This window comes from Moschus berezovskii, chromosome 20 (assembly GCF_049115385.1).
Source record: "Moschus berezovskii isolate FMDL1 chromosome 20, NW_MosBer_1.0, whole genome shotgun sequence".
NCBI classification, from domain to species: domain Eukaryota; kingdom Metazoa; phylum Chordata; class Mammalia; order Artiodactyla; family Moschidae; genus Moschus; species Moschus berezovskii.
Window position 1 is genome coordinate 24,814,014 of NC_142479.1, and position 138,675 is coordinate 24,952,688.

The 138,675-nt window shown below is 49.1% G+C and overlaps 6 protein-coding genes, 1 long non-coding RNA gene and 1 other non-coding gene across 19 annotated transcripts; 6 read left to right on the top strand and 2 right to left on the bottom strand.

Moving 5' to 3' along the window:
• The first annotated feature begins 16,952 nt into the window (after positions 1-16,952).
• ZNHIT3 (zinc finger HIT-type containing 3) lies at positions 16,953-24,468 on the top strand. Of its 3 annotated transcripts, XM_088828653.1 has the most exons (6): positions 16,953-17,113; positions 17,214-17,245; positions 22,123-22,209; positions 23,380-23,475; positions 23,793-23,872; positions 23,986-24,153. In XM_088828653.1, the coding sequence occupies exons 1-6, from the start codon at positions 17,028-17,030 to the stop codon at positions 24,001-24,003; spliced, it is 399 nt and encodes a 132-aa protein (XP_088684779.1). In that variant the 5' UTR covers positions 16,953-17,027; the 3' UTR covers positions 24,004-24,153. The 3 variants fall into 3 exon arrangements, with proteins under 3 accessions (XP_088684779.1, XP_055256325.1, XP_055256332.1); XM_055400350.2 differs by lacking the exon at positions 23,793-23,872 and having other exon boundaries at positions 16,956-17,113; positions 23,986-24,468; XM_055400357.2 differs by lacking the exon at positions 23,793-23,872 and having other exon boundaries at positions 16,956-17,113; positions 23,380-23,463; positions 23,986-24,468.
• A 142-nt stretch (positions 24,469-24,610) lies between these two features.
• Positions 24,611-57,855, bottom strand: MYO19 (myosin XIX). 2 transcript variants are annotated; one of them, XM_055400300.2, is made up of 26 exons: positions 57,736-57,852; positions 56,954-57,111; positions 55,577-55,730; positions 51,038-51,176; positions 50,565-50,713; positions 49,002-49,115; positions 42,309-42,441; positions 41,345-41,414; positions 40,680-40,782; positions 39,909-40,005; positions 39,710-39,786; positions 38,133-38,223; positions 37,497-37,668; positions 35,503-35,576; positions 34,768-34,889; positions 34,500-34,613; positions 34,113-34,289; positions 33,650-33,802; positions 32,723-32,830; positions 31,804-31,874; positions 30,842-30,945; positions 29,298-29,413; positions 29,071-29,200; positions 27,786-27,871; positions 26,167-26,469; positions 24,611-25,086 (listed from the first exon to the last, which is right to left on the bottom strand). In XM_055400300.2, the coding sequence occupies exons 3-26, from the start codon at positions 55,586-55,588 to the stop codon at positions 24,958-24,960; spliced, it is 2,844 nt and encodes a 947-aa protein (XP_055256275.2). In that variant the 5' UTR covers positions 55,589-55,730; positions 56,954-57,111; positions 57,736-57,852; the 3' UTR covers positions 24,611-24,957. The 2 variants fall into 2 exon arrangements, with proteins under 2 accessions (XP_055256275.2, XP_055256281.2); XM_055400306.2 differs by lacking the exon at positions 24,611-25,086 and adding an exon at positions 29,862-29,973 and having other exon boundaries at positions 26,311-26,469; positions 57,736-57,855.
• LOC129544853 (small nucleolar RNA SNORA11) lies at positions 26,646-26,773 on the top strand. The gene has a single exon (XR_008683596.1). It is a non-coding gene; the product is annotated as a small nucleolar RNA SNORA11 (small nucleolar RNA).
• An 82-nt stretch (positions 57,856-57,937) lies between the features above and the next one.
• Positions 57,938-61,592, top strand: PIGW (phosphatidylinositol glycan anchor biosynthesis class W). Of its 3 annotated transcripts, none has more exons than XM_055400337.2 (2): positions 57,938-58,014; positions 59,562-61,592. In XM_055400337.2, exon 2 carries the CDS (start codon positions 59,574-59,576, stop codon positions 61,083-61,085), a length of 1,512 nt encoding a protein of 503 aa, XP_055256312.1. In that variant the 5' UTR covers positions 57,938-58,014; positions 59,562-59,573; the 3' UTR covers positions 61,086-61,592. The 3 variants fall into 3 exon arrangements, with proteins under 3 accessions (XP_055256312.1, XP_055256303.1, XP_055256295.1); XM_055400328.2 differs by having other exon boundaries at positions 57,940-58,019; XM_055400320.2 differs by lacking the exon at positions 57,938-58,014 and adding an exon at positions 58,318-58,456.
• A 2,549-nt stretch (positions 61,593-64,141) lies between these two features.
• LOC148774649 (uncharacterized) lies at positions 64,142-66,474 on the bottom strand. The gene is made up of 2 exons (XR_016035450.1): positions 66,140-66,474; positions 64,142-64,249 (listed from the first exon to the last, which is right to left on the bottom strand). It is a non-coding gene; the product is annotated as an uncharacterized LOC148774649 (long non-coding RNA).
• Positions 66,475-66,506: 32 nt separating this feature from the next.
• Positions 66,507-101,209, top strand: GGNBP2 (gametogenetin binding protein 2). 6 transcript variants are annotated; one of them, XM_088828652.1, is made up of 14 exons: positions 66,507-66,681; positions 67,211-67,412; positions 74,995-75,075; positions 77,657-77,910; positions 80,264-80,362; positions 84,429-84,542; positions 92,011-92,220; positions 93,247-93,421; positions 94,859-95,053; positions 97,452-97,599; positions 97,936-98,061; positions 98,144-98,292; positions 99,261-99,509; positions 100,561-101,209. In XM_088828652.1, the coding sequence occupies exons 2-14, from the start codon at positions 67,320-67,322 to the stop codon at positions 100,762-100,764; spliced, it is 2,097 nt and encodes a 698-aa protein (XP_088684778.1). In that variant the 5' UTR covers positions 66,507-66,681; positions 67,211-67,319; the 3' UTR covers positions 100,765-101,209. The 6 variants fall into 6 exon arrangements, with proteins under 6 accessions (XP_088684778.1, XP_088684776.1, XP_088684777.1 ...); XM_055400368.2 differs by lacking the exon at positions 66,507-66,681 and adding an exon at positions 84,214-84,339 and having other exon boundaries at positions 67,152-67,412; XM_088828650.1 differs by lacking the exon at positions 66,507-66,681 and having other exon boundaries at positions 66,934-67,412; positions 94,859-95,038.
• A 2,126-nt stretch (positions 101,210-103,335) lies between these two features.
• On the top strand, positions 103,336-111,886 carry DHRS11 (dehydrogenase/reductase 11). The gene is made up of 7 exons (XM_055400437.2): positions 103,336-103,735; positions 106,408-106,617; positions 109,133-109,227; positions 109,991-110,120; positions 110,733-110,825; positions 111,040-111,105; positions 111,229-111,886. The coding sequence occupies exons 1-7, from the start codon at positions 103,379-103,381 to the stop codon at positions 111,268-111,270; spliced, it is 993 nt and encodes a 330-aa protein (XP_055256412.2). The 5' UTR covers positions 103,336-103,378; the 3' UTR covers positions 111,271-111,886.
• Positions 111,887-112,691: 805 nt separating this feature from the next.
• MRM1 (mitochondrial rRNA methyltransferase 1) lies at positions 112,692-117,592 on the top strand. 2 transcript variants are annotated; one of them, XM_055400447.2, is made up of 5 exons: positions 112,692-113,343; positions 113,544-113,637; positions 116,443-116,575; positions 116,675-116,794; positions 117,278-117,592. In XM_055400447.2, the coding sequence occupies exons 1-5, from the start codon at positions 112,775-112,777 to the stop codon at positions 117,448-117,450; spliced, it is 1,089 nt and encodes a 362-aa protein (XP_055256422.2). In that variant the 5' UTR covers positions 112,692-112,774; the 3' UTR covers positions 117,451-117,592. The 2 variants fall into 2 exon arrangements, with proteins under 2 accessions (XP_055256422.2, XP_088684780.1); XM_088828654.1 differs by lacking the exon at positions 113,544-113,637 and having other exon boundaries at positions 112,692-113,365.
• The last annotated feature ends 21,083 nt before the right edge of the window (positions 117,593-138,675 follow it).

Genomic DNA, 138,675 nt, shown 5'->3' on the forward strand with positions numbered 1-138,675 from the left:
GTCCCAGGGTTCCACCTCCTCACTATTTCAACTTCCTGGAATTTCTGATTCTACCCACCCGGAAAACTCTGCCCAGTCAGGAATCCCCTTTGGCCTGAAATGTCCTAGCTCCAACACCTCCATCCCTGCTTTTGTAGCCAATGTTATTCTGCAGAACTCTCCTGTCTACCCTTGTCAGTCTCTCTCAACAAGGCCCTGAGCTTCCTTGAGATAGGAATTAGGTTGGTTTCTTCCATAGCAGCACTACACAGTAGAATACAGTAGGAGCCCCACAAGAATTTATCAATCAAGCGTTGTCTTGTTTTACTCAGCATGGGTAGCATGGACTGAGGAAAGGTGGGCTCCTAAGGGCCAGTGGCTGCGGATCACCCAGGGAGAGCCTCAGTGAAATGACTGCTCCCTGCTGGCCCCAATTTGGGTCTATTCAGTTGTAGGATATATTGGCAGTGTTATAAAAATGCCATGGGGGGGGGGAACCTTATGGTCTCAGGTGTTCTGAACTTCTTTGACAGGACTATAGGCCTAGAGATGGGCTGTGATTTGTCCCAGGTCACCGAGCAAAGTAGCAGAGGGCCAATGTTAAAGTTTTTTAAAAAGACATGAACAGATGGGGAAAATTGCTTTCCATCTCCAGAAAACTGACTGGGGATAACCTGGCTGTAGTGTGTTACTGGAGAAGGCAATGGCACCCCACTCCAGTACTCTTGCCTGGAAAATCCCATGGACAGAGGAGCCTGGTAGGCTGCAGTCCATGGTCACAAAGAGTTGGACACGACTGAGCGACTTCACTTTCACTTTTCACTTTCATGTGTTGGAGAAGGAAATGGAAACCCACTCCAGTGTTCTTGCCTGGAGAATCCCAGGGACGGGGAAGCCTGGTGGGCTGTCATCTATGGGATCGCACAGAGTCGGACACGACTGAAGCGATTTAGCAGCAGCAGCAGCAGCAGCATTGTGTTACTGCTGGAAAAGCTTCAGATGGCCCAGGCCAAGGTGAGACCACTGATATCAGCCACACTGGCGCTGATCCTGGGCTTGCTGGGCCAGGATAAAAGAGAGACTGTAGGGAGCGTTTTTGTTCCACTGGTTCATTTTATAAGACCCAGACAGAAGAGATATCTGCCCTGAAGCCACACGGCGAGGTAAGGGGAGGGCCTAGTATAGTGTTCTCGGAACTGAACTATTCGAGAACAATTTCCTTCCACGTGAAGGAACCTCGACCTCTCTGACACCCATGAGGCAACCAGCCAGCGAGGGCCTCCAGTTTAGCCAAGTTTCTGCCTGGGTCCCGGGACCTACCTCGGATCGAGTGCACGACGCTCTACTTCTAGTCTTGAGTGAAAAGCGAGACCGATCGATTGGTCTCCCTGCCCGGCGTCGCTGAGCGCTGATTGGCTCTGGCTCGGAGAGGAGCGAGGCGGAGGCGGGGCAGTGGGCGGGGCTTGGCGCGGCGCTGGCTGATCCGGGCGGGGACCCGGCGCCGTTTGGCTCGCTGTATACTCAGAGCCCAGGTACGCCGGCCGGTCTTCGGGAGCTCGGCGAGAGCGGCAGGCCGGGCGGGGCCCGGGGCTTCCCTCGCTTCTCGCAGCTGTGAGGCCGAAATCTCGTCAAGCTCGTCCTCAGTCTGGCGCCTCCTTGCCTCACTCAGAGGCCCTCCTGAGGCTCTCAGGCGCTGTTGGTACCATCGCTAAAACTCACTTATAACTCTGCACCTTCAGTGTAGATATCGAAGCAGTGGTTTTCAAAAGAAATCATTTTCTCCGAGCATATTCCTTCTCTTTCTTTGTTGCTCATAATACACAAAACGGCGACCTTGGAACATTGGTGACCATTGGTCACCTGGTCACCATTTCCTCAGCTGAAAGGGGGACAAATTCGAGTAAGATTTGAAATAACAACAACAAAAATCACAACAATAGCAAAAAGTTAATAAATACCATCCCATCTGAGAGAACAAACTGGCAACAAATAACTCAATTCTCTGGAGATCCAACCAGTCCATTCTAAAGGAGATCAATCCTGGGTGTTCATTGGAAGGACTGATGCTAAAGCTGAAACTGCAATACTTTGGCCACCTCATGCGACGAGTTGACTCACTGGAAAATACTCTGATGCTGGGAAAGGTTGGGGGCGGGAGGAGAAGGGGACGACAGAGAATGAGATGGCTGGATGGCATCACCGACTCGATGGACAGGAGTTTGAGTGAACTCTGGGAGTTGGTGATGGACAGGGAGGCCTGGCGTGCTGTGATTCATGGGGTCGCAGAGAGTCGGACACGACTGAGCGACTGAACTGAACTGAACTGAACTGAACGGGAAATTAATTAAGAACTCAGAGGAGATGCCAGAACACTTAGCTAGCAGGTTTAAAGAAGAAAGGGGTGGGATGGGAGGGGGACTTCCCTAGCAGTCCTGTGATTAGGACACCAGCCTCCACTGTAGGAGGCAGGGGTTCCATCCCTGGTGGGGGAACTGAGATCCTGCAAGCAGCATGGTGTGGCAAAAAAAAAAGTAAAGGGGCTCTGGAAAACTCCTAGCTGTATTGATATAAATAATCCAAGCCTACAGCCCAGAAGGGCAGCCCAGCAGGGTTAGAGACTAGCCATTGATTGTCCCAGCTTTCCCTGTGGGTTCATGGGCTTTGCTGCCTGCCTTTGAGGTGGAGCCACAATCACCCACACGTTCCCTGAGGCTGTTCTCTGATGAATGTGATCCCAGTCTAGCTGTGTCCTACCCTTTGGACAGTGTAATCACTGAGGCCAGAAGCACCGGCTTCCTCTGAAGGCCTCTCATATTCATGGAATTATGGGCTAGGGCCAACCCCAGAGGCCAGAGGCAGATATTTGCACCCAGAAGCCTGGTCTGCACTGGGGGCAGGGACAAGGAGCTCAGGGAACAGGGACCCTGGAAGAAAGGATTCTCCTTTATTCCTTTGACCTTAGAAAAAAATTTTTTATATTTCAATGAATTAAAAAAAAATTATTTCCCCATAACTTCAGATTTTCCAGCCCTCTTAATAGAAACTTGGAAGCTAAACTCTGTTTTGACATTTCCCAGCACCGGACTGCAAACAGCTGGAATCCTTTAACTGGACTGGTTCAGTGTGACTGCATTGGCCTAGTATTCCCAGTGTCAGTTTTTAACTCTTACAACCCTGCAGTGTGGGTGGTATCACCCCATTTTATACATGAGGAATGCAAGGCTCAGAGAGGTTCAGGGACGAGCCTGAAGTCACTTAGTTAGCAGTGGCCGATCCAGTGTTCTGATTCAGATCTGTCTCATGTCAAAGTACACTTTAAATGGATGAATTGTATGTGAATTATGTCTCAATACAATTTCTAAAAATATAGCAGTCACTAATTTTAGCCATAAGAGGAGTGTGTTTAAGATTACTATTTTATGGGTGGCAACACAGTGACTCATTGGAAAAGACCTTGATGCTGGGAAAGATTGGGGGCAGGAGAAGGGGACAGCAGAGGATGAGATGGTTAGATGGCATCATCGACTCAGTGGACGTGAGTTTGAGCAAACTCTGGGAGACGGTGAAGGACAGGGAGGTTTGGCATGCTACAGTTCATGGGGTTGCAAAGAGTCTGACACGACTGAGCGACTGAACAACACGGTGACCTTATTTTGGTCGGTTCTTGGACAAAATTATAAACTGGCTTTATTGTGTCTCAATTTATCATGTTCTCAGAGTAACTTTGTGTGAGGTCGGTATCCTGTGATTGTTTATGTCCAACAGAAGGACGTGAAATGTCCAGCCAGAGACCTGGCTCTGAGTGTTTGAGGTCTGTGAACATCAGATCAGTTCTGTTTGTCAAAGGCTGGACATTTTTCTCTTCCTCGGCAGACACTGGGAGCCTCAGCTGGGCCCTCAGGGACCCACAGGAATGCGAGTAAACACTTGGAAAGTCCACAGAAACTCTGGTCCCACCCTCCTGCTGGTGTGAGCCTGGGTTCCCGTGCCTGGGATCTGGGAACTGGGGACACCAGGCCAGAGGAGAATATGCGTCATCTGTGATACAGGGATGTTATGTACTTGTTATGTTTGCTGCTAATTCAGAATATTTAGAGGCAGAAGTTTGCCCCACTGTCTGCCAAGGAGCGTCCCCCCTCCCCAATCTCCAGTGATTACTTCCAGCCCCCTCCCTGCTGGCTCCTGCCCCAGGACTCCCTCCATAACTCTGGGAGGACTTGGAGGGTGGGGCTGAGGGGCTGAAGCTTTTTCAAGCCTGGCAGTAAGGGGACTTTTCCTGTCTCTGCCTGCTCTCCGTTGCAGAGATCTAGGTTGGGAGTTCAGACTACTGATCAAGACTTATTTTGTGTTGCGATTAATTTCAACAGGCATTGAGGAGGTATCTGGAATCCCTGTACACCCTTCCTGGTATCCATCAAAGGATGTAGAGGACATGTTAGGTAGAGGCTGGGGTTCTCTGTTTCAGAGACTGTGTTGGCCTTTCCCTGATCTGTCAGGACTAGGAGTGCAAGGCCTCATTCCCTGTATTTCTTCCCCATGTTCAGTATGGGTCCTGGCAGAACTGAATTTAAATCTTACATTATCTAGGGTTGGGAAAGGATAAATTAGGAACTTGGGATTAACATATACACACTGCTATGTATAAAATAGATAAACAATAAGGTCCTACTGTGTAGCACAGGGAACTATATTCGGTATTTTATTATTATTATTATTTTTTGCCACATTGCTTGCCTTTCAAATCTTCATTCCCTGACCAGGATTGAACCTAGGTCCCAACACAGAAACACAGAGACTGCCGAGTCCTAACCCCAGGACTGCCAGGGAGTTAATCTCATTATTTTTATTGGATACTTATTTATTGGGTCTTAGTTGTAGCATATGGGATCCAGTTCCCTGACCAGGGATCAAACCCAGACCTGCTGCATTTGGGAGCCTGGAGTCTTAGCCACTGAATCACCAAGGAGGTCCCATCCTTTCATTAATTTTTTTTTCATTCCTTTAGTATTCAGTTCAGTTCAGTCGCTCAGTTGTGTCCGACTCTTTGCGACCCCATGAATCACAGCACGCCAGGCCTCCCTGTCCATCACCAACTCCGGAGTTCACTCAAACTCAACGTCCATCGAGTTGGTGATGCCATCCAGCCATCTCATTCTCTGTCGTCCCCTTCTCTCCCGCCCCCAATCCCTCTCAGCATCAGAGTATTTTCCAGTGAGTCAACTTGTCGCATGAGGTGGCCAAAGTATTGGAGTTTCAGCTTTAGCATCAGTCCTTCCAGTGAACACCCAGGACTGATCTCCTTTAGAATGGACTGGTTGGATCTCCTTGCAGTCCAAGGGACTCTCAAGAGTTTTCTTCAGCACCGCAGTTCAAAAGCATCAATTCTTCAGCAGTCAGCTTTCTTCACAGTCTAACTATCACATCTATACATGACCACTGGAAAAACCATAGTCTTGACTAGACGGACCTTTGTTGGCAAAGTAATGTCTCTGCTTTTTAATATGCTATCTAGGTTGGTCATAACTTTCCTTCCAAGGAGTAAGCGTCTTTTAATTTCATGGCTGCAATCACCATCTGCAGTGATTTTGGAGCCCAGAAAAATAAAGTCTGACACTGTTTCCACTGTTTCCCCATCTATTTCCCATGAAGTGATGGGACCAGATGCCATGATTTTTGTTTTCTGAATGTTGAGCTTCAAGCCAACCTTTCACTCTCCTCTTTCACTTTCACCAAGAGGCTTTTTAGTTCCTCTTCACTTTCTGCCATAAGGGTGGTGTCACCTGCATATCTGAGGTTATTGATATTTCTCCTGGCAATCTTGATTCCAGCTTGTACTTCTTTCAGCCCAGCGTTCCTCATGATGTACTCTGCATATAAGTTAAATAATCAGGGTGACAATATACGACCTTGACGTACTCCTTTTCCTATTTGGAACCAGTCAATGAGCATGCGAATACTGTTCACAACAGAACCTTGTTATACAACAGAATTGCATTTCCTATTTTGTAAAATATTTTGTTTTTCCTGTAGTTAATAGTTGACCTATTTTTCACTTGCTTAGTTTCTTTTGTAGCCCATGCATTTTATGCCACATTTCAGAACTCTTTCCCAAACGCTTTATCACTCCTGTTTTCTTTTAGAACGTTGCTGCTGCTGCTGCTAAGTCACTTCAGTCGTGTCCGACTCTGTGTGACCCCATAGACGGAAGCCCACCAGGCTCCCCCATCCCTGGGATTCTCCAGGCAAGAACACTGGAGTGGGTTGCCATTTCCTTCTCCAATGTGTGAAAGTGAAAAGTGAAAGTGAAGTCACTCAGTCATGTCTGACTCGTAGCGACCCCATGGACTACAGCCTACCAGGCTCCTCCGTCCATGGGATTTTCCAGGCAAGAGTACTGGAATGGCTTGCCATTGCTCCATATGTTTAGGTCCACGATCCATTTTGAGTTAACTTTTCTATGTAGTGTAGGATTGTAGTTGAATTTTTTGGGGGAGGGCGCATATAGCAAAGATTGTTTCCTCACCCACCCCCTTCCTGCCCCTTCCCCCACCCCCCGCCCCCCAATGAATTGCTTTGGTGCATTTGTCAAAAATCAGTTGACTGGGAATTCCCTGGTGGTCCAGTGGTTAAGACTCCATGCTTCCACTGCAGCAAACAAGAGTTCTGTCCCTGGTCAGGGAACTAAAATCCTGTAAGTCCTGCAATGTGGCCAAAAAAAAAAAAAATCAGTTAACCATATAGTGTAGGCGTATTTCTGGGCTCTCTATTCCATTTCTGTACGCCTATTATTAATTAAGTCCCGATCTGACCTCAGGAGCCAGAAAACACCGTTGATCATGCTGACGGGCTCATATGTGCCTCCAGCCTCCTTACCCTGCAAAATCCTGGAGGCTCCTAGACCTCCTGCTCCTGTTTGGATTGGGAACTGCCTGGTGCTGCTGCTATGTCGCTCCCCCGAGAGCATCTCTACCCCTTCATCTGGGGGTCCCCAGGCCCCTTCCTAGAATAGGTCCTCTTTTTCTGGATCCCATAGCTTCCTCATTCTTAGATTTTTATTTTTTTTTTAAGCTCTTCTGGGTCTTCACTGGTGCTAGTGGGGCCTTCTCTTATTGAGGAGCATGGGATCTAGAGCTTGCAGGGTCAGTATTTCTGGTGTGTGGGCTTAATTGCCCTGTAATATATGGAATTTTAGTCTCTAACTAGGAATGGAACCCTGCATCCTCTGCATTGCAAGGTGGTATCTTAACCACTGGACCCCCAGGGAAGTTCCTTTAGTTCCCTTCTTTGTGTTTTTTGTGGAGCAGGTTCTCTGGCAGTTTCCTGGTAGAGGCACATGGAAGGTAAGTTTTTGAGACCTTCAACATCTAATGATATTTTCTTTCTATCCTCACATTTGGTTGATGTTTGAATGAGATAATTCCTAAGTTGGAGATAATTTTCCCTCCGACGTTTGGGGTTTTCTTCTCATGTGCTGTAACAATTTATAGTCCCTAGTGTCTGATTACTTCTTTTGCAGAAAGTTTTCAGTTCAGTCAGTTCAGTTCAGTTGCTCAGTCGTGTCCGACTCTCCGCGACCCCATGAATCACAGCACGCCAGGCCTCCCTGTCCATCACCAACTCCCGGAGTACACTCAAACTCATGTCCACAGAGTCGGTGATGCCATCCAGCCATCTCATTCTCCGTCGTCCCCTTCTCCTCCCGCCCCCAACCTTTCCCAGCATCAGAGTCTTTTCCAGTGAGTCAACTCGTCGCATGAGGTGGCCAAAGTATTGCAGTTTCAGCTTTAGCATCAGTCCCTCCAATGAACATCCAGAATTGATCTCCTTTAGAATGGACTGGTTGGATCTCCTTGCAGTCCAAGGGACTCTCAAGAGTCTTCTCCAACACCACAGTTCAAAAGCATCAATTCTTCGGCAATCAGCTTTCTTCACAGTCCAACTCTCACATCCATACATGACCACGGGAAAAACCATAGCCTTGACTAGATGGACCTTGGTTGGCAAAGTAATGTCTCTGCTTTTTAATATACTATCAAGGTTGGTCATAACTTTCCTTCCAAGGAGCAAGCGTCTTTTAATTTCATGGCTGCAATCAGCATCTGCAGTGATTTTGGAGCCCAAAAAAATAAAGTCTGACACTGTTTCCACTGTTTTTCCATCTATTTCCCATGAAGTGATGGGACCAGATGCCATGATCTTTGTTTTCTGAATGTTGAGCTTCAAGCCAACCTTGAACTGGACATGGAACAACAGACTGGTTCCAAATAGGAAAAGGTGTACGTCAAGGTTGTATATTGTCACCTTGCTTATTTAACTTATATGCAGAGTACATCATGAGGAACGCTGGGCTGGAAGAAGCACAAGCTGGAATCAAGATTGCTGGGAGAAATATCAATAACCTCAGATATGCAGATGACACTACCCTTATGGCAGAAAGTTTTAGGACTTCTTTATGTGTTCCTGTGTTCAGCGGCTTAGTCATGTGCGACTCTTTTGCGACACCATGAACTATAGCCTACCAGGCTCCTCGGTCCATGAGATTGCCCAGAATACTGGACTGGGTTGCCATTTCCTCCTCCAGGGGATCTTCCCGACCTAGACCGAACCCATGTTTCCTGCATTGGCAGGTGGATTCTTTACCACTGAGCCACTGGGGAAGCCATTGTCAGTGCTGTGCCTTGTGTGGTATTTTTTATTCATTGTGTGTTTTACGGTATGAGTCCCTTCAACCTGTCAACTCATGCTCTTCCATTATGGGGGTTAAAAAAATAGTCCTACCATTTTCTCTTTCTAGAACTCTTACTAATATGAAGTTTAATCATCTAAGTTTCTTAGCTGTTTTTAAAAATCTATTCTATAAATCCCCTTTCTGGGAAATTTTTCTCAGCCTTAGCCTCCAATTCTGTCTGCTTTGGGGGGGATGAGGGGATACAGAATTGGGGATGGAGGCAGAAGAGGGAATGGGGACCCCCCGGAGATGTGTAAGGGAGTTTTTATTGCTCTGTACCCTGCCCAGTTTGATGTTCCCAACCTTCCCCCAGGTAATTCAGGTTGTGGAATTCTAGCTCACTTGGATGCCTGATCATTCAGTTTGGCAGGATCCCTATCATGCTGGACTTTAGGGAAGTCCCTGCAGTAGCCCCTCGCTTTCCCTCATTCTGCCAGTCCTGCTGGATATATTTGGATTCATAGTCTTCCCCAAGAGCCTGGCATAGCTCTGACTCAACTACTGCAATGAGCAGCTTAGACAGCACTTCTGGCTCACTGCCTGAGGGCCCAGCACATGAAGGAGGTGTCAGAACTCTCTCCAGGCCCCCTCCCCTCCCCAGGGTCTGCCCAGCAGCCCCCTTCCTTCTTGGCTGCTGTCCACGTCCTTGCCATGGCTGTAGGCGTGTTCACCCAAGGTCTGGCCTGTTGACCCTCCGGCCACAGGAGCCTTCCCTGTGTCCTCTTAGGATTCCGTTGTTGAGAGCCTGGAGTGGTTATTTGTTACCATGGTAACCAGAGCTGTTTGGCGCTGATGGAAGGGACCTCCATTAGCATCAGCTCCTTGATGGATGAAGCAGAGATCTGGGGTCAGGAAGGAGGGTGTTGCAATAAGCTGAAGAGCAGAAAGTTGGGAAAATTCTCTGGTGGTCCAGTGGTTATTAGAACTTGGCACTTTTACTGCTGTGGCTCCACGTTCCATCTCTGGCTGGGGAACTAAGATCCCACAAACTGTGCCCACCACACACACACACACAAAGTTGGACTTTCTCTGGGGTTTTGGTGACTGCACCATGCCTTCTCTGCCCCTGTTTTCTCATCTACCTAATGGGTTAGTAATATCCACTTTGCTTCTTGAGGTCACTGTGATGCCCTGGACAACATTAGTGATTAATTCATTGCCGACGAGTTGCCCTTGTGGCACTAGTGGTCAAGAATCCACCTACCAATGCATGAGACATCAGAGACACAGATTTGATCCCTGGGTTGGGAAGATCCCCTGGAGGAGGACATGGCAACCCACTCCAGTATTCTTGCCTGGAGAATTCCATGGACAGAGGAGCCTGGCGGGCTACAGTCCATAGGGTCACAAAGAGTCAGACATGACTGAAGTGACTTAGCACAGCACATGGGGGCTACAGTATGGGGCCCATGTGTTGAGAGGTGGGGTTAGACCATCTCCTTCTGTGGGCGACTGTCCCCTCCTGTCCCACACAACCATCTTCAGGCACTCATCCAGGGTGAATAAAGAGGGGGTCAAGCAACTTGATTCACCGTGCAGCACAATAGCCAGTTTTAAGAATCCTCATTCTGAGATGATTCAACAGTCTTGAGGCTGCTGCCTGCCCTTCCTCTTGGTGTGAACTCAGCCCTGCCATTGTGCATTGTCCCCTGGGGCTCTTCAAGCCACATCCAGCCAGAATGTACTATACGCCCCGGAGAGCCTTAAACTGGAGTTGCCTGGCAGTTGTGGGCACTGGACTTGGATCCTACACGAATCTGAGGAGACCAGAACCTGATATTTACTTTTGCCAAATGAATGCTGGTCACACTCAGCTCCTTTGGAACATCCTCTTAAAACTCTCTTGTTTAGACTTCTACTTCTTCTTTCTCTCAGCCTAAAAAGAGGCTTGGCTGATGATTAGGAGGTAGGACTGAGTTCTTGGCTGCCTTAATGACCCTGTGGGGTCACAGGGTGAGCCAGAGCATGGTAGGTCCAGTGTGGGCTTGGTCCTAGGCACCAGGGGTCTGCTCCTTCACCAACCCTCTGTTTTGGACTAATTTCTGCCCTGTAGCCAGCTTCTTCATGCTGTTCAGTATCACGGCCAACACAGTTACACTCAAGTCAACTAAGCAACTGAGTCATTTACTCCTTCAAGGACAAGATTTGGGACTCCAAGTTGCAGAGCTCTTCACTGGGGACACCTGATTTCGCCTACCTGTCTGGACATTGGGTTGTGGGGAGGGGCTGTGAACACCCACAGAAGTCAAGGTCATCTAGAGTGGAGGGAGAGACATCTTTACTGCAGGGAATAGGTATATCTGACTCACTCTACCCCACTCAGGTAGTAGGGCTTGCTGGGTTTGGATGCAAGTGGGAATAATTGAGTTCCTTCAAAGTGAGTGGACACTCCTTTGGGCCCAGTCTCCCCATAGAACTCAGAGGCCAAGTCGAAAGGGGTCCATGGAGATGCCCATAGTTCTACTGGTTTCAGGATGGAGCACAAAAATTGACTATTGTCCACTCTGGAGTCATTTGACCCCCCAGGCAAACATAGGCTCTCCCTGGGCCCTCTCAAGGGGCTCAGGCCTCTGAGGCGATCCCAGTTTAAACCCGCTAGGCAGACAAGGATCCTTGTGAATTATTAGGCCAGTGTGAACAAGGCCAGAGCCTGCCAGAATGGGAATGGCGGGTGCAGGCAGGACTGCTGTCTGTTCTCAGTCGGTGGGGCCCAGGACGCTTCAGCACTGTGGGCTGGACAACGCCTTTGGAGCAGTGGGGTGGGGCCCGACGGGAACAAGATTCATCTCTTAACCAGAACTCACCCAGGGGAAAGGGCTGGGTTTCCGGGCAGGCTCTGAGCGGGGGAAGTCGGGGGGGGGGGGCAAGGCATCGTGGCCCTAGTGTGGGCCAGCAATTTGACCAAAGAAGGGAAGGCAAAGAAGGTGACAAACTAAGGCTCTGGAAGGGCGAGTGCACTTGGCACAAGAAACCTGAACAGTCTGGGATCCCCTCTGAGGCTGAGATGAGATGCAAGTTTCCTGTTAAAGCATGATTAAGTCCTGAGCCTGGCCGCTCTAGGCTGATCACAGCTCCTCTATGGGGACTAATTTTTGACCAGTCCACGCCCGAAGGCTCCTGAACCCAGAACTTCCAAATGGGCTAGGTCTCCCCAGCTGGGACCCCTCATCCTGGACTATGCACCCTGGGTGCAGAGGCCACAGGGCAGGTCACTGGTTTGCACCCTTCTCCATCTCCCCACCCTACCCCCACCCCCAGGAAAGGCTTCTCCCCATGGCCCCAGTGGCCCTCTGGGCACATAGCAGAAGCAGCTCCATAAATATTTGTCAGGAGACCAGCCTCACCCTTTTTTCTTCAAGGGAGGATGGCCTGGGCTGGAAAACAGAGCCTGGAGCTTTCGTTACCTGACCCAGCCAAACTCCAGACAAGCTCTCAGGGTCCTGGGAGCCTTGCGTTTGTTTTTGGACACTGTCCTGGGGTTTGCTGTGGCTGTGAGGTGGGGGACTGGTTCTCAGCCATTGGTACACATCCTCCTGACCCCAGTGCCAGGACCTGTTATGCCAGTGACGTGAGCCGGGGCAACCGGCTCTGCACACACACCAACACTTCTTGCTACACCTGCCCAGTCCTACAGTGTACAGTCCTGTACACGGTACAGTCGGGCTACTGGCCCAGAGAGGGGCTGCAAACCGTCCCAAGCCACACAGCAAGACAGGGGAGGGGCAGTGCTGGGCAGGACCTGAAGCATCATGGGACCATCATTCCAACTGTAATAACCTATGGGGAAAAACCAGGGAACAGCAACTCAGGAAATTCAGTTCAGTTCAGTTCAGTCACTCAGTCGTGTCCGACTCTTTGAGACCCCATGAATCACAGCATGCCAGGCCTCCCTGTCCATCACCAACTCCTGGAGTTCACTCAAACTCATGTCCATCGAGTCAGTGATGCCATCCAGCCATCTCATTCTCTGTTGTCCCCTTCTCCTCCTGCCCCCAATCCCTCCCAGCATCAGAGTCTTTTCCAGTGATCTTATCACCTACCAAAGGCCCCGCCCACCTCTTAATACTATCATATTGGGGGCTGGGATTTCAGCATATGAATTTTGGAGGGGGGACAAATGTCCAGTTCATAGCAGCCTCCTTGCCAACACTCGGTATTGCCAATCTTTGTAATTTTAGTTACTCTTGTACATTTATGGTATTATATTGTGATTTTAATTTGCATCTGATATCATTTTCCTATCGCCTGAATAACTTTCCTGTGCAGATCTGCTGATGAAAGAATCTCAAGGCTTTTATTTTTATTTGATTCCTTTGATCTCTGTTCTAGGGAATGTATGGTAAGAGATGTATGTATGTTGACTTGCAAGTGGGAGAAGGCATGAGAAAATGAAAGTGGGGGTTTGAGTGGTGGTGACCTGTAAGGTCTGTGCTCTTCTACTGGTTCTGCTGAGATAATGCAATTACTTTCTCTCTTTTTTAAAAACATTTTTAAAAACTATATTTTTGACTGTGTTGGGTCTTACTCTCATAACACAGGCTCTTTGGTTGCAGCACACAGACTCTCTAGTTGAAGTGCAGGAGCTTAACTGATTCATAGCACGTGGGATCTTAGTTCCCTGATGAGGAATCAAAAGCCGCGTCCCCTGCATCGCAAGGCAGATTGTTGACAACTGGCCCAGCAGGGAAGCCCCTATGTCTTCTGTTCTGTTGTCTAATGGAAGCTCAGACTGTCACTGTCTCGACTTGGGGAATCAATGCCATTGCAAGATAAAATAACATGCAGAGAGTTGAAATCAGATAACTTGGAAACCACTCCACCAGAATTTCAGGCTGTCTTTATTTGATTCATACCAACAACCTCAGCCCCTTTAACTTCTGAAGCACTCTCTCAGATCCCAGAGAGTGAGTGGAAGGGAGGAGATGAAACCAGTAAGTATAGGTTCCTAAACACACCACTGTAGACCCTTCTCTTGGTGCAACCAAGAGGGTGGAGGGTTAGAGGTATTAGGACTGTAGAAAGAAGCTGAGATTGAGCACAGCTCCACAGGGAGGCCAGCTTTATCAACCTCTGGCCTGGGATACAGGCATCATGCAGTCTATATGCCCACCCCACCAAGTCATCAGGAAAGACGCAGGGCACTGGGTGCGCTCTAGTTAGCAACCTGAAATCTCCAGAAGTACTATTAAGCTTTCATCAAGATAATATGGGGTGGCCCGCTTCCAGCTGGATCTCTGCTCCAGGGGTTACCAAGAGGTGCTGGCCGGGGGGGCAACCCCGGGAACTCTTGCTGGACAGCCAGGAGCATTTGGAGCTCTCGGCTGGCCTGGCGTGGGCCTTGTTTTCATGGAAGAGTCACTGCTGCCCATCCTGTCGTCGGCTTCAACTCCGCACTCTTGACCCTCTTTCTTGTGCAGGCCAGGCCTGGGTTTGCTTTTCCCTGCGTGGTCAGTGTTGCCTCCCACGCAAGGTGCAAGGTCGGGTGCGAGAGGCGCTGCAGACCTGCTCAGGCGCTGGGCGCGCCTGGACCAATCTCGATCTGGGGCGCCCTCTGGCGGTGCTCCGTGCCGGACCTGGGCCTCCACGTTGAAGACAACGTCTCCAGTCTTCGGTGTCGGCGCCGGGCGGGGCCTGCCTGGAATGTGCTGGACAGCGCCGGCCAGGCAGCGGGGCTCTGGAAACCATTCTGCCTTTACTAATACCTCTCCTCTCTCCAGGTTCTGCTCTGCGCCTCAAGCTGCCGCTGGGAAGACGCGAGGCAGCCTTAGCTGCTAGGAGGGCGTGATGAAGGACCATAGAGAGCCAGGGCAAATCAGTGAGGACATCTAGTTGTTGGGCCCAGCGTCATTCTTGTCTTTCTACTCTGAACTAGCCACTGCCCAGAGGAGCTGTACCAGGCTTCTGTCGCGGCTTCTTGGTGTTGCCCAACCTCCCCGCCATCACAGCTGAGCCACCTCCTTTCCTGGATATTGGAGCGGGAGGGGTCGGTCCTTGGAAGATGGGGGTCACCCAGAGTAGAAGAGGTCTTTCTACTGAATGGAATGTGCATGAGAGGAATTCCAGGAAGTTTTTTTTTTTTTTTTTTTGCTGGAGTCACCATCTCTGAACCCGAAGGTAGGGCAGTCAGCATGGTATGGATGTGGAAGGGGTCAGGTTGAGCCCCTGAAAATTGTGGAAACTCTGCATGGCCTCAGCCCCCAAATACACCTCACAGGAAAAGTCCGGGTGGGCAGTGGTGATGTCCATAGCAGGGGAATTAGTACTGATGCCAGAGAGCATGGGATTCAAGTCACTGACCTCTGTCCTTCCCTGTTAAGGGTGGACTTTCTGGGACACTTCCGATTCAAACCAGCAGTGGTCACAACTGCTGAGGGATACAAAGAATCCTTCGGAGTATTGGATCAGTGGGAAAACATTGGATTTTGGTGTGAGTTCTGTTAGGAGGCTGGAGGCAGGGGCAGCTGCATGTTGGGGCAGGTAGGCAACCAGAGGGGCAGCGCCACTTCAGCACTGAGGACTGGACAGCACCCTCAACAGCCTGGCAAAGCCGGAGTGACGGCTAGTCACTGCAGCCCAACCCGTGCGGCTCACTGAGGCTGGCAGTGGAACCCTTTTAGAGGGGCCTGAGCTCCAAGACCTCAGCCTCCAGGAACTCGGAGCCTGGAACCTGGGCTTATGGGGTTGGGACCAGAGCTCCGAAAGAGTTATAGACTCTAGATATCACATAAATCACCCTTTGTAGCACTGCAGATCACAAATCTTTTTACAGTCACCTCTCTGTCTTGCAATAGCTCAGGAAAGTAGGAACATCTACTCTAACAGACAAGAGAGCTCAGATAGGGTAGCCAGTCTCTCCAACCAAGTCACACAGCCAGCAAGGGGTCTGAGCTAAGACTTGAATGGCTGCTTGGGGATATAGCAGATTCATCGGTACAGACTGTGACAGTGGAGCGGGGCCCTTGTAGTAAGGAGATCCTGAGGGCTGATGGATCAATGCAAAGGGGTTAGGGTTAGGATAGGGGGTGAGGGTGACTTATGACCCCACTCCACCGTACATGTGGAGTGGGAAGACTGGTAAAGCTGGACAGTGCTCAGGGCTTTGAAGAGGAGCAGGGCTCCCAGTAAAATGTAACTTTGTCTATTCCTAAAGCCCAAAGTGGCATTCAAGCCCTTTTCTGGACCAGGATCTCCACCTTCGGGCCAGAGGTCACTCATCTGTTCCCTGGCCAATCAGTCCCACCCAGGGATTCTCCCTCCTGCCTTCACTCTAAGCCTTAAGCTCCCAGAGACAGTGCCTGCTAATCCCTGGGTGTTCCCAGCCCAGCGTCTGGGAAGCACAGGGCTCATAGTTAGAGCTCAATAAACATTTGTCAGCGGCCAAGGCTTGTCTTTCTTTCCTGTGAGAAAAATGGCTGGGAAGGGCACATGTGTGTCATGTGGTCTAGCTGAGTCTGGTTTGGCCAGTGTGTGGACTTCTCATTTGCTGTGCTTAGTCGCTCAGTCATGCCTGACTCTTTGCCATGCCATGGACTCTGGCCCGCCAGGCTCCTCTGTCCATGGGGATTCTCCAGGTCAGAATACTGGGTGGGTACCCTTTCCCTTCTCCAAGGGATCTTCCCAACCCAGGGATGGAACCCAGGTCTCCCGCATTGCAGGCGGATTCTTTCCCAGCTGAGCCACCAGGGAAGCCCAAATGAGATGTGTGGGGAGAACCCAATACCCATGCAATACTGAGAAAGTCCAAGGCAGAAGATAAAGGGCAGTTAGTCCCACCTATTCTCTTTAGGTATATGCAGGGCAACAGAGCCGGAGAGTGACAATGACTTGCTGAAAGTCACATAGCCGCGTAGGGACAGGCACAGGGCTATATAACAAGTTCTTCCACGACGTGACCTAATCAGGGAGTGAAAGTCGCTCAGTTGTGTCCGACTCTTTGCCATCCCATGGACTATACAGTCCATGGAATTCTCCAGGCAGGAATACAGGAGTGGGTAGCCGTTCCCCTCTCCAGGGCATCTTCCCCACCCAGGGATCGAACCCAGGTCTCCCTCATTGTAGGCGTATCGTTTACCAACTGAGCCTCAAGGGAAGCCCTAATCAGGAAGTATCCCTGACAATGGGCTCTGGATGCTTATCGAGTGCATCGACTTTCTACTTCTCAGGCCTGGAACGATGAGCGGGATCAATCGATTGCTTTTGACGGCCAGTAAGTGCTGCGCGCTGATTGGTCCTGGTTGAGGAAACGGAAGGAAGGGCGTGCACGTGGGGCTCGGGGGCCCGGGGCTGGCGCTCAGGCGTGGGGCGCGTGCCGGGAGAGACCATGGCGTCTCTCAGCTGCGGTACCGCCGTGTGCGTAGTCTGTTTGGAGAAACCCAAGTACCGCTGCCCCGCCTGCCGCGTGCCCTAGTGAGTGCCGGGGGTCGCGGGGCAGGGGCCGGGCGGCGGGGCGGCGGGAGGGTCCGTGCCGCCCTCGGGCCTGACGCGGCCTGTGGCTTTGTTTTTGCAGCTGCTCCTTGCCCTGCTTCCGGAAGCACAAAGGTAAGGCCCCGTTCTTCGTGGACCACAGCGCCCTCATCCCGCTGCGGTCTCCGAGACGTGAACCCCGGGCCCGGCTATCAGCCTTGCAACGGCAGACCCCGCGGACCGCCTCCCACCCACCCACAGTGGGCAGGCGGATGCCTCTTCCTGCGAGTGCGCCTCCGCTTTACGGATAATCAAACACCTTTCCTCTGCCCCATTTTTCTTTCTGCGTTCCACCTTTTTTTTAAAAACAGTCTTTGGTTTTTGTCACAAAAGCCTCCCCTAGCTGTGCCTTCCTTTTAGTTTTCAGCTCCGCGTTCTTTGGCAGAAGCTGCTCTGGCTGAGGTTAACGATGTTTTCTTTAAGTGATGTCTTGATAGAAACGGGGAGGTACACCAGTTACCGGTAAGGAGCAGCGTCCCTGGCTCTCACTGTTGTCAAGTCTGCATTTTACGTCTTTTTCTATCCGGCGCCTCTTCTCAGTCTTCAGGGACACTTTCACGCCCTCTCTGCTTCAGTGACTTTTCTGTTAGAGTTCCTCACTGGTGGTTTGCCTCTAGTTTTATCCCCTCCAGTCTGCGATTTTACAGCTGTTTGTTTCGAGCACCACCGTTCCCGCTCCAGCTTTTCTTTTTTTTTAATCCTAATGTCTTTGGAGCACTTTGAAAAGAAACTCCTTTCGGCTCAAGATAGGAAAGAAGTAGAACTGCTTTGCTGGAATAGTTTGGGAGCTGTGTCTGGAATGCTTCTCTCTGATCCTGCAGCTCTGTGAGGCCCCTCCCAAGACCCCCTAGCGCAATCTGGATAATTTTTCTGATAAACAGATTTGAGCAGTTCACTCCTGTGTTGAAAACTCCAGCCTCTCTGTTAGTGTGTTTTTTGAGGGGGCGAGGGGAACGCTGCGTTGGTTCTTGTTTGCTGCTAACGGACTTTCTCTAGTTGTGGTGCTGGGTGTCCTACTCTTTAGTTGCAGTGCTTGGGCTTATCATGCAGTGGCTTCTCTTGTTGCGGAGCACCGGCTCTAGGGTACATGGGCTCAGTAATTGTGGCTCACAGGCTTCATTGCCCTATGGCATGTGGCATATTCTCAGACCAGGCATTGAACTGGTATCCCCTGCATTAGCCGGCGGATTCTTAACCACTGGACCACAGGGAAACCCTGCGTGCTTTGTTCTTATTTAAAAAACAATTTTTTTCTTTTATTGAAGTATAGTTGGTCCCATCACTTCATGGGAAATAGATGGAAAAATAGTGGAAACAGTGTCAGACTTTATTTTTTTGGGCTCCAAAATCACTGCAGATGCTGATTGCAGCCATGAAATTAAAAGACGCTTACTCCAAAAAAAAAAAAAAAGACGCTTACTCCTTGGAAGGAAAGTTATGACCAACCTTGATAGTATATTAAAAAGCAGAGATTATTTTGCCAACAAAGGTCCATCTAGTCAAGGCTATGGTTTTTCCCGTGGTCATGTATGGATGTGAGAGTTGGACTGTGAAGAAAGCTGATCGCTGAAGAATTGATGCTTTTGAACTGTGGTGTTGGATTGCAAGGAGATCAATCCTGGGTGTTCATTGGAAGGACTGATGCTAAAGCTGAAACTGCAATACTTTGGCCACCTCATGCGACGAGTTGACTCACTGGAAAAGACTCTGATGCTGGGAAAGGTTGGGGACAGGAGGAGAAGGGAGCGAGAGAATGAGATGGCTGGATGGCATCACCGACTCTGTGGACATGAGTTTGAGTGAACTCCGGGAGTTGGTGATGGACAGGGAGGCCTGGCATGCTGCGATTCATGGGGTCGCGGAGAGTCGGACATGACTGAGCGACTGAACTGAACTGATAGTTGATTTACAATGTTTCAGGTATACAGCAAAGTGATTCAGTGATCTGTATCCTTTTTTGGTTCTTTTTCATTATAAGTTACTGCAAGGTAATGAATATAGTTCCCTATGATATACTTCCCTTGGTGGTTCAGTGGTAAAGAATCTGCCTGCCAGTGCAGGAGACACGGGTTAATTCCTTGAGTTGGGAAGATCCGCTGAAGAAGGAAATGGCAACCCACTCCAGTATTCTTGCCTGGGACATCCCATGGACAGAGAAGCCTGGAGGGCTGCAGTCCATGGGGTCGTGAGAATCAGCTGCCGCTTAGCAACTGAATGAAAAGTCGCATATTTTCGCCCCTGTTGTTGATCTGTTTTATCCATAGCAACGTGTTTCTGTTAATCCCATGTTCCTAATGTATCCTTCCTCGCCCCTTCTCCTTTGGACCCATAGATTTGATTTCTGTATCTGAAGTCTGTTTCTGTTTTGTAAATAAACTCATTTGTATCATTTTTTTAGATCCTGTGGATCAGTGATATCATGATGATCTTTTTCTGACTTGTCATAATCTCTAGGTCCGTGTGTGTTGCTGCAGATGGCATCGCTTCATTTTTATGGCTGAGCAGTATTCCGCCATATACGTATACACCACGTCTTCCTTATTCATTTCTCTGTTGATGGACATTTAGGTTGCTTCCATGTCTTGGCTATTGTAAATAGTGCTGCTGTGAACGTTGGGGTGCATGTATCTTTTCAAATTTGAGGTTTTGTTTATTTCTGGACATATGCCCAGGAGTGGGATTGAGGGCTGTGGTAGCTACTTTTAGTTTTTTAGAGAATCTTCATGCCATTTTCCAGAGTGACTATACCAATTTACATTCCCACAAACTGTGTAGGAGGATTTCCTTTTTTCCACACACTCTGCAGCATTTATTATTTGTGGATTCCTTTTTTTGGCTTACTGAATTATTGTAAGGCGAACACCACCCAGGTCAGAAAAATAGAACTTGGACTTCCTGGTGGTTCAGTGGATAAGAACCTGCCTGTGAATGCAGGGGACACAGATTCTACCCCCTGGAGCTTCTAAGCCCGTGCACCACAACTCCTGAGCCCACAATCTAGAACCTCTGCTCTGCAACAAGAGAAGCCACTGCAGTGAGAAGCCAGCCCATTGAAAGAGTGGCCCCTGCCTGTTGCAACTAGAGAAAGTCCGTGTGCAGCAGTAAAGACCCGGTGCAGCCAAATAAAATAAAAATAAATTATGTATATATTTTAAAAATATAAAAAAACTGCCTGTCAGTGCAGGGGCAGTGTGTTCCATCCCTGGTCTCTGAAGTTTCCATATGCCTTGGGGCAGCTGAGCCCACATGCCACAGCTACTGAAGCCTGTGCGCCCTAGAGCCTGTGCTTTGCAGCAGGAGAGTAGCCCCCACTTGGTGCAAGGAGAGAGAAGCCCTTGGAGCAAGAAAGACCCAGCACATCCAAAAATAAAAAAAATTTAAAAAGAAAATAGAACTTTGCCATCCACTCTAGAAAGCCCTCCACATGCCCTGTCCTGACCCACCGTTCTCACTTCCTGTAAAGACCACTCTGTTGACCTTTATAGCAGTCACATCTTTGCTTTTTCAGTTTTATTATGCAAATATGTATCCTGAAAGAGTATTGTTTCATCTTGTTCTTAGTTCCCTGACCAAGGATTGAACCTACCCTAACCTAACCAAAAGCACCAAGTCCCAACCACTGGACTGCCAGGAAATCCCCCCAAAATGTGATATTTAAGTCTCTCTTAATTTGTAAATTGCTCCTCCATCCTCTGTTATTATCTTTTTTCTTTTTTTAAACAATTTCTCTGGAAGAATTCAAGCCATTTGACTTGTAGAGTTCCCCACAGTCTGGGTTTTGCTGATTGCAAACTCATGCTGCAGTTAGGCATACTCCTCAGTCCTCTATTTCTTACAAATTGACAGATTAGAGACTGGATCGGAACTCAGGGTCAGTCTCTGGAAAAAACTATCGGTGGTCTTAGGCACAGCTATAGATGGTGCATAATGTCTGGTGATCTTTTTTTGACTGGCGTATAGTTGATTTGCAGTGTTACTAATCTCTGTGCAGCAGAGTGACTCAGTTAGGCACATATAGCGTTCTGTTTTCTTTGTATTCTTTTCTGTTGTGGTTTATCATAGGATACTGACTGTAGTTGCCTGTGCTATATAGAAGGACCTTCTTGTTCATCCATTCTCCGTCTAATATTTTGCATCTGCTAACCCAAACCTCCCGCTTAATCCCTCCCCCAATCCCCTCCTTCTCGGCAACTACCAGTCTGTTCTCTGTGTCCAGGAGTGTGTTGCTGTTTCACAGGTAGGTTCATTTGTGTCATCTTAGATTCCACATGAAGGTGGTGTGGTATGAGACAGACTTGCATCTTGCAGGCGGCTTCCTCCTCTTGTGCCCCATCTTCCTGCCAGGCCTGCGTTGCCCATCAGCTGCCAGTTGCTTGTCACCATCTCCTCGCACCTGACTTGACTTGCTTCAGGGTCTTCGCCAGCCACGGACCTTTCCTTCTGCCTGGAATGCTCTTTCCAGCTGGCAGCACCTCCCCTTCTCGTCTCCCCACCCTCTTGGGTGACTTGGATCAGACTCTCCTTATCTTGTCCATCTCTCTGTCCTTGGTGAGGCGGAACCCCTTCCAGGTGGGCCTGGTGAGTTTCATGTGTGGACTCCCGGTGGCACGTGGTACTTGCACATTGGGTATCTGAGACTGCTGAGAACACAGTTTGCGGCTAGTTGAAGTCAGTGTGTTACTGAGTCGTGGTGAAGTCTCTGGGATTAGCCAGGACAGGAAGGATGAAGACAGGCCCTAGGGGAGCATGCAGCGGGCTTCCTCATCCCTCCTGCCGGGCCCGGGTTTCTCCTGCCCCTTGATGGACTCTCTCACTTCTCTCCTCCATCCCCCGCCCAGTCCCTTACCCCCTACATAGGCTTCCCCCTAGATGCTGGATGCTGGCTTGGGGGAGTGGTACAGCCTTGTCACTCAAATGGAGGTGATGTACACTTGAGATTTGTGTCTTTTCAGAGCAGTGCAAGCCTGCAGCTGGTCCTGTCGAGAAAAAAATAAGATCAGCTCTTACTGCACAAACTAAAATGCCTGTGGACAACGAAGGTGGGTTGGTTGACTGCAAACACACAAACTGAGAAAAGGCTTTCAAATAGAATGTGTGGAAAGAGGAGAAGAGACTCATGGACTGGGGCCAGGAATCAGGTTCATCAGGGAGCAGCAGCTTCCTCAGCCCTGTGCACCGGGGCCAGAAGCACACATTGTCACGGGTGACCATGTGGGGCTGCCTGAAGATTCAGGAGAAAGACGGGAAGTTGGGGGGAGAGGCCACAGCCATGGTTTGGGTTCAGCGGTGGGCCTTGCTGGCAGGCCTCCATTCACGGCCTCGGGTCTCCCTCCCTGGGCCTGGCGGGAGTTCAGCTGACCTGGACCCGCATGGCACGCTGCTGCTCTTGGCGGCCCTCAGAGCCTGCAGCGCAAGTGTGCTGCCGTCCTCTCCATCCATCTAGCCTTTTCTTTAAAAAAAAATATATATATATTTTTTCTGATATTGGGTCTTGGTTGTTGTGTGCAGACTTTCTCTAGTTGCAGAGAGCAGCACAGGCTCTAGGGTGAGCGGACTTCAGTGGTACGGCTGTCGGGTTCCAGAGTGCAGGCTGTATAGTTGTGGCGCAGCATACAGGATCTTCCCGACCCAGGAATTGAACCCGTGTTCCTTGCATTGCAAGGCAGATTCTTAACCCCTGGGCCACCAGGCAAGCCCCACGTACCCTTTCTTTAACGCCTCCTGTGCACCATGCATCATGCTAGGCTCTGAAGACGGCCCCTCCCAGTGCCACAAAAAAGGTATTGAGCAGTCAGAGCCAGGGGATGGCCTGCTTCTGCCCGTTTAAAAACTTCCTTGTTGGATTCAGAAGTTTCCGCCCATGCTGAAAACACAGGGGAGTCCTGTCCGCAGGTTTTTACAGACAGGGCTGGAGCCATAGTGGCAGAGGTAGGGTGGGAAGAATTGGAAAATAAGGCCCTAAGCCCAAACCTAGTTTAAGTGTGTGAACACTAGGATGCATTTGTTGAAGTCACCAGCTCTTCACTTTCCTAAAATAGTGTTAGTGTAGTCACAGATGCCTCAGAAGTGGTTTTGTCTGTACCCACTTGCTTTATCTCTATTCTTGTCATGTGTGTGCACACACTTTTTTTAATTTACTGGAGTTGTTAAAATCTGGCGCTTAGGTTTCCTTTGCGGTCATAAACAGGTCCGACTGTTCTGTTCCTTAGATGATGATGACGACTCTGTGGCTGATTTTCTCAATAGTGATGAGGAAGAGGACAGAGTGTCTTTGCAGAATTTAAGGAATTTAGGTAAGTCTGCAGGTAAGACAATTTTTAAGCTGTGCAGGTAAAATAACTTTTTCTTAGGTGAATGGCATTAAGATATTTACAGAGGTCTTATAAAGAATAAGATTCGGACAGCATTTAACACCATCTGATATGCTGATCTCACCTTATGTGAGCATGTATGCTCAGTCATATTTGATTATTTACAACCCCCTGAACTGTAGCCCACCAGGCTCCTCTGTCCATGGGATTCTCCAGGCAAGAATACTGGAGTGGGTAGCTATTCCCTTCTTCAGGGGATCTTCTAGACCCAGGGATCGAACCCACATCTCTTGTGTCTCCTGCGTTGGCAGGTGGATTCTCTACCACTGTTGCCACCTGGGAAGCCCCACCTCATGTGAAATGCTGGGTGACGGGTCATGTGAAATGCTGGGTGAGGGGGTGCAGCAAGCTTGGTGTTTATTATGTTTGGAACACTTGGCTTTCGGCCATCTCTGCCTGCACCCACTTGAGCTCAGCTTGACTCTCCCTGCTGTTCATTTTAAGGGGAGTCTGCAGCACTGAGGAGCTTACTGCTCAACCCACACCTCAGGCAGCTGATGGTCGACCTCGATCAGGCGGACGACAAGGCCAAGCTTATGCGGGCCTGCATGCAGGAGCCCTTGTTTGTGGAGTTTGCTGACTGCTGCTTGAGTATTGTGGAGCCGTCTCAGAACGAGGATCCTTAAGGTGGATGACTGCTGCCTGCTCCTCCTGGGAGGCCGTCACGTGGGGGGCCCTGCGGACTCAGTGGCTGATGTCAGGTGGGCCCCCCAGACCCCCTCCAGCACTGTGGGCCGGGGCGCAGGCAGGTGGAGGCACTCACGGTGGCAGACCCGTATGGAGAGAGAACTCGATGTTCAGTTGGTTTTTAAGTGTTTTATTTTTGATACAATTAAGACATAAATATTTACTGAGTTTCCACACACATTTGAGTAAAAACTTGCTCAGTGTTTCTAAGTAAAATTTCCATGTGGTGTTTCTTTGGCATATTGCATTGATCATTCTTGATTTATAATCTACTTGCTTGACATTAAATTAACCAAATATTTAAATAGTAAGGTTTTGTTCCTTTTAAAGGCACTCAAGGCAGTTTCCCCCAGCCACAATTTTAGAGCTGATTTCAAGCTGACTTTGCCTCCGCTGTAGTGATGGCCAGCACCGCTGAGTTGGATCTATGAAGGTAGTGAAAGCCCTGACATTTCCTAATCCTGGTTTGGTCACTGCCAACCCTGACACCTATCAGGGTGTGGGGGTAGGGAGTGCGTAGACTGCTGCCCCAGGCCACTGGTGCAGCCGCTGGCCCGCCTGCAGGCTGGAGCCACGGCTCCCTTGGTGTGCTTGGAGTCGCTGTGGGAGTCGCCTGGCAGCCAGGTGTTGATTACATGTCTCTGGCGAGGCTGCTGGCAGGAAAAGGCCTTGTGGAAACAAAGGCATAGGGGATGGCCCAGCTGGGTGAGGCTGGGAGGGGAGAAGAGGTCACACGTGGCCTGGCCTGTGTCTTTCCAGCAGGATCTGATTAAAGCCAGTAACACTGTCGGGTGAGGGTCCAGGGCAGGTGTCAGCGTAGCGCAGCGGAGACTTTCTGCAGTGAAACCTGATTGAGCCCTGGGGGGAGAGACGCAGCTCAGCCCCAGCTCCCGGGAGGTCAAAGGGACCTCTTGGAGCGAAGGCTAGGAATACAGAGAGGTGGGGACACCCGAGGACCTGCTGGAGTCACAGCAGTGGCAAGACTTAGTGTGCTTTTCCTCCTTACTCTAAAACGGTAGCAAAGTCCAAAACGGTATTAAAGACAAAGTGTCACATCCACCCAGCGTGAGACAGATGAGGAAACGCTAGGAGGGAGCTCTCCCCTGCTAAGAATATCATCTGTCCCAGTCTTAGGACTGCTTAAAGCTGGAAGATCAAAGAGCTGCACTTGTGTTTGTCATGGCGATTTTATCCAGATTATGTCCTATAGGAATTCCTCCGGTAGGAAATGCACTGTTTCCTTCCTTCTGCCTTGTGTCACTTGATCCTTGTAAAAGGCAGGTATTAGCCCTTGTCTGTGCTTGCTGCCTCTTTCCCTGGTGGCTGCCCACAATATAAAACCTTGAACCACTGACTCATGTGCTTGTCAGGAATAGGATAAACCAAAGAATACAAGTGAGGGGAAAGTGTGTGTTAGTCTCGCTCAGTCGTGTCCGACTCTTTGCCACCCCATGAACTGTAGCCCTCCAGGCTCCTCTGTCCCTGGGATTTTCTAGGCAAGAATAGTGGAGTGGGGTGCCATTTCCTCTCCAGGGGATCCCAACCCAGGGAACAAGCCTGGGTCTCCTGTATTGCAGGCGGATTCTTTATCGTCAGAGCCACCAGGGAGGCCCAAGTAGGGGGAAGCATGGTGCTAAATCCAGCACCATTGGAGGGGGAAAAGCTGCTGTTACCATGACCAGTTTTTTTGGAAGCAGGACTAATTTAAAGATGATTCAGAAGAGAGGCTAGAACACTTGGAGGCAACTTTTTAAAAGTGAAAGGGCTTTGGAAAACCCTAATTGTAATGATGGGAACAACCTGACTGCTGCCAGCTGGGATGCACAGGGGTTCGGAGGCCTTCATCTCAGCCTCAGTCTTCTCTTGCTGCGACCCCTGGGCTCTGCCCCCCACCCTGCAGTGGGGCGGTCAGGATGCCAGCCCCATCACATGGCCTACCTGAGGCAGCGCTCGGATGGACAGGACTCCGGCTTGTTCTTGGGGCATCTGGACGGCGCAGCTCCTGGGGCAGCCCACGGGGAGCTGGAGGCAGGCGAAGACCACCAGCTTCCTCTGAAAGCCGTGAACACCCACTGCCGCGTTGGCCAGGGCCAGTCCCAGGGGCCAGAGGCGGGTTATTGCGCCCTGGAGCCTGGTCTGAGCTGGGGGCAGCGGGCTGGAGCTCGGGGAGCAGGGAGCTTGAGATGAGTGTGTTTCTTCTACACCATCCAGTTCTTCAGAAGCAAGGAAGGCCATTCTGATCTTAAAAAAGAACACCACATCACAGCTTTCTCTTAATGGAAAACAGACACCGAAAGTCTCTTCGGTGATTTGCCCTTAACAAGGTGAACTGAAGGGCATCTGGCTGATGCGGCACAAGCCCGTACCCAGGGTGGCTCTGCTGAGGCTTCACACACTTTTAAAAAGTAACAGCCTTTGTGGTGTGCTCAGAGCAGGGGGCCTGAAGAAATGGCTCGTCTGTTTATAACACACCCGATAGGAATCTGGGTTCACTGACGAGGGGCACAAAACGTGTGGCCTTCCAATGAACAGAAACCCAACACGTGTCCCCCTGACCTCCACGTGGCTGCTGGGCAGGGCCAGCACTGGAAGGAAAGCTGCAGCACGTGGTGGGGGAGCCTGCCACCTGGAGCCTGTCTGGTCCACGCCTGGGTGGGCCAGAGGTGGTCTCAAAGGGTCTGAACCTCTCATTTCAAGGAGAAAGAAAACGATTCCAACTGTATGCCATTCTGGGAAAGGCAAAACTGTGGAGACAATAAAAAGATGAGTGGTTGTCGGGAGTTTGCAGAGGAATATACAGAGTACAGAAGTTTTCACGAGCAGTGAAAGGACTTTGAGCGACATTATAATGATGGATATATGTAGTCATACTTTTGTCCAAACCCACAGAATATGCAACGCTGCTCTGCTCATTAAAGTGAGCCCTAAGGTGAACTGGGGATGTTTTGATTATGTGTCAGTGCAGCCATCCTTGGTCTAAAAAAAAGAGGTACCATTCTGTTGATAATGGCTGTTCATGTGAGGGGAGGCGGTACATGGGGAATTTCTGTACGATCCTGTCAAGTTTTATTGTAAACCTAAAACTGCTTTAAAAAAAGAAAAAGATCTCCAAAAAAAAAAAATCTAACACTCAGGGTAGACATTTTTGGCAAAACTTTTGTTTCACTTTTAGGTATGTATACATATTATATATGTGTGTGTGTTTGTTGGATTGTGATATAAAATGTATTTTTTTTAGATCAAAGAAGCCTGCAGGCCATCGTGGTTAATTATACTGGCAAATAAAAGCACAAATTAACCTCAAATAAAAATCCGCCTTATTGAGAACTAATTGATATACTGTAAAATTCATGCTTTTAAAGTGTACGGTTGTACGGCTGTATGAGTTTTAGTGTATTCTAGGAGTGGCTTGTGCCCCTCTGTCACAGCTGTCCTGCCGTGTGGCTGGCATGGTGCCCACATCACTCACGAGGCCCTGTGGCCGCCCGCCCCGCAGGCAGGGCCAGCCCCTGGCCCAGGCCCATCGCTGGCCGCCCTGACCTCTGCTCAGCACTCACCCTCCACTCCCGCCACGCACGCTTGATGACCGTGGCAGCCGCGTGCAGTTGCCGGATGTGCTTCCGAGTCAGCCAGGAACGGACGGCTGAGGGGTTTGTCCAGAAACAGGAAACAAGAGTAACATGCTGGTTAGAGCTCTTAGTAAACCAGGCTACACCGGCGCCAGAGCTGCCATCAACGTGGGAACGAACGGCAGTAGCCGCGGGAGGTCAGGGACTGAGTCACCGGGACGCGGACCTGGCTCTGAAAACCAGCGCTCAGACCTGCAGGCAGATGCCGACAGCCAAGGGGAAGCTGCCGAACCCACCTTGCGCAAGGCCCAGGGAACACGAGGGGTCTGAACTGTCTGCACCTTTTAAAACGACCTCTCTTTTTGGAAGCCCTTATTTGAATTTGCTCGCTCGCCTTATGAATCCATGAAGGACACCACCACACACCCACACCTGGTGAAGGTCATAGCTACTGGATGGGAGACTGATCATGGGGCAGTTTTGAAATATGCATTTTCTGATTTTTTGTGCAGTCATTCAGAAAAAGGGCTATTCGGTAAAGACATATGAAAGTCACCAATTATCAACCCAGGTAGTTTTGCAGTATCCTTAATATTTTTCAGGCCCCTACACACAAACACAGGAAGGTGGCATCACCTTGCTGTGTAGCTCATCATCCAGGTTTAAGCATCATATTGGAAGTGGGGTTTCCATGAAACTAAAAATCTTCAAAAACACTTCTTAGCTGGATCACAAGGATGGGTCCGTAAGGTAACCATGACTCCAGCAACTGTCAGATATTGGGTTTCTAGTATTTCTGCTTTTCTAAGTGAGGCTGTGTCATGGTTCATACATTGCTTCCTTGTTTCATCAGAGCTTATTGGTTTTTACCTTCTTAAGCTCGACGAGCCCAGGAACCCAGGTGATGATGAGAGTTGTCATCAAAGGGAATGATACATGACAAATATAGCTAGCTAGGATCGGGGGAGGGGAATTCAAGGCAACTAATGCACCTCTGCCACCTACACAGCGCCCTTACTTGCGGTGGTCTGCACTGAACTGGGGGTGCTCCGGGTGAGCTGGATGGGAAGCCAAGGCCCAGCACATCACGGGGACACCGCAGTTAATGTCTAGAGGCCGGGACACAGTCTGCTTTGGTCTGTGGGGATGCTAGGAGCAGCGTCTCAAGGGAAACGGGTATCCCGTGGGATCGAGCGCAGCTGCAGAGACGGCCGCCCCTGGGTCCACCTGCTGGCCGTGAGTGTGGGCTGTGTGCCCCGGGACCCCTTCCTACCTGCCTGGATGAGCACAGCTGCCCGCTTCTGCCTGGCTTGCGTGCGGCACCGGTGTCTCCTCCAGCCCCGCTGGATGTGGCGGGCACACTGCTCCAGCACCTGGGCACGGCCGTGCTCCAGGAGCTCCAGCTGGGGGAAGGGCGTCCGCTGAGCTCCTCGGCCTCCCGCGCTCCTCGTCCTCCACCCAGGCCCGTGGCTGCCCGCTCCTCCCCCCGGGCCTGCTTACCGTGGAGTCGGTCATGAACACCTTGGTCCTGCCACAGTGCAACGGGGCTGGCAGCGCGCGGAGGATGTCCTGGAGGAGGCCCCGCAGCGTGGCCGGCTCTGTGCACGGAGGCCACTCTAGGATGGAGACGGCCCGTCAGCGCGCCACCATCCCCTGTGTCCCCCTGGCGTGCCACAGGCTTCCTTCCCGCTGCACGTGCTCCTCAATGTCCCTTCCTTTCTTTTGGGGAGGAGGCCGGAGGGGGCCTCTTATCATCATCCCCCAAGCTGTCCCGAGGGATCTTGGGGTCCCCCTGGAGGCTGTGCCCTGCACTGGCCGGCAGCCCCCCACCCCGGAGGACCCCTAGAGCAGGGGGCACTTGGTGCCTAGACTCCCACGCTGCTTCGCCAGTCTGTTTCCAAGGCCCCAAACATGCTGAGGGCCGCATGGGGCAGCCCGGCCTTCCCCTCTGCCCCCGAGCCCTCCCGCCGCGGATGGAGAGCGGAGAACAGACCCCAGACCCCAGCGGGGGCCCTGCCTGCCCCCCACACCTGGCGGGGCAGCTCCTGCAGACGGAGGGTTTACCTGAGGGCTCTGAACACCGTTAGCTGCCCAGGGCCTCTCTGGAGACAGCGGCGGCCAGAGGAGACGCCGCAGGTGAGAAGCAGCAGCAAAGCCGACTGGGGGCCGGGAGGGGCTTTGGGCAAGAGACAGAACAGGAGAGCACGCCGCACGGAGAGCGGGGAGAGAGGAAAGGAGACTGGGAGAACTGCCCGAGAGATGGGGGATACAAGGCAGAACTGTGCCTGCGTGTGCAGGGCCCTGGGGGAAGGCTGTAGGGGGGTGTACTGGGGGGACGCACCCCGTCCTCGGCCTTTGCCCAGGGGTGTGTGTCTGTGTCTCTGTGTGTGGGGGGGAGTATTGAGGGGACGCGCCCCATCCTCGGCCTTTGCCCAGGGTCTTCACAGCTGCTCTCAGCCTCAGTGACACCAAGTGCGACAGACAACCCCGTAGAGCAGACCTCTCTTGACATCCCCCTGGCCGGGCCTGGCCCGGCAGCTGCCCCAGAAAGAAAGCCCTTTCCCGATCTCTCTTCCCTGCTGGCTGGGCCTGGCTAATCCTTTCCTCTCCTCCCTACATCGAATCCAATGTTAGCCAAGTCTGACCAATTTCTTCCCAACGCCTGCCCTCAGCCTCGCCTCCCACTGTCCTCTGTCCCCAGGAGCCAGCAACCTTCAACAGCCTGGAGCTCCTCACACACACGCTACTGTCTCCTGTCCATGGAGTGCCTTCACCCAGCTGGTCCCACCTCACCTCAGATGCCACCTCCTCCAGGAAGCCTTCCTGGTTCATACCCCTACACCACCCACAGCATCCTGTTTCTGTCTCACCACTTTCCTCACTGCTTAACTGCTTTCTTTTAGTCTCTTTCTCTCACTGGACCAAGAGCCACAAGGGCAGGGCTGTCTTACTATCTCTGAGGCCCCAGGCCCTTGCCCTGAGATGGTCCAAGTATGTGCTCGGGGAACTGGGTGAACAGGTGACCGGCCAGTGGGTGCCCTTACTTGAGCGCCCTCCATCCGGACACAGGCCATGGGAGCCGGGGGTTGTGGCAGGACGGAGCCTCCTCAGTAACTCGTACCGCTCCATGAAGTTCCGGTGAGAGACCCTGGAAGCCGAGGCAAGTGGAAGGAGAAACAGTGACCAGCGGTGAGCGGGGGTCACTGTTTACTCTGCTCGACCACCCGCGAGACACTGTCCTGCCATGCCCACTGAGTGGATGAGGTCACTGAGCTCCCTTGGCGGGAAGCCAGCCTTGGTCTTTCCCAGATGGAGCCTTGCTTTTCTAGGCAAAGCCTTCACAGAGCTCACTCGCTCTCAGCCTCCAGGACACCCGCAGCCCTGCTTCCTCTTTCGCCCCCAACTCCCTCCAGGCTGTGGCTGGCTTCTCATCCCTCAGGGAGTGGCCTCACACCTCCCGCCTCCCCCTGGGGTCTCCTCCTTGCTCGTGGTGTTAAAAGTCACCAAGAACAGCCCCTCACAAACCCCAACATTTAAAACCTGACTCCCCACCCCTGGGCATCCCCCCAGGTCATCCTGTGTCAGGAACTGTCCCAATTCACCCATTTGCCTCAGATGGAAGCTGGAAGTTGCTTCTGTGGCCTGGAAGTCGGCCGCTCCCCTCCCCAGTGACCCACCATCCATCAGCCCACGTCCCATTCCCACAGCCACACCACAGTCCCCTTCTACCCCTTTCTCTCTTTCACCAGGCCATCCTCGCACCTGGAGGGTCTGTAACGGTCTCCCACTCACGTCCTCCCTTCTCTCCTGACTCTAGGGCAGACCCGGTGCCTCCACAAAAGAGGGCACAGCAAGTGAGCACAGCCCTCGAGCTCCAGGCCGACTTCTGCGGGCCTGCCTCCTGCCTCTCGCTCCATCTCCACTTCCTGTCCCACTGACCAGCGGCCCGGGCGCCACCCTGGCTCCGCCCCACCCCTGTGCCGGACAGACAGACCAACCCACTCACCGGATGGGGAAGCCGGCGGCACTGATGTGGATGGTCTCCACGAGGCCACAGGCCTCCAGCTGGCTCAGCACCTGTGGCGGGAGATGGCATGGGCAGCAGGGGCCATGCCGTCAGTGGCCCCGCTGGTAGGGACCTGCGGGCTCCCCTGAGGGCGGACACTCTTCAGGACAGCAAGCAATCAAGGGACCTGGAGAGACTCTCCCTGCTAGAAGGGGTCCCAGTGGCCCCAGATCCCTTTATGTGAAGCCTGGCTTCTGGTACAGCCGAGGCCGGTGCTGGCCGTCCTACTGCTTCCAACTGTGCTTCACAATGCAGCCCGATCCAGTTCCTAGTTTTTATTTTATATTCTGCAGACAACACAGTGCATCACAGCTGAGGGGCGGGGGAGGTTATACCGTGAAGATGCTTCTGGGACCCAACCAAGGTCTTTACCATAGAGCAGTGATCCTGGCCATGGACCCTAAGGCCACATCAACCATGTGACTGTGGGACCCACTGCAACACCGTCCAGCCCTCACACCTCACCCACATCCCTCCGCAGGGCAAAGGGCAGCTGCTGGCCCAGAGCGCTTCTGAGAAAGCTTCAGGAACTACACCCTCATCAGAGCCAGCCCTGTGCGGTCTGTAAGGTGATGCAGAGTCAGCAATCACAGGAGACACCCATCCCTCTGGGCCGCCTGTCCTTCAGGGCGCGCGGCTTGGCAAGCAGACAGCGAGAGGCACTGTAGCCCCTACTCGCCTCCTGTGGCTGGGCCACTGTGCAGAGCACGGACCACACAGCGCACACGACTGTCCTGCCAGAGCTCGGGAGAGAAGCCCTTCCTCACGCCACTCCATCTGGGGCGGAAGTCCCATCTCACCCCTCCAGCATCTCGGCCCAAGGGACCCTCCACGAAGCAGCTCCAGCCCAGTGTGATACCTCCTCTGGGTGGAATGTCTGCGCCTGGGCCTGGCTGTTGGGCTTGATGCAGCGAATGTAGTGGGGTGTGGTGCCGTGTAGGACCTGCAGGAGCTGCTCCAGGGAGGCCTGCAGAGGAGAGACTGTGGCTCAGGCTGCGGGGTCCCCTGCTGGGTGACCCCGAGACCAGGACCCTCACACGCCCCGGGGTGACTCCCGGTGGCCGTCACTGGGTATACCCAGAGCATGCCACCAGGGACCCTTAACCTGTGACCCTCCACCTGGTCCATCTGTCTGCATCTGGTCTCAGGCTCCCCCTACACCAACCAGGGCAATCTTCCCAGAAGGGAACCGTCTCAGAACCCCTGCCATTCATTCGGGCGACTCCTGTCATAACTAAGCCCGTCCTGTGTGCTGGGGCTACTACACAGCTGTCCGCCGTCATCCCACAGCGCAGGGCCTCGCAGACATGGGGCAGGCCCTCAGGGAGGTGTCTCTCTGACCCTGGAGGTGATGAAAACGGTCAGAAGCAGGGCAAGGAGTAAACCCAGAGGGGCGGCACGAGGGTGGGGGTGACAGAGCTGAGAGGAGGGCAGGGTGGGGGCGGGCTGAGGGGCAGGGCTGAGAGCAGCACACGCCCTGAGGACAGTCTGTCTGGCAGCGAGGGAGCCGGCAGCGGGCCGCCAGGGAGGATCAGCAGCCACTGCTCTTCTGTGATCACTCTATCGGCGGGGGGCGAGAGGCACTGCCGCCCTTGGGCCCGAGGCTTCCTGTCACATCAACTACAGACCCCCAGTCCATCTGTCAGGTTCCCATCTCTGCCGCAGATCAGGATCACGGCTACGGGCCTCTTCCGTGCTCCAGGCGCACAGCCCCAGTCCCAAGAGGTGCTCGGTAAACGCCGGACACTCGTGAGTGAGCACGTAGAGTCGACACCGCCGGACCCACCTTGAACTTGGACACCACGGTCAACACAGGGGCCCGGTTCTGGCCAGAGGGCTCCTCCTGGGACTTGTCTTCAGGGTCGGCAGGAAACAGCGCCTTGAGCAGGCGGTCCTGGGACTGCTGCAGGAGCCTGGTCAGCTCGGGGGGGATGGGGTCCTGTGGGGAAAGGACAGGGCAGCAGGCGGGCAGGGGCATTAGGGGGAGCTGCCGGCCCTGCTCACTGGGGCCCCGGGAGGAGGGCCGGGCCACATCTGAGCCTAGAGGCCAGGAGACGCGGTGTGAGGTGGGTTGTTTCTGGGCAGGTCGTGCCGGAGTAGCAGAAACCTCAGAAAGGTGGGCCCAACAGGTGACCCTGGACCCCGAGAAGATGTGCGGGAGGGCCGGGAACACAGCAGATGCTGCCACACACGTGCAGCGACGCCGTGTCTGGATTCACAGGCGACCCCGGGCATGGCCTGGCCCTCACCTTGTTCTTCTCCACCAGGCCCGCAGTGCGGTACTGCACGGGCCCCGCATAATGCAGCACAATGAAGCTGGGCTCCCGGCTCAGTCTATCGTGGCCCAGGCGGGGGTGGCCGGTCAGGGCGCTCTCGATGCGTGTCTGGAGCTGGGCTGCGCTGCTTGGCCGATTAAGGCGGCACTCCTGTGTGGGGCGGGCAGTCAGCCGCAGGGCAGAGGGGCACGGGAACCCACCCATGGGAGCATCACGGCGCCCCTGCGACAAAGGGCTCACAGGGCAGGCGAACCCACTAAGCAGACAGAGAGAAAGAGGTACAGGGTGGGCCTCGAGGTCCTGGGAAAAGCCCAAAGCCCCACCCGGGGCGGGGGTTCTGCATGCCGGCGACCCTCCCACCTCGTTTATGAGGGAGCAGATGCTGATGGGGCTCCCTTCGATGAGATCCAAGCAGGGCTGGTTGTCCTGGTAGCTGACAAACGACCACTCCAGGCCCTCGACTGCGTACTCCTCCTGGGGGCGGAGGGCAGTCGGGGTCTGAGCTCTGGGGGGGTCACCCCCTGTTGACCTCAGCACTCACAGAAGGAACTGAAGGCACCCAGCAGCACCCAGGACAGGGCTGGGGCCTAGGGAGAGGGCAAGGACGCAGGGCTGCCCCACCACACACCTGCTGGGCCCGGAGATAGTGAGCCACGAAGTGCTGCTGCAGCTTCTCATTGGCGTAGTTGATGCAGAGCTGCTCCAGGCTGTTGCTGGGGAACGACTCAAACCCGTACACGTCCAGCAGGCCTGGGGGCCGGGGGGCACCCACGGGGGGTTACTGTGGGGCTACAGGGGCCTGGGGTGAAGTCTCACCCTTGGCAGCCTGAGGATGAAGCCGAGTGGGCACTATGCCCCACCCCAAGGAGGGAGGCGGTTCCCATCACCACCTCCTGCCCCTCAGAACTCAGCAGGAAGAGGCCGAAGGAGGTGTTAGGGAACCAGGCCCCAGGGACCCCGTGTCCCACCCAGTCTGGACAGCCTGGGTCACGGCTGCTCAGTGGGTGCTCGCCGTTCTGTAAGCCAACGTTACTGATGCCTCTGAGCTTTGCTTCCTCCCCTACCTGACTGTCCCACCCAGGTTCCAAAGATGTTCTTAAATTCCCCCTGAGGCCTTTCGAGCCCGTTCGCTGCTCCTCACTACTCTCCTGAGACTGGAGCTGGGTCTCCAGGGGGTGAAGGGGCCCTCGTGGCCTGGGCACCAGCTGAGCCTGCCTGGAGAGCTAGGGATGGCCCAGACACGGGGACCAGAGAAAGGGACATTGGCCCACACTGGTGGAGTGGGAGGGGATGGGTGCAGGAGTTGCCTGGAGGCCCCCAGGAGACCCAGGCTCTGCTCTCTGTCTGGGGCCCCCCGACCTACCTATGAAACTGGTCCAGGAGTTGGGGGTGGCACAGATGCTGCTGTTGATCACTGAGACCAGCCAGTCAAATAGCCTGTTGGTGTGTGTGTGGGGGGAGTGGGCTTGGGTGAGAGGGGTCTGGCTGAGCCGGAAGGGTGGCAGAACTGCCCTTCCAGCCTGGGTACCACCCCTCAGATGGAGGGCCTGTCTTCTGAGCCTGAAAGGTCAAGGGCTAAACCCTCTCCGCTGGTTCCCCGCCCATCCTGTCCCAGCCCACTACACCTGCAGGCTGGGGTCATGTGTGCTCCCAGGCACACGAAGGCCTGGCTGGTCCACAGCAAGAGTGAGCAGGGGACCAGCTGCAGGCACATCACAGTAAGCTTCCCTTTACTGCCTGTTTTACAGACTGAAAGTCTGTGCCAACCCAACATCGAACAAGCCTATTGTGCCACTTTTCTAACAGTGCTATTTTAAAATTATTATACATTGTCCTTTTAGACATAAAGCTATTGCACACCTAACAGACTACCATATAGTGTAAATACATCTTATCTGTGTACCAAGAAACCAATAAATTTGTGTGACTCGCTTCACTGCAGTGGTCAGAAAGTGACTCTACAAGGTCTGCTGTGGAATGCTGGGGCTGGACGGTGTGGGTGCGCCTCAGTCACTGGCCTGACACCCGGCTGCCGTCTTGACAAGAAGGGGTGGAGGGGCAGGCCTGGGTGGGATTATAAAGGACTGAGTTCACTGGACTCCCCTGCAAACTGTGGCCAGTGGAGGCCAGAGCTCAAGGCCCCCTGACATCCCCCTACTCTGTCCTGTGTGAGGGCACCCCGTCACCCCAGCTGGACAGTGCCACCCTGCACTCTGCAACCATTGCCCCTGAGGTGATGGAATGGGTGCCGTACAACGTGGTGACACGTACGACATGATGCAAGGGTTTTCTTCCTCACGCTTTAAGTAACTGCTCTGCAAAGTTTTAAACGGTTTCTATTTTTGAAATAAGGGCTTCAAATATCCATGTGAGGTAGTAAAAACAAGAGACCTAGTGATACAAGGACCTGTTTGCTGTAAAACGATCCATGGTTAGAGGGTCACTGTGTCTGTGGCCATCAACTTTATCTACCCATTTTGCAGTTATCTGATACAAAACCTTTAAAAATCTTTGTCCTGAAATTCTGACCTGAAATTTGCTTCAAGGGAGTGAGAATGGAATCCCTTGCTAACTGGGTTTAGTCTGGGCCCAGGGGCCCTAAGCCACCTTCCCTCAGAGGTTCTGACTCCCTCAGCGGTGCTGGTAAGGCTCTTAGCTCTTGAGAAGCTCATGAAAGCAACGGGACCTTCCCTCCAGCTGCTCAAGCACGCGCATGTGTGTACACGCACACACAGAGGTGTTCTGTTTCATAATTTCAGAGAATCCCAGGCCCCAGATACCCTCAGGAGCATCCTGAAGGGTCTGAGAGCCCAGGGTGAGAAACGCCCCCATGCGCATGGCCGGAGGGTGGAGATGCCCACAGAACCAACAGGGAAAGGCCAAGACCCCCACCTTCCCCGTTCTGGGCTCCACTCCCTGCAGTGCTGCTCAAGGCCGTGCACGGGCTAAACTCCCGGCTCTACCAGCAGCTATCAAAACCCCAGGTGGTTACAGAGAGCACGAGGGCAGGGACCCAGGAGCCTATTCACCCACAGGTCTGTGCCTGGACCTGGGAGGACCTCACGTCACCTCTGGGCCGGCCTTGCCAGTGGCCAGCCAGGTGGGCCTTCTTCACCCATCGCCAAGGTGAAGGCAGGCTCCTGTCCTCGAAAAATGTTCTGGATCTAGGCCATGCTGTGGCCACTTCCCCACGCAGAGCCCTCCGGAATCGAACCAAGGGCTTTGCTTAGGGAAGCCCAGCAGCCACTCCCTGCTGTCCCCCTGGGGCTGGGAAACGGGCAGGGAACCCATCTGCTTCCGTCTGGTCCAACTCCAGACTGGGGGCATCTGGGAGGAGGCAGGGCCCAGAGCGCTCACCGTGCATAGACCAGTTTGGCCAGACAGTCTCTGCGGGTGTCACACTCAGCCTGGGAGCAGGGCTTCTGGAACACCTGCTGGCCCCTGCCCGCCCGGATGATTCGAATCCGCAGTGTCTCCAGCAGATGATCTTCTGGGAGCCCCAGCAGCAAGGCCGACGTCCCAACAGAGCCTGGGAGGCACAAATACCCTCTGTCCAAACAGCCCTCTGCACAAGGCCCCATGAAGTCAGCCGGGTGGAGCTGTGACCTCCTCAATGGGGCAGAGCAAACTCAGGAACAGGGAGGGAAGAGACTCAGCAGGGGCAGGGGCAGGACTTGAACCCAGGACTGCTGTGTCCCGGTCCACACGGCCAGGAGTGGGATAAAGCACTGCATAACCCACCCACCCCCACCCGCTCCAGCTCTCTTCTTCTCATCTGTAAGATGCAGAGGAAGCTGTCTGCCTCAGCAGAGATGGGGTGAGGAGGAACCCCTCTAGGGCAGGGCCCTACAGCCGATGGCTTCAGGAGCACAGATCCCAAACTGCACCCTCTGGCCTCCTTGCACCCGATCCCACCACACGCTGGCCCTCCTCCGGGCAGGGCCTGCCTCGCTCCTGGGCGGTGTGACCAAGGCTCCCCATCCTCGCCCTCACACTGAGCATCGTCCACCAGCGGGCAGGGCTGGGCTTCGTTCCCCGAGTCAGCAAACTGGGTGTTGCCAAGGTGCAGCAGTCCAGCCAGGGCCTGAGAGGGCAGGAGAGGACACCCAGTGGGCACCTTCAAGGGCTGGAGCCCAGCCGGGCAGGGTCTCTCTCCTGCCGAGCAGAATCACGAGAGCAGAGTGGCAGCAGCTCTCAGTGGCTGCCCACTTACTCCGGGACTCGGCAAGGCGGGGCCCTGCACAAGTGACACACACCATCTCGTGTAGCCAGTGAGGCACGTGCTGTGGTGATGCCCACGACAGAGATGAGACAAACAGAGGGTAAAGCCCACACTTGGTAAAGGAGAAGGAACCCAGGATGACAACCCAGGCAATCTGACTTCCGATCCCTCCCCGGGCAGCCAGTGGGAGTGCCATGTCATCCAGTCTGTCCCTCTGTCTCCCGTTCCAGGAGCAGACTGTTTCCTGTGGTCCAGACTACTTCTGTGTGGTTGCTGGGGGCTTGGCTCTGATGCCTTTTGGCCCTTTCCTGACACTGTTGGGTTCCGATAGCCCAGCCCAGCCCAGCCCAGGGAAGGAGCTGTGATCTTGGTCTCTGTACAGTGGGTACTCCCTTGCCTTTGCACTCAGCGATCCACTCTGGGGAGCCCCTGGGGGCTGAAGGAAGAGGATCCCCGGGTCCAACAACTTGGAAACCCTTGGACCGGGCACTGGTAGAGCATGGCCTCTCCCCGCATCCCTGTCTGGTCCCAGAAAGGGTGGTTCCATATGCTACCAGCCTCCAGGCCACAAGCACCGCAGGAGGAGGCCACTGTGCTGATGGATGCTGTGGACAGGCCGGGGCTCACGCTGCCCTCAAGCTCACACTCCTGGCCAGACTCCTGAGTGGTCCACTTGCCCTGGGCTTGTCCCCCGTGCTGTCCCTCTGGCCAAGCTGCCCGTACTGGCTGTGAACCCCCTCCCCTGCCTGAGCAGCCCCCACGTGGAGACGGAGGCCACACTTCACCCTGCTGCTCTGCAGGGGTCACCACCTGCAGACGGAGGCCGCCAGTGGGGGTGACTGGGCCAGCACTGAGTCCCAGGAGGAAGGAGAAGGAGGTGGGAAGTTGGAACCAGCACGTCTCCAACAAACTATTTGTACCACCGAGTGCTGTCTGGCTTTGGGCAGGTCTCAACCACGGAATGGGAATAATCTCCATACCCATGGAACTGCTGAAAAGACAAGTGAGCTAAGAGTGACGGTTTAAAAGTTTTAACACGCTAGACAAACGTGGCAGCATTGTTTGCTCTGCTCTAACAGGACAACGGATCCGGGCGCTTTCCCTCTGACCTCCGGGATCACCGTGCCAGTCTCTCCTGCAGCACTCTATGCTCTGCCCCTGTCCACCCTGACACCCTGTCTCCAGGCTCCGCTGCACAGAGAGGTGGTCGCCTCCTTGGCGATCGTGCCATCGGAGCCTAGAGTCCTAGACCCTCAGGGAAAGAGACTCCTGAGTTGAGAGAAGTGCCCTACGAAGGGGGCTGCCCGTCACCGCCACCACACGTGAGTGGTGTGGCTTTTCCTCTGACCTGAAAGATGTTGTTCTGGGTGGGGACATCGATGCCCAAATGAAGCATGGCCTCCCTGGTCACCTCGAAACAATCCTCTGTAAAGGAATCCGAGCCACAGCCCCGCATCAGGACCCGAGGTCAGCGGGGGCGGCGGGCCCTGGGGGGATGCGTGGGTGCTGCTGGGCTGGCCCAGGGCGCCGGGCAAGGTTCCCCCTACCTTCCAAGGTCCTCTCTGGGTGGGGCAGCCAGGAGAAGGCGGCTCCCTCGGGGAGGTGCCACCGGACCCTCTCCTCCGCGTGGGCTCCTTTGTAGATCTGTGGGGGTGGGGGTGGGCGGCTGAGCCAGGGGTACCCGGGACCCCCAGGCCTGCATGGGCTTGGGTGGGCAGGGGGGAGGGTGGAGAGGAGCAGCAGCCACACCACAAGACCCAGAGGCCCCTGTAGGGAGCCATGGGCGGGCAGGGGCGCGAAAGCAGTGGCAGACAGTTCTGGGCATCTCCACTCGGTGCCAAAAAACCCCACTCACTGAGGGGGCCTGCAGCATGAGGAGGAAAGCCTAAGCCCGTCTGGGGAGCCCCCGGTCCCGATCTGAGAGCAGGGAGACACTGTCCATGCCTCGGGGGACCCCCAGTTTGATGGAGGGGGCACGATTTAGGGAAAGCCTTGTTTGGTTGGTGGAGGCAGCTGCCGTTGCAGGACAGCCCTTTGTCTGAAGGTGAGCGTTTCCCATGTGGAGACAGGCCCAGACTCAAGGACCCTCTGACGGGAAGAGAAGGCGAGCGCACCCCCAGGCCGAGACTGCCCCGGGAGCCGAGGGCAGGGCGCGGCGCGAGTGTGACGTGAGGTTTGTGGGAGTAAGTGGGGCAGCAGTGCTGAAAGCCGGGCGGAGGGGAGGCAGGAAGCAAGGCGGGTGGCGGGGCGGGTAGGCTGAGAGGCAGACCCTTCTCCGCCCTGCACCTGGGCAGCTGTGGGCCCCACCTGGGACCCACCTGGTAGAAGATGTGGAAGTTCCTCTCGCTGGGGGCCTGGCAGGCCACTCGAGTTTTCTCCAGGAGGTAGGTCTGAACTGCAGCTCCCGTCATCTGCTGGGCCCTAGGCACAAGCAGGTTTGAGCCTGTTAGTGGCCTGTTCATTCCAGAGCCATTTATTGGGTACTTATTGTGTGCCAGGCTGCAGCCTCGCCCCAGCTCTTCCACTTAAGCAGTGGGGGTCATGAGGACTCGGGAGGACCACTCAGCAGGTCCTGGGGGTGGGGGTGGGTGTGGGGGCGGGGCGGGGAAGGGCAGGGACAGTCCCCTCCAACCAGCGCAGGGACAGGGCCCAGGCCTCGGGGCCTCACTTTGCCCCAGCCCAAGGCAGGAACAGAAGCCCCAGCCTCAGGCTCAGAGATGCGGCCAAGAGGTGACAGTTTTAACTAGAAGTCTCTGAGAAGGGCAGAAGCCAGAACGCATGTGTCAGGACAGGCACACTGTCCCTGAGTCCCTCGGGCTGGAGCAGCTATAGTTCCCCAGGTTCAAAGTGTACGTTCAGGTTCACTCATCCCACATACGAACCTGCCAGGAGCGGCAGGGTTCTGCCCGTGGTGGCGGCCCAGGCTGGGCACTGTCTCCAGCCCGCCCTGCCCCCAAACAGCCAGGGCGGCCGCAGAGATTACCCGTTCAGCTGGAGCTGGATGAACTTCCCGAAGCGGCTGCTGTTGTTGTTCCTCAGTGTGCATGCGTTCCCTATGGACCACAGCTTCTGTTCAGAGGCCCCACGGGCTAAGGTGGCCGCAGGTCTACCTACAGGCCCCTCTACTGGCTTCTGGGTCACAGGGGACAGGGCTAGGGACTGGGCACTTGGGCTTTTAGCAAGTGTGACTCAGTTGGGTTAGAACTTCCTGGCAAAGTGGGAAGAGCCAATCTAGGCAGTCAGGGATTTTTGTTTGAAGGCAAAGGATCAAAAACAAGATGTCAGGACTTCCCTGGTGGTCCAGGGGTTAAAAATACCCCTGCTAATGCAGGAGACACAGGTTTTCGATCCCTGGTCCAGGAAGATTCCATGTGTCTTGGGGCAGCTAAGCCCACGTGCCACAACTACTGAAGCCTGCTTGCCTGGAGCCCGTGCTCCTCAAGAGAAGTCTATAATGAGAGGCCTGTGCGTGGCAACTGGAGAGTAGCCTCCGCTTACCACAACAAGAGAAGGCCCGTCTGCAGCAGCAAAGACCCGTATGCCCCCCACCCCCCTTAAAAAGCAAGTGGTTACTATGGAGGCAGACAGTAAGGTGCAACATCTAGAGTGCCACCGTGGACACGACTGCTGTGCATCCTCAGACATGTCCCTTCTCTGAACCACCAGGAAGCTGTTCAGAAGGACGGGACATGGACTGGGGGAGCCTCTCCCGCACCTCTGCTCCATCTGCCTGGGCGAGACGGAGAGGATGACAGAGTGATGCTATACCACCGCTGGAAGGAGGCTACGGGTACCCAGGAGGTGTGTTTGGGGATCCAAGGCAGTAAATGATAAGTCATTCTCCATCCCGCAAAGAGGGGGTCTCAAAGCATGGCTCCCCTGCCCGGAAGGTGGTAAATTCCAGAGGAGATGGGGCGGAGGAGCTGTGCGGAGGACACTGGGCTTACCAAAAGCTTCCATGACAGGGTTGGAGTTCAAGATGCGCTGTTCGATCCTCTCGGCAACCTTGTGGCTTTCCCAGGACGTGGGTGAGGCGGCCACCACGGCGTAGAACTTCATCAGGCAGCGGGATGTCCACGTCTGAATGAGGCAGAAACGGCCCTGTGGGAGCTGTGCCCACGTTCCCGTCCACGTGCGAGCCTGCCAGGGGGACTGGGGCCCGTGACCGCCCTCTTGTCCGCCATCCATGTTGCTGATCAAAGGGTTGAAAGCTGAATTCAACTATGTCCCTCACCTGTGCGAAGGGGACACTTACTTCTGCTTCCCCTAGCTCCTGAGGATGCATTTAAGAACTGGGGGGCGGTGGCGAGGAATTTCTCTGGTGGTCCGGCAGTTAAGAATCTGCTTTCCAAGGCAGGGGATAAGGTTTCGATTCCTGGTTGAGGAATGAAGACCCCATGTGCCGTGGGGCAACTAAGCCCAAGAGATGCAACTGGAGAATCCAGGAAGTGGCAACTACTGAGCCTGCGTGCTCTAGAGCCTCCGCTCTGCAACTAGAGAAGCCCGCAGGACACGACTAGAGAAAGCCTGCAAGCCACAACGGAGACCCACACCGACCTGAGCAGGCTACTGAGCTGCGTATGTTTTCACCAACCCTATAGATGCAGGCACAATTATATACTATCTGCTTTCAAAACAATGAAACTCGGGCATCAGAAAAACCTAAATTTTATTGAAGATGACATATTCAGTAAGTGATAGGCCTCTGATTTATACTCAAGCAATCTAATTGTAAAATTCCCACTGTTTTTATAATCAGCTGAGATGAGGTCTATTTACATTTTAATTCCCATTTGTTCATTGTGAGGACAGAGAACCACAAGAGATTTCTATGTACTGACTCTGGATCTCGTCACTGCTCTATATCTAAGTTTTTAGTTGTAGCTTTGTTCTGGGGTTTTTTTTTGGCTGCTCTTTTAGCATATATTTTTTTAGGTCTCGCTCTGAGGTGGAAGGTGTTCCCTCTCTATTTTCTAGAACAATCTGTATAGAACTGGTAACATTAATTGCTGAAATACTTGGTTGTTGTTCAGTGGCTAAGTTGCGTCTGACTCTTCATGACTCCAGCGACTGCAGCACGCCAGGCTTCCTGGTCCTTCACTATCTCCCAGACTTTCGTCAAACTCATGTCCATTGAGTTGGTGAGGCCATCCAACTATCTCATTCTCTGTTGCCCCCTTCTCCTCCTGCCCGCAACCTTTCCCAGCATCAGAGTCTTAAACACTTGAAATAAAGTTAATGAAAAAATCTCATCCGTGGGATCTTTAGTTATGCTTATTCTTTCATTTCTGACATTTGTAATTTGTCCCTTTCTCTCTTTAAGTCTGGTTAGAGGGGGGCCTCCCTGGCAGTCCAGTGATGAGGACTCTGTGCTTACACTGAAGGGGGTTCAGGTTCCATCCCTGGTAGGGGAACTAAGATCCTACAAGCTGTGCCTCACGACCAATAGAAAAGTCTGATGAGGGTTATTGATTTTATTTATCTTTAAAAAAAAAACAGCCATTGATTTCACTTATTATACTTTTATGTTTCTAATGTTTCTTTTTTAAAATATTTATCTATTTAAGAACTATGGACACCACTTTGCTGACAAAGGTCTGAATAGTCAAAGCTATGGTTTTTCCCGTAGTTGTGTGCAGATGTGCGAGTTGGACCATAAAGAAGGCTGAAAACCAAAGAACTGATACTTTCAAATTGTGGTGCTGGAGAAGACCCTTGAGAGTCCCTTGGACTGCAAGGAGATCAAACCAATCCATCCTAAAGGAAATCAACCCTGAATATTCATTGGAAGGACTGATGCTGAACCTGAAGCCCCAATACTTTGGCCACTTGATGTAAAGAGCAGACTCACTGGAAAAGACCCTGATGCTGGGAAAGATTGAGGACAGGAGGAGAAGGCGACAACAGGAATGAGATGGTTGTATGGCATCACTGACTCGAAGGACATGAGTTTGGGCAAGCCCCAGAAGATAGCAAACAACAGGGAGCCTGGTGACCTGCAGTTCGTGGGGTCACAGAGAGTTGGACACGACTTAGCGACTGAACAGAAACTATTTATTTTTTGCTGTGCCGGATCTTGGTGGCTGTGTGGGCTTTTCTCTAGGTGTGGCAAGTGGGGGCTACCAGCTGTGGTGCGCAGGCTTCTCATTGTGGTGACTTCTATTGAGGAACATGGGCTCCAGGGTATGAGGGCTTTGGCTGTTATGGCATGTGGGCTCAGCAGCTGCAGCTCCTGGGCTCCAGGGCACAGGCTCAATAGTTGCGGTGCAGGGACTTAGTTGATCTGAGGCATGTGGGATCTTCCTGGATCAGGAACAGAACTTGTTTGTGTCTCCTGCACTGGCAGGAGGATTCTTAACCACTGAACCACCAGGGAAGTCCTGTTTTTATTTTTTTCTCTTTATTTCCTTCTTCTGCTTACTCTGCTGCTGCTAAGTCACTTCAGTCATGTCCGACCCTATGCGACCCCACAGATGGCAGCCCACCAGGCTCCTCTGTCTCTGGGATTCTCCAGGCAAGAACACTGGAGTGGGTTGCCATTTCCCTCTCCAATGCACAAGAGCGAAAGTGAAAGGGAAGTTGCTTCAGTCGTGTCCGACCCTGTGCGACCTCATGGACTGTAGCGTACCTTGGCTCCTCCATCCATGGGATTTTCCAGGCAAGAGTACTGGAGTGGGGTGCCATTGCCTTCTCCTTGTCTGCTTGCTCTGGGTTTACTTTATTCTTTTTCCCTTAGTTTAAGGTAGAAGCTCAGATCAATGATTTTATTCTTTACTAACACAAGCATGTTCTCTAACACAAGCTACAACAAATTTCCCTCCAGGTACTGCTTTTTTTTGAGAGCACAGATTTTGATATGTTGGACTTTCCTTTTCATTCAGTTCAAAGTGTTTTCAAACATCCATTGTGATTACTTCTTTGACAGAAAGGGTATTTAGAACACAGTTTATATCTTAATCTTTTCAAACTGAGATTTGTTTTATGGCTCAGAAGAGAGTCCATATCAATTCCATGTGTACTTGAACGTACAAATCTCAAACTAAATATTTTGATTTTATTTCTCCTTTCAATTGCATTTAAGACCAAGGATCTGGGGTTGTCATCTTCTGGTAATTTTCTTAGGATATTATTAATACTCCTGACCCATGTTCTCTCTTCTCCTGGGACACCAGTTACAAGTATGGTGAGCCGTCTGACAGTGCACCGAAGCTCCGGAATGCACTTTTTTTCTTTGTTTCTCAGTTTCCTCTTTGTTTTTGATTTTCACTGAACCACTCTCAAGTTCACTGATGTATTCTGCATGTCTAATCTGCTGATAGTGGTTCATGTTTTTAGTTTTTATCATTTCCATTTAACTGTAGTTTCCACCTCTCAGGAAAGAGATTGGATGAGATCTTTTCTGGAGATGATAACAAGCTCATGAGAAGAGTTATGGACGTTCAAGGTCCCACGGGTTTAGAAAGCTACCCCTGGTGAGGCAGCTTTCCAAACTCTTTCAAAGTCTCTTATGTTTATGGGATCCTGTCCATAAACAAGAGATTCTAATCAGTTGCTTAAGGCTTTACTTTTAAGTATGAACAGAAATTCAAAGATCATCAACTACTTGGTAAACTTATTTTACGTGAATGGAAAATATCACAACAAAAGAGAAAAAGGAACTAGAAGGAAACAGAAATGAAAAGGGCAGAAGCCAAGTAAAAATCATGGAAGATCCTCAAAGAGAAGAGAAGAAATAAGACCAAGATGCTGGGGGAAAATAATACTCAGAGAATAAGAAGGAACTCTTAGAATTAAAATGCTTAATAAAAATTCAAAATTAAAACGAACTGAAGGGTAAATTAGAGAATATCTCCCAGAAGACAGGACAAAATACTAAGAGATAGAAGAATATGTAAGAAAAATAGGATATCAGACAATTTATCAAACTCCCTACTAATATGAAACAAGGGGTGTAAATTATTAAATTATTAGATATAGCATTTTCCCAAACTAAAGGACGTGAGTCTCAAGGTTAAAAAGACCTACACAAGGTATCCAGCACAGCAAGAGAGAAAAGACACGTCACTGTGAATTTCAACACCTACGGATAGAAAGTGAAAGTGAAGTCGCTCAGTCGTGTCCGACTCTTCGCGACCCCATGGACTGCAGCTTACCAGGCTTCTCTGTCCATGGGATTTTCCAGGCAAGAGTACTGGAGTGGGTTGCCATGGATAGAAAAGATGACCCTAAAAACTTTTAGAAAGAAAACACAAATCGCCACTTATGGACTGGGACTTTTAACAGCAACACTCAAAGACTATATAAAGAAATAACTTCTCAATTCAGAAGGAAAATGATTTCCAACTTGAGATCAGAATACCCGGCCAACATGTCAAATGAAGACACAATAAGCATTTGCAGATGTGCGACAACTCAAAATATGCCCTTCATCCAACCTTTATCGAGACGCTGCTAAAGAAAATGCTTCACTAAAACAAGGCAGTAAAGCAAGAGGAGGAAGCCACTGGGCTCCGACAATAGGGGATTTACCATAAGACAGACGGCACTCCGGATCCCCAGAGCGAGGCAGACGGCTCCCGGGAAATAGCTTCCCAGTAGTGCTTGACTTAGCAGCAGCAGCAGCAGCAGCGCTTGGCAGCCACCAGTCCGGATGGAGGAGACGTGAGAGTGCTAGCTAAGGCATCACCATGGGGAAAAAAAGCACCTGATGTACCTGCCAGGTGGGCAGGTGTTTCCCAGTTCTGGTGACAAGTTTGATAATAAAGAACAGGTATATAAAAACTATGCAAGTGAAAATATGGGGGAGGTATTAAGAAGACAGTAAAAACCATACAAGAAAGGAAATATAATCATAGCATATTACAGTGCTTGGCTGTGAACAATGCATACACAGCTGCAAATCAGCACTATACATATTAACTTCCTTAGAAATCATAAGATAATTACGTATGCATTTGGGGGCAGGATAACAGGGCTACACCGGCAAAGTAGGAAGTGAACAGAGAAGGTTCAAAAGGGAAAAATCAGTAACTAATTATATAAGCATGTCGTTTAGAAACATGGATGACTATACCCAAACAAACTGCTAAGATGGAAAGGCAGTTGCCCCTGAGACAGGGAACAGGGTTGAGACACACGAGGCAGGGCTGCTGTTTATCTTTGGAAGCCCTGTAGTATTGCTCAGTTTTTGAACTATGTAACTATATTGCTAGTTATTAAAAATAAATTTTAAAAAGGTACCAGGCCCAGCCCATGATCACAGCATCTATTCAATAAAGGGTTTTTGAGCTCTGGTTGCATGGGTCTAGGGCCAGGTCCGGCCTCAGCTCCCCAGAGCAATTCTGGAGGACAATGTGCTTCATCCAGGAGCCAAGCATCACCACCCCACCAGCAGCCTCGGCACAGCTCTCGAAGATCCCCTCTGCACCCAAGTCCTAGCCTCATCCCTAGAGCATGCAGTCTTAATCTGCTTCCTCATCTGTCTTTCCCACTGGGCCAAGCATCGTTGTGAAAGTTGCTAAGTCGTGTCTGACTCCTTGTGACCCCATGGACTATACAGTCCATGGCATTCTCCAGGCCAGAATACTGGAGTGGGTAGCCTTTCCCTTCTCCAGGGGATCTTTCCAACCCAGGGTTCGAACCCAGGTCTCCCGCACTGCAGGCAGATTCTTTACCAGCTGAGCCACAAGGGAAGCCCAAGAATACTGGAGTGGGTAGCCTATCCCTTCTCCAGTGGCCCTTCCCAACCCAGGAATTGAAATGGGGTCTCCTGCATTGCAGGCGGATTCTTTACCAACTGGGCTGTCTCTGTTTCTCCCCTTGCCACTCCTCACTGGCTAGCCCAGGGCCTAGAACCTGCCTCGGCGCTTGGCAATGCTTTCATGGGTGACTGTAGAGAGTGGGTTTACGGTCCAAAGAATCCCCTGAGAAGGTAACGTGGAGGAAAGGGTGGGGTGGCTGGTGAGGCGTGAGAAGAAGGGGGTGAGGCCCGGCCAGCAGGCCTCTGACAGCTGCATGACTCCTCACCCATCCATGCACAATGTTCCATGTCACCTGGACCGACTGTGCCGCCTGGGGACCGCATGACCACACAGGAGACTGTCCTTCCCCGCAGCCGGCCCCACGCACCTCCCCTGCCATCAAGGGCGACCCAGAGACGCAGGCGGGCTGCTTCCTTACTGGAACCCCATCGACCTTGGAGGAGTGCTGCCATGTGCCGAGCATGCCACCAAGCGCCTTACGTGCACAGAATTGCCCCGTGAGTTTCGTGCCAGTCCTCCCTCCTTGCCATTTTACACGCGAAAGAACTGAGGTCTGCAAGAGCTAAATACTGTTCTGATGTGCTCTCCAACGCTATGCTAGAACCCCCAACTGCTGACTTCTGTTTCCAATGGCTGTCAGAGCTGGGAGAGTCCTCCGATGAGGACATGAAGACTCAGGGAGGAAAGACTCTCCCCTCGGGTCAGGGCAGAGCTGGTGGAAGAGCATGCCTAGAACCCCTGGCTCCTGACTTCCTGCCCAGGTCCCACCCAGCGCTGCATGCCAGATTCCCCAAGTGACATTCCCCGGAGCCCCACCCCAGCCTCTCTGCCCGTCCAGCCAGTCATGAAGCTGACAGGGTGGGAAGGAGGCCCTCCTACCTTTCCAGCACCACTCTCTCCACTGACAACAACAGACTGGTTGATTGGCTCAATCAGGCTCTTGACATTCCTGTAGGTCTGTTCACCCACAGTGAAGATGTGGGGCTTCAGTGTCTGAAACATCAAGGGGCGAAAGGTCATAGGAGCAAACCCCTGTCTGCGAGGAGTGGTTGATCCAGCGATGGCTGCGATGGGGAGCCTGTCCACAGCAGCGGTGGAGGCTTCCTCTAGAAAAACTTCCTGGGTAACAACGTGAGGCCCGGCTACACGCGTGACCCCTTCATTTCTCTCAGTTTGGAAGCAGTGCTGGCCTTGACCAGTCTATGACATTAACACGTTATCCTCCCATCTTATCTTATGTCAATAGTTTTATTCTGCTACCTTTTTTATTTTATGCTATTGCAATTTGCAAGAACTTTCTTACCAGTTATTGCCTAAGAAGTAACCCTGTTTTATAGGTGAGAAATCTGAGGTTCATATGGGTTAAATAACCTTCTCAAGGCCACTGAGCAAAGAAAGGCAGCTGTGTGATTTGGATTCCCATGTCACTGTTCTCCTTTCCATCAACAAGGATTAATTGTCCTCAGTGTGCTGGGCATCAAGCTGGGCACTGAGGAAACAGAGGGGACCATCACATGGCTCTGCCTCTGAGGAGGCAGTCAGTAAGACAGGCTCTCAGGCCAGAGAACCCTGGATGAGCCGGGTTAGTCCACGCAGACCCAGTGAGGCTCTGCCAGCAATGACCGCTTGCCTACAGCTTTCTGAAGGGAGGGGGCATCGTTCTGGAAGCTGTCAGAACCATCTCTCTCTCTCTCTAGGCCCTCACCCCACCCACTTCTCACCTGGACAGTTACAAAGCCTCCAACCATTCAGCCGCTGGTCTTACCTTCCTTAACCCAACTCTCCCAACTTCATCCCCACGGCGGGCTCCGTTCACAGCCCCACTCCCACCGTGATGACGCAGCTCTGTGGACTCTCTCAGCTGTGGCACAGACCCTCTGACAACAGCCCCGGAGGACCTCACCTTATACCCTCACCTGTGCTTCTCTCCCCAACACCCCACTTCTGCTGTCAAGTTTGCTCTGGCTTCTCCCTGCATGTTAACATCAACTGGTCTGTTCCCTGCCTGTACCAGCTTCACCCCCATTTGCGTAAGAAGTGACCCCTCATCCCAATCAGTGGAGACGAACATGTGCTGAATTTTCGAAGGCAATCCTTACCAAACGTAATTTTATTCTTTTCCCCAAAAAGTAGTTTTAAAATACACAAATGTGCCTTGGGAAATTCTTTCCTACTAATAAATTCACAAACAAGAAAAAATAAAATCTGTCCATGTCCCTATTTTAGGTTCCAAAATCAGTTAAGCAAACATTGATTTATCTCTCATTTTGCACCTCCTGGCATGTGTCCAAACTTCTGTGAGCTTCTGGTGGGCAGGTCACGGCCCTAGCAGACTCTGAATGACAGCATGGCTGATGAAGACATGGATAAGGACAGGGAAGCTGCCAGGTGCCCACAGGGAGGAGGGGGAGCCCCGATTCCCTGGGAAGTGGGGGGTCTCACCTGGGGCTGAGAAGCAGCGTGGTACTCTCGCATCAGCTCGGGCGAGTAGAGCTGAGGGACGGGCTTGAAGGGGTTCAGAGCCACCAGGGTGCAGCCAGCGTTGGTGTAGAACGTGTCGGCCATGTACCGGGCCTGCAGACACCTCAGAACTGAGGCAGGGGTGCCGTTAGCAGACTCTGGCTCAGATGGAGACACAGCCGCACGTACAGACCAACACCCCACATACCAGACTTCCCTCTGCAATTAGCCAAGAGATCCCAACTGCTCCCTGATGAGCAGGTACGAGATAGATCTAATTAAGATGAACCCCACATCTGGAGCAAAGCCTGTACTGGGGAGCTTGGGGGCAGCCGTCAGGCGGAGGTCCGGAGCAGTCCAGCTGGCTGTCTACCTTCCTGTCTGGCCCGAGACAGCGGAGCTGAATACCCTCTGGGAGAAGGCGCACCCCTCTGGGGAGGGTGGGGTGGGCATACCTGTCTCCGGCGTCACAGGATTCACCTTGGTGAGGTCATCGAGCTGCTGCAGCGGGGCCTCCCCGCCCAGGAACTCCTGCAGGTCTTCCCTGAGGGACTCCCTGCCGTGGGCTTCAGAGCCTGAACCGTGGCCATTAACCTGGGAGGGAAAAACAGGACCAGAAGTGCTGGGACTCAGACTGGCTGGCAGCTCCGTCAGGGTGAGGTCTTGTACAGGAGACAGAAAACCGGCCTCTGGAGCACGTCTGATTGTTTAAATTGTACCTCTGCCATTCACTAGAACTGTGAGCCTGCATAAGCTTCTTTATTTGTAAATAAAGGAAAACAGAATCCACTCACAGGGTTGTCTGGAAGAAAAACAAGAAAGAGCTATGGAAAGCATGTAGTTGGGGACCTCCCTGGTGAAGCAGTGGTTAAGAATCTGCCTTGCAGCACTGGGGATGAGAGTTCAGGTCCTGGTCGAGGAACTAAGATCCCACGTTGCTGCGGAGCAACCAGGCCCGTATGCCACAACTACTGAACCTGTGTGCTCTGGATGCAGTGGGCCACACCTGGAGAGCCCAAGCGTTGCAGCTGCGTGCCACAACCGGAGATTCCGTGCCGCAAGGAAAGATACCGGACGACGCAGTGAACACCCTGCGTGCAGCGACTAAGGCCTGATGCAGCCAAATAAATAAATGTTGGGAGAAAAGCAAAGCCCTTGAAGCCTGGCACAGAGAATGAACTCAAAGTGGAAGTGTCAGTTGCTTCAGTCATCTGACTCTTCGTGATCCCATAGGGCTGTAGCCCGCCAGGCTCCTCTGTCCATGCGGTTCTCCAGGCAAGAGTACTGGAGCGGGGTGCCATGCCCTCCTCCAGGGCATCTTCCCGACCCAGGGATCAAACTCTCATTCCCAGTGTCTCCAGCACTGCAGGAGCATTCTTTACCCGCTGAGCCATCAGGGAAGCATGAACTCAGGAAATCAATAAATGCACTCCCTTCTCTGCCACGCGCTCCAGCTTTCAGGTGAGTCAGTGCCCGGCCTTACTGGGTTGGCGGGGGTGAGGCCTGAGGTGGGGGGTACTGCGAAGGGAAAGAACCAGGGTTTGGGCCTTTTTTGAAGGAGACGATATCAGCTTGAGGTGAAAAATCAGCTGTGAGGTAGTACCATGCCTTCATCACCTGCCTCTTGGGACTGAATTTAGCCTGGCTAATTAATGAGCTCCTGCTGCCCTGGTCTACTTGACAGCAGGCCTGGCTCAGGAGTCAGATGAGGTCAAGAACAAGCACCGGGGGAAGAGGTCGTTTTTGCCTTGCCCTTGCCCATCCCTGATACCAAAGCTTTACATAACTTGTCCCCACTTTCCTCCTGTGATCCCACTTCCCCTCCCTTCTCCCAGGGGGCTGCAGGGAAGGTGTGCAGAGCAGGCAGTAACCTGGCTGAAATCTGCTTTAGGAGGACAGGGTCTGTGATGTAACATGTGTGGGTTTCTTTTTTCAAAATTTTTATTTATTTATTTGGGTGTGCTGGATCTTCACTGCTGTGCATGGGCTTTCTCTAGTTGTGGCGAGCAGGGGCTACTCTCTAGCTGGGGTGCACAGGCTTCTCCTTTCAGCGGCTTCTCTTGTTGCCAAGCATGGACTCTAGGGCAAGCGGTCTTCAGCAGTTGCAGCTCAAGTGCTTAGTCGCCCGTGGCAATATGGGATCTTCCTGGACCTTATGGGATCAAACCCATGTCCCCTGCAGGTGGATTCTTAACCACCAGACCACCACAGAAGTTCCTATGGGTGGGTTTCTAATGAGACCAGTGAACCTTAGAGTTCAAAAATCTCCAACAAAAGTGGCAAGTGTCATTTGAGAGGCCCAGTGATAAGTTTCCTTCCAAAGATGCTGCCTGTTCTCTGAACTTAGGCCCACCACAATGCATGCACAAGGCAGACTCTTATCTCCAGGATTAACTGCTGAGGTCAGAGCATGACTGTGTCCATGCAAATCCCTCTACCCTAGTGGAAAAAGGAAATCACTCACACCCAGCCATAATTTATGAACAGATCAGATCCAACCAGACAGGCAGCTGAGTATCATGGTTCTTGAGTTGGACTTGAAAGCTAGATTGCCTGGGTTTGAATCCTGATTCCACCACGTCCTAGTTACAGAATCTTATGTAAGTTTCTCCGTCTGTTTGCACCTCAGTGTTCCTCATCTGTAAAATAGAACTGGTAGTAGTGGCAGATCTCATAGATACTAACAAGCACATAAAGTATTTAGAAAAAACATTTGGTTTCTGCCACCAAAAGTTTGCTATTATTATTCTGTTAAAAAGTAGCTCTTCTAATTTGGCAATAATATACTGGTGGCTCAGACGGTAAAGCATCTGCCTATAGTGTGGGAGATCTGGGTTCAATCTCTGGGTCGGGAAGATCTCCTGGAGAAGGAAATGGCAACCCACTCCAGTATTCTTGCCTGAAATATCTCATGGACGGAGGAACCTGGTAGGCTACAGTCCATGGGGTCGCAAAGAGTCGGACACGACTGAGCGACTTCACTTTCTTTCACTTTTCATACCAAGGGCCTTAAAACTACCCTGCAATTCTTCTTCTAGAACATGATACTATGTAAAGGCCATAAGAATGTTCTGTGTATATAGAAACATTTACAGTTGCAAAACAAACAAACAAGAAAACCCAAGTGTCCAAATAGTAGCTTAAATTATAGTACCTCCTTACAATTGAATAAAGCAGGTTACAAAGAGAATGATATCTTTATATGTTTTAAAAAATTTTAGGGAGAAAAATCTAGGATAATCTTTAAAATGTCAGTTATCTATGGGCAGTACAATTATGGGTAATTGTAATGTTCTTTTTGCTTATCTATATTTCCCACATCATTGTAATGAACGTGACCTTGAATAAGTCACCTAACTGCTCTGAGCCTTATCTTCAAAATGGGGATATAACGGCATTGGATATGTAATACTGTATTCTTCTCAAGTACTAAACAAAATTATATGTGTAAAATGCTTAGTATAGTGCTTATATACAGCAAGAGTGCAACACGGAGCAGCTGCTAGTACAGTTAGGATAAACATGGTTGTTTAGTTGCTAAGTCATGTCTGACTCTTTTGTGACCCCACAGACTGCAGCCTTCCTCTGTTCATAGGATTTTCCAGGCAAGAATACTAGAGTAGGTTGCCATTTCCTTCTCCAGGGGATCTTCCCAACCCAGGGATTGAACTGTCATCTCCTGCATTACAGGTGGATTCTTTACTGCTGAGCCAACAAGGGAAGCCCTGATAAACATTACTGTTTTCTAAATGAGAAAGAAGTCAAAGATGGACAATAAAAAACTTCCCTCTGCCAAAAAAAAGCCTGGAGCAGGTAGCTGTCCTGCCTGCTTCTCTCTGGCCTTCAAGCCCATTTCACGAGCCAAAGGATCAAGAGGTCAAGCAACAGAGTCTACCAGGGTTCCTCTGAGGCTGGCTGACCTCACATTCAGTTATCCTGCCTTACTTGCCTGGGACTCCACTAGTCCAGGAATCATCTTAAATATCTGCCTTGGCCCAATGGCTGCTGCAGCTGCTGCTAAGTTGCTTGAGTCGTGTTTGACTCTGTGCGACCCCATGGACTGTACCCCACTAGGCTCCTCTGTCCATGGGATTCTCCAGGCAAGAATACTGGAGTGGCCCAATGGCAACACTCAGTAAATTAAAAAATTCAGCTAATATCTGGCATTCTCTCTGGACCAAGAGCTGCAAGTGAAGGCTGATATGGGGAGGAGATGGGTTCCACAGGGAAGGGTGATTTGGAATCCTGCAGGCCCGGGGCCATAGGAGCCGTTAGCAGCAGAGGCCCGCAGTAAAGGGCGGCTTTCACATCCCATTAGCAACCCCCATGTTCCCTGTGATCCATTCATCAGAATTCTTGTCTATTTCCACATAGGTCATCTTCTCCCACATTTCTGCACAGGCTGACTCTTTGCCTGGACTGCTTACTTTCCTTCTCCACTTGACTTAATTCCTACTTTTCTTTTTTTGGCTGAGCCACGTGGCGTGCAGGATCTGAGTTCCCCAAACAGGGGTTGAACCAGTGCCCTTTGTGATGGGAGTGCAGTCTTAACCACTGGACTGCCAAGGAAGTCCCAACTCTTACTTCTTTAAGGCTCAGCTTTAAAGAACACCTCCTCTTGGAAGCCCCAGGCTTCCAACTTGTCTTTACAATTGAGGCTGTGAGGAGCATCTCTCAGGACTCCCTCACAGGTTCAGGCTTGTAAGGTCACCAAAACACCCCAAGGATTCCCTCACCCAGCTTGTACCCATCCCAGGGAAAAGAGCTAAAAAGCACAACAGGAGAGATTCTAATTAGGTATCAGGAAGAGCTTCTCAGCAACAGACAAAAAGCACTGAAGTGATTATCTGAAGAGAGAAAAGAAGAAAGGCCTTGAAAGGGGTCTTTCCCTTCCTTTCAGGTCAGGGCAGTGGAAGCATCATTCGGGTAAACGAAAGAGGCGGAGCTGCCTTAGGTACTTGAGGGTCTGGGTTATCTTAGGGTGAGGACTTTACCTGCTGGAGCATCCTGCTTCAGTGTGGTCAGCCAGGATTCTGGGTCGTGGGCACGAGAAATGCTATCCACCTGATCATGGGGGCACAGGCTGGGGCATGGATCCTGCGAAGGGCTCAGCTCCCAAGGAATCTCTGAGACGAGTCAGCCCAGAGCCTGTGGTAGATGAGAGAAGATAAGGGCCGCATACAGGTAATGAGGGTTTCTCCAAGGTGACTCAGTCCTGCTCCTCCCACCAAGCACCAGGAACCAAAATGAGACCCAGGGCGAGCCTGGGCAGAGAGGAAGAATCTGTCCTGCCCCCTGCCAATTAGGGAACGAAGGAAACTTTTACAAGAGCCTCCAGAGCCTCCTGGGGCTCCTTCAGGGCCAGTTTCAATACAGGGTTTGGGGTGGGGCTGCAAATCTTCTGGGTCGGTGTGCCACGGAGGGTGAGGACACTGGAAGGCAGAGAAGCCTCTCGGGCACATAGAAATATTCCATCTTAGTACAGCCAGTATTCAGTGAGGCAGGAAGGCTGGAGTCAATTCTTGATATTCCAGGAAAGCAGTTGTGTGGGACAGAAACCATAGCTCAGTCTTTCACCAGATCAGCCACCTCACCTTCCCTGCCCACCGTCACTCCTCATCTGGAAAATGGAGATAATAAAAGCTACTTTGCAGGGAGCGGCTGTGAAGGTCAATCAGGTGAAAGCACTCCACAGAGTCCAAATCTGAATATTCATTTAGAGGAGAAATATTGTTAGTAAGAAGGATGTATGATCCATTCGGGAGCACTGATCAGGTGGAACAGTTCAGTGTCAGCTTTAAGAAGGCCAAGGTTTTGGAGGAGAATCCATCCGAGAGAGGGGGTGTTGTGAGGCTAGGTTTGGGCCAATCTCTGAAAAACTGTGAGTGGTTCTTAGAATTTCCCAGGCCCCACACCTCCCCAGCAAGGAGGGATGAGGATGAGGGGCGCTGGTAATGGACGGACCTTGGAGGAAAGTTTCTTGAGTCTCTCAATACATTGAGCCTTTGAAAGAACTCAGGAAAGGGGGACCTCCAAGAAAACTGGAAAAAGGACAATGTAGGCAGAAGAGGGCATCAAGACGGTGGTGGACACATTCACTCTGGACACAGACTGTACCCCACCCAGGCGACAGCTGTGCAGAGGGCTCCGGAGACTCAAGGCCAACGAAGTGCCCTCAATGGAAAACTCATCTTAAGAGAGGGGATCAGAGGGGAATACACCAGGTTGTGTAGTTAGAATCCAGAGCCCACAACCCCTTAAAAATGCTGTTCACAGGACCTCTCTAAGCCTTATTCCGTTTCTTTCTTTGCAAAAAGGACTACTAATATCCAGACCTCACAAGGCCGAGTTAAGGATCAACGAGATAGTACCTGAGAGAGGGCTTGGCAAATGTTGGTTATTACGATACGGAGCGCACTTCCTGCCAGAATCAAGTCAGATAGAAGCGGTTTTCTCCAGGTTCCCCCAGCTCTTGTTCCGTGTCGGCTTCGCGATTACCAGCCGAGAATTTCTGAAAAGGGCGTGACCACTGTGGGCAGGAGGGAGACAGGAATGAATAGACGAAAGCCCCTAGGCAGGGCAAGGCAAGTGGCAACCAGGTTATCAGCTCCTCTCCGCCCCCCCGCCCCCTCCCCCAGCCTCCGGGCAGACGAGACTGGCAGGGTAAGGGTCCCGGGCGCCCGGCCGGCCCCGCCCGCAGCTTCCCGGCGGGAACCGGGCACTCCAGGTCCCGGCGAGCTGCCGCCAGGACCAGGGCTGGGATGCCGCTCCGGAAACACTGAGCACGGGGACAGTCCGTCCTTCTCGGGAAGGTGGACGTGACCCCCAGCCAAGGGCGCAGCTGCCTGCACGCCTCCCGGGGCCCCCCAGCAAGTCCCGGGGCGGGGAGAGGCGCGCAGCGGGAGTGGGGACTCCCTGCACTCCGGGCCGCCCCCTGCCGGCAACGGTGAGGAGTGACCCCGGAGGGTCCGCGTCCTGAAGCAAAAGGCAGAGAGCCGGGCTTCCTCCTGGGATACGAGAGGATCAAAAAGGAAAGGGCGAAGTGAAGCCCGCGCTTTGGAAAGGGGAAAAGAGGGGCGCCCCCTTCTCCAGCGCCGCGGGGGCCCACCGGCCTCCCCGGTTCCTTCGGGCCCGGCTGCGGGGTGGCACTCACCGATCCCACGGCCCGAGCCAAGTGTGCGGCCCCCGCCGGCCGGACTGCAAAGACAGACGGGCGGGTCGGTTGAGGCGGCGGAAAGGAACTGCGGAGCGGAGGGCGGGCGCGGGGCGGGGGCCGGCCGGGGAGGTCCCGGGCCTCGGGCCGAGTGGCCGGGAGCCGGCCGGCTCCTCCCCGGGGGCGGGGCGCGCGCCAGCCGGGCGCACGTGGCCCGCCCGGGACGCAGGGATCCGGAGCCAAGGGCTTGCTCCGGGACGGTGTACTTTAGAGCCCGCGGTGAGGTGCGAGGGAGCGGGGAGGGACGGAGGGGCCCCGGGGCCCTCGCGGGACTGCGGGTCTTCCAGCCGGGAGACCGGCTGCCCTGACGCTCGCCACGGGGTCTGATGGCCAGTGATGGGGTGCCGGACGCGCCGTTTCCGCCCGGGCGCCTCTGAGCGAACGGCTTGCCAGCGGCCGCGGCCACGGAGTCAGGACCTGGGTTGGCCGAGCCGGAGCCCCGGAGGGAGGGGCGGGGAGTGGGAAACGGGCGCCCTCCGGGGCGGGGCCGAGCGGTGGGCGGGGCCTAGGAGCGCGGGCCGCCCCGCCCCGGCCGGAAGCGCCGCTCTCGAGGCGGAAGTGGCGGGCTTCCGCGCTTCTAAGGGCTGCGGGGTAGCCCCGCGCTCCAGCCCGCTGACGCAGCGCTGTGCCGCGGGGCGCCGAGGCCCCAAGAGCACGTGAGGTATGAGGACCGGCGCGCGTGTCTGTCAGGAAAAGAGCTCTTTTTTAAAGGCCAGCGGGTTCGGATCGGCTTCTCCTCGGGAGGCGTGGTTGGGTCCCGATAGGCCGTCCCTAACCTGCATTCTGTGGATGGTTCGTTTGATTGACAGATATGTGCTTCCCATGTGCCGCTTTTCAGACATGGACGTGGGGCGGAGAGGCGTTTTCTAGCCGTTAAAACAGTTAACACTAGTATGTACTTTACGGTCCCTACTCTTCCTCCGTGATTAGCGTCCGTTCCACTCTGTTGCTAAGTCACTTCAGTCGTGTCCGACTCTGTGTGACCCCATAGACGGAAGCCCACCAGGCTCCCCCTTCCCTGGGATTCTCCAGGCAAGAACACTGGAGTGGGTTGCCATTTCCTTCTCCAAGCATGAAAGTGAAAAGTGAAAGTGAAGTTGCTCAGTCATGTCCGACTCTTAGCGACCCTATGGACTGCAGCCCACCAGGCTCCTCTGTCCATGGGATTTTCCAGGCGAGAGTACTGGAGTGGGTTGCCATTGCCTTCTCTCCTCCCCGCTCATAGTGGACTCAAAATCATTAGTTAGGTGTATTTACTTTTCATTACATTATTTTCATAACAATGTACTGTGTTTATTTTTTTAGCAATTCTGGGTCTTCCTTGCTATGGGAGGGCTTTCTCTATTTGCAGAGAGTAGGGACTACTCTCTACTTGTGGGTGCGCAGGCTTCTCACTGCAGTGGCTTCTTTTTGTTGTGTCTGGCTTCAGTTATTGTGGCCCAGGCCTAGTTGCCCTGTGGCATGTGGAATCTTCAGGGACCTGGGATGGAACCCATGTCCCCTGCACTCTTAAGGTGGACTCCAACCACTGGACCACCAGGGAAATCCCAGCTAAAGCTTTTTAACCAGCAATTTCATTATATTAGTAGGACATCCTTATCTTCATATATTAGGCTTCTTCCAACAGTCCTTGGAAGGGGAATCTCAAGTCCTGGATTTTGCTCTGAAATTCAGGAATAAGTAAAATCCAGGCAGGTGCATCTACATGCCAATCCCACAGAAAGGTTGCTCTTCACAAATGCATCCCTTTGCTCTTGTTTTCATAGGAAGAAGAAAAAATGTCTCAAAAGCAGATGAAGGAAGCTTTTATCAGTAACCAGAATGGAACAAGCGTGCTGGAAATCACTGAGGGCTTGTGCCTGCCTGCACTCTGTATCCTGTGTAGAGGGCTCCTGATCATTCTCTCACAGCACTTACATTCTTCTTCACATAACTCAAGGACTCGATTCTTGGTTGACTTTGCTTTCCTGATAGTTCCCATGGTCACCACTTTGACCATTTTCTCTTCATTTGTCCTCCTCGAGTATCTTGTTGCAATTATCCTTGTTGCAGGGCTGCTCTATGAAATATACTGCAGAAGAACTTGCTATGCCAGAATGCCTTTCCAGAAAATCTGTGAAAAATTCTTGCAAGTCAGTCTAGAATCAGAACACATTCCAGCCATCTCCTGTTTCCGTGTCGTTAACAGCGCCTTTACTGCTGTTGCCATTTTGGCTGTGGACTTCCCACTGTTTCCCAGAAGATATGCCAAAACCGAGCTCTACGGGACAGGAGCAATGGATTATGGAGTGGGGGGGTTTATTTTTGGGTCTGCAATGGTTTCTCCAGAGGTTAGAAGAAAATATACAAAAGGCTCCAGACTTTGTTATCTTACAAAGTCACTGTACTCTGTTTGGCCATTAGTTTTACTAGGAATGGGGCGATTAGTTGCTGTAAAATCCATAGACTATCAGGAACATTTAACTGAGTATGGTGTTCACTGGAACTTTTTCTTTACCTTAATAGTTGTGAAATTGATAACATCATTGCTTTTGATTATTTTTTCCCTAAATAAATCCTGGATTGTAGCCATCAGCATTACTGCATTGTACCAGCTGGCCCTTGATTTTACCCCCCTGAAAAGTTTAATTTTGTATGGTACTGATGGTAGTGGCACAAGGGTTGGTTTATTAAATGCCAACCGAGAAGGAATCATCTCTGTCTTGGGGTACGTGGCAATACACATGGCTGGTGTTCAGACAGGGTTATATGTACTTCAAAAAAGGTCACATATCAAAGACTGGATAAAAGTAGCATACTGTATTCTATTGACAGCCATTGGCCTCTTCATTTCTCTTTATGTAGTTCAGGTAAATGTAGAAGAGACATCTCGAAGAATGGCCAATTTAGCTTTCTGTATTTGGATAGTTGCTTCTTGCCTGATCCTTCTTAGTAGTTTATTACTGGGTGATATAATTTTGAGTTTTGCCAAATTTGTAATTAAAGAGGCAGCAGTACCATGTTCTTGGAAACTTATCCAGTCACCCACTGTAAATAAAAAGCATTTGGAATCCACAGTCTCTGAAGCCAAAAGAAAGGAACCCACTCTCTGTTTAATCACAGCAATGAACAGAAACCAGTTACTTTTTTTCTTGCTGTCCAATGTAACAACTGGTCTAGTCAACCTTTCCGTAGATACACTGCACAGCAGTACCCCGTGGGCCTTGTGCCTGCTTAATCTCTACATGTTCACCAACTGCTTAATTATATATGTGCTACACTTGCAAGATAAGACAATAAAATTTTGGTGATCAATAAGGGTAGTATATGTTTTGAGCAATACTGTGTTAATGAAGAAGAATAAATATATAATGTGAAGAAAATGGGCTTCTGTCAATCCAGGATTAACTTTTATTATAAAATTAAGTTTATAACAGTAGTGATGATTAATAATTTAAATACATGTCAGCACTCTAAAAACAAATCAATACAGAAGAAACAAAGCCTTGTGACTTGTTACAACACTTATAAATTTTAGTTATTTTAAAGAAGCTGTTGTGTTTACAGTTGTGACACTGGAAGACTTACATTATATCATTTTTTTGGGGGGGGGGGCTGTTGAGAAGCATGAAGGATCTTCGTTTCTCCACCAGGGATCACCTTTGTCCCCTGCAGTGGAAGTGGGGAGTCTTAACCACTGGACTGCCAGGAAAGCCCCTTTTACTTTTTGTCTTGTATCACCTATTACCATTCTGTATTTTCTATTGTATGTATTTTACAATATTTACAGTAAAATATCTCAGTTGTGGAGTTGTCAACAGTGCTGCTCAATTTTAATCTTTAAAAAAGACTCGGATTTAAGAAAGCAAATGTTTAAAATCAGATACTTAAAAGATCACAAAACAGCTAAATGCTCCAAAGAAGAATGTATTAGTTGCTCAGGTGTCTGACTCTTTTTGACCCCAGGAACTTGCCAGGCTCTTCTGTCCATGGAATTCTCCAGGCAAGAATATTGGAGTGGGTAGCCATTCCCTTCTGGAGACCTTCCCAAATCAGGGACTGAACTCGGGTCTCCTGCATTGCAGGTGGATTCTTTACTTTCTGAGCCACCAGGGAAGACCCAAATGCCCTAAAGAATAGATTGAATTATTTGGTGATTTACAAGCTTAATAATTATGAGACAATAGTTTTGCAGTGAGATTCATTTGTTTTAGCCTGCTCTCTGCTAGGGATTGGAGAAGGCAATGGGAACCCACTCTAGTACTCTTGACTGGAAAATCCCATGGACGGAGGAGCCTTGTAGGATGCAGTCCATAGGGTCGCTAGGAGTTGGACACGACTGAGTGACTTCACTTTCACGTTTCACTTTCCTGCAATGGAGAAGGAAATGGCAACCCACTCCAGTGTCCTTGCCTGAAGAATCCCAGGGACGGGGGAGCCTGGTGGGCTACCGTCTATGGGGTTGCACAGAGTCGGACACGACTGAAACAACTTAGCAGCAGCAGCTGCTAGGGATGATAAGCAAAATGTTCCTGATATCTTGGAGCTTGCAATCTAATGGGGGAAACACATTAAACAACTGTTATAAACTGAGATAATGAGATAAGTCATGAAATATAAGTTGCCAAAAGTGTCAAATCAAGAATTGTCCTTACAACAGAGTTAAGAAACTTCCCCACGAATGGTTATTATTTTTTTTTTTTGAGCTGGAAGATGGGTGGAATGAAGCGTTAAGTGTCAGATGCTAGTAAGGGAGGTCAACAGCAAACATGACTTGTATTAATGAGTTTAAATTTCTTAAGTTGATGAGGACTAATTAGTACTTAGGTAGCATTTTGTCCTTGGTAACTACAGTTAGTTATATTTGGAGGTAATCTATTGAAAGAAATTTCTCCCTTAAAAACGTCAACATATTGAATAGTTATATTACTATAAAAACAAGTCAGATTTTATTTTTGATTAATAAGGAAGACTTGAAATTTAACCAAGATTATAGTATGTAAATTAAGCATGACTAGGAAAGGTAACTGGTTTTCCTGCTGTGTCACAGTACTAATATCTTACAATTTACCTGTTCAAAGCATTTTAGGAGGGCTGAGAGGCTCTAACCATATTGTTCTCATTAAAACAGTAATTTAAAGTATTTGGTGACTTAATGACCACGTGTCTAATTGGTCTGCTGCTTCTTGTCCCAGGTCTTAAATATCTTTCAGTAAGTGTCTCCCAATTATAGATACTGAATCATAACTAAGAACAAAATGTACTATATGTTTTTTCCACCCCAAATTAGGAAAGTCATGGAAGAGAAAGTTAATGAAATTACATTCATAAAAAATTAATAAGAAAATAAACCAATCTGATTTTAGTTTACAGAAGAGAAAGAGATCATTAAATAAATATTGAGTTCCAATGTGCTAGATACAGGTGCTGGGGAAACAACAGAAAATAACACCCTACCCCAAGAGGCTTCTGTTTTAACTTGTGGACATTATTTTTCCTTTAAAAATTTTTTTTAGTGGGGAAAATCTGTCCCTATTTTTGACAGATACAATAGAACTTCCCACTGTCAGGTCATGAAAAAGAAAACCCAATTCATAGATACTCAGATCTGGACAACTGTGGTAAATTAAGTAATAAGATTTTGCTGTTGATTTTACTACCACATAAAACAATGAGGTTATTATAGTGAAAACAACAGTAGGTATTTTAATTTTCAACTATCAATTTTTGAGGACAGAGAAGGGAGGGGCAAAGAGAAGAGAGAATATAATCTAGTCTAGGACTTATCTGTTGGAGAAGGCAATGGCAAGCCACTCCAGTACTATTGCCTGGAAAATCCCATGGATGGAGGAGCCTGGTTGGCTGTAGTCCGTGGGGTCGCTAAGGGTCGGACATGACTGAGCGACTTCACTTTCACTTTTCACTTTCACACATTGGAGAAGGAAATGGCAACCCACTCCAGGGTTCTTGCCTGGAGAATCCCAGGGATGGGGGATCCTGGTGGGCTTCCGTCTATGGGGTCGCACAGAGTCGGACACGACTGAAGTGACTTAGCAGCAGCAGCAGGACTTATCTGTGACCTTCAGAAAGTGACTCATTCCCATGATTTTAATTTTACACTATTATAAACTGGGGATGTTTACTACATATGTATTAATAGTTTTGTGTTCAGTAGATGACAATGTTTTAGTTTTATTGAGCACCTTGTCCAATATGTTGTGTAAATTATATAAAAACATAGTTCAGTTCAGTCGCTCAGTCGTGTCCAACTCTTTGCGACCCCATGAATCACAGCACGCCAGGCCTCCCTGTCCATCACCAACTCCCGGAGTTCACTTCCCTACGAATTCCTCTGAACACAGGAATATAGGGAACAAATCAGTATCCTTTATTGGTTTTAAACCCAGGTAGCTTGGAGACTAGTCATATCTCATCATGTCTGAGTTTTGCCCTTGGCTTCTCACACATCGTGGACCTGCCAAAGAAGAAAAAGAATGGTATTTTTATGGAGAATGTGATATGAAATCGCATCTCCATCGGACCAACTGTTCCTTATGAGGTACCAGCAAAAGGTCTTCTGTTGTTAACTGCCTGCTTTTTCTTAGCCTTTAAAATTTTTCAGCTTTGCCCTTCACAATGCCTGTATTGAAATTTAAAAAGGCAACAACTGGCTCTTTTAAAAATGCAATCGTTTTATCAAAGATAAGCTCTCTGAAGGCAGATCCTTAGTCACGAAACATTTGCTGTAGCATTAAATATAGTATTTGCTTCAGCTAAATATAGCTGCAGACTAATAGTGAAAAAAATGAATGCCTGCTCTAAAATGAAGATACAAGGTTAAAAATTCTAAAAAGTTGTTTTGCAGTGAAGTAATTTGCTAGCCATTTCCCCCTCAAATGTTGATTCTGTCTTATTTGTAGCACCCAGGGACCTCCCTGAGAAAGAGCAATTTTATCAAGCAAATTAACTTTTTAGCCTTATAAGAAGTCCATATTAAATAGTATGTGACACATTGTCCAAAGATACTACACAGTGTGCTCAGTGGATCTAGAAGACAAATCCAAATCAGGGGAAGTAATTGCAGATGGAAAGACATTGTTGTAGTCTCATTTTAAGTTTTATATCTGGATTTTAATGCCTTTTTTAAAACTTAGATTTAAACCCCCAAGGGGAATACTCTTTCTTTGCTAGTACCCAGTGTGTACTCAGAATGAAAGTTATTAAAATTAACACCTATACATTGAACTTGTATTTTCAATATACTTTACCAACCATCATCCAAAGAAAGTTTGGAAGGTATAACATAGGTACATTAATTGATAAGTCTTTATAGGAGCACTTTCAGATTTTAGAAGCCACCTTATTCTTTTTTTCCCTTAGGGGTGTTTTACATAAAACACAAGATTCTCTAAAACTGTCCATATTTTGGCTATGTAGTCTAACTTGTCAGAACTTAAATGCAATTCTATATGCCTACTGAATTTAAGCTAAAAACCACACACTCTTCTGCTCTCCTAACACAGCTAAGGACATAAATACTTACTGGATAATCACACCTTTGGGACTGAACAATGGTTCTTCCAGTTTATTATGTCACCTACCCTAACAGTGACCACACAATGTCATAAGTCAACATGGCTAAGGGGCTGCATGCACTATGGGTTTTTTTGTTGCGAATCTCTAACACTTCATGTGATGACCAAAATACTTTTTAAAGTTAGTATCACAGCTCTAGCCTATTCTACCAGGAAAAATAGATCACCAGGATTAGTTAGTTGTAAGAGCATCCGATGGATTAAGTCTTAAAATCGTCAAGACTTTTCACAGGCAAAAAAATCTTCCCGACAACTATACTGGCTTTACAAACAGGACTCTTAACGCCTTCAAGGTAAGAACCGAGTATACGATGGCACGCAGAGTGTGCATGAATTTGTCTTGACGGCAGCTCAGATTCTCGGAAAAGGGTCAGAGCGAAGGGCCTTTGGCCAGCACCAGCACTTTGCCCAAGGGAACTGTTGTCCTGTCTGAGTCTCTAGGTTAATATTAACCGGACCCAACACGTTTCTCGGCCCAGGACGCGTACACAAGCCACTATCTGCATAGTGTAACAACGATAACAAAAAACTGTCAGCACTTAACGTATTTTCTGCCCCTCTCGGAGGGATCTCAATATGAGTCTGGGAAAGCGGTTATGCGGTTAGCTTCTGAAGAAACAGGGCGTCAGGGAAAGCGGCGTCAAGGGCCTGGAAACCCAGCCTAGTCAGTCGCTCAGCCCCCAGAAGCACGTCTCCCCTCCCTCGACTCCCACCTTCTGCTCTCACTGGTTTGGAAAAGTCTCAGCCCCGCCCCGCCCCCCGCCACTTACCCAAGTCTTCACTAGGCCCCGACCCTCGGCGGAGTCCCTTCGGGCTCCGCTCCCTTCTCCCCTCGGCCCTCGGGAGAGCGGTTCCCGGGCCCCACACCGCGGAGGACTGGGGGAAGGCCTACTCACCCCTCCTAACAGCCCTATTTCGGGTTTATTTGACTAGCTAGACTCCGGGGAGGGCGCAGGTCACGCGTCAGGAGACCACCGGGGCAGCACCCCGCCCCCTCCGCCAGGATTTCGAAAGGGGCGATCCTGGAGCGCGCCTGGAGTCTCGCGAGAGGAGGCGGGGCCCCGCCTGGCTCGCTCGGCCCCGCCCCGCCCCACCCTCCCCACGTCCTCCCCCCGTCGCCTTCCCTCCCCCACTCCCCCGTGGCGCGAGCGGCTGACTGAGCCTGGAGAGGAAACGGCATTCTGAGCCGCGCTCCCGCCCAGGCCGGCCCCAACGCGGGCCTCGTCAGCCGGTAACGGGGAGCCGAGGTGGGGGGGTCAGGGAGGCGACCACGCAAGCGGTGAAGGTCAGAAGCGGGAGGCCTCCGAGAAGGGTGAGGAGGGGAGGGTCTGTGCCTCCCCCGCGGACTCCGCAGAGCTGAGGCGGGGTCGACCCCTCCCAGGGGCGGGGTCGCGCTGGCAACTGCAGCCCTGGGGACTGATGGGGCGGGGCGCGCCCTTAAAGGGGGAGAAGGGGTCAGCTGTGTGTGGGGGGTGGGCTGAGGGCTCCCGGGCGGCGGGCCGTGGGCTGATGAGCGGAAGCTGGGGGTGGCGTCCTAGAGCCGGGACTCCGCTGACGGGCTGGGGGAAGCCCCGGGGCCGCCAGGTCCCTTCCGTCTCTCGTTTGGACCCTGACTGGAGACAGGCGGGCTGGGTTGGGGGGGTAGGGAGAACGGCGCGAGGGGGCGGGTCCCCGCGCTGCTCGCCGCTGATTGGCTGGGCGCGTGTGGAATCGGGTGATGGGAAACGCAGCGCAGCTCTCCCGTCCCCTCCTGCTGCTCTCCCTCTCCCCCCGCCTCCTCCCCGTGGCGAATGTGCTGCGCGGCGGCGGGTGCTTACGCTCGCGGGGTTTGGCTGTTGCAGGCAGGAGCTGGGAGGAGGCGGCAGCGGCAGGAGCGGCAGCGGCGGCGGCGGCAGCAGCAGCAGCAGCTGGGAGGAGGTGGTGACGGTGGCAACGGCAGCGTCAGGGACGATGGCGCGACTGGTGGCAGTGTGCAGAGACGGGGAGGAGGAATTCCCCTTCGAGAGGAGGCAGATTCCCCTCTACATAGACGACACCCTCACGGTGAGCGGGCCGGGCCGGGCCGGGCTCGCCGCTCCCCTGGCAGCTGTTTCCCCTCCTCCCCCTCCCCCAGGCCGAGCGCTGCGCACTGGAGAAAAGAGTGTGTTGCAACTCCTAGGCGAGGCCTTCTCTCCGGCAGGCCCCACAAACTCGCCTTTGCAGTGGGTCGTTTGGTAACGTCCGCGGGCCCCTAGGCTGGCGCTCCACCCGCACTCTCCCCGGCCCTTCCTCCTCCTCTGCCGCTCTTTTCCTTCACCCTTTCCCTTTCGGAGACGGTGCTTCTGCCCAAAGCACGCTCCTCGGAGAGGAACTGAAGGATCTCGGGCGTCCAGGGCCTATCCCTAACAGAAACCACCTACCCTCGGGGAGGCTTAATTATCTGGAAATGTCGCAGCTGCACTGCTACCTGTCTATTTTCTAGCTTAATACTACAGCTCTCACTCCATAAAGCATAATTACGGAGGGCAGGGTGACATGCTCTTGTACAGGAAAGATCCCACTAAAAGGATCTGATTTCGCTAGAGTCTCAATATGCCTAGTCCATTAAAACTGTTGGAAATGATTGTATTGCTCGGCCATGACTCTTCAAAACGGGCTTTCTTGGCATTAATGATTCTTTAATTTGAAGGTAGCTTTTCCTAAGGAAGCCACAATATTGAATGTGTAAGGGCATTATAAAAGGGTGATGGCTCATCTTGAATGTCAAAACCCAGTTCTGAGTAGTTTTCCTTTTTAGAGTTGATGGTGGTACAGCATTACAGACCCACTGCCCTGGGTTGCTGTAGTGTTTCCTTTAGAAGGAAATGGCAGAAATTTGAATCTGAACAGGAAATGAGTGCAGTCGCTTGTCACAATTTCTTAAGAAATGAAGTGGACCTTTTCTGAGAATTTTGAAATGTGCATTTTGATGATGCTGAAGCTTTGGATTATACATTTGCGTTTTGATAAGGTGTAACTGTCTTCATCATACTGCCTTTGCCTTTTTTCTTTTTCAGAGGTGGTTGGTGTGTTTTGTTCCTGAATTTCTTTTTTGCAAATACCTACTGAACTTTTTTCAAATTTTGTGTAAAATGCAAGTCATTGTAGAGATGTCACTCTATGCCTTTCTGTTTGCCAGTCTCAATTAAGACTTGATTGAGCTGCAGTACCTTTAAAAAGCATTAGAAGAGCTATTGAATGACTTAATTTGTTAGAACTTTTTAAGTGAAAGCATCTATAATTAGCTAAGTGCATTTTTTTTTTCATGGAAAAAGAATGATTGGGCTCACATAAGGTACATAGACTTTATGTTTCATTAGAAAGTGTACTTGTATGCTTTGGTCATGATTTCTGCACTTTTTGCAGTAAAAGTATAATGGACTTGGATTTTAAAAAGTGTTTTTTAAAAAATTAGCACTCTGATCAAATTAAATGAAGGATTTCTCAATTTGAAAATTAAAATGAGTTAATTTATTGATAATTTTCTTTCTTCTCGCTCCCTCCAATACAGATACTTTTCTAGAGCATATAGTTTGGTATCAACCTTTTGTGTTTAGTGTCCTAGATAATCTTTGAAGTTAAAAAATTTGTAATAAGGTTTCTATTGAGTGTATACTATCAAAACAGGGGAAATCAACCTAAAATTTGAGTATTACAAAAATTTAAGACACTTATGAGTCCTTATGTTCACAGAGTCACCCTTAATATGGATGTGGCATTGATTGATCCATCAAATAGTTTTTTAAAATAGGCAACTTTTGGGTGTTTTTATACCCTATTCTGAATGAATTTCCAAAATTTTTCTTAGAAAAAGATGTAACCTGCACTATGATTTATTATTGTATTTACTTCTCTAGGGAAGTTGGGATGGGATTGGACTGACCTGGCGGTGGAGTTTTGCTTTTATTGTATGGTGGACTTGTGACCCAGGCAAATAAAATTTAGGCTTGCTTAATTTAAGTATCTTAAATAGCATCTTTTTTTTTTTTTTTCCACTCTGGAAAGGTTTTTATCACTAGGAAATGAGTGGGACTCTTCATTGCTTTGTTATGGAACTTACATATGGTCACTGAATGCTGGTTTGTGTAAAATCTTGTCAAGAGTCCATCGTATTTAGGGAAACAAGTTTCTTTCAGAACCGTTGTACCAGACACTACTTAAAGGAAGAGTGTAGAGCAAACACCTGTTGAGGAAGAGGGAGGAAGGAAGCCTGCAGCAGAGGGTTATGCTCTGGCTGGGTCATTGATAGTTTGATGACATTGTATCCCTGAAGGTAACTTTTGGTTTGGTCTTTGTTCCTAGGCTCCAGAAGTAATCCACTGAGGAAACATTGTGTGATTATTTCAAGTCTTAGAACTTTGTTAACGTCTAGGTGTTAAGTCTAGTTACAATGTTTACAGTCAGTTACAAATGTTTATCCTCCCTTGCAGAAGCCAAAACCTCTAGCCTGAGGTAAACTAGCGATTTTAAGTTGGATTTGTAAAATGAAATTAACAAGCTTGTAGATGAGGAAGTAGCCTCCTCTTTTATGTGGAATGTTGTAGACACATTTAAAAGACTCCTGGCAGTTCAGTGGGTTTGAGTACTTGAGTACAGTGCTGATATAGGTGTGTTTGAGAAAAGTCCCGAGTAAGTAAACTGGTGGAATATTTAGGAAAATTGTATGCTGTGTAGCCAAAATGCTTTTCAGTGTTATTAGAATTATAGAATAGCAGATGGACAGAATACAGATTTTATTTTAAGGACATCTTTGAAGAATTGGGGATTCCCTAGTGGCTCAGATGGTAAAGAATCTGCCTGCAATGCAGGAGACCCAGATTCGATCCCTGGGTTGGGAAGATCCCCTGGAGAAGGATATGGCAGCCCACTCCAGTATTCATGTCTGGATAATTCTATGGACAGAGGAGCCTGGTGGGCTACAGTCTATGGGGTTGCGGACAAGACTGAGCGGCTAACACACTTTCTTTGAAGAATTACCATTTTAAAAGTATTTTTAGAAGGAACTAATAGAACATATACTCCTTATATATATAATCTTGAAAAATAGTTGCAAAACAAATTATCCTTTACCCTGCTTCCCAGAGATAGCTGAGATTATGGAGCAGCATTTCGTGTAGTTCCCATCATAGAAACATACAGAATTCAGAGTTGAGATATGTCGTCTTCTGTAACACTTCATATCTTGCTTCTTCTCACTAAATGTGATATTGAGAACATTTTCTCTTGTTAAGCAGTGTTAATGGCCTTGTAATATTTTGTTGTATGACATTCCAGGATGTAATCATTCCTCCTTTGTTGGACATAGAGGTGGTCCTAGTTTTTGCTGTGAATAACATTCTTAAGAATATGAATAATGCATAAAATTTTGCATTAACAATTTTTTCTGGCTTTTCAAAGGAAAATTAGTGGATCAAAGGATTAAAGTCTTCTATTAAATTCTTGATACATACTGTCAAGTTACTACAGTGTGGTACACAGTTTACCTTCCTAATTCAAGCCAATCTAAATGAACTAGAAACTCTGATAAGGGTTTTTGAGACTTTTAAAAGATGAAGAATGTAATATATCTTCTTGAGGATTAAGTATTTAGCATCAGTTAGAAGTTTAGCATTGTTTACTTAAAAAAAAAAACTTAGATCCTTATATCTTAGGCTAGGCCATGTGTGTCCCTGACCAGGGATCGAACCCGTGCCCCCTGCATTGGGAGCTCAGAGTTTTAACCACTGGCCCACCAGGGAAATTCACCTGCTTTCAATTCTTGATTAAGTTTTTAATTTACCAAAGGTGATAGATGTTACAGATGGGTGTGAAGATGAAGAAGTAAAAAAGTAAAACTAAAGGGACAGGGATTTTTAAATAAATACAAACAGTATTGTTGGATCAGAGCTTGTGAAAATGAGCTAGGAACAGATTATTTGTGGTCAGGAGAAACCAGGACAGGTAGTTAAGAGTGAAAGTGGGTAATGGATTCAATAAACTTTATAAAGCAGTAATTGCAGGACAGTGACTTGTTCTATTTTTGGCAAGCCTAGGGATAGGCAACCTCATCATGAAGCCAGACACTAATGATTCCTCTGTGAGACCACACCTGAAGTACTTTACGTGACTGTCTTCCTTTGGATAACCTAGAATCTGAAGAATAAGTCAGGGAAGTGATTTTAAAGAATGAGGGAAAATAGTTCCGCTGTCCTCTATCTTCCTCTTTTTATTTTTTCCCTTTTTCTTATCTTGGTGTCATCATTGAAGAGCATATAGTATTTGGCCAGTAAATGGCAAAGTAAAAAGCCATTGTTGTAAGGGAAAGGCAAGGACAATAATTATTTAGTGTGAGCGTGGAGTTTCTAATTGGGGTGGTATTGAATATGTGTGTGAGTGTGTACATGCGTGCTCAGAAGCTCAGTTGTGTATGTACAAGAGAAAATTTAGTATTATTCAAACCAGTGAAACACAGGAAAGACAGTAATATACTTGATCTTTATATTTGTCTGTACTAGTTAGGTAAAAATGAAATGATTGGAAATGAGGGTTTTGTTTCAAAAATTTAACCCTGTTCTTTATTGGCTTTTTAAAAAGGATTCGAGAATTAGGTATTATTCATTAAATTTTATTTTATTTATTTATGGCTATGCTGGGTCTTCATTTGGAGAAGGAAATGGCAACCCACTCCAGTACTCTTGCCTGGAAAATCCCATGGATGGAGGAAACTGGTAGGCTACAGTCCATGGGGTTGCAAAGAGTCAGACATTGCTGCAATGGGCTTTTCCCTAGTTGTGGCAAGCAGGGGCTACTTTTTGTTGTAGTGTGGGAGCTTCTTACTGCGGTGGCTTCTCTTTCTTACGGAGCGCACACTGTGGGGTGCATGGTCTTCAGCACTTGCAGTTCCCAGGCTCTAGAGCTTGGAGTCAGTAGTTGTGGCACACGGGCTTCGTTGCCCCAAGGCTTGATCCTCCTGGATCAGGGATTGAACCCGTGTCTCCTGCATTGGCAGCCGGATTCTTTATCACTGAGCCCCCGGGAAGCCCCTATTAAATTTTATAAGCATATATATTTTAAAGATCATCTGGTAGATTTTAATATATAGGTGTGCTCTCAGACCTTTGTTTTATTAAAACAAATAGAGTTGATCAGAATAAAAATAATTTACTTACACAGAGTCAGAATTTAGGACCTATGAACTGGAGAGACATTGATTTGGTAAATTGAATAACTTTGATTTTAAAATAGTATAGGTAATTGTCTCAGTTTTTTTTAAATGGTGGTCATTAATATGTGGTGAAATGATGTATATATGTATCAAGCAAGTGAACATGTAAATCAAAATTTTAGTTGTTTAAATGGAGTGACTTGCGGTGTTCTAAAAATCCCATGGATGGAGGAGCCTGGTAGGCTGCAGTCCGTGGGGTTGCTAAGGGTCGGACACGACTGAGCGACTTCACTTTCACTTTTCACTTTCCACTTTCACACATTGGAGAAGGAAATGGCAACCCACTCCAGTGTTCTTGCCTGGAGAATCCCAGGGACGGGGGAGCCTGGTGGGCTTCCGTCTGTGGGGTCACACAGAGTCGGACACGACTGAAGTGACTTAGCAGCAGCAGCAGCAGCAGTGAGTTATCTGGTTTATCCTATACCTTTTTTTGACTTGATGAGTTAAATTTATTTGTGTTTTAAACCATGTGGTGATTCCAGAGAACATGTGAGTTAATTGCACTATTCTTTTTTCAGTTTTTATGGGCCAGGATTTCTAATACCAGGATTATTAAGACTAGTAACCAATTATATTTTGTACTGTTGGCAAAGTTAATATATGACAGTGCTCAGAACAATGGCTAGTATACATAAAGTTACGTTAAATGTCTTTATTATTATTACCATCAGTCTTTGAGGATAAGACAACAAAAATTGGTGACAAGTTGGTTAGCCTCAAAATTGGGTAATTGATCCTAAAACTGTGAGCTATGGACATGCAGTCTATATGTATGGAAGAAGAAACTTCCAACATAGTAAAAGCTATTGAGATGGAAGCATGAGCATATCTTTGAACTTGATATGATGAATATAGAATTGGAAACAAAGAACACTAGCTCTTTCCTTGGTAATAAGTGCTGTATGTGTGTTACAGTACATTTGGGAAAGTCATCTGTCTTTTCATTGTCTAGAGATAGCCACATCTAATATATTATATATCTTCTTTTTCTGTAAGAAAATATATACATGCAAATTTGAATCATATTGTACATGCTGTTCCTGGTTCTGTGAAATTAACTCAAGTCCTCTGGATTGTTGAATAGGTGTTTGCATCCATCTTTCATGTCTACTTGCCTTTCTAGCATGCATATCCAGTAGTCCCCTCTTCACAAATCAAGAAAAGGTCTTATATCTGTTGTTTATACTTGCCTTGATTGTTTAGTCCTCTGTTTACTCTTAGAACAAGCATGTGTTTCGGTTCTCATTTCTGATGTGGAGGGGAAAGAGTGGTCACTTGGTTAAAGAAGCAGGTCTTTGTGCTGCTGGTTGGTGAAGGGAGGAGTCTTTTTAAGATCCCGTTCAGCTGAGTGGGTTTTTTAGTTTTTTTTGTTTTTGCCTCAAATGGCCTCTTTGTCTTGACTTCACTCTTGTGTGTAGGAGTTTGTGGCCCTTGTCACCTGGAAATAGACTTTTGTCCTAGCACAGTGTGTTTGATAATTTAACAATGTTTTAGCTGAGATATAAATGTGTTACTTTATTTCATTGTTCTGAAGGCATACTTTTTTTCATATTTAACATCTCTAAAATTGGGATACTTCTTTCATTTGGTGACATCTTCCAGTTTCAATGGTTCTTTCCTAGTGGTACATAAGGTACTCCTTAAAATTAGTGGTGTCACAGATCAGTGAAACGTGATTACTGATTTCCATTGTCTGACATCCCGAAACAGCCTCAAGCTTTATATATCCCTCATCCTCTGCAGTGAATTTTGAGAACTGAATAAATATTTCAGTGTATTTTTTTCTGTTCATGATTAGAGCAAACATTTGCTGTGTGTTGGGTATTATTCTGAGTATGTATCTTTGTGTGTGTGTATGTAAAGTGAAGTCATATATATAGTCATATATATATATAGTTATTTACGTGATAAAATTTACTGTATTCTGTAGCTGTGAGGAATAACTGAAAATGCCAGGATTTTTAATGTAAGATATCAGGTTACTTCACTGATTAAGTGCTTTCATTAGCCACTACAACACACATTTTAAAATATAAGTTAATCCTCACAACCCATTCTATAAGAGATATTAAAAGTTACTACTTAATTTCATTTTACAAATAAGGAAGCTGAAGATCAGACTTGTTAAGTAACTTGCCCAGAATTATGACATAAATTGTAAATTATAATAGCGGTACATTTGAATTCAGGTCTGCCTGACTTCAGTGCCCTTGCTTCTAATGACTATACCATGTCTGGCTTTAGAAACTGTAATTTGGATTTTTTTTTTTTTTTAACTTTTTGATGGAGGTGGGAGGGAGCAAATCTGGCTTTAGGGGAGTCTATTTCTATCCTAGGATATTATAAAATAGTCTGTATCAATGTTTTCAAAGAAAAAATAATTGTATTCTTTTACATATTAAGATGGTGATGGAATTTCCTGACAATGTGTTAAATCTTGATGGACATCAAAATAATGGTGCACAACTGAAGCAGTTCATCCAGGTAAGTTTTAAAAATTAATGTTTTAAATGGCATGTGCATGCATGAGCACATGCATGCATATGTGTTTTAAGGAGTCATAGATGTCAGTAGTAATTTTATTTTACCTAGGGCTCTTCAGGTCTTAGGATTCAATGAGGTTGCTTTCTTTTACTGTTGCTCCAGTTATATTTACATCCCTGGGATGTGAAAGATTTGGTGGTGGCGTGTTACCATTTTACATGTCTGTAAGGCTTTAGTTTCAATAGTTCACTGGAAAAGACTCTGATGCTAGGAAAGGTTGGGGGCGGGAGGAGAAGGGGACGACAGAGAATGAGATGGCTGGATGGCATCACCGACTCTGTGGACATGAGTTTGAGTGAACTCCGGGAGTTGGTGATGGACAGGGAGGCCTGGCATGCTGTGGTTCATGGGGTCGCGGAGAGTCGGATACAACTGAGCGACTGAACTGAACTGAACTGAACTGAAGGCTTTAGTTTCAATAGTTTAATTTTAAATTCAGTTTAAATTTAATTTCCCCGTTTTTAAAAGGTAGGACAGACAACTTTTGAGCACTTTGTTATTTTCTGTAATTGTTTTGTTCAGTTAAAAAAAAAACTTTGTATTGTGAATTTTCTGATTTTTATTTAATTCTTTTTTAAATTTTATTTTATTTTTTATGGAAGTGTACTTGATATACAATTCTTGCTGTACAGCAGAATGACTAGTTATACACATGTATACATTGTTTATATTTTTTTCCTTTATAGTTTATCCTAGGAGATTGGCTATAGTTCCCTGTGCTGTACAGTAGGACCTTGTTGTTTACGCATTTTTTTTTTTATTTTAAATTGGATTAAAGTTTTCATCAAGTAAAGTACATAATTACATCAACATTTTTAAAAAAACAGATGAGAAGGGCATTACTGTGCCATTCAACCTGCCTGGGGCAGGTTTATCTTTAAATTTGTTTACTTGGGATTTTTTTTTTTTTTAATATGTCTATTTTTTGACTTTCTTTTCTTTTTTTTTTTTTTAATTTATTTTTTTTTATTTTACAATATTATATTGGTTGGTTTTGCCATACATTGACATGAATTCGCCCCAGGTGTACATGAGTTCCCCCTCCTGAACCCCCCTCTCACCTCCCTCCTCCCTTTATCCTCCCTCTGGGTCATCCCCGCACACCAGCCCCGAGCATCCTGTAACATGCATTGACCCTGAACTGCTGATTCGTTTCACATATGACAACATACATGTTTCAATGTCATTCTCTCAAATCATCCCACCCTCACCCTCTCCCACAAAGTCCCAAAGACTGTTCGATACAACTGTGTCTTTTTTGCTGTCTCTGTTTACGCATTTTAAATGTAATAGTTTGCAGGACTTCCCTGGATGTCCAGTGGTTAAGACTCTACTTTCTAATACAGAGGGTGTGGTATTAGTTCTGTCTCTGATGAGGAGCTGAGATCCCGCATGCCTCATGGCCAAAAAACCAGAATATAAATAACAGAAGCAATATTGTACCAAATTCAATAAAGACTTAAAAAAAATTGTAATAGTTTGTGACTGCTAATCCCAAACTCCCAGTCCTATTTAATTTTTAAACAGTGTGATACTTTGTAAATATACTATATATGATCAGTATAAAGGAAGATAAATGGTTACTTTATTTCAAAATTATTTCAACTTTTGGAGAAAACTGAATTAAAGGTTAATGGTAAATATGATAATATCCTTCTTGGGAGTTACCTTTCTCACCTTTTATTTATTTATTTATTTTGGTAAACTGGATTATTGGTAAACTACACTACATTACTTTTAGGATAACTATAGCTCCAACCAAGTAGAAGTTATTTCCTAGAGTTTTTGCCCATTTCCCTGCATTCATATGCACCAGCATTTTACTCACTCGCTGCAGGCTCCTCCATAGGTAAGATGGGCCTCGTTCTCTCCCACTGATCCGTAACACACCTGCTCACGCCTCCAGGTTGAGAATTGCTGCCCTGCGTGATCACCATCCTAACTTGACTCATGCAGCTAAACATAGTGTGTTGTTAAAGGTTGAAAAGGAGACATAGTAAAGCTACATTGTCTTTATTCTTTTTTCTTTTAAAGTTTTTTAAGTGAGAGTACTACACTTAATACACACATTGAACAAGTACTAGATTTCCAGGTACAGGGTTTCTTTTTGCTGTGCTGGTCACCTACTGCACGGCCCTGGCATCCCAGGCAGTTTGTTTTAGCTGTGCTGTACAGCGTGCGGGATCTTAATTCCCCAACTCAGGATTGAACCCGTGCCCCCTGCACTGGGAGCTCAGGGTCTTAGCTACTAGACCACTGGGGAAAGTCTGTAAGCAGAGTTTTCTACGCTTGAGATTCTAAAACTGGGCTCGGAAAAGGGCAGTGTGAGGGTTGTGGAATAAACTCAGTACAGCAAGGATAAGGCCGACCCATCTTGCCTTTCTGACTCAGTTGCAGGTAGATGGCAGGCCCTGCCCAGGTTGTCCTTACTGCACAAGGATAAGGAATCAGAAAGAGTAGTGAAAGTCATTTTATGTCTTCCTTATGAACTCTTCTTTATTCTTCTTTCCCTTTTTCTCAGCGACATAGTATGCTTAAGCAACAAGATCTAAGTATTGCCATGGTGGTGACATCACGTGAAGTCTTGAGTGCACTTTCTCAGCTTGTGCCGTGTGTGGGCTGTCGTCGCAGTGTGGAACGCCTCTTTTCCCAACTTGTGGAGTCTGGAAATCCTGCCCTTGAACCCCTGACGGTGGGGCCCAAGGGAGTCCTGTCTGTAACTCGAAGCTGCATGACTGATGCAAAGAAGCTTTATACATTATTTTACGTACATGGGTGAGTATAATCAATTAGAAAACAGTGGGTTTGCTTAATTTTTAAATTCAGTGACAGTGGTAGCTTTTTTCTAAATTTGATTGGGGCAAAGGTTGAGTTCAGGTTTAACAGGAGTAACTTCTGTGTGCCAGTGACTTTACAAAGTTTCTTTTCTTGAGGGAGAGACAGGCAGTAAGCAAATACATGCTTTGTCAAGAATGTTGTTACAGAGACAAACCAGTAAGGGAAATAAGAGAATGAGTGGGTAGAACTCCTGTGGAGAGTGGTCGGGGAAGGCCTCTCTAATAAAATGACATTGCATATGGGCTAGAATAAAGTGAGGGAGTGAGCCATGCAGATATTTGGGTAAAGACAGAGAAAGGGCAGCAGGTTAAAGGTTCGGAGATTGGAGTTTCCCCGGCGTGTTTGAAGAGCAGCAAGGAAGCCATTGTGACTGGAGGCAAATGAATGAAGGGAACAGTAATAAAAGATGAGGTCAGAGGAGCACGGAGAGACCTAATTATGTGGTGCTATGCTGAGGTCTTTTATCTTAACTCTGAGACGGGAAGATTTGGGAAGGTTTTGAACAGAGGAGTACGTGGTCTACCTTGGAATCATGCTTCCTTTTACCTCTGTGTTACGAGCAAGTGGAAGGCAGAGAAACAGGTTGTTCAATAGTCCATGCAAGAAAGAATAGTGACCAGTATAGTGGCCACAGAGATAATGAGAAATGGCTGGATCCTGTAGTTGCAGTGCCTGGGCTAAGCTGCCCCGAGGCATGTGGGATTTTAGTTCCCCAACCAGGGATGGAACCTGAGTCCCCTGCACTGAAAGGCAGATTCTTAATCTCTAGACCACCTTGGAAGTCCTAGGAGGAGCAATTTCGCAGAGCTGACTTTTGGGCATGTTAAGTTGAGGTAGCAATTGGGAGTGCAAGTAGAGTTCAGAGAGTTCTAGCCTAGGGATATAAATTTGTGTCATCAGCATATGCATATATATACACACGCACACACACACCCACACACCCACCTATGAGGTGAGATGTGATCACCAAAGGGTAAGTGGTGTAAATAGTAAAAGAGAAGCTGTCTGAAGGTGGTGGTAGAGATTATGGATTTTTATTCTGCCTGAGAAAAGAAACTTTGAAGGATTTCTGAATAGAGATGGAACGATATGATGTTTGTCTTGAAAAGATGACTCCAGCCGCTAAGTGAAACGTAGAATGTAAAGGCAAAGGGTAGATGGCAAGGAGACCATTTGGGAGGCCAACTGTTGCAGTTGACTAAGCTAGAGAGGCAAGTTGGACAAGGGTCATGACAGTGGAAGTGATGAGAAATTATTTAATTCTGGATATATTTAAGAGTTGACAAGCTTTGCTTATTGGTTGGATTCAGGGTTTGGATGTTTAGCATTATATATTTCTATATTTGCATAAAATTTCTGTTGAAGGCTCTTTGTCAAGGATAATGTATGTTTATTTTATTTATTTTTAAAAAACTTATTAGATATGTGAGCTAGGACTTTTAACAATTATTTTTATTTTGTCTGTGCTGGGTCTTCGTTACTACTTGAGCTTTACTCCAGTTGCAGAAAGTGGGGCTGTTTTCTAGTTGAGGTGCGCGGGCTTCTCATTGCAGTGGCTTCTCTTGTGGAGCACGGGCTCTGGGGCTTGTAGGCTTTCATAGCTGCTGCTCCCGGGCACAGGCTTAATAGTTGTGGCTCATGGGCTTAGTTGCTCCATGGCATGTGGGATCTTAGCAGAACAGGGATTGAACCCATGTCTCCTGCACTGGCACTCAGATTCTTTACCATTGAGCCACCAGGGCATCCCCTGTTTATTTTTAATTAACCTCTGCCCCTTCTTTTTTTTGGCCATACTGCATAGCTTGTGGGATTTTAGATCCCTGAGCAGGGATTGAACCTGGGCTCTTGGTAGTGAGAGCTCAGAGTCCTAACCACTGGACAGCCAGGGAATTCACAAGGATAGTGTAAGTTTAGATATCTATTGTTTGGATAAGGGAGTATGGCTGAGTGTCAGGTAGCAATAAATCATAAAATACTGGAGTGCCAGGCACACTGCTAGATCTAGTGCGAATATAGGGATGAATGAGATGGATGCAGACTGAGGGAAAGAGCGTGTTGAATAGAGCAGGCCTCTATCAACATTCTGATAGTCTGGGAGTGGAATAGGAATAAAATTGTATAGACTCTTGGGTTAGAGTTCATTTGAAGAGAATTTTTCAAAGTGATATGTGTGTAATACTTTAAATACACTTCTCACTAAAGGGCATAAAGATTTTGAAAATTCTAAAGAAAAATTAATGTTAATCAGACCTTGAATGATTTATTTTTTTATTATTTATTTATTTATTAGGTCCAAACTAAATGACATGATAGATGCTATTCCAAAAAGTAAAAAGAACAAGAGATGCCAGCTGCACTCCTTAGACACGCACAAACCGAAACCTCTGGGGTGAGTACATTGATTATCAAGATACTCTGTTAGTGTTAAGATTATAACTGTTGATCCCATATGGTAAAAAGAGAAGAAACAATGTTAGTTTTAGTTCATTAAAATAGAACACCATGTAATTGGTCAAAATAAATATGTCTCCTAGTTCTTTTTGCATTGGGTCCATGTAGGCTCTCAGTATAAGTTTGACTTCTAAAAATTTTTTTCCCTTGTATTAAATACGTTTCAGAGAAGGGAGCTTGAGATCTGTGTAAATTTATGTAGCCAATATTAATTTTTTCAAAGTAGTGGTGTCTTTCTTTAACCTATGTAACAGTTGTAATGTATAAATTATTTTTCTTGTCTTTCTTGTCTTTAGGTCTCCCTAATAATTTATCAAGGATTTACAAAATATCCCTTGAGTTAGTTAAAGCAATGTGAATTTATGTAACTAATTTGCAGTTTTCTTCTTGGTTAGGTGCTACAGTGCCCAAGACTGCCCCCTTCTCCCAGCTCAGTGTCACGTTTCCCCTTCACAATTGCTTGGGATTGGGGGTGGGTGGTAAGGAGAAATCATGGAATTTGAAGGGAGTTTCTAAGAAGTAACTTTTGGGGAGAATGGGATGATATAAAACTGTGCTCCTGAATTAATCTTAGAAGTTAGTTTTTTGAACATCTCATTATTGTTGTTGACATTTTCCTCCCTGGTAAAAAAATCTGGCTGACAAGGTGGTGGTATGTTAATAATCTTTTCCCCCCCATACTCAGGAACAAAAAATTTTTTGAAACTTTAATCATGAAGACTGTCAAACACAGAAAAGTAGAGAGACTGTACAAGGACCCTGTGACCCCCAAATACCTTTACCCACACTCAGTTGTTATCAGGATTTGCCACATTTATTTCATTTGTTCACCTTATCCTTTGCTGAAGTATTTTAAAGCAAGTTCCAGACATCATGTTATTTTACTACTATATTCATCTCTAAATACAGTGACATTTTCTTTCATGACAGTGCCATCATAACACCTAACAAAAGCTTAACTACAGTAATCTAATACCCAGTTCATAGTCATGTTTCACTGACTCTCTGAAAGTATCTTCTTACACTGATGTGTTAGAATCAAGATTTACTTAAGAATCACACATGATTTCTAAATGTGAGAACTTTAAATGCAGGAAAGCTCTGTACAACCTCAAATGGTTATCTAAGGATAATTATTTCACTACCTGATTTACCAGTATCTTTAAAGAATTCCTGACTGAGTGCAGAATTTAGTCTGATTTTCATTAGACAGTTTTCTGAATAACCTGTTGACTAAAACCACATAGTCTGATACAATATAAAGACTGCCTTCTGTTTCTTGACTATGAATGTTTGTCACTGAGGAACTGAAAAGCAAGAGCTACCCCACATCGTAAACATCCGTGCTCATTGCTACTTTCCTACAGAGACCAGTCCTTCCACTTTTGCTCTGGATTCCACTGCTCTCGTTCTCCTTGACTTTTCTTCATCGATTATCTACTTTCATTAAATTGACATATAGCCTTGTCTGCTTGTGTTTCAGCTTAGAAATAAAAAACAAACCTCCGCAGATTTCACATCCAACTTCAGCTCTAGCCCCACCACATAGGAAGCCAGATGTTTTGGAAGGTTGTTTGCCGAATTATGCAATGAGTGTGAGTGGAGTTAGTTGATCTTAAGCAACACCTCCTAAGGTAGTTTCAGTTATTCCCCATGCCATGTGGATAGCTGGTCAGAGAGTAGAGTCTTCTTAGTCAAGACTTCTCCTCCTCCACTTTGGATGGTCACCGCCATTCTGTGCTACTGTGACTTGTATTTTTCCACTGTTGTTCCCCCCTTTCATTTTCTTCAGGGGAAGGTATGATACAGTTAATTAGGTTTTAGCCTAACCAATAGTAACAATTAAGTTCAGTCTTTTTTGGAGTATTCTCATACCCATTCAAGCAAACCCAAGTTATTGTCTGGCAGTAAGTGTGTGGTCTGAAAGAAAGGTCTTGGCCCAGGTTGTAGGCCTGTGGCTAATGAGTGATGTACCGCTGACTCTTGAACAGCACAGGGATTAGGAGCAGAGACCCTCCACACAGTGGAAAATTTGAGTGTAACTTCTCATTGGCAATTTCATATATTATACATGGTTTCTTAGTGTCCTCATATTCAGTAACTGCAGATTGTGTAGTGCTGTGGTATTTACTGTTGAAAAAAATCCACGTGTAAGTTGACCTGTGCAATTCAGCCACCTACAGAAAGAGTAGGGTAACAGAAAGGAATGCTGAGGACTTCAGTTTAATGGTAGGAAAGAATAAGTCTAAAGAAACTTGAGTGGCCCGAGAGGCAGGAGGAAACCACGGGAAAAGTGTTTTGGGGGCAGGGACTTGGACAGCTGTGTTGAAGGTTGCTGAGTTATCAAGGACCTCAGAGTCCATTGGATATAGCAACACCAAGATTATTGGTGATCCTGATGAGCAGATCTGTGGTTGACTGGATCAGAATCCAGATCAGAATGTGTAGAAAAGTGCATGCATTGCAGGGTTTTAATGGATTAAGCTGTCAGTGGAAAGTATGGAAGTAGAACAAAGAAGTGAAAAGACTTCCTTTTTCAGAAAGCTTGATATTGATAGGAAGAAGTGGTATAAAGACATTTGGTTTGGAGAGATTACGGATAAAATCTTGATTTGAGTTATAGAATTTTCAAGTTGTTTTAGAATAATGCTTTCACATTCTGATGGTATTATAGTCATTCCCCAGCCCTTTTCATCAAATACTGAGAATTTGAGAGTTATGTGGATCACTCAAGCATAATTAGAAAATGGGAAATTTGGGAGATGAGAGTAGGAGGATGTAACATGCAAGGCAGAGCAGGAGTTGAGGTGTTTGCTTCAAAAACAAGGACCGTTCACCCTTTCTTGAGCCCTTGTGAGATGGGCCTAGGGAGCTGAATTGTATGTGTGATCTTATATGGTGGACAGGGGGTTGAGAAATACCTATTTAGCTATAGAGAGTAGGTTAAGTAAAGATTCAGAAGTGTTTCCATCTCAAGCATCCCAGGTAATGAATTTCTAGGACTAGTGAGACCTGCAGAACAGGCAGGAGCCAGTTGTTCAGAATCATGAAAAATCAAGAAGACTATCATTGAATGAAAAATAGAAACACATTTCTCTTGGAATGCACATCTGCAACAAAGCAAAATGCGTGATCAGCACCACATTGAAACCTGTGGGGGAGGGAGAGTCTGGGAAGTTTTTAGTAAGTTTTTAAAAAATTATTTGTGTAGTACTACTAATTTAGGCTGTGTAAAGTGTTCATCTTAGTATGCTATCTTTATTTTCAAAAATGTAAAATTTTATTTACTATAATTAGATTCATCTGTGACTTTCCCAACTACTTGTAAATGTGAAGGTAGATAAGAATTTTATTGCCATGGGCTAGCTATAAAATCACATTAAGTAGATCAACACTTATTAGAATTTTCAATTTGTGGAAAGTTGATCGTGTGTAGAAGTGAAAATATTTTATAATTTTTTCAGCCCTTTTGACTTTAACATTCCAAGTAGATATGCTCATAAAATGCTTACTATATTAACCAGTTACTATCTTGATAAATGTAAATGTTAAATTATTATCAAGTAAACGTAATAGTTGAGCACACGTTTTTGTGTAAAGATATGAGCTTCTGTATAAATAACATTTTAATATGGTTAAAGTAAATATGTAATTATATACAAATTTGCAGACTTACCCTACTAATATATCTTACTGTATTAAAGAGTTCATGATCTTAATTTGGATTGTAGAAATTATTCCTTCAGATTCCCTCAGTGTCACTAAGCTTTGTACTGTACTGTGCTACAGTGAAGGGAGCAGTAGCAGTGTCAGTTCAGAGAAGTTAAGTACAGATAAGAGGAGTAGTGAAGACCGCAGGAAGGACAGCAAGTGTAGGATCATTTTCCATTATGGACCTTTCCAGGGAACAGCCAGGTAAAATCAAGCACTCCTTTACTCCGCTTTTTAAAATGTTTTTCCGTTATATATTCCTCCAGCTCACGAAGATTTGTTTCTTTCTACAGAGGTTGTTGGATGGACGTATGGGAACTAATGTCCCAAGAATGCAGGGATGAAGTAGTTTTAATTGACTCTAGTTGTCTTTTAGAAACACTAGAAACGTATCTGCGAAAACACAGGTAAGTCCAAAGGTAACGATGATGTAGTGGGAAGATGCTTTAGGTGTCAGTCACCTTCTTCCTGCGATAGTACTCTAGCCTTCCCTTTAATACTTGACGCCAGACAGAGCTTAGTGTTAGGGCAGGAAGTTCCTTTATGGCATGATGCTCAGTGTTGGCTTTCTTGTGTTTTACCTGTTGGTTCCAGGCCAGCCTTTCAAGGAACACAGAGTAACTGTGAATCGAATAAAGTGTACTTAATCACTGTGGAAATTCTTGTATTCCTTGTTTTTGATGGAAATGTTTCATGATGTCATTTTCAAAATTAAAGTTAAAATAGCAGCTTTTACTTAGTAATATTTTCAATTAGTTTTTCTTTGTCAGGAGCTAAAAATAGAGTTGAAATTCATATGCTTCGTGTATTATAAAAGTAACTTCAGATTTTTCTTTTTAGAATACTACTTTACAAAGAATTTTTTAAGTGTCGTTAACATTTGCAAGTTTGTAGGGAGGAAGAGTGCAGTAGGAAAGGAAGCTGGTAAAGGAGTCATCTAGAGGTGGTGTTCTTGGGAGTTGTACTGTTTTAATACAAATTTGTCGCATGTTGGGTTTGTGGTTATGTGTTCTTTGACTTTGGGACAGATATACACAATTACTTTGGGGATGCTTCTAGAAAACATACGTAAATTATAAAAACTGGCATTATCAAGGTTGGTGTTCATATGTGAGCTAATGACTTAATCTGTGTACTAGGTTTATTAAGTGTTTTTCTTTTTTCAGTTACAAGCTTTGTTCTTTTTTGCCTTTTTGGTTGATTGTACCCAAAAGAATAGAGAATGTCAGTTATTTGGAGTTTGGGAAGGGGACTTTGTAAACGTAAAACATATGAATGTATAGGTCCGTCATAGATACCTTTCTTTTTCAATATGAATTGATCCTTATATTCAGTATGGATTGGTCCATCCAGAAGAGCTTTTTTGGGTGATAAATTACTAGTTATTAGAGCTAACATTTTGGTAGCTCAGATGGTGAGGCATCTGCCTACAATGCAGGAGACCCGGGTTCGATCCCTGGGTCGGGAAGATCCCCTGGAGAAGGAAATGGCAACCCACTTCAGTATTCTTGCCTGGAGAATCCCATGGACCGAGGAGCCTGGTGGGCTACAGTCCATGGGGTCACAAAGAGTTGGACATGACTGACCGACTTTACTCACTCAAATACTGGTTGTAGATATTTCCTGTGTTTGGGGGGCAGTATTTTATAGGAAAGGTGGAGTTCGTTTTATAAATATATTAAGGATGCAGGGGAAGAAGTTCGATTAGAAGCAGTTAAGGAAAATTGCAGTGAATCTGGGTTCTTCTGATTATAACTTTGTACAGATTACTTTTCTGTGTTTCCGTGTTTTTCTTTTTTTAGAAAAAATAATAGTCGTAGTCCTATAGAACTTATTATAAGATTAAATTTGTTAGGATTGATGATACATAGTAAGACTTACTTAGAACAGTATCTGGCACATAGTGAGCACACCAGTGAATATGTGTATGCCAGATTCGCAAGTTCTTGTTATTCCTATGTATCTAGTTCTTATTTTAGGTACAGTTTGAGTTTTTGAGGTACAGTCAGTTGAAAATGATTTCTAAAGGTCTGAATAGTGGATGTTCTTGGCGTATATATTTTATTTAATAGATTTTTCTGAGCAGTGTATAATAAAGATTTTATAACACTATTTAGCCAATTAAGTATTATAATAGTGCATTATTAGAAATTAGGTGTTAGAAACTCTGAAACCTCTTAAACTGTTTTTTTTTTTAATTTGTGTGCAAGGTTACTTTTGAAAACAGGAAAAATCACTTTCATTCTTACAGCTTCCATATAAAATTTAAATGACTGTTTGCTTATGTTTATGCTACTTAACGATCATGTACAGTCAAACATATTAAACTGACAATTTTAAGCAGTAAGATATAGGGAAAATATTTCAAGTTTTATTATTGGTACTGTATGATATTTAACCATTTATTTACTTTAAAAAATGTAGACTTACCATTTATGGCCTCAAAATGTGGAGTATTTTTATTTCTGTGTCTAAGACCATTTCTCCCACCACGGGGAAGACTTTTTAAAAATTGTGATAAAAATTATATAGCATGCATTTCTTGTAACCCAGTCATTCGTGTGCCTCCTTTATGAGGATCCAGGGCGGCTGTGGTGCTGTTATCCCTCTGATAGGAACTCTAACTCAGTGTAAAGCCCCAAAGATCTGTTACTTATTTTTATTTCATATTGTATTATATTTTATCTATAGTGTTGTGTTTGTTTCAGGTTTATAGCAAATTGATAGTCATATATATATATATATATATATGAATTTGCCAGAAAGAAAAACACCAATACAGTATACTAATGCATATATATGGAATTTAGAAAGATGCAAATGATAACCCTGTATATGAGACAGCAAAAGAGACACAGATGTATAGAACAGTCTTTGGGACTCTGTGGGAGAGGGGGAGGGTGGGATGATTTGGGAGAATGGCATTGAAACATGTATGTTGTCATATGTGAAACGAATCACCAGTTCAGGGTCGATGCATGTTACAGGATGCTCGGGGCTGGTGTGTGGGGATGACCCAGAGGGAGGATAAAGGGAGGAGGGAGGTGAGAGGGGGGTTCAGGAGGGGGAACTCATGTACACCCGGGGAGGATTCATGTCAATATATGGCAAAACCAACCAATATAATATTGTAAAATAATTAGCCTCCAATAAAAAAAAAAAATACATAGCATGCATTTCTTGTAACCCAGTCATTTGTGTGCCTCCTTCATGAGGATCCAGTGCGGCTGTGGTGCTGTTATCCCTCTGATAGGAACTCTAACTCAGTGTAAAGCCCCAAAGATCTGTTACTTATTTTTATTTCATATTGTACTATATTTTATTTATAGTGTTGTGTTTGTTTCAGGTGTATAGCAAAGTGATACAGTCATATATATATATATATATATAAAATATGAATTAACAAAAGCAGTTCCCGTCTTTTGATGGGGAGCTCGTGGTTTATAATATAAATGGCATTATTTTGAGAGAGGGATAACTTAGGTAAGGCATTGGGTTTTTTTTTTCTTTTTGCAGCTTGAGGCAGTTGTAAAATAATGTAGCTTTTTGCAACTGTGTATTCTATAGTTTTTCATTTGGTGATATTTTAACTGTTAATGTTTATGGCATTGTGCTTTGTACCATTTATTAAATTTAGATGAAAAAAAATACATAGCATGCATTTACTCTCTTAACAGTTTTTAAGTGTATAGTACAGTACTGTTAACTATTTACTGTTAACTATTTGTTGAGCACTGAAGCTAAACCCACCCATTGAATAAAAACTCCTCGTTTACCCCTCCCTGCACCTCCTGCCAGCCACCATTCTGTTTTCTGTTTGAGTTCAGTTACTTCATAACTCATATAGGTGGAATCATGCCATATTTGTCTTTTGTGTTTATCTTATTTCACTTAGCATAATGTCCTCATGTTTTAACATATGACAGAATTATCTCTTTTTAAGGATGAATAATGTCCCATTGTATGTATATACTGTGTCCATCTATCAGTGGACATTTAGGTTGTTCCCACATCTTGGCTTTTGTGAATAATGCTGTAGTGAACATGGGTGTGTGCCAAAAGCTCTTTGAGATCCTGTTTTTAATTCTTTTGTATATGTTCCCAGAATTGCTGGATTATATGGTAATAATTGGGATTGCTGGATTATATGGTAATTCTATTCTTAATTTTTTAAGGAAATGTTATACTATTTGCCCTGCTGGCAGCCACTTTATAATCTTGTCAACAGTGTGCAAGGAAGGGTTCCAATTTCTCCAGATCCTTGCCAACACTTGTTATTGTCTAATTTTATATATATTTTATTCGGTTGTGCCGGTTCTTAGTTGATGCACTTGGGATCTTCAGTCTTCAGTGCGGCATTAGGGCTCTTTAGTTGGAGCCTGTGAACTCTTAGTTGTGGCATGTGAAATCTAGTTCCCAGACTAGGGATTGAACCCGGACCCCCTGCATTGGGTGTGCAGAGTCTTCGCTGCTGAGCCACCAGGGAAGTCTCTCTTTTCTAATTTTTGGTAGTGGCCATACAGTGGGCTTGAGGTGATTTTGTGTGGTTTTGATTAGCATTTCCCTGATGGTTAGTGATGTTGAGCATTTTATCACGTACTTACTCGCCTATCTTCTTTGAGGTGTCTGTTCATGTCCTTTGTCCATTTTTTAATCATACTCTTTTTGTCTGTTATTGAATTGTGAGAGTTCTTTATTCTGGACATTAACCCCTCATCCAGTGTATGGTTTGTAAATACTTTCTCTGTTCCACAGGTTGTCCTTCACTCTCTTGTTTCCTTTACTGCACATTAGTTTTTAGGTTTGATGCAGTCTCATTTGTCTGTTTTTTCTTTTTTTCCTTGTGCTTTTGATTCCATATGCAAGAAGTCTCATCACCTATTCCATTGTTACATGTTCTCCAACAGTTTTACAGTTTAAGGTCTTAATATTTAGGTCTTTAACACATTTTGAGTTAATTTTTGTATATTTCTGTGTCTCTTTTTTAACTGTTAGTGAAACAGTGATTTAACTTTACTTGCCAACATGATTGCTTCTGTTTACAAAGTGGGCTTAGAGCTTCTGTTTTAACAAATATTCATTTCAAGAAACAGAGTTATCTGCTATTGGGTCAAAAAGATGTGCATAACAATAAATGCATGACACTGTAAGGGTAAATGCTACAATGATAAGTGTAAGTCAGAGACAGTAGGAGTACAGGGAGGTTGAATTCTAGTTATGGAAATTGCAAGAGGCTTTTTTAAGGATGGGTATGATTTAGGCAAATGGAGAAGGATGTGGAGGGGAGTGGGGAGGAGACAGAAGGAAAAAAAGACTTTGTAGTAGGGACGCATCAGTTATGTACAAAGTAGTCCATTGTACATGGAAGCGACCTAAATGTTCATTGACAGATGAATGGATTAAGAAGATGGTGTGTGTGCCCATGCATTCACACAGCAGAATACCACTCAGCCAGAAAGAAGAGCGAAATAATGCCATTTGTGGCAACATGGATAGACCTCGAGATTATCATATTGTGTGCTTAGTTGATCAGTTGTGTCTGACTCCTTGGCTCCATGAACTGTAGCCTGCCAGGCTTCTCTGTCCATGGAATTTTCTAGGCAAAAATACTGAAGTGGGTTACCATTTTCCTCCTCTACGGGATCTTCCCGACCTGGTGACCAAACCTGCATCTCTTGTGTCTTGATTCTTCACCACAGAGCCACCTGGGAAACCCCAGAGATTATCATATTAAGTGAAGTAAATCACAAAGGCAAATTCCATATGATGTTACTTTTATGTAGAATCCTAAATATGATACAAATCTACTTACTTACAAAACAGAAATGGACTCACAGACATAGAAAACAAACTTAGGGTTACCAGTGAGTGAAGTCGCTCAGTCGTGTCCGACTCTTTGCGACCCCATGGACAGAAAATAGGGGAGGGATAAATTAGTTTGGGATTAGCAGGTACACACATTGCTATGTATGTGAAATAGATAAACAACAAGATCCTACTGTATGTACACAGGAACTATGTTCAATATTCTGTAATAAACCATTATGGAAAAGACTGTGGAAAAGAACCTGTGTGAGTGTCTGTATGTGTCTTTGAGTCACTGTGGTATACACCAGAAACTAACACAACATCGTATATGTCAGCTGTACTTCAATTAAAGAAAAACGAAAGTAGTCCATTTGCATATATTGTGTGTGTATGGGGCAGGGTAGTGTAGAGGGACCATGAAGGGAGAGGTGAGTCTTGGGAAAAGTCTGGAAATAGGAGGTTGGGTAAGAGAAGAAAGCACCAGAGGCCTTAACGAGTTTGAACTTTATTCGTAGATGGTGGGGAGGTTTTTAAGCTGAGAGTGAGGTAATGAGATGTTTTAAAAAATTATTTTGGTATGAGAGATGCATTAGAGCTGGTAAGAGTGGAAGCAGGGAAACGTGTTAGGAAGCATTTTTTTGTTTTGTTTTTTACTGAGCGACTTCACTTTCACTTTTCACTTTCATGCGTTGGAGAAGGAAGTGGCAACCCACTCCAGTGTTCTTGCCTGGAGAATCCCAGGGACGGCGGAGCCTGGTCGGCTGCCGTCTGTGGGGTCGCACAGAGTCGGACACAACTGAAGCGACTTAGCAGCAGCAGCAGCAGGCAATTTAAAACAGGGCAGAGGGAGTTGAAAAGAAGTAACCTTCCTCAATGTGAGAAAGAATTGATACCAATTGGCTCCACCCCTAAAAGCAGGAGTTGGAATTAACTAAGGAGGAGTTGGAGTTAACTGAGGTTCCATCCTGGGTGACTGTGTAAATGGTGATTTCTCAACACCTATGGAAGAGAACATAGGAAGGGAGCCAGGTTGCCCTTGGTTTTGGACATCTGTGTTGTCCCGCATTTTTCAGCATGGACGTGTGGCCTTGAGGCGAGGACAGCCTTGAGCAGAGCTGTGGAGTTGACTTGTTGACGGGAACCGCTATGGGGGTAGATAAGCTCACCTGGACAGGTGAATTTAAACCACAGAGAGCAAAAGTTCCTCATTCCATCACAGCTGAGCTTCTCAGAGAGCCAGTTGCTAAAATTGTGAGCCTGGTTTTTTCACCTGACCGAATTCTTCCTTATTTTAGGAATTCAAAAAATGGAAAGACCAGACTCTCTTTTTTCTTTTCTGATTGAATGCTGTTTGGTTTCTAGAAGAAAATTTTGTCATCCTTCTCCTTCACATGCTCTTCTACACTTTTACCACATTATGTACACAAGTTGAAACCGCATTTCTCCGTGTATGTTGTATATATTATTAATGTGTGTGTTGAGAAACATAGTTTTTTTTGTGGAGGAAAGAATTTGACATTTAGGAAACTACCAGTAAACTAAAAATATGTGTATCACTTTCCCATTCTTCTTGCCCTCCCCACCCTACATATTAATACTTAGCTTGTGATGTATTTATTAAAATGTAAACATTTGAATCAAGGTTTACTGATTGAAGATACCAACTGTTTTCAGAGACTGAAAGGAGAGGGATCCTAGAGTCATTGGTTGGTAGCCTCTGTTGTTTTATTTCTGACCTGCACAGATAGCTCGTGAAGTGAAGATACATAGTCCTTGGCAACTACTATCTTCTGGGCATGTATTTTATGAACTAACAGATATTTATCTGCTTCATTCTTTTAGGCCCATGTGTTTCTCTAGCTTAAAAATCATTTGCAAGTGGAGAACCAGCTATAGCTGTGTAATCCCTAAATGTGTATTTACCTTATATGTGTACGACTTCAGTGTGTGGAGGCTTTTTTTAATGCTCTATATGGGAGGGGAGTGTCATTGTCTAGTACACTGTTAAATACCCCATGGAATAATTACACAGCCAGTTCTTAACTTTGAAATTTTTCTTTTCAACAGGTTTTGTACTGATTGCAAAAATAAAGTCCTGCGAGCCTATAATATCCTTATTGGTGAACTTGATTGCAGCAAAGAGAAGGGCTACTGTGCTGCACTTTATGAAGGCTTGCGGTGCTGTCCACATGAGCGACACATTCATGTTTGCTGTGAGACAGACTTCATTGCACATCTTCTGGGTCGTGCTGAGCCAGAGTTCGCAGGAGGGTATGAGTATGTAATTTGCTAGAATGGGCTATCTAGCGCTTTGCTTCATTTTATCCTTCTGCCTCAGTACATGTGTGTGTAAATTAAAGTGTGCCTGTATAGATTCTGCTTTCTTTAAAATATGCATTTAGTTGAGTAAAATAGGGAGAAAGTGTTGATCCGTTGTCTGCTCATTGTTGCTTGAAGTAGGAAGGCTTTTTTTGGCTTTCATTATTATAGCTTATCATTTTCACTTGAAAATGATTAGAAGGGATTTTTTTCCTCCCCTCCATCCATGCATCTCCATGTTTACATTTTGTTTATAATGATGGTTTTTGCATAGGAAACAAGATCTTTACAACAGGGGTTTAAGAAATACCTTACTGAATGTAATTCATGAACTGTGCATGTTACTATTAAATTACAGAGGAACCTAAAATTTTATCTCTGGCTTTGTCTTAAAAGTCAGGAAAAATTGTTCACAGAATACATCAAACCCACTCCCCCTCTGTTTTCTGTATTAGCTGTCATTTGAGTGCCTATTTTCTGCTAGGCATTTAGAATACAAACACCACTTCTATCACTGAAGTTTGTGATCATTTCTAGTAAAGACTAGCCTAGAGGGCTTTTGCCCAGGACTGAATCACTTTAGCATTGTCTTTCTCCATTCCCCATCAAAAAGAACAAAAAACAAGTAGGCATTTGGTATAATTGGAAGGTGAACTGTCGTGCCTGCTATGAGCTGGACACTTAAATGTGTGATGTCTCTGTGCCCCAAAAAGCATCTCTTTAGGGCCAGTTCCTGAATTACCTTCTTTTTTAGCAACATTAGGACTAAGTTCTACCTGCATGTGTATTTTGCATTGGTAATATACATGTGTGCTTGTGTATTTATATATGTTGAGTTTGAATGTATAAATGTCTTGTTATTAGTTTGTTTACTAGATATGCAGATTATGTTTAAAACCTGAACCTGCAGAGCGGCGTTATCGATCTCTTACTGTTTCAGCTTAAGAGTTGTAGGAAACATGTGAGATTTATTCTCCTTTACAGGAGAAGAGAAAGGCATGCTAAGACAATAGATATAGCTCAAGAAGAAGTTCTGACCTGCTTGGGAATTCATCTTTATGAAAGATTGCATCGAATCTGGCAAAAACTACGGGCAGAAGAGCAGACATGGCAGATGCTTTTCTATCTTGGTGTTGATGCTTTACGCAAGAGTTTTGAGGTAAGAACAGTGGACTGCTTCAGTGTCTGGACTGCTTAGTTATTAGACGGAATATATATATTTTTAAATTATTTATTGATTGATTGTACAGGGTCTCATTGCTACATGCAGGCTTTTTTCTCCAGTTGTGGGGAGCGGGGGCTAATTGTGTGTGGCCTTCTCACTGTGATGGCTTTTCACAGCACAGGGTCTACGTGCACGGGCTTCAGTAGTTGCAGCCCCCAGGTTCAGTAGGTGGGTCTCTGGGCCTCTAGAGTGTGGGCTCAGTAGTTGTGGTGCTTGGGCTTATCTGCCCTGCCGCATGTGGAATCTTCCCAGACCAGGGATCAAACCCATGTCCACTGCATTCACAGGCAGATTCTTATCCACTGGACCACCACGGAAGTTGTGAACTGTGGACTGAATCTTAATGTTAATCGCTGGTCTCACCTTGTCTTAGAGAGCTGTGATCCACTGTCATGGTTCTATAGGGTTAGGAGAGGAGTTTGCTGGAGAACTGGAATTTAGAACAAGTTTGTGGATTCTTCTTTGTTTTTTAAACCTGTCACACTGCTAGCCTTGATTTTTAGACATTTTCAGAGTAGAAAACTGAAATTGAGAATTCAATGAGAAGCTGCTGTGAAACATAACTATTGACAAGTTAAAAGCTGCCCAAAAATAAGCATCAAAATTAGAAACATTTAATGAGTCCCAGTTTGCCTGCTTCTTTCCAATGATATGAAGTAAATGCTATCTGAATGCCGTGATATGAGAGCTGCTTTTTAGAAGCACACTGAAGGCTCTTTATAGTGCTGGTATTGGGTTTTGTGCTTGTGATTTAGTAACGTCTTTTTTCAGTTATGCTATGTAGAATATAAATTTTTGGTTAGTGAATATTCTGTTATATTCTAGGGCATGGTCATAACTGTTTTAACTGGTTACCTGTCCCTTTTGAGAATGGTATGAGAACTATAAACTCTTTTTCAAAAGCCCATCCTTGGACTTTAAACATTGTTCTGGGGAGTCTGAGGAGATGTGTTTTCATTCTTGCCGAAAAGATTTCTTATTCCTTTTCTCTTTGTGTATTTGTGTCTTCAGAAACTAGATCATTTAATCAGGTGAAATGGTGTTCTCGTTGTATGAAGAAATAGATTGAATGTTTACTTTGCTGTGTTAAAATTCTGAAATTTAAAACTAGAATATTTCTGCATTCAAACTGGAGTATGTGTAAGTCTTCCTTTCCCATAGGAGTTAGTTGTACATTCATTTCCGGATATTTTAAAACTGTCATCATTTAAGGTATTAAAATTTAAAATTCTTTTTGGGGACTGCTGGACAAAATTGCAGAATGAAATGCCAGTTTGTGTGTAATATCATTTAAAATTAACAAGTGAATTTCCCTGGAGAATAGAGGGAAGTTTGAGCCAGTATTCAGTCTCAGCTTTGTTTTTACAATAGATGACTGTGGAAAAAGTACAGGGTATTAGTCGATTGGAACAACTTTGTGAAGAATTTTCAGAAGAGGAACGAGTAAGAGAACTCAAGCAAGAAAAGAAGCGCCAGAAACGGAAGAATAGACGAAAAAACAAATGTGTATGTGATATCTCTACTCCCTTACAAACAGCAGATGAAAAGGAAGTAAGCCAAGAGAAGGTAGTATTCCTTAGTATTGACTTGACAATATATGGCTTTTTTTCTAGATTTCAGCATTTTCACTGTGCTTTCTCAGAACATGGGTTCCTCTGGCTTGTATGTTGGCTTTTTTTCTTACTATAGTCTGTATAACAACCTCTTTAATGTCATTTGTTTTATAAAGGCAATGTTCAGTAATTAGTAGTATCTTACTACCTGACCTTAGTATTCTGTTAGATCAAAGCCCAAATGTGAAAAGTTATCTCCATGCATGACCTAGAGCAGTTCTCAACTTTTGGTCTCAGGATCTCTTTGCATTCTTAAAAATTAGGTTGCCAGAGAGCTTTTGTTTATGTGAATTATACTTATCAGCATTTATTGTATTAGAAATTAAAGTGGAGAAATTTAAAGTTATTTGTTAATTCTTTTAATTAAAAATAATGTCTATTAAATGTTAACATGAATAACATTTTGAAAAAGAACTGCTTTCTAGGAAAATTTGAGAAGGGTAGCTTTATTTTATATTTTTACAAATCTTTAATATTTGGCTTAAAAGGAATCAGATTCTCATTATCTGCTCCTGCATTCAGTCTGTTTGCATATGTTGCTTGGTCAAAGCATGTGAATAAAGTCTGATTTCACTCATATATAGTAGGAAAAGGGGAGAGGAATATATTAATGTAAACCTTTTCAGATAGTTGTGGATATTCTTCTTTGGCATTATAACTTGACAGGTGGTAATTTCGTAAAGATTTTTTATAGTGTGGAAACTGACCCCTTAAAGTGACCTTTCATCAGTTCAGTTCAGTTCAGTCGCTCAGTTGTGTCCGACTCTTTGCGACCCCATGAATCACAGCACGCCAGGCCTCCCTGTCCATCACCAACTCCCGGAGTTCACTCAAACTCATGTCCATTGAATTGGTGATGCCATCCAGCCATCTCATTCTCTGTCGTCCCCTTCTCCTCCCGCCCCCAATCCCTCCCAGCATCAGAGTGTTTTCCAGTGAGTCAACTCCTCACATGAGGTGGCAAAAGTATTGCAGTTTCAGCTTTAGCATCAGTCCTTCTAATGAACACCCAGGATTGATCTCCTTTAGAATGGACTGGTTGGATCTCCTTGCAGTCCATGGGACTCTCAAGAGTCTTTTCCAACACCACAGTTCAAAGTCATCAATTCTTCGGTGCTCAGCTTTCTTCACAGTCCAACTCTCACAGCCATACATGACCACTGGAAAAACCATAGCCTTGACTAGATGGACTTTTGTTGGCAAAGTAATGTCTCTGCTTTTTAATATGCTATCTAGGTTGGTCATAACTTTCCTTCCAAGAAGTAAGCATTTTTTAATTTCATGGCTGCAGTCAGCATCTGTGGTGATTTTACTTTTAAATTAAAGTCCATCAGAACTTTGAATAGATTTTATTCATGCATGATTCTGTAACATCATGCACTGGTCATTTGAAAACATAATGGTTCACTGAGGTAGGCACATCTCCCCAGATGTTGACATTTCGTTACATAGTATCAGACAATCATGTTAAAACCACCGTTCATCCCATTAGAAAGGTGTTAAGCTTCAATCTCATTGTGCTTGTATATACAAGTTTTCAAAATTCTAATTGTAGTTTGAAAGTTTAAATTTTATCAGTGACAACAAATATTATCTGTTTTTTCCTTTTAAGAGCTGGACTGACTTCATTTATTTTTGAGAAAATGTCTTTTAAATATTCAAGTCTGAATAACGAGTTTGTCTCTTATCCTCTCTTTCAAGTGAAGTTGGTTTTCTAGCTAGTTTAGCTTGCAACTCAAACTATTGCACAAGTACTTCTTCTCGAGACAGTCATTCATTGGTATCCATCAAAAATGCTTTAAGCATTCTTCTCATTTCTCTAATAAAAAGACCTCTACTTCATGAGTTGGTATTTAATAAAATTAATATTTTTAGTGCTGCATCAAAGACGTTTATAAGTGAAATATCCTTTTACCTCTGTTTCCGATGAGAATGCTTGACAAGTGAAGAATACAGTGGCTGCTGGTGCGCACTCTGGTTGCTTCTGTCTTGGTTTGTGCTAAAGCACCAGCAGCTTTTCCCACCACTGCTTTTATACTATCAGTGTAAGTGTCAAGACAGCAAAAAAGGCAAATCACATCTTAGTGTTAGGATGAAAATGGTTTTGACCCAGGGAACCCCTGGAGCCAGCAGACCACACTGTTGAGAACAGTTGTCCTAGACTTTCCTGATACCGTTAATGTCTTGAGTTGGTTCTAGTTGGTTCCTGTTTTTTAAATGAATTAATGATCTTCATGAGAATACTTTTTTCTTTTTCTTTTTTATCTTTAATTAGTTAATGTTGAGGAAATTAAAATGTAGCCATTATGGAGGTAAAGATTTTTACTATCTCTTAATATTGATCCTTAAAGGAAACAGACTTCATAGAAAACAGCTGCAAAGCCTGTGGCAGCACTGAAGATGGTAATAGTTGTGTAGAAGTAATTGTTACCAATGAAAATACATCCTGTACCTGTCCTAGCAGTGGCAGTCTTTTGGGGTCCCCTAAAATAAAGAAAGGTAAGTAAATAGTTTAAAAAATATTAACTCTTAAGTTTATTTTTTCTTTCTTTTAAATACAAGAGCTTTTAGAGAGCCTGTAACCTAGAGGTTAGGAATTGCTTTATAGACCCAAGAATATCATATAATTTAGTCGAATATGTACGGTATTTGATTTGTTAAACAATAATGAAATAAAAAACCGTAAGTCTCCAGTCACATTTTCATTATTTAATGTACTTTTTACTTTCAGTAAGTCATCGGTTTTGAAATTTTAATGTAGTCCCCATTTGGGTTATCCTTTGTCTCAATATATTTATTGGCATGTTAATAGTAACTCTCTTGATTTGTTCTCAGGCTTATCACCACACTGTAATGGTAGCGATTGTGGATATTCATCTAGCATGGAAGGGAGTGAAACAGGCTCCCGGGAGGGTTCAGACGTCGCCTGCACTGAGGGCATTTGTAATCATGATGAACACGGTAGGTTCAAGTTAAACTTCCCAATTATTTCTGCTGCATGACTGAGTTAAGCACATAAACAAGAAATTACTGATTTCTGCAGGTGATGACTCCTGTGTTCATCACTGTGAAGACAAAGAGGATGATGGTGATAGTTGTGTTGAATGTTGGGCAAATTCAGAAGAGAACACCACCAAAGGAAAAAATAAAAAGAAGAAAAAGAAAAGCAAGATATTGAAATGTGATGAACATGTAAGTGTCATAAAGTGTCATTCTTAAACCTTTGCTCTTTTCCTTGGAGTGGCTTAGTCACTACACACCGTAGTCACTAGGCTTTTTTTTTTTTTTTAGAATGAATACCCATGCAGTTCCGTTGGTTGCTCATCTTGTGATTTTTATAGGCATGTGTGTCTGATGTGTGGTTGTTTGTCCAACAGTCCATGTGAGACATAAATCCAATTCATTTTTTCACAGTAGTTTTTAATCTGTTAGCTCTGTAATCTTGAGCAGTTTGCTTGATCTGTTTTCCCTGCTGTAAAATGGAGATAATAGTCCCTGTCAGATCAGATTCTGTGAAGATGAAATGAGATTATATTGATGGGTTAGCATCGTGTTTGTGTGTGCGTGCTCAGTTGTGTCTGACTTTTTGTGACCCCCCTGGACTGCAGCCCACCAGGCTCCTCTGTTAATGGAATTTCCCAAGCAAGAGTACTGGAGTGGGTTGCCATTTTCTACTCCAGGGGATCTTCCCGACCGAAGGATCGAACCCTTATCTCTTGTGTTTCTTGTGTTGGCAGGCAGATTCTTTACCGCTGAGCCACCTGGGAAGCATAGTGTTTCCTGTGCAGTAAATGCCTGGTAACTGCCAGCTGTTGCTGTTGTTCTATATTCCTGGTAAAATCTTAACATACTCTCAGGGCGTTTATTTTTCTTTAAAAAATAGTCATTGCTATTATGCTCTGCCTTTTGGGGCTTCCTTGGCTCAGTGGTAAAGAACCTGCCTGCCAGGCAGGAGACTCGGGTTCGATCCCTGGATTAGGAAGATTCCCCTGGAGAAGGAAATGGCAGCCCACTCCAGTATTCTTGTCTAGGATATCCCATGGACAGAGGAGCCTGGCGGGCTGCAGTCCATGGGGTCGCAAAGAGTCAGACATGACTTCACAACTAAACAACAACCACCTGCCTTTTTACCTGAGAGATACCTTTTGTTTTGGTTTCAGATCCAAAAGCTTGGAAGCTGTATCACAGATCCAGGTAATCGAGAGACCTCAGGAAATAGCATGCACACAGTGTTTCACCGTGACAAGACCAAAGATGCACATCCTGAAAGCTGTTGCAGCTCTGAAAAGGGTGGGCAGCCACTGCCTTGGTTTGAGCATAGGAAAAATGTACCACAGTTTGCAGAACCTACAGAAACATCGTTTGGTCCTGATTCTGGAAAAGGTGCCAAGAGCTTAGTTGAACTCCTTGTAAGTAAGCCATGATATCTTTTTGTGGATAACTGATTGCTCATGGGATAGATGTGGGAGGAGACAGTATTTGAGGGTTTAACATTGGGAATGGGAGGAGGCTTTTAAGCAGTATTTTATTATTTTTTGGTGACTTCATTCTTGCTCTTCCACTATGTAATTGTTGTGGAGCACATTTCCTTGTTCTTCTTTACATCAAAGGTAGAAGAGACGAGTTGGGAGAGGCAAAGAGAGTTAGCATCAAGTCCAAGAGTCTGTCTCCTTGGTGGGGGTTATTATAAGCAAGCTGCCTTTCTGAGTGCTAATGAATGGTAGCCAACCTTCCAGATCAGGAAGTATATAGAATCTGAACTAGAGCCCATTTTCTGGGTTACTTCCTTCCTATAACCTTCATGTCATGTAGGATAAAAGCATAACTGAACTTGGGACATCTTTTATAACTGATTTGCAGTCTTTATACTTCAGATGAATTATACCTGATTCCAAGCAACCCGGGGCATAGTTCGTGTGGAATTTGGAGGAGGGGCTAGGGAAGAAAAGGGTGGCATCTTTTCTGTAGTCATAGGATTCCAAGGGAAACAGATCCTTTAAAATACTAGCTTTTTTCTTTTCCATATAGTTCTAAAGTTTATTGGTGATAGTGTATATTTCATAAGTTTTTAAAAGGTTGTATTTTACCTAACTTGTGGCGATAAATGCTTCAACACAGAACCAACCAGAGAAAAGTCAGATTATTTAAAAATTGGTAGCTATTTTTAACCATCTCTAATTAATCACTTCTTAAGGCTAAGGTGTGTTAGTAGTCTGCTTGTAGGCTTCTAGGACAAATTACAGATCGAGTTTTAAATCAAGTTGAGTTGCATTTTAATCTTACTTAGTACTTTCCAAGGCAGAATGACATTTTGTTATCTGTAAACGTTCTATTTAAAGGCTTTATGTGACTGAATTAAAGCTAAAAACCAGCCTCTTTAATTTTTAGCTGTCTTCTATTAGCATAGCGTTTTGCATTCTTCATTTAAGTCATAGTCTTAACTACTGCTTTAATTTGCAGGATGAGTCTGAATGTACTTCAGATGAGGAAATCTTTATCTCACAAGATGAAATACAGTCCTTTATGGCTAATAACCAGTCTTTCTACAGCAATAGAGAACAATACCGACAGCATCTGAAGGAGAAATTTAATAAATACTGCCGCTTAAACGACCACAAGAGGCCCATGTGTAGTGGCTGGTTGACAACGGCTGGAGCAAATTAAATAAATAAAATAGCTCTGTCTTTCAATGAAACACTCAAGATGACTACTGCGCCTTCTCTTTCAGAAAAACTCTTTAATTTTAGTGACTTACGGCAAAATTTTATCTTAAATCAATGTGATTCTTTCTTGTTTTGGGAGACGGTGGAGGTAACCTCATTAGTTTGTTCTTTCTTCAGGCTTGTGTCTTTAGTTGTGTGGCTGCGCAGGCCTGCCATATGATTTAAGCCATCTCTTTTCATTAAATGTTTCTCTTCCTGTGAGACTTACTAAAAAGCAACTTAGTGGCAAAAGTAATGTTGTACTTATACTTCTGTACAGAAATGACAATGAGCTGAATATATGGTTTTACAAAGTAGACATCCACTTGCGAAATGTTTGGATGTAATGTTAAAGCGCAATGTGCAAAATTTAAAATAAAGAATATTTATTAATACGCATAGTAAAATTTGGTGTACATGTTTCTACTTATGTGTGGCAGTATTTTAATTAGCCACCTGTGGTCTTGGTACTTGACCAGTGATGATGTTAGAGAGGATGAAGAGCAAATGAGGAGAGAGATACAGGCTGTTGAAGACAAAAATTCTTCCCTTCATCAGAGTTGACAGCTGAGAAAAGCAAGTTCCACTCTTTGGTTCTGAAAGAATAAATTTGCTGCGATACCTTTAAATACTGACTAGCATCGTATTTCCTTGTGAGATTTTTAACTGCTATTATTTATAATGCTCCCTGATAATACAAAGCACCTTAAATTCAGAGGTTCAGATTGAACTAGAAGAGTGAAGGCAGAACTTGGCAGAATTTCAGCCCGGGTTGCCTGGTCAGTAGTTACTCAGTGTGTAGAGAACTGGGAGCAGAAGGCTACACTGAGAGCTGGCCACACTGCGGTCTGTGCAAGTGCCTGTTCCTTACCTGGTTTCGAACAGTAAAGTCACTCTGGCTTTACAGTGCACTGTTCTCACAAGTTGTCTGTGAGTACTGAAGGTGAGAGTTCCCTTGGAGCAGCATTTGGCTGCCATTTAAAAGGTTGAGTCAATAGTTCAGTAAAATCATGTGCTTAGAGCTTTGTGTCTACACGTTGATAATACTTGGTGGGCAGAAGACAAATGGTGGGACGGTTACTACCTCTCTGCAGTGGGGGTGGATCGAACCTTGTGGATTTTCTACCACTTAATCAAATTTCTAATCAGATTTCAAGTGGGCAATAGCAGAAGCTTAGTGAGATTTTAACTTTTGTAGTTGGTATTTTTTTGAGCCACCCCCTGAGTTGTCTTTTCAAATCAAAGTGTTGTACAGGGACTAGGGCAGAGAGAAAATGAGTAATTCCTTTCTGATCCTTGTTTGCTTTCATTCTGGAATCCATAAAAAAATGACCAAGGGGTCTCCCACAGCCCTTGGCTCTGAGCCCAATCCTCTTTCCACCACCTGTTGCAGTTAAGTTTTCTCTTGAGATTCCTAAATTAAGCAAGGGCTGGTTTTGTTTTACTCTTTGCCCTTGGGGCCAAACACAGGCATGCTTGCTGAGTGAATACACCAGCCACATTCACGGCTTATTCCATTGGTTGCAGTGGTGGGATTCCAGCAGAGATGTTTTCTCTTTGAAAGGATAGCTATATAAAGAATGCAGAAGTGAGGCAGTATTCAGTGTTTTGATGGAATATCCTTAATGGTCAGCAGTGACTTCTGCTTTGAATAGAACCAACAACCTAAGAAGAGACAAGGGAGGACACAGTGAAGGCAGTTTTCAGAACACATCCCCTGGCCGAATACTGGACTGCTTGCCATCCGAGCCAGGCTCCTCATCTGTCTCTGTATATCCTATAAAATGACAGTGTTAATAGGTTCTATCTCACAGGGCTCTTGTGCACATTAACATATTTGAGGTGCTTAAAATATATTTTACTGTGCCTGTCACGGTAAGCGCTCAATAAATGTTAGCTATTGCTTTAATCTTTGGCATACACCGTGGTATATTTGCTCCAGTGGGAGTAGGGGGGCTTAGCGAAGTTGTAGACTGTAGGTCATTAGGGATACAATCCCCTCCACCCCAATACACGTGTACTTGGGAGTGTTTGCATTTTTAACCATGAGTTCTCTTCGGTTAGAAAGGTCAAGCGATCAGGTAGGGTTGAAAGTCCATCCCAAGGTCACCCAGCGTTGACCGCTGAGACGCTCAACCTTCCCTGAGCGGAACTGTTCCTATCAGCCACCGGCTGGTTGAGGAAGGCGGTGGCGTCACCTTAAGTGCCCCGTAACTTCTCTTCCTGGCCTTTGGGTCAGGATAGGGAAGGTGGACAGAGCAAGAGGCGAGTACGCGCGTCCTCGCCTGCTGCAAGCCCGCGCCGAGCCCCGTTCTCCAAGGGTAAGAGCTCACAGTGGGAAACAGGACTACAAAGTGCCGGGACCCTCCCGCCCAGTCCCGCGAGAAGCTCTTTTCTTCGGGCGGGGAACGGGCGAGGGCCGGAAGGGGCGGGGCGGGGCGAGGGCCGGAAGGGGCGGGGTGGGGCGGGGATCGGGCGAGAGCCGGATGGGGCGGGGCGGTGCCCGCGCGGCAGGGGCGGGGCGGGGCGGGGCGGGGCGGGGCCGGGCCGCCGGCCCTCATCGTTCTCCAGCCGGGATGTGGCCGATAGCCGAGGAGCGGAGGGTGGAGCAGGGGGCGGAGGCCGGCCACAGTGGAGGCAGGTCCTGGCGTACCTCTGACGCGGGCAGGTCGACGGCGGGCGCCGCGGGGGTGACAAGAGAGCGGCCGGGCCCCTACGACCTAGGGCGGAGCTCGGCGATCCCAGTGCTCTGCTCCCAGAGCGAGGTGGGCGGGCGGCTCGGGACCCTGGCCAAAGCCGGCATGGAGCGGTGGCGTGACCGGCTGGCACTGGTGACGGGAGCCTCGGGGGGCATCGGCGCGGCCGTGGCCCGGGCCCTGGTCCAGCAGGGTCTGAAGGTGGTGGGTTGTGCCCGCACCGTGGGCAACATCGAGGTAAGGCCCTGCTGGGGAGCGAGTGGCTCTGGGTGGCGTCGTTTCAGCCGGGCTTGGGTCCAGGTGGGGGATGGGGAGCGGTCGGAGCCAAGGTGTCACGCTGCCCTCTTGCCCGCCACCCCAGGGCCACTTGCAGCAGGCTCAAGGGAAAGAGAGGTGGATGCCTAGTTGGTGGAGAAGGCTTTTGGATCCCTCAGGGCAGGACTCTATCTTTGCTTTTTAAAGTCTTGTCCGTTAGGGAGCTTTTTCCTGACAGCCTTTGCTCTAGTATACCAAGTCTCTGACTCCCTGGCATCTTTTCTCTTGCTTCCCTACCTGCCTGCTCAGGTTGGCTGAGAAAAGGAGAAAAGCCAGGAGAAGGAAAGAAAGCTTTCTGGCCTCAGTGGCTAAGCCGGCTACTAGATTGCTTCCTCTGGTTCCCAGACCTAGCCCACAAAGCCAAACAAGACAAATAAGAGCTAGAGGACTTGATCCTGCTCATTTTTCACCCAGGACAGAGTGGGGTTGGAGTGGGCGTGGAGCTTTTCTGAAGAGGAGGGTTAACCCCTCCTCAATGGACATAAGGGACAAATGGGATGTATATATAAAGTAGACCTTTTTTTTCAGTTTCACTGTCACAGGTGGGACTGAGAAGGTAAACCAGGGCATTGAACCTGTGCGCTCTGGGGGACAAAGCAATGTAGAACTGAACCCCCTGGTTTTTCTCTTAATGTGGGTTGGGAGGCCCAAAGGTTGTGAGCAATAAGAGCTCAGAGTAAAAGGAAATGAAGTTGGCTGTGTTGGAGCAAGGAGGAAAAAGGACGAGCAGTTTCCATCATAGGAACACTGGAGCACTTTGGATTTACCCCAAGCAGGACCCCCTCTCAGGGTCTGGGCTGGTGCTGAGCTTGACCTCCACCCTTGCTCAAAGTCCCTGGGGCAGAGTGGGCGAGGAGGCCTTGGGTGGGGCCCAAGCAGAAAGGTGTACAGGAGGGAGGCCTGTCCCCTCCCCTGCTGCCGACCAAAGGTACGCTTTATAGCCTCCTAGATGGTTCCAAGGTCACCTGGCTATACCCTTGCCCCACACTGCCCCTCCCTTTCTCCTATTCTGAGGTGCTCAGGGCCCGCCTCCACTCAGGAGCCTAGAGGATCAGACGAGGGATTAGGCCACTTGATTCTCTGATTCTAAAGTCACTCTTGCCTTCTCTTCCTACTCCCACCACCACTGCAAACCAGCCAGGAGAAGGGTCCCTGAACCCTGAGGAGAACCCCCGACTGATCACTCGCCCCCCAGGAGGACTCCTTTAATGAGGGGGGATGGCTCAGCTGTGAGGGGACTGACATGATTTCAGGTCCTTTTTGAGGATAGATGCGGACAGGTAGGGCAACGAGAAGACAGCGACAGAGAGTCCCTTCCTTGTGGCTTTGCTGCAGGGCTTTGTCTGGAGGAGGAATGAAGAAATGGAGTGCCAGGAGAGGGCAGAATTCCAGGCTGCTTTGCCCACCATCTGCTTTTCTTGATTGGTTGATGGATTCATTCATTGACACTCAAACAAAATTTGAGTTTCAACCTCCTACAATGAGAAGCCCTGTTTCCTGAGGGGGTCGTTGAGCAGGTGAAATGTTGAGTAGGTGAAATTGGGGGAAGGGGGACTTCTGAGACTGTTTAAACTCTGGAAAGTTAAAGCGGAAAAGAATTTCCTAGGTCACCTGACCGAGCCCTTTATTCCTGACTTGGTTCGGGGGTAGGACAGTGTTCCAGGGCAGCAGACCAAGCTGGCCCTCCTCTAGGGCACCCCTGGCACCCCTGGCCCACCCACACGTGTCCATAGTCACCTTGAGGAGGCTCAGGTGCCCGGTCACTGGCCTTCAAAGCGACCACACAGCCGGTTTTCTTCCTGCTTCTGAATGGCCGCTTACCTCTGCCATCTCCCAGGGGCCTTTCTCTCTCAGGAATCCTTAGTGTCTTGAGGGCCCTGGCATTGTCCAGGGGGGTGCCCAGTGTCACCTCCTACCTGGCTTGGCTCACAGTCTCCAGAGAAACTGGGGTGGAGGGTGGTGCCCCGTGGGTCAGAGAGAAAGACTCTCCTGACTTCCTGATGATTTTTATAGGCAGGGCGAGGGGAGACCGGCCGTTGAGCTCAACTGAGAAGTGAAAAGTCTGTGTGAGGGTGCTGAGCCAGCTGGCTGCAGCTTGTGGCGGGACAGCGATCATTTAGCTATAAGCCCTTCTGAGAGGGGTTGGTAGAGTGATGGGAGCGAAGTGAATCGAGGTCCCGGTGACGCTGGGCGTAGGTGGAAGAACCATGGGGTGGAGCTTGGCTATGAGCGGAGGTGTGTTCCTGTTGGGAAAGAGTCAGAAAAGAGACATCTCTCCATTCCTGGGACCCCCCAGGCCCCTTCTCTGATCCCCAACCTCACCCCAGAGCCCCAGAAACTGCTCCCTTCTTGAACGGAAGACTTGAGTTTATTTGGGAGGTTCCTCCACTGATGATCTCAGCCTCCCCCACCCTTGCTCAGGGACTGCTCTCACCCCTGGACTTCGACCCGAGAGGTCAGGCTGTGGGGATGACCATCAGAGGCGAGAGCTCTGTGAGCGGTGACAGCGGCGGGAGGTGGGGTCTGAGGGCGCGGGGTGGGTTGTGTGTGGAGTGAGCAGCTCATCCCAGTTAGACCCCTGTTGGGTTTCATAGGAGCTGGCTGCTGAATGTAAGAGTGCAGGCTACCCCGGGACTTTGATCCCCTACAGATGTGACCTGTCGAATGAGGAGGACATCCTCTCCATGTTCTCAGCAGTCCGCTCTCAGCACAGCGGTGTGGACATCTGCATCAACAACGCTGGCCTGGCCCGGCCCGACACCCTGCTTTCAGGCAGCACCAGGGGCTGGAAGGAAATGTTCAATGTAAGGGCTGGAGGCAGGGGTCTGTCGGGGTGGGTAGCAGGTCACAGTGGCCAGGAGGAAAGCAGGAAGATAGACGTCCATGGTCAGGAGGAAAGCAGGAAGATAGACGTCTATGGCCAGGAGGAAAGCAGGAAGATAGACCTCTGTGGCCAGGAGGAAAGCAGGAAGATAGACCTCTGTGGCCAGGAGGAAAGCAGGAAGATAGACATCTATGGCCAGGAGGAAAGCAGGAAGATAGACATCTAGGGAGGGGAGGCTTCAGGTTTCTGTCTGGGGCACTTTGAGTCTCACCTGCTTCTCCTCCCCAGAGGGAGAAGGAGTGGAGGAATGGCCAAATCTTTACCACTCTTTCCTCTGAGCCCCTGGGGGCAGTGCTTAAAAGCTGGTTTCCTTCTGTTGGAAGGGAGATTGGTAGGAAAGAAAACTGCCGTCAGTCAGATGTCCCCAAGTGTCAGCTTTGTGCTTGGGGACACGGTGTGATGGGAAGAAAAGGAACCCAGAGGCAGGAGATAATGAAGATGATGATCTCATTCAGCCCCTCCAGTAACCATGTGGCTTCAGGCAGGTTGTCACCCTCTCTGAGCTTCAGTCTTGTCACATGTTAATTGAGATGAACTGCACCTAGACCATCAATGTCTGGGATCACAAATTCCAGTGTCCCCTGAGGCCAGGTAGGAACCCAAAGAGTAGGGCGGGTCACACGGGGAAGCACTTGACCATGGAGTCCCCCCCCGCCCCCCACCCCCACCCCCGCTGCCGTCTGGGCAAGCACGGGCTGGTGTGGCCAGATCATGTAACTTCTCTGAGAGCAGTGGGGGGGCATCGATTTCCATGGAGACCCCCACCCACCCCATTCACCAAAACCTCAGCTCCAGGAATGCAAGGACTTTTGTCTATTTTATTCTGTCATAGTCTCAGCCTGCAGACACTCTATAGATATTTTTTGAATGAATGAAACCTTCTAATACAGATTGGAAATTAAGTTTAGAATGTTTTAAAACCACGTGTAGACCAAGCACAGCCTTCATGGCATGGGTTTTCAACCTCTAGACTGTAATATGGGGCAGTACCTTCAGGGTATGAAACTAGTTCCGAGCAGTGGAAAGCAGTGTGTAAATGGAATGTTTCTATCCCCCCCCAAGACTTTTCATATGTGGTCACAATAGCACCTGACAGGTGCGTGGGCCCAGAAATGAGCAACAAACATTGAAACGTTGAACAGGGATATGCAGCCCTGCCCTTGCCCTCAGAGAACCTTCTGGGAGATCCAAGTTGTGGACCTAACCTGCAGTCAGGGCGTCTCTAAACCTAGACCTCAGCTTGCCCGACTGTAAAGAGAGGCACGTATGTGAATTCCCTAAGACCCTGTTCAGCTTGAACATTATGTCATTCTCTTAGGATTGTTTTATGAGGCATCTCCCAAGAGAACCACGTCAGTGATCACAGAGGGAACCCTTGACCCCCAAATCTAGGAGATTCGCTCCCCTGGCCTGAGGGGATCTGTTTCTCCTAGTTTCTCCTCCATGCCTCCGTCCCCAGAAGCTGAGTTCTCTGCCCCACAAACCTACATTGTTAAGAGAACCAAAAGCAGGGCTGGAAATCGCCTGTGTCCTGCCATGAACGCTGGACCAGGTTTGCACCGGGAGTGTTCTGTCCCGATGCCTGGCACTGATACCTGATAAAGAGAAACATCTGACCTCCCAGCTGGTCTCCTCTCTTCCCCGGAGGAGAGGGTGAAGGCCCGCTGAAAGTTTTATCTCCACTTGCCCTCCTGGGCGAGCCTAAGTGGTGGGGCTGGGCTGGTGCTTTAGAGCAGAGACACTTCCGTTGGGCCTCTGTTCCCCGCAGACTGGGGTCTGGGGGTCACCTCTGCCGGAGGAGCAGGAGTGGGCAGGGTCCAGGAAGCCTCATGCCCTTGGGGGCCCCTTGCCATGCAGTGACATGTGACCACACCCCCTGTGCTCAGTCTTATAAATGGGATGGAGGTTGGAGGATGGCATGGAAGAACGGAGGGCCAGACTCTAGTCTCAAGGGAGGGACCGGAAAGGCACAGAGAGCAGTGGGGTGAAAGGCTGAGCTCAGTCCCGAGGAGAAAGATTTGTAAAGGAAGGATTTTAGGCTATTTTGGAGAGAGGAGAGCCAGTGACTCTGTCCCAGAGAAGAGTAGGGCATTTGGGGAAGAAAAGGGGTGAATTCCCTGAGGCAGAGGAGACAGCCAAGATGGGGAGCGCTCCTGGGTCCTGGCTGGGTTCTGGGGAGGGGTGGTGTCTGTTCCCGAATACACGGGAACTTGAGGGCATCACCCAGGGAGGGGAGCCACCTCTGCTGTTAGCTGGGGCTGGTGGCTGGACAGGGAGGGGCACGTAAGGCCCGCGGCCCTGACCTGTCCTTGGTCTTGGGTAGGACCTGGCCCCTGTTTGGGATGCTCCCCACCCCAGGGTGCTCTGGGGCTCCATCACCTGCTCAGGTGGGCCCAAAGATGCAGACACGCATTGCCCCCCACCCCGGCCCACAGGTGAATGTGCTGGCCCTCAGCATCTGCACGCGGGAAGCCTACCAGTCCATGAGGGAGCGGAAGGTGGATGATGGACACATCATCAACATCAACAGGTGAGGCGGGTGGCGGGGGCTGGGGTCAGGCCGCCCCCTACTCTCCCAGCAGAGTGACCTGCCGTGGCTCCTTTGACCTCTTTGGACCTCAGTTTCCCCCAGGTGGTAGAATAGGGATTTCACTCCCAGTTAACACCCAGATGGCATGACTGGGGGGCGGGGAAGAACGTTGTTGTGGTTGTTTAGTTGCTTAGTCCTGTCCGACTCTTTTGCAACCTCCATGGACTGTAGCCTGCCAGGCTCCTCGGTCCATGGGATTCTCCAGGCAAGAAAACTGGAGTGGGCTGCCATGCCCTCCTCTAGCGGGGGAAGAAGAGTATGTGCCAAACGCCAGCCCCTCATTGGATGGAAGGGGTAGCTTGGCCCTTTGGTGCCTGAGGCCTGGGGCTCCTCCTGGGACCGGGGTTCTCCATTCCTCAGGCCGCAGCAGGAACCCCACCCTGTGACACAGAGACTGCAATCTCTGTCATGGGGGCGCCTGCGTAGACACGGCCTCCGTGCCATAGACTGAGGAGAGCCCTCTCAGTGAACCTCACGGGTGAAAGGGAGAGAGCTTGGCCAGCCTACGTGGACTGAAGAGGGAATCCTGGGGTCCACGGAGGGAGGCCTTGGAGGAGGAGGGGGCCCGGAGGAGCTGTCGACATGGACAGGCCGGCTGAGTGGCGGGAGGGCGGTCCCTAATGTTTCGGAGGCACCGGGGGGCAGCTGGCCCGGCAGGCGGCCTGGCATCACTCTCTCCTTCCCCTTCCCTCCCTCCACCCAGCATGTGTGGCCACCTGGTGCCACCCCCGGCCGAGATCCATTTCTACAGCGCTACCAAGTACGCCGTAACCGCACTGACAGAGGGGCTGAGGCAAGAGCTCCGGGAGGCCCAGAGCCACATCCGAGCCACGGTGAGGGCCGACCTGACCCCGGGCCCTCCCCGCCGCACACACTTGCAGCCCCGGGAGCCCGCGGCCTGGTGCACCGCGGAGAGCCCGGCGTCCGCCCTGGGCACAGGCCTCCTGGGCTCTGCTGCTGCCGGTGCGGCCCTGCCCAGTCCTCGAGTCCCCGCGTGTCTCTGCCTGTGAGGCGGGAGAGGGGCTGACTTGAACCTGGAGGAGGGGGCAGGGGCGCAGGGGTGAGGCTGAGGGAGCATAAGGGACCGTGGGCAGCCAGGGCCACAAAGCCAGGACAGGGGCTCTCCCCGGGAAGGCTGCCTCTCCATGCCTCAGTCTTCCTAGCTGTAAAATGGAGATGAAAACACCTATAGGTTACGAGGGTTTAAGGGAGGCCACTTTGTAAAGCTGACCTGGCTTTTGGTAATGGCCCTGTAGCTGGTAGGAATCATTCTGATAACCCCCCCGTGGCAGCTTTGGAGGGCGGAGGTGGCCGCTTGACGTCGGGCGGCCATCCCTGTGAGGCTGGGGCCCTGTGGCCTCCGTCCTTTCCCTCCCAGCCCCCCGCCCCAGGCCTGACCTCCGGCCGGGGCTCAGCTCCTGAGCAGGCTGTCTCTGTTGGCCCAGTGCATTTCTCCAGGAGTGGTGGAGACACAGTTCGCCTTCAAAGTCCACGACAAGGACCCCGAGAGGGCAGCTGCCACCTATGAACACATGAAGGTGGGGCCCAGTGAAGCCATGCACTCCCTAAATGAAGGCAGAGGGAGCCCTGGCCTTCAGACCTCGCCCTGCTAGCCAGCCCATCGCCTCTCCTGGAGGGTGGGGGAGGGAACATGGCTGCTGGGGGGGACCTCCCTGATGGGGGGACCTCCCTGATAGGGGGGGACCTCAGATCATTCTGTCCTCACCTCACCCCTTTCCCTGGTGCTCCCAGTGTCTCAAGCCTGAGGATGTGGCCGAGGCTGTCATCTATGTCCTCAGCACCCCCCCACATGTCCAGGTGAGTCTGGCCTTGGCTGTCCGTCCCCTGGAGGAGCCCAGCCAGCCCAGAGGTGGAGAGTGGGGAGGCCTTAAGAGGGTGGGGAGAGCATACTGGCTTCCTCAAGCCTTGTGCCTTCTGCAGATTGGAGACATCCAGATGAGGCCCACGGAGCAGGTGACCTAGTGCCCTTTGGGGAGCTCCTCCTTCCCGCACCCCTCTCACAGCTGGGCACCTGCCCCTGGACTGGGGGTGTTGATTTCTGAACCCCTGGATTCCACTTCCTTTCCCCACCCCCACCAGGGGCTAGAAAACTTGAGGTTTTTATATGTCAAATTGTTTCCACCATGAATGGGTTGGGGGAGAGGAGGTGGTGTCCCCTGATTGTTTTACCTGCTCCTGCTTTCTCGGTCCCCTTCCTGGGCTCCTGGCCTTTGTCTGCTGCCCTTGCCTCCTTCCCTTTGGCCTGGGGAAGGGACTGTGGCCAAAAGTGGGGCTTTCTCCTATCTTCCTGAACCCCCACCCCCACTGTCCCTTGAGGATGAGGCCGCGGAGGGAAGCCCTCACCTTCCATCTGAATGCTTTTCGGGGCTCCAGGCTTCCTTCTCTCCTCTCCCCACCGCGCCTTCTTTGCCCCGTCTCAGTTCTCCAGCCCCACTGCGGCTTCTGCACCCCTCAGTGGGGTCCTCACTCCACTCTGACTATGGCAGCAGAATACCAGGGCCTGCCTCCCAAGTGGGTTTCACTGTGATCATTAAAAAAAAGAATACTTGCATTAAAAAATCTTGGCTGCAGAAGTGTCTTTCAGTTCTTCCCCCTTCCTGTGATGAGGAATGGTTGTCTCAGAGTTTCTTGCAGGAGAGCGGGAAAGTGGGTGGATTGGGGGCATCCTTCCTGGAGTGTGAATTACCTTTCGGTTGGGTCTGGAAAATGGCTAAGAATTTCCTGCTAGAAAAAGAGGATAGCAGGGCGCGCCAGGCAGGGCGGCCCCGAAGAGCACGCAGGGCTGGAATAGCACAGAACTTAGTGCAGGAGTGACGGTGGGGCTGAAAAGGTAGCTCTTGCCTGAATCCCGGGGCGGGAGTGTGGGGGCGGCGGGGTCTGGGTCCTGAGCAAGGAGTCTGGCCCTTAACCTGTGGGGCCAAGGGCATCAGCTGGCTTGTCAGTAGGCCAGAGCTGTCACTCAGAGAATCAGGGCCATGGAATCGGAAGTCATCGGTGGGGTTTCTGCTGACCGGTGCTAAGGTTTGACAGGCAATGGAGTTGTCGCGGAGGGGCTGGATGCAGAAGCAGCTCCGTAGGAAAACCGCCAGCACCCGGTGGCGGAGGGCGTCACCACGCCCAGCCAGGTTGGACAGGAAACCCAACACATCGCCTTAAAGTGTCCTTTGCTGGCGCCGGGGTGAAAGGTCCTCCAACCTCCCGGGGCCTTGGAGGGTGCACGACGCCGCCCGGCCCGCCGTCGGGTCAGCTCAGCGGCGAGCGCCACCTCGCCCCGGCGCCTTGGCAGTGGATGGTGGTCGCTCCGCCGGCCCTGCAGGGGGCGCTGTGGGAACGGCCTGGCCTCCGCGCATGCGCCTTGCGTCTCCGGGCGGGGGCGGGGCGTCCGGACGCGGAAGCGGAGCTGCTCACGTGCGGGACGGCGCCGGCGGGAGTGACCGCCCCTGCGGACGCAGCCCGGGCATCCACCATGGCGCTGCCTCTGGCCGTCGGCGCCGCGACCTGGCCCTGCTGCAGCCTCCTCCTCACGCGTCCTTTCTCCCAAGCGACGCGGTGCTGGGGGCGGCCCGGCGGGGAGGAGCTCGGCCGCCTGCTCCTGGATGACCTGGCGTCGGTGCCGCGGCCGGCCGGGGGCCCGGAGCTCCTGTTTGGCCTGTCCCCGTGCCTCCTGGCGCTGCGGGCCGCCCGCCGCCGCGTCGCCCGGCTTCTGCTCCAGGCCGGCAGGTCTGGGCTGCAGGGGCAGCGGGCCGAGCTGCTGCGCGCGGCCGAGGCGCGGGCCATCCCGGTGCTGCGGCCCCGGCGGCGGGAGCTGGACGTCCTGTGCCGCCACCAGGTTCACCAGGGCGTCTGCATGGAAGTGAGCCCCCTGCGGCCCCGGCCCTGGGCCGAGGCCGAGGCCGAGGTGGCCCGGCCAGGAGACGACCCCCAGCAGCTGTGGCTCGTCCTCGAGGGCCTGCAGGATCCCCGGAATCTTGGGGCCGTGCTGCGCTCCGCTCACTTCCTCGGAGTCGATAAGGTCATCACCAGCCGGAGAAACAGGCACGGACGCCCGTTATTCCCCGTGCGTCCCCATCTGGAGGCTTAGCTGAGTTCCTAAGCACCTTGACCCTTGGGTGGTCCCTCAACCAGGCTTCCCCGACGTCAGAATTCTTACCCCCCAATCCTGGGGTATGGGGGAGGGCACAGCACCGGGCCTGAGGTTACCCGGCTTCATATGGTGGCATGGGGAAACCTTGCAGCTGCCCGCTCACTCCAGTAGTCAGCAAGGCCAGCGCCGGGGCTATGGAGGTGATGGACGTGTTCTCCACTGATGACCTGGCCGGTTTTTTACAGGTAATGGCGCGGAGGAAGCGGGGGTGTGTCAGTAAAGAAGAAATGAGCCAAGCTCAGTCTCTCCAAGGGCCTCCTGGCCAGCAGCTGAGGGAGGAAAGAGAGTGGGGGACATGTTGGTATCGCCTCCTTGTTTGTTTAGTCACTAAGTCGTGTCCACTCTGCGACCTCACGGACTGCAGCACGCCAGGCTTCCCTGTCCAAAGTATTGTGGCCATTGGAGCTTCAGCATTAGTCCTTCCAGTGAATATTTAGGATTGATTTCCTTTGGGATGGACTGGTTTGCTCTCCTTGCAGTACAAGGGGCTCTCAAGAGTCTTCTCCAGCTCCACAATTTGAAGGCATTAATTCTTTGGAGCTCAGCCTTCTTTATGGTCCAGCTCTTGCATCCATGCATGACTACTGGAAAAACTGTAGCTTTGGCTATATGGACCTTTGTTGGCAAAGTGATGTCTCTGCTTTTTAATAGGCTGTCTAGGTTGGTCATAGCTTTTCTTCCAAGGAGCAAGCATCTTTTAATTTAATAGTTAAAGTCACCATTTGCAGTGATTTTGGAGCCTCCAAAATAAAACCTGTCACTGTTTCCACTTTTTCTCCTTCTGTTTGTCATGAAGTAATGAGACCAGATGCCATGATGTTCGTTTTTTGAATGTTGAGTTTTAAGCCAGCTTTTTCACTCTTTCACCCTTTTCAAGAAGCTCTTTAGTTTCTCTTAGTTTCTGCCAGTAGAGTGGTATTATCTGCGTATCTGAGGTTGATGATATTTCTCCTGGCAGTCTTGATTCCAGCTTGTGATTCATCCGGCCATCTAAATCGCTTTGAGGAGAGAAGCATCCATGGAGCAGAGTCTGAGCCTACTTTTTGCCCCTCCTGCAGGTTTACTCAGCACTTCACTGACTAGGGGCTTCCTGATAGCTCAGTTGGTAAAGAATACGCCTGCAATACAGGAGACCCTGGTTCAATTCCTGGGTCGGAAAGATCCGCTGGAGAAGGGATAGGCTACTCATTCCAGTATTCTGGCCTGGAGAGTTCCATGGACTATATGTAGTCCATGGAGTCGCAAAGAGTCAACATGACTGAGTGACTTTCAGTTCACTGTCTAGTAAGTAAAGTGTTAGTTGCTCAGTCGTGTCCAACTCTTTGGGGCCCCATGGACTGTAGCCCGCCAGGCTCCTCTGTCCATGGAATTCTTCAGGCAAGAATAATGGCGTGGGTAGCCATTCCCTTCTCCAGGGGATCTTCTCAACCCAGGGGATCGAACCCAGGTCTCCTGCATTGCAGGCAGGTTCTTTACCATCTGAGCTACCAGGGAAGCCCATTTAGTAAGTAGGTCTTCAGTAAATGTTCACTCGTGAGAAACCAGTGGTTCCTGCTTCCTCTTGTAGGGAAGCAGTGTGAAAGGCTCTTTGGACAAGGACTAGTCTATCCCTTTCCCCTGGTCCCTCCCACAAATGAAGAAACAAAGAAACAAAACAAACCCCCCAAACCACTACCACCAGCGGCAGCATCACCACCAGCAAAAAAAAAAAACCTGCTTTGATGTCTAGGAAGGGACAAACCTTAGCAAAACCCCTGGTCCATCAGCATTTGTCTTCAGCTGTGCTTCCCTTGCTGGACACAAGGGGGCAGTATTGCCCTGTATTTAGCAGTTTCCCTGACCATCCCCCAGGGCTCCTCTCAGTCCTTGGGTCCCTTTTCTATACATACTTATTTCTTGTTTGTCACATGCAATCTGATGGTTTTAAATTGCCGTTTAGATACGAATGCCTCCCCAATATATATCCTTCTGGATTTTGCTCCTGAACCTCAGATTCACATATCTAGTTGCCAACTCAACAGCTCTTTTTTCTGTCTAATGGGCATTTCAAACAAGATTTCCAAATGTTCCTGTTCCTTTTGCGGACGTAGCCAGCTCAGTTGATGGCAGCTCCTCCTGCCTTCAGTTGTTTAGGCCTTGGCATCCTCCTTGGTTCTTCCTGCTCTCTCACCCCGCATCCCACATGCCTTATGAGGATGTGATTGTCCAGTCCTGCACATGCAGCTGACAGCAAAGGTACAGGCAGTTCAGGTTTGCCCCAGAGATTAGAAGAGGATTTAAAATAAACAGATATTGTTAAGGCACATCCTTTCATTTTTACCTTGACCTTATTTCCACATTCTGACCATTTCTAACCATCTCCGCTGTTACCACTGTGGTCCAAGCCACCATCATCTCTGCCTGTGTCACTGCAGAAACCTAACTGGTCTGCTTGCTTCTGCTCTCAACATAGAGGGATTCTGTGGAGATGTAAGTCAGACCATGTCACAGCTTCTCTGCTCAAAACCCTTCAAAGGCTTTGCCTCTCTCAGAGTGAGAGCCAAAGGCCTTCCAGTCGCCTTTGAGGTCCTACCTCCCGTGGCCTCTTTTTTCCTTTCCTGTCTCAGCAGCTCCCTTTCCACTGACCACTTGGCTGTTCTGCTGTTCCTCACGCTTGCCTGATAAGCACCCGCCTCTCGGCCTTTGCCCTTCCTGATCTCTGCCTAGAGTATCTCCTCCCCCAGGTGTCTGTGTGGTGCTCCCTCCCCTCACCTCCTGCAGGTCTACACTTCAGTGAGGCCTCCCTGACCTCCCGGCCACGAGGCTGGGGTTTGGGCCTGTTTTGTTCATCGCCTTATCCCCAGTGCAGAGCACAGAGCCTGTCCACTCTAGGTGCTTGATAACTACTGACTGAATCCAGCGGCTCAATGAGGGGGTGACTAGATGGGCAAGGCCAGGCTCCTCCCGGCTGGTGCTCCGCTGAAGGATTGATTTCTCCTCCCCCCTTTCAGGCCAGAGCCCAGCAGGGCTGGCTCGTGGCTGGCACAGTGGGCTGCCTGGGGCCTGAGATCGCCCTGTCCTCCAAGATCCCCATTGCTTGCTGCTTGGATTTCCTCTGGGACCGGCCTACGCTCCTTGTGCTGGGTAGGTAGATGTCCCTGTTCTTTGCTGAGATGCAAGCTTCCTGAGTGCCTGTCTGCCCAGCTGGGGCCTCCGTAACCCTCCGGCCCCTCTGCTCTGCAGGGAACGAGGGCTCTGGTCTGTCTCGGGAAGTGCAGGCCTCCTGCCAGCTTCTCCTCACCATCTTGCCTGGCCGGCAGCTGCCTCCTGGACTCGAGTCCTTAAATGTCTCCGTGGCCGCAGGTGAGTTTCCACTCCCCTTCCTTCTCTCCCTCTGATCACACGCATACAGCTGCTTCAATTCATCCTAAATACCTTTCTCAATCTTTCTGTGTCCGAATTGCTTATATGTGCCAAATGAGGAAAATATCTACATCTTTTAAAAAATTAATAATTTTTGACTGCTGTGGATCGTCATTGCTGCCCAAGGGCTTTCTCTAGTTAAGGTGAGCAGAGGTCACTCTCTAGTGGCAGGCTTCTCATTGCAGTGGCTTCTCTTGTTTGTGTGCGGGCTCAGTAGCTGTGGTGCATGGGCTTCGTTGCCCTGCAGAGCACGTGGGATCTTCCCGAACCAGGGATGGAACCCGTGTCCCCAGCATTGGCAGTCAGGTTCTTAACCACTGGACCAGCAGGGAAGCCCCCTGAAGCCTCTTGAGGATGAAGTGAGGAAGTGCCTGGCCCATGGTCCCTCCTCTGTTCCACCCTTGTCCTTCTGTCTGTCTGCAGGAATCCTTCTTCACTCCATTTGCAGCCAGAGGAAGGGGTTCCCAGTGGAAGGGAGGAGAGAGCAACTTCTCCACGACCCCCAGGATCCCTCGGCCTCATCTGAAGCAGCCCGAGTGGCTCAGCACCCAGGACTGTCCTCGGGATCAGTAAAGAAGAGACAAGACGGGGGCTGACCGGGACTGCCTGCGGTGTGTGTGTGCTGGGGAGCGCATGCACCCCCACCCTCGAATGTGCTGGAGTCTCTTGTCTTATGAGTGTGCATCAGTCCTCTGTTTATAAACCGCTGTCCTGGGGAGCCAGGAGCCTTGCAATAGAGACCACAGGAAGTTCAGTTTCCCATTTTTTTTGGACTTGCGGTTGGAGATGGCAGCTTGTTAATTTCTACGCTGCGCTGGGACAGAGGGTCTGTTTCTTCCCAGGTCCCACCTGAAAGTGAGGGGGGAGTTTTGGACATCAGAAGGGTATCGGGCAGCCCCATCCAGGGTCCTCTTCCTCTTGGACGGGTGTGAGAAGGCAGAGGGAAGCCTGGGGCACTCCTGTGGGCCACACAGGTGCAAATCCAGGCTCAAACCCTGTGAGCACATGGCTTCATCTTTCTAACCTCCAGGCCTGTTGTCAGGATCCAGTAAAACATCACTTGATATCCAGCAGGCACCCCTTCTCTCTGGTTCCTCCACTAGGTGGCAGCCTTGCTCTTTGGTCCACAGTCCCTTTGGGAAGCTTTCGCAGCCACCTGGGGAGATTCCTGGCTGTGACCCACCCCAGAGAGGCAGGGGAAAGATTAGCAAATACCTATCAACTCACTGGCCCTCCAGTACCCACCATGGATGAGTCACCAGTTAGTCGGCCTCCATGGAAGGACCTGCTGAACCAGAGTTCTGGCCTTTGATTCTGGGAGGTGGTGAGGACCTTGCAGATTTGCCGTTTATTGTACAACCCAGACAGATTCGGTACCCTTCTCCCAGGCTCCCCTGAGTGGAGCAGAGGCCACTAGGATAAGTAGCTTAGAGCAGTCTTGGCTGCTCACTGGAACCACCTGGCAAGCTTTAAAAAACAGCTGACACCCCTCTCAGCCTGATGTAATTGGTCAGTGTATGACATGAACATCTGACGTGTTTTTTTTTTAAGGATTTTACTTTCTTTTTTGGCCGTGCTGGGTCTTCACTGCTGCTTGGGCTCTTCTCTAGTTGCGGAGAGCAGAGGCTACTCTAGCTGCAGTGCACGGGCTTCAGTAGCTATGGCACAAGGGCTCAGTGGTTGCAGCTCCTAGGCTCTAGAGCACAGGCTCAGTAGTTGCGGTGAATGGGCTTAGTTGCCCTGTGACATGTGGGATCTTCCCAGATCAGGGATCCAACCCTTGTCCCCTGCATTGGCAGGCAGATTCTTTACCACTGAGCCACCAGGGAGATTCCAAACATCCGAATTTTTAAAGCTCCCCCAGTTGAGTATCAGTTGCAGCCCAGGCTGGGAACCATTAGGTTTCTGCTGATATTCTGGGCTGGATAACTTGTGAAGGCCTGTCCTGCACATTGTAGGATGTTTAGCAGCATCTCTGGCCTCTGCCCACAAGGTGACAGTAAGCACCCTCTCTTCCCTGAGTTGTGACAACCGAAAACGTCTCCAGATGCTGCCATATGTCCCCAGGGGGATGGAATCAGCCCTTGAGCAGCACTGCTTGGGAGCGTGGGTCAGGGGGATGGCTGCCCGAGGCACAGGTCCTGATGCTGTGACCTTGGCCACTTCCTCACCCTCCTGCCCCTAGTGGGCGGGGATAATCCTGCCTCCCTGGGTGGCGGGGAGGAGAGAGGCTGGAGAGGAACTCTGGGCCCTACACACTGTAGGTGCTTGGTAAACAGTACTGCCCTATTCTCTGTGGGATAGATTCATCTCGAATTCTAATGGTGATGCCAATTTAGAAAGACATGAACTTCAATTTTAAAAAGGCCAAAGATGGGGCTTCCCTGGTGGTCCAGTACTTAAGACTCTGCTCCCAAGGCAGGGGGCCTGGGTTCGATCCCTAGTCAGGGAACTAGATCCCATGTGCCACACCTAAAGGTCCCACATGCTAAAGCTAATACCTGGTGCAGCCAAATTTTTTTTTTTTTAAATAGTATAATCCCAGCTGATTTGGATTGTCATATAACAGAAAACAACACAGCACTGTGAAGCAGTTTTCCTCCAATTAAAAAGTGAAAGTGAAGTCACTCAGTCGTGCCTGACTCTTTGTGACCCCAGGGACTGCAGCCCGCCAGGCTCCTCCATTCATGGGGATATCCAGGCAAGGATACTGGAGTGGGTTGCTATTTCCTGCTCCAGGGGATCTTCCCGAGCCAGGGATTGAACCTGGGTCTCTCTGCATTGCAGGCAGACTCTACTGTCTGAGCCACCAGGGAGTCCCTCCAATTAAAAAATTATAAATGAATAAAAGGGACAAAGATGGCTTTAAAGTCAGAGCTTTTCCTCTCAAAAAGGAGGAAGAACCCCTCCGTGCACTCCGTAGATCTCCATCACACAGGTTTCTCCTGAGCTCTGTCCCTGACTGCCACACAGATGTGACCTCTGACCATCTCAGGTGTAGGACACCGCCTCCCGTGTCACCTCTGTGCTCTCAATGAAGAGGCTAGTGTTGTTTTTTTTTTTTTTCTGGCTGCACCACATGGTAAAAGCTCTTAGTTCCCCAACCAGGGATCAAGCCCATGCCCGCTGTAGTGGAAGCGTTGAGTCTTAACCTCTGACCACCAGGGCGGTCCCCCTTGCGTGGTTTCTGACTGTGGCTATTCCTTAGCCTCATGGGGTCAGGGGATGGGAGGGTCACTTGAATAGTCCGGGTGTACAGAGGTACCAGGCTGACTGAATCAGTGTCTCTTGGGAAGAAGCCAGGCACCAGCATTTTTCTTTTTAGAACTATCCAGCTGATGGCCAGTATACAGCCAGTTGGAGAATCACTGGCTTTCAGACTACCGCATAGGTCCAACTGCTTCCAAATCATTCACACCCGTGCTTTTGAGTGCATACCTGAAAGTTTGGGCCAAACAAGCTTTTACCTGTCCCCAAGGTTCTTCAGAAGATGCCGGGTCTCCAGCCCTGACTCTGGCTTCCTCCCTGGGAGGTGTCTCGGTCTCCTCATCTGTGCAATGGGGATAGTGCCATCTCCACCTGCTCCAGCTACCCTCTCCCCAACAGGAAGTTGTAAAGATAAAAAAGTGTTGTGTAAACTACAGGACTGTGTGCCCAGGACTGGCACATCATCATTCAAACCTGAATGTGAGGGTTCAGATCAGTGTGTCAACCTGAGTGGGCCACAGGGTGCCCAGATACTTGGTCAAACATTATCCTGGGTGGTACGCTGAGGGTATTTTTGGGTGAGATGAGCATTGCTGGACTGAGTAAAGCAGATTGTACTCCCCTGTGTGGTGGGCCTTGTCTAATCCGTTGAGGACCCCCAGTAGAACAGAAAGGCTGACCCTTCCCCAAGTAAGAGAATTCTGCCTACCTTTTGGAACTGAAACTTGGCCTCTGCCTAGGTTGCAAGCCTGCTGGCCCTCAGATGGTCACTATATCATAAGCTCTCCTGGGGTTTCCAGCCGTACCCTGCAGAACTTGGGGCTTATCAGCCTCTATAACCACATGACCCAATTCCTTATCACATAGATAGTGTGTGTGTATATGTGGGTGTGCATATGTGTGTGTGTGCGCACAAACATACATGCATGCTTGGTCATGTCTGATTCTGTGCAACCCCAGGGACTGTAGCCCGCCAGGCTCCTCTGTCCGTGGGATTTTTCAGGCAAGAATACTGGAGTGAGTAGTCCTTTCCTTCTCCAGGGGATCGTCCTCACTCAGGGATCAAACCTGCATCTTGTGTCTCCTGCATTGGCAGATTCTTTACCACTGTACACCTGGGAAGTCAAATTGACTTAGCAGCAGCAGAGAGAGAGGGGGAGGGAGGAAGGTTCTGTTTCTCCTGTTGGGTCTGTTTCTTGGAGACCCCAGACTGATAGATCTGCTGAAAACAAACTGAGGTGTCCTGGTGCTCCCCCCCCATACTGGGGTACAGAATTGAGCTCTGCTCTCCAGAACTAAAGCCAGCATGGACGCTAGAAGTAGGGTGGGGTGTTCTTGGGGTCTGGAGCCTTCTCCTGCCCACCGACTCCTCTGTGGTGTCCAGAGCCCTATCTAACCTTAGGCCCGCTTTCCGTCAGCTTTCTGAGTCCCAGTGGTCTGGGTCACCTCTAGGGCCACTCCCCCGGGGAAACAGCCAGGCCCAGGTGGCTCCTTCCTGCTTCACCCCCCCAAGCAGCAGGCTGGCTGTCCTCTGGAAGACAGGTTCACTTGAACCAAAGGGAATTGCAGCTGTAATTACCTGCCCAGGACATACAGATAAGTAGTTGTCAGGCAACCCAGATACTCCCCGAATGAAGAAAGGCCCTGAGGCCCAGGCTGAGGCCTGCTTCTCGGCATGTGACCTCAGGTGCCAGGTACATAGAGGCTGCTCAGCTCAGCTAGTGTGGTTAAACACCTGGGAGCTGGCGCGGCTGTGGCCGTGGGTAGGAAGGGCAGCAGGATCAGGGTGCGGCCAGAGGAGAGCGCGGTGGTGGTTGAGGACACGACCTTGGCTGGCAAGCAGTGTTTGCTTTGCGTTCCAGCCCTGACACTTGGCAGTGGTGTCACGGTGGCCATGTCCTTAACTTTTCTAAGCCTCGGCTTTCCTCATCTGTAAACAGGGACGACAGCAGTATCCACGTGGCAGGGATCGTGCACGTAAAGCCCTTGGCCCTGTGTCCTCAGACTTCGAGGTGCTCTCACAGCCAACATGGGGGGCTGACCTAGAGGTCAGGAAACTGGCCCCTGCCCTCCCACCACCCTGACCTCAATTTCCCCAGAGGCTCTAGGACCCCTTTTAGTTGCAAGACACAATGGTTTACCGGGGAGGACAGAGGGAGCTGGAAGAGGTGGGTGCTGAAATGACATTCCCAGTCTCCTCCTTCGTCAGGGTCTCCCAGCCAATAGGGGCAGGGTCTCAGAAGGTTGGGGTTCCCAGAGCACCCTACCCCCTCCAGGGCTGGCATCTTTTTTTTCCCTGCGGAAGGCTAAATTGCCAGTTCCCCCCCTGCCCCAGGCTGGGATCCTCAACTAGAGCCCCCTCCTCCTACAGGGAGGGCAGGGCGCCAGGGAGCCCCACAGTTTGTAAATGTAATCAACCTTGAGGTCTCTGACTTCCACAGGTGCAATTAGCATGCCCATCTGCTAATCTCTGATTAATGATGTTTACAAACACAGGACTCTGCTCTCAGAGCTGCTCAGTGCCCTTCTCCGGGGCCAGGAGGCAGGGGTCTTCCGAGCACCGCCCCCCACCCCATGTAGCCCACTACTTCAGGCCTCCCCACCCAACACCCCTTCCATCCCCTCCCCCAGGCAGCGAGCAGAGCTGGAGGTCTTTCCAGAGCCCTTGGTCCAGTCCTCACTGCACATGGGTAGAGAAGAGACCCTGTGAGAGCGCAGGGAGCCCAGAGGCTGCGGGGCTGGGGCCTTGCTCTCCCTTCTCCCCAGTTCTGGAACTCCTGGGACACGCGGTGTTGCTTTCACTCACCAGCCCAGCGCTAGCCCTGGGGCACACGCACCTCCTTTCCTAGAGGAGTGGGCCTGGCCCTGGTGCCCCGAGACGGGGTGTTTCCACCCCGCCTACCCTCCTGAGGACTGCCTGGGTCCTCTCACAGGCAAAGTAGCTAAAGCATCAGGAACACACCTCTAGGAGACTTCCCCGCTGGTCCAGTGGTTAAGGATCTGCCCTCTAATGCAGGGAGCGTGGGTTCCATCCCTGGTCAGGGAACTAATCTCCCACTTTGTTTCATTTTGTTTTTGTTGTTAAGTCGTTCAGTCGTGTCTGACTCTGTGCAACCACATGGACTGTAGCCCGCTAGGCTCCTCTGTCCATGGGATTTCCCAGGGAATTATACTGGAGTGGGTTGCCATTTCCCTCTCCAGGGGATCTTTCCAACCCAGGGCTCGAACCCAAGTCTCCTGTGTTGGCAGGTGGGTTCTTTTATCACTGAGCCACCACATGTCACCGGGCAGCTAAGGCTTTGCTCCGCGACTGCTGAGCCTGTTGCTCTGGAGCCCACATGCCACAGCCAGAGAACTTGTCTGCTGCCCGCTGACCCTGCAGAGATCCCATGACCAGCAACTAAGACCCCACACAGCCAAATAATGAATATTAAAATGCACACACACTTCTGAGTCAGACCGTCCTTGGTCCGCATATTGGGTCAGCCTCAGGCCTATCCCTTAACCTGCTTTATTGCGCAGTTTCTTCATCCGTGAAGTGGGGATAGGAGCAGTCCCTTTCATAGGGGTCGCTGTGAGTGTTGACGATGGGATGCATAAAAAGGACTCAGCATGGTTCTGGGGACACAGTAGGTGCTCAATAAAGGTGAACACTTTCCGGGAGGCCGAAGTAATGATACTGGTGATGACGATGATAGGAAAGAAGGTCTCTGAAGCTTCAGGATGTTTGGGGAGTCTCCTTCTCCTGCTGCCCCATCCCCCATGCCCCTCTGGGGAGAAAGGCAGGTCCCAGCTCATTACTGGCTGGGGCTGGGGTGGAGGTGTCAGATTGGAATCCCTCCTGGGTCTGTTCGCAGCTTCTCTGTTTCATTAACACCTCCCTGGTGGTCTTCAGCTCATCCTGCTGGGGGATGTGCTCGGGAAAGTTCTAACTCCCCAGCCCAGAGCTCACTGCCCCGCGCTGCTAGGTCTGTGCTTAGACCCGCGTAGACAGGGTTTCATGTGGGAGAGAGGTGGCCTCTGGCCGGAAAGGCTGTCTCTGTCCCTGCTTCCAGAGTCCTGGGGGCCTGGTCAGGGGGTCTAGCTCCTGAAGCTGCCCCTTGCTCCCCAGCCAGCCTCTCCTGCCTAGTGCGTCCCACCCAGCCCAGCCACTTCTTCCTTCCTTTTGGATCTCCATGACTGTGAACACGGTTTGGTCCTGGGTTCTCATCCTGACCCACCAACTTCCTAGCTCAATGACCAGAGGTGAGTTGCTGTCCTCCAGGACGTCTCTCCAGTTCTGTAAAACGGGGACACGGCGCCCACAGCCCGGAAGCCCACGGCCTGCTAAATTGGTCAGCTCTCCACAACAGGCAGCTGTTGTGATTTTACAGGGAGTGACAACCGCTCTCAGAACGATCATTCTACACCCCAGGACTTGGTTTAGCCAGCTGGGGTATCGGGGAGCAGAGGCCAGAGTCCCAAGGACCATCAGGGTCAAGGAAACAGGAGAGGGCGTGAGCTTCGCCCCGATGAATTGTTCCAGCTCCGTCCGCAGACTGGGAGAGGGGGTGGGGCTGGTCAATGAACTGGGACCAGGAGATTTATTCCTCGGGCTCTGGGAAGGCTGCTTCTTAACAAGGTTCCTCTCCACTACACTCCAGGAAGGCTTCTTATGGAAATGCCTGTCCTTCGCCCCCCTCTGCCCTCTCGGTCACAATGGTCCATTTCTGAGGATGCTCTTCACCAGCTGCGGTGGCCCAGGGGAGGATGGGCGTGGTTGGAACGGGGGCTGGGCCCGAGCTCCTCTCCACTCTCCCCCCTCCAAGCAGGCAGTCTAGTTGAACTTGACCCCTTCTGGTTTCTCCTGCCACCTCTCACCCTCCTGGCCCTCCTCTGATGCCCTGCTTTTTGCTGAGGTTTGTGGATGTCAGAAGGGAGAGACTGGAAAGTGGTACTTTTTGTGGTTTGTCTGTCAGCTCGAAAAAATGTCAGTGGGCTCAACAGTTTCCTTCAGAAAGAAGAAAATGAGAAGTCAGCAAACACGGGAGGCAGTAATGGGGTAGGGGGGTGCTTGCTTCCTTCTTGCTAGCAGCCTTAAGGCCCTTCCCCCAGCCTCTCGGCCCCCAGAGTCCTCTGAAGACCCTAAGCCCCACCCCACCCCCTAGGAAGGCCCACCCCATCCTTGAGTCTTTGGGGCAGGAATTATTAATAGCTTCCTAGGTCCCCCACACAGGGCCAGGCACTTACGGGGAGGGGGGCGGTAGTTTATAAACCGTGAATGAACAAGCAAATAGGTCCTGAGGTTGGAGACTAATTACCTCCTGCTTCTCTTCAGTAGGGTGGGTGTGGGGGGCAAATCTCTCAGCATGTTTCCAGCTGGCCCTGACCCTCCACTTTTCAGAGGAGGCAAGATGCAAATGATCCCCCAGCCACAGCTGCTCTGATTCTCTGAAACAAAGGAGCTCATCGAAGGCTGAGGGGATGCTCTGCAGAAGCCCTCAGCCCTTCGCCCTCATGAGATCCATCAGCACCCAGGCCCCATGTGGAAGCCCCTCCCCTCGACGGGGGTACTAGCTGTGGGGCTTGCTTAAGTCGGAGCCCTGAGACGAACACAGCCCATACCCACCATGGTGGGTATGGGACCCGGAAGCTGGCAGCGGCGATGATGTTGATGACGGGAATGATAATGATGATGACGGAGGTGATAGTACTAATGTTTATTATGTACGTGCCATGTGCCAGCAGTTTTACGTGCTTCCTCTCCTTGAATCGTTTCGATGCTTTTGGGGCGGCCACCGTTACTACCTTTGCTTTATAGATAACAAACGGGCACGGAGGGGTTGAGGAACTTGCCTAGGGTCATGGTGGGGCAGTCAGAAGGGTGTAGGAAGGAAGGAGGAGCCAGGGTGGGCAGGAGAGGACCCGCAGCCCAAGCATCCCCTCGGAGGCTGCCGCTGGGGAGGCCAAGCCGTGGGGGCACGCGGCCACCCTCCCCACCCTCAACGCCAAGCCCCTCCACCCATGTAGCGCCCCACCCTGTCTCCCCTCTCCGCCTCTCCCCAACTATCCTGACAAGCTCCAAGTGGGGCACCCCAGTGCAGGGGCACCTCCACCCGCTCCCCGCTCAGCTGTGGGTATTAGGCTGGGTGGCGTGGGTGGCGTGGGTGGCGTCTCCTAGAGACACCCAGACTTGGGTTTAAATCCTGCCCCTGCTCCCGCATCTAAAGCCTTGGACCTGGGCTGAGTTTCTGAGCCTCTCTGCTTAGTTTTCTCCCTGTAAAATGGTGCCCACGGGACTTCTCTGGAGGTCCAGTGGTTAGGGCCTCGCCTTCCAAGGCAGGGGGTGTGGGTTTGATTCCTGATGGGGGAGCTAAGATCCACATGACTCGTGGCCACAAAAACCAAAACACAGAACAGAAGCAGTATTGTAACAAATTCAACAATGATTTTAAAAATGGTCTACATCAGAAAAGTAAAATGGTGCCCAAACTGGGTTTGAATATTCCTTGGAAGGGCTGAGGTTGAAGCTGAAACTCCAATACTTTGGCCACCTGATGCAAAGAACTGACTCATTGGAAAAGACCCTGATGGTGGGAAAGATTGAAGGCAGGAGGAGAAGGGGATGACAGAGGATGAGATGGTTGGATGGCATCACTGACTCGATGGACATGAGTTTGAGCAAGCTCCAGGAGCTGGTGATGGACAGGGAGGACTGGCGTGCTGCGTTTCCTGGGGTCGCAAAGAGTCGGACATGACTGAGCAACTGAACTGAACTGAGACTGGCTTTCTCCTGAGGGTGTGCTGGGGCTTGAAAGCAGATGCCCTGGCACGAGGCAGGTCTTCAGGGCTCTGGGTCTCCTGCCTCCTCTCCTTCTCAGCCCGGCCTCTGTGTTCCCACGTTGTCCATCCTGTCTGCTGTCAGTCACTGGAGGTCCCTGACGCTGCTTCCTCTCCGGAGCTGCGTCTCCACACACCGGATGTCCCTCTCCTTGCCTCTCCTCTGGCTTCACCCCGTGGGGCTGATCGATGGCAGCCGCTGGTTATCGATTGGGGTGGGCATCCAAGTGAGGCTGCCGGAGGCCAGTATTGATGGACAGGATCGGTGCCCAGGCTGAGGGGGAGGCAGTTGGGGAGCCTGGAGCTGCAAGGCCCCAGGGCTCCGGCCTCTCCTGCCGGGACTTGGGAGTGGGAGTCCGTCCAGCTGCACGGCCCTGCCGCTCGGATGGGAGTAGAGGGCGCAGCAGAGGTCCTCTGGGGACAGACAGTGCTGTCCCCAGAACTCGTGCTGTCATTGGACAAGTGTTTATTGAGCATCTAGGATGGGTCAGCCGGGGATACAGCAGTGTGGGAGTCAGTGAAAATCAGTAAGTACAATTATATAGTGTGTTATGTAAGAAGTGGAGCAGGAAGAGGGGGGTGAGTGTGTGGTCTGGGGGAGGTGCACTTTGAATAGTGTGGCCAGAGACTGGCCCCCTTGAAAAGATGACCTGTACACAAAGACCCGGGGAAAGGGAAGGAGTGCGTGCTCGGAGTGTTCTGTGCTGTGGAAACTGCGAGAAGGGCCAGACACCTTCTGGCAGGGGCAGAGCGGTGTGCTTTGGGCTCCCAAGGAAGCCAGGTGGCTGGGGTGAGGGATAAGGAGGGAAGGAGGACAGGAGGGGAGTTGGATGGGGTGGGGGTGGGGGTGGGGGGCCAGGGCCGGGCATGGCGGGGCACACCGTCAGTCCAGGCTGAGAGGCCCGAGCAGCTTCCGCGCAGGGCAGCTTCTAGAGCACGACTCTGCTGCTCCAGCCTTGTCAGGAGTTTCTGTTTGTTTATTTTTGACTTTTACTGAAGTGTAGTTGAAACATGTAATGGGCTTCCTGGGTGACTCAGTGGTAAAGAACCTGCCTGCCAATGCCGGAGATGCTGGTTGTTTCTCAGGGTCGGGAAGATCCCCTGGAGGAGGAAGTGGCAACCCACTCCAGTATTCTTGCCTGAAGAATCCCACAGACAGAGGAGCCTGGCGGGGTGCAGTCCATGGGGTTGCAAAGAGTCAGATACCACTGAGCGACTAAACAACAACTGCAAACATAGCTGAAGTATCGTTGACTTACCATGCTGTCTTGGTTTCAGGTGTACAGTGCAGTGATCCAGTTACACATATGTGTGTGTGTGTATTCTTTTTCAGATTCTTTTTCCTTATAGGTTATTGAAGAATATTAAGTATCGTTCCCTGTGCTATATAGAAGGTCTTTGTGGGTTATCTATTTTTATTTTACTTACTTTTTAACGGGTGTTTAAGAAATGGTTTCATTCATTTATTTATTGATATTCTGGCCACACTGGGTACTCACTGCTGGGCACGGCCTTCTCTAGTTGCTTCGGGTTGGGGTGACTCTAGTTGCAGTGCACGGGTTTCTCATTGCGGTGGCTTCCCTTGTTAAGGAGTTAAGTCTCTAGGGAGCCTGGGCTTCAGTAGTTGCCACGCACAGGTTTAGATGCCCCTCGGAATGTGGAATCTTTTCCAACCAAGGATCGAACCTGTGTCCCCTGTGTTGGCAGGTGATTCTTCACCACTGGACCACCAGGGAAGGCCGGTTATCTATTTTATATAAGCCACTAAAAGCCACTAAAGTGAAGCTGCTCAGTCGTGTCCGACTCTTTGTGACCATGGACTGCAGCCTACCAGGCTCCTCTGTCCATGGGATTTTCCAGGCAAGAGTACTGGAGTGGGTTGCCATTTCCTTCTCCAGAAGATCTTCCCGACCCAGAGATCAAACCTGGGTTTCCCACAATATAAGCAGATGTTTTACCGTCTGAGCCACCAGGGAATTTTATACATGGTAGTATGTATATGTTAATCCCTTCCTACTAATTTATCCCTCCAAAGGTGACCATGTCCAGGTCCTCCACTGACTTTGCCAGGAAGATAACGCTCTTCTCAGACTCTCTCAAGTCCCTCGTCTAGTTGGGGGGACTGACGCTCACAGACATTCGGCAGCTTGCCCGGGGTCACGCAGCTAGGAACCGACAGAGCTGGAACTCAAAGCCAATTTTGCCTGACTCCAGAATCATTTCTCTTTCCTTCCTTTTTGGTTACCATCCTTATCATTTTATGTGTCCATTCCAGGAGTTAAGTATTTTCACACTGTTGTGAAATAGATCTGCAGATCTTTCCCATCTTACAGAATCGAAACTCTCTACCCATTAAACCATCATTCTTCATCCCCAGTCCCTGATGGTCACCATTCTATCTTCTGCGTCTGTGAATTTGACAACTTTAGATACTCACTGAAGTGGAATCATACAGTGTTTTTTTTATGACCACATTATTTCAGTTAGTACAATGTCTCCAATGTTCGTTCATGTAGCACGTGATAGGATTTCCTTCCCTTTTTAAGGCTGAATAATATTTCAGAGTATGTATCTACCATGTTTTGTTCATCCATTCATCAGTTGATGGGCATTGGGTTGCTTCTGTCTCTTGGCTATGGTGAATAACGCTGCAATGAGCATGAAGGTGCAGATCTCTCTGTGAGATCCTGTGTTTTAATTCTTATGGATGTTTACCTAGAAGTGGGATTACTGGATCATACAGTGTGTGCGTGCTAAGTCGCTTCAGTCATGTCTGCTTCTTTGCAACCCTATGGGCTGTAGCCCGCCAGGCTTCTCTGTCCGTGGGGTTCTCCAGGCAAGAATTACTGGAGTGGGTAGCCATGCGCTTCTCCAAGGCATCTTCTTGAGCCTGCCTCTCTTATGTCTCCTGCATTAGCAGGCGTGTTCTTTACTACTAGTGCCTCCTGGGAAGCCCAGATCATATGGTAGTTCTGTTTTTAATGTTTTTTTATTTGAATACTGGAGTGGGTTGCCAGTCCCTTCTCCAGGGGATCTTCCCAACCTAGAGACTGAAACCACGTCTGCTGTGTCTCCTGTATTGGCAGGCAGATTCTTTTTATCATTGCACCACTTGGAAGCCCTCTCTGATACATAGAAGTTTTAAATTTTGATGTAGTCTCATTTACCTTCTTTTATTGCCTGTGCCATCATTGCCAAGTCCATCTAAAATGGTTGTTTTTAGCTACTCCTGTCTGTCACCAATTCTGCTGACAACTTTGGGTGGGTAGGAGGGATGGGGGAGGACAGTCTGCAGTGGTTGAGGAGATGAGGGAGAGTTTAGCCAGGAGAGTGGACGCATGGGGTGGCGGTTGTAGTGGGAGCAGCAGTCGTGGTATTCCAATTACAGAAAAGCTTTTCATGGACCAGACTGATAACCCAGAGGGCAGGATGGGCCCAGTGAGTCAAATAGCAGCTCAGTCTTAACAGGATTCCAAAGATTGAATAGGGGTGCTTTGTAGGTAGTGAGCTCCCTGTCACTGGAGGAATGCAAGCACTCAGATGACCACTCAGGCAGGATGTTGCCGGGGGCTTCAGGTGCATGATATTAAGATTGGGTTGATGGCCTCTGATCCCTCCAATTATTCAGTAGGGAAGGAGCAAACTCAAACTTTAGCCAGTGGGGTAGGGTAGACAGGATTTCAGCTGACAGATATCCTCTGTTTTGTGCCTGGGGTACGTCTTATAATTTCAGGTTGAGTTGTGGAGAAGATCCCCTGAGTTCCCGTCACTCTGGAGCCTGAACCTAAGCTCTGACCCAGATGGCCCAAGTATCTGGAAGAGAAGACAGGTGAAGATGTGGCACCTTCATGGTCTGCGAGGTGCTGTTTGCCAGCAGAACGGGGAAAACACAGACTTCTGGGCCCAGCAGACCTTGGTTCCAGTGCTGCCTCAGGCACTTGCCACCTGGGCAGCTGTGGGCAATTTCTTCAACTTCTCTGATCCTCACTCTCCTCATCTGAGCAAGGGGGCCATTGTGTCTCTTGCAGGGTTTTCTGCAGAATGATGATAACAGGTGCTTGGAGCCAGGCAGCTGCTCAATAACTGCCCCTCATCACCTTCCAAAGCCAATGACCTTGAGTGGGCTGTATAACCCACACCCTCTGTTGCCACTGCCTGCTCTTCTTGGCCATGAGCAGCCCCTCTAATCTGGGTGGACCTCAGCACCCCCTTCCTTCTGAGATTGGGAGTCCAGAGTCCTGGATCCAGAATGCAGCCTGGCCCTGGCAGACACCTAAGCCGGCCCAGGGGCCCTCTCGGCCCGGCAGGCTGGGGCTGGGTGGCAGCCTGATCGCCTGTCTGTTGGTTCTCTGTCTTGGCCTATCCCGGAGGCTGCTGGCCCTGGAGCCTCTCCACCGCTGGTTGCCCAGTCCCTCCCTGCCCTGTAAGCTGTGTCTGTCCCCATCTCCTAATGCGCTGCACCCAGAGAGCTCCCACATCACCTCCAGCTCAGCACCCCTCACTGGGGCAAAAACTCAAATCTCATTAAAGGTCATTGATTTTCCTCCAAATTTGCAGCGAGTATACTCTGAGGCTTCTTAAGAGAATGAAAGGACTGGGGAGCTGTCTTCTGGAGCCCCTAGCCCGCTCTGGCCCTTCAAGGCAACACGATTCTAGATATGCCCCTGATTTCTGGGGAGTGAGTATTCTCCTATCTGGCTGACCCCATCTTCCGGGTTTGGGCAGAGCAGTGTGTGTGTTTCTGTTTGTGTATGTCTGTCCTTGCATGTCAGTGTGTGACTATGTGTCTATGTGTGTGTCCCTGGGTGTTGATGGTGTGTCTCTGTGTATCTGAGTCCATTTGTTTCTGTGTCTGTGTGTATGTTTATGTGTGTGTGTGAGTGTGTGTGTGCGTGCGTGCACGCTTGCATGACTGCAGTATGGGGGATGGGGCTTGGCAGGCAGTTGAACTCTGGATGTTCTGCTGCCCATGGACCTGCCAGACGTGACTTGGGGTGTGTGCATGTTTGTGCTAAGTCACTTCAGTTGTGTCTGACTCTGTGTGAGCCTGTGGACTGTATCCCGCCAGGCTCCTCTGTCCATGGGATTCTCCCAGCAAGAATACTGGAGTGGATTGCCATGTCCTCCTCCGGGGGATCTTCCCGACCCAGGGATTGAACCCACATCTCTTACATCTCCTGCATTGGTAGGCAGGTTCTTTACCACTAGCGCCACCTGGGAAGCCCTACTTGGGATAAACCAATGGATCTGTTCCCAGGGGCCACAGACTAGGAGGGCTCTAGAGGGGGCATCGGCATCCCTGTCCTCTCCTATCTATCCCTGCTGTCCCACTGTCATCTTGGAAATGGGACACCTTGCTGGTTTTGTTGTTCCCCAACCAAAAATTGGGGCTTGGGGGCACTGGTGGAAAAGATTTGCAGCCTGATGTTGAGAGTGTCTGAACTAAGAGCCCCAGGTAAGTGTGTTTAGAGTAGAATGGACATGCATTTACCTGAGAAAACTCTGGGGGACAGTGAAGGACAGAGGAGGCTGGTGAGCTGCAGTCCATGGGGCTGTAAAGGGTCGGACAGTACTTAGTGACTGAACAGCAACCACATGTGCACCTGGTGAGTTTGGAGAGAAGGCTGGTCAGTGAGGACGCAGGGAGAGGGCGGGCACAGACAGCATGGCTGTCTGCCTGAGCCACGTTCCCAGCAGAATCAGAGACTGCCTTAATGGGGATAAAGGCCACGTGGGCCCTTTGGCTTTCGTGGTGTGGAGTGGCTTATGGCCTGGCTGCAGGGGGCTTCTCTGATGGCTCAGAGATTAAAGAATCTTCCCACAATGTGGGAGACCTGGGTTCGATCCCTGGGGTTGGGAAGATCCCCTAGAGAAGGAAATGGCAACCCACTCTAGTATTCTGGCCTAGAGAATCCCATGGACACAGAAGCCTGGTGGGCTACAGTCTGTGGGGTTGCAACAAGTAGGACACGAAAGAGCGACTAACACACAAAATCACCACCTACCAGGGACAGAGGTCAGCCATGATGCTGGCCTGGCCTTCTAAGCCCTGTGACACGGCTGAGATGCCCCAGCAAGCTGCCTCAATGGGGTCTCCCACACATTTGGGAGTGGGATGATCCCTGGATGCATGCTCTCAATGAAGCCTCGCCTGTACCGCCAGCACTTCACAGGCGTGTCCTGTGTGAGTTCAAGGATGTGCATGCATGTTCTCACTGCGGCCTCTGCCGGGGGAGCTGGGAGCAGCTCTCTGGGTTCCGGGGACAGGCCAGATTTATGGTGCTGGGAGAAATATTTAGGTCTGAGACAGTTTGGTTGTGTTAATTATGGAAATCTAAAGATAATCTATATTTAATGCTGAATTTTGTCAAATTTGCTAAAGAATTAGGGGAGCATGTGCAAACAGTGACACTTCAATGAAGAACAAGGTGCAATTAAACTCTGAAATTTACAGTGGAATAATTGGAGAGCATGACAAATATAGTTATCAGCAGCGACTAATTAGGGGTCTGCTCGAGGTTTCTGGGCTTGATTAATCTCGCCTAGATGCTAATACGTTATGCTGGGCAGCTGATTCCATTTGTAGCCTCCTACTTTCCACTCTGTCTCCAGAGTATTTGTGGGGCGGGAATGTAGCCCATTCGGTCATCCCTGGTACAGCCTCGCCTAAAGGGGACCATGGGGGCACCACAGATCCCCTGCTGAGACTGCCAAGGATGGCGTGAACAGCTTGAGCTGCTCAGGCATTCTGGGGTCTCACTGGGGTTGGTAAGTTCTTCTCGGTGTCTCGCGTGAGCTTGTTGAGGTTGAGGGAGAGAGGTATTGGAGGCAGAGTTTTAGGGTCTGACTCAGCCTCAGTGGGTCAGATCTGTGCCCTCCAAGCTGACATAGCTCAGTCTGTCTCCTACCTCCACTTCCCACTCCATGTCTTGTGGGAAGGGGTGCTGAACCCCCGTCCCTCCCAAGATAGATTCCATGCACATTATTCCTTGGCCAGACACCCTCCTCCTCTTTCCCTCCCTGGACTTTGCTAATCTTCCTTGCGGCTGATTGCGGCCAAGCCTTAGATGGACTGATTCAAGTTTAGGCCTGAACGGGTGTTATTACTGGGCTGGTGTGTGGCCAGCACCCTGGGCGTCACTGCAGGTTCAACTGTGAGCCAGAACCGTCTGCTTCCTCTCCGCCTCGTGCCCTGCCTGTCTCCTGCCCAGATGTCCCGCTCTAACCTGCTGTCCTTGTCCCCCTTCAGGGGCCCAGCCTTCCCTCAGAACTTCTCCTATCTGCCATGTCCCCACTGTGGGGAGGGAGTCCCTCAGGGCTGGTGGGGCGTGGACCCCATCCTGGGGACCCCCTCTGCTATCTCCTGCCTTTACTTAATGGTATCTGGCACAGGCCGGGGACTCCGGCTGTCATCCTCAGGTGAGGTTGGTGAATCTAAATTGGGAAGTTGGATGAACTGTGATCTCTGTAAACGTCTGTGATGCACTGAGAACTCAAAGCATGAGTGCGTGTGAGCATGTGTCCTAGGACGCTGGTGGAGAGACTGCTGGGGCAGGGGTTGGGGAACAGGGGCCTCCAGAACGCCTCCCCTTGGTATCTGGGCCAGAGTGGTCCTCCTCCTGGGAGGAGAGAGGTTTGCTTCCTTGAGGTCTCAGTTTCTCTTCCTGCTTGTGGTCTGAGGAACTTTGAGGTCAGACCCACCTGGGCTTGCATCCTGGCCCTGGGGTTCCTGGGCTGTTCCTAACCCCCTCAGGTCTTGGTTTCCTTATTTGGAACAGAGATGATTATTTCAGGGCACTTACCCCCATGGTCACCGGGACCTGGGGTAAAGGGTGAGGACTGAGCAGACCCTCAGTGAAGGGGCTCCCTCCCAGCTCCCTTCTGATCCCCTGCCCCTTCACCTTTCGGGGGGCTTACAGACCTCCTCAGGCAGTGTTGGGGCCCTGTCTGAGGAGGCCAGTGTGGGAACCAGCGCCTATAGTTTCACTGTCTCCAGCGCCTGTCTTCGGGCTGGGAACCCACACAGCTTGAGGCCTGTTGTGCAGTGGTTAAAAAGGGGCTTATAAGGCCTCCTTACAAGAATTGATCCCTTCGAGTTGTGGTGCTGGAGAAGACTCTAGAGAGTCCCTTGGATTGCAAAGAGATCAAACCAGTCAATTTCTAAAGGAAATCAACCCTGAATAGTCACTGGAAGGACTGATGCTGAAGCTGCAACACTTTGGCCACCTGATGCAAAGAGCTAACTCATTGGAAAAGACCCTGATGCTGGGAAAGACTGAAGGCAAAAGGAGAAGAATGCAGCAGAGGATGAGATGGTCAGATAGCATCACCAACTCAATGGACATGAATCTGAGCAAACTCCAGGAGATGGTAAAGGACAGGGGAGCCTGGGGTGCCGCAGTTCATGAGGTTGCAAAGAATTGGACACAAGTTAGAAGCTAAACAACAACAAAAAAGGTCTCCAGTCAGGCCATGAGCTGTTGCTTTTGTTAATGGAGGGAGGTGGCTCCCATAAAAATTGTTTATTTATGGCTGCACTGGGCTTTCTCTAGTTGGGACAAGCAGGGGCTACTCTCGTTGCGGTTCATGGACTTCTCATTGCGGTGGCTTCTTTTGTTGTGGATAATGGGCTTAGCTGCTCCGTGGCATGTGGAATCTTCCTGGACCAGGATCAAACCCATGTCCCCTGCACTGGCAGGTGGATTCTTAACCACGGGATCACCAGGGAAGTCCTCTGAGCCTTTTTGCCTCCACTCCCTCTCCAAAGGGCAATCCTAAAATGCAAATCAGATCTTTCCTGTCCCAGCTCAGAAAACTTCAATGGCTCCTGTTGCCCCCAAGATAAAGTGCAGGATTCTTAGCCTCAAGGTCGAAGCTATCCATAATCTGCCCCAGTCTGGCTCCAACATCCTCCTAGGTCCCTTGAAGTTCCTTCACTCTGCCCTCGATCCCTACTCAAACCCTCTTCCCCCCAAACCCCTGCTGCACCTGACACTTTGAAGGCTTTTACTGGAGGTAGTTTCCACTGCTGGAAATGTCTTTCCTCCTAATCTCATCCCCACGTCCACCTTCTAGGAGACGCAGCTCAAGTCTCACTGTCCCTCTTCCCACAAAGCCTGCCCCTTAGAACCTGTCAGCCCCTCCACCACCCCATCTGAATTCCTTCTGGTTGTAGTTGTCCCTTGGTGGTTCAGACAGTAGAGAATCTGTCTGTAATGCAGGAGACCTGGATGTGACCCCTAGGTTGGGAAGATCCCCTGGAGAAGGGAATGGCTACCCCCTCCAGTATTCTTGCCTGGAAAATTCCGTGGACGGAGGAGCCAGGCAGCCTGTGGTCCATGGGGTGTCAAAGTCCGGACACGACTGGGTGTCTCACACTTTCACTTTCTTGTCCCTGTGTCACACTCTCTACCAGGGCACGGTAAATGCTCTGTGGTGATTGTTCAGTGGCTCAGTCATGTCTGACTCTTTGCGACCCCATGGACTGCAGCACGCCAGGCTTCCCTGTCCTTCAGCATCTCCCGGAGCTTGCTCAAACTCATGTCATTGAGTCGGTGATGCCATCCAACCATCTCGTCCTGCCTTTAATCTTTTCCAGCAGCAGAATCTTTTCCAATGAGTTGGCTCTTTGCATCGGGTGGCCAAAGTATTGGAGCTTCAGCTTCAGCATCAGTCCTTCCAGGGACTATTCAAGGACTGATTTCCTTTAGAATGGACTGGTTTGATCTCCTTGCAGTTCAAGGGACTCTCAAGAGTCTTCTCTAACACCACAGTTCAACTCTCATGTCTGTTCATGACTGCTGGGAAAAACGTGGCTTTGACTATACAGACCTTTGTTGGCAAAGTGATGTCTCTGCTTTTTAATACTCTGTCTAGGTTTGTTATAGCTTTTCTTCCAAGGAGTAAGCGTCTTCTAATTTCATGGCTGCAATCACCATCCGCAGTGATTTTGGAGCCCAAGAAAATAAAGTCTGTCACTGTTTCCATTGTTTCCCCATCTATTTGCCATGAACTGGTGGGACCAGATGCCATGATCTTCATTTTTTGAACGTTGAGTTTTAAGCCAGCTTTTTCACCCTCTTCTTTCACCTTCATCAAGAGGCTCTTTAGTTCCTCTTCGCTTTATAGGCACAAGCCAAGGGGACCCCAACAGCCTGGCTCTACCTGGCCTTTGACCTGCCTCTCCTATGGTGTCTCCTGGACTTCAGGGCTGGAGGATTTGGGGTTAGGGTGCATCGCCTGACCATTTCACAGACCACTGTGGCTCAGAGGGGTTAGTGACCTGTCCACAGACACACAGAACTTTGAGATTTCAGGGCAGAAAGCCTGAAGCAACACTCGCAGTTGGTGTCAACTCTTCTTTGCAGAGTTAACACTCTTTGAGATTTGGATGAAAATAAACTAGGTGTCAATCAGCAGCTCAGTGGTAAAGAATCTGCCTGCTAAGCAGGAGACTCGGATTTGATCCCTGGGTTGGGAAGATCCCCTGGAGAAGGAAATGGCAACTCCTGAATTCTTGCCTCGAGAATCCCATGGACAGGAGCCTGGTGGGCTACCATCCATGGGGTAGCAAAGAGTTGCTCACCTGACTTAATGACTAAACAACCAGAACAACAGAACTAGAGTCTTATATTTGTGTACATTAGGGCAAGTTTACCTGGGTCCCCAGGACAGGCCTTTATTGGCCCATTTTACAGATGGAGAAACATGTCTTGGTCATTGCTTGAACTTGCAGAGTCTGACAAGTCACAGATGCAGAATGCCTTAGGTAAATGGAGGTTCAGAGTATGTTAGCTGTGGGTAATGTGACCTGCGAGGGGGGGATTGGGACTCAAACCCAGGCCTCTGATTTTACTTTAGCCACTTTTCCTCCACACCAGTTTCGTGGTGATTCAAGACCCCGGTCCGGTCCCTCCCTGTCAATCTCACAGCCCCTGGCTCTGAGGCAACCGCGAGTAGTGTTTCAGGCTTCCAGCCCTGAAACCTCCAAGTTCTGTATGTCTGTGGACAAGTCACTAACCCCTCTGAGCCACAGTGGTCTGTGAAATGGTCAGGTGATGCTCAGTCACTTCGTGGCAGGGTTATTATGGGGTGAAAAGGGATGATGATGCCAAGGTCCCTCTCCCCTAAGATGGACCCCCTGTGAACTTGAGCTAGGGGAAGGACCCTTGGTCTGCCACTTGGGGCGGGGAGGCGGAACACAGACACCGGCCGGTGTAGTTTAGCCCTTCTCTGGGCGAGGAGAAGAGGGGCCTGGGGGCCTCATTCCTCAGGAGCCTCCAGCCCTTGCTGCTGCTGGAAGTGATTGGGTTCTGTTGCCATGGCAACTCAGGCCAGCCGCTGACCTCACTTAGGATGATTACCTTTTGGCAAATAAAATAACTGTGTTAATAAAGAGGCTGTTCACCCCCTCCTCCCCCACTGCACTGGCCCATTCCCCATCCCCAGCCCAGGAGAAAGAGAGGCCCCCACCACCCAGTTGCTTCTGGCCTGTGGGATGTCTTCTCTGTAGATCAGCTGTTGACTGAGACCCTGTCTGGGCATTCATTTTTGCCTGTTTCAAGCATTTCTCACTTGGGACCGGCTTGCCCTCTGCCTCCTTGCCCTGATGTCTCTGGTGCACAGAGATGACACAGCTCTTTCTGGTTTCCTTTGATGTAGCTTTTTTTAAAAAAATTCAATTAATTATTTTATTTTTGGCTGTGTCAGGTTGCAGCACATGGGACCTTGTGTTGTGGCAAGCAGGCTCTAGAGCGCATGGGTTCAGTAATTATGGCTCGAAATCTCAGTTGCCC

Coding starts and splice junctions, on each gene's coding strand:
- GGNBP2 (XM_055400368.2), top strand. CDS start 67,320: ATGGCGCGACTGGTGGCAGTGTGCAGAGACGGGGAGGAGGAATTCCCC. Junction 67,413..74,994: donor ACATAGACGACACCCTCACG/GTGAGCGGGCCG, acceptor TTACATATTAAG/ATGGTGATGGAATTTCCTGA. Junction 84,543..92,010: donor ACGTATCTGCGAAAACACAG/GTAAGTCCAAAG, acceptor TCTTTTCAACAG/GTTTTGTACTGATTGCAAAA.
- ZNHIT3 (XM_055400350.2), top strand. CDS start 17,028: ATGGCGTCTCTCAGCTGCGGTACCGCCGTGTGCGTAGTCTGTTTGGAG. Junction 17,246..22,122: donor CTGCTTCCGGAAGCACAAAG/GTAAGGCCCCGT, acceptor GTGTCTTTTCAG/AGCAGTGCAAGCCTGCAGCT. Junction 22,210..23,379: donor AATGCCTGTGGACAACGAAG/GTGGGTTGGTTG, acceptor TCTGTTCCTTAG/ATGATGATGACGACTCTGTG.
- MYO19 (XM_055400300.2), bottom strand. Junction 41,415..42,308: donor CCCTGTCATGGAAGCTTTTG/GTAAGCCCAGTG, acceptor TGTGGTCCATAG/GGAACGCATGCACACTGAGG. Junction 30,946..31,803: donor GCCGCCGGCTTCCCCATCCG/GTGAGTGGGTTG, acceptor CTCGGCTTCCAG/GGTCTCTCACCGGAACTTCA.
- PIGW (XM_055400337.2), top strand. CDS start 59,574: ATGTCTCAAAAGCAGATGAAGGAAGCTTTTATCAGTAACCAGAATGGA.
- DHRS11 (XM_055400437.2), top strand. CDS start 103,379: ATGTGGCCGATAGCCGAGGAGCGGAGGGTGGAGCAGGGGGCGGAGGCC. Junction 103,736..106,407: donor GCACCGTGGGCAACATCGAG/GTAAGGCCCTGC, acceptor TGGGTTTCATAG/GAGCTGGCTGCTGAATGTAA. Junction 111,106..111,228: donor GCACCCCCCCACATGTCCAG/GTGAGTCTGGCC, acceptor TGCCTTCTGCAG/ATTGGAGACATCCAGATGAG.
- MRM1 (XM_055400447.2), top strand. CDS start 112,775: ATGGCGCTGCCTCTGGCCGTCGGCGCCGCGACCTGGCCCTGCTGCAGC. Junction 116,576..116,674: donor GCCTACGCTCCTTGTGCTGG/GTAGGTAGATGT, acceptor TCTGCTCTGCAG/GGAACGAGGGCTCTGGTCTG. Junction 116,795..117,277: donor AAATGTCTCCGTGGCCGCAG/GTGAGTTTCCAC, acceptor GTCTGTCTGCAG/GAATCCTTCTTCACTCCATT.